This window comes from Erythranthe guttata, chromosome 6 (assembly GCF_056151865.1).
Source record: "Erythranthe guttata isolate IM_541 chromosome 6, IM_541, whole genome shotgun sequence".
Lineage (NCBI taxonomy): Eukaryota > Viridiplantae > Streptophyta > Magnoliopsida > Lamiales > Phrymaceae > Erythranthe > Erythranthe guttata.
The window spans coordinates 15,156,763-15,298,285 of record NC_142538.1 but is presented as its reverse complement, the minus strand read 5'-3'; the positions used below and the strand labels follow the sequence as shown (position 1 = coordinate 15,298,285).

The 141,523-nt window shown below is 35.5% G+C and overlaps 18 protein-coding genes, 3 long non-coding RNA genes and 1 pseudogene across 28 annotated transcripts; 12 read left to right on the top strand and 10 right to left on the bottom strand.

Moving 5' to 3' along the window:
- Positions 1-2,509: 2,509 nt before the first annotated feature.
- LOC105958267 (uncharacterized) lies at positions 2,510-5,987 on the bottom strand. The gene has a single exon (XM_088819922.1). The coding sequence runs from the start codon at positions 5,947-5,949 to the stop codon at positions 2,593-2,595; it is 3,357 nt and encodes a 1,118-aa protein (XP_088676048.1). The 5' UTR covers positions 5,950-5,987; the 3' UTR covers positions 2,510-2,592.
- On the bottom strand, positions 5,963-15,322 carry LOC105958298 (uncharacterized). Of its 2 annotated transcripts, none has more exons than XM_088819923.1 (5): positions 14,939-15,322; positions 8,083-8,134; positions 7,665-7,949; positions 6,676-7,554; positions 5,963-6,090 (listed from the first exon to the last, which is right to left on the bottom strand). In XM_088819923.1, exons 2-5 carry the CDS (start codon positions 8,123-8,125, stop codon positions 5,993-5,995), a joined length of 1,305 nt encoding a protein of 434 aa, XP_088676049.1. In that variant the 5' UTR covers positions 8,126-8,134; positions 14,939-15,322; the 3' UTR covers positions 5,963-5,992. The 2 variants fall into 2 exon arrangements, with proteins under 2 accessions (XP_088676049.1, XP_012837761.2); XM_012982307.2 differs by having other exon boundaries at positions 8,083-8,137; positions 14,939-15,316.
- A 1,876-nt stretch (positions 15,323-17,198) lies between these two features.
- On the top strand, positions 17,199-27,733 carry LOC105958279 (RNA polymerase II C-terminal domain phosphatase-like 4). The gene is made up of 6 exons (XM_012982285.2): positions 17,199-18,184; positions 26,191-26,276; positions 26,362-26,425; positions 26,526-26,706; positions 26,795-27,084; positions 27,503-27,733. Exons 1-6 carry the CDS (start codon positions 18,002-18,004, stop codon positions 27,704-27,706), a joined length of 1,008 nt encoding a protein of 335 aa, XP_012837739.2. The 5' UTR covers positions 17,199-18,001; the 3' UTR covers positions 27,707-27,733.
- An 8,880-nt stretch (positions 27,734-36,613) lies between these two features.
- On the top strand, positions 36,614-38,856 carry LOC105958268 (RNA polymerase II C-terminal domain phosphatase-like 4). Its single transcript, XM_012982273.2, has 8 exons — positions 36,614-36,688; positions 36,999-37,081; positions 37,194-37,266; positions 37,367-37,547; positions 37,647-37,936; positions 38,366-38,557; positions 38,655-38,693; positions 38,785-38,856. Exons 1-8 carry the CDS (start codon positions 36,614-36,616, stop codon positions 38,854-38,856), a joined length of 1,005 nt encoding a protein of 334 aa, XP_012837727.1.
- Positions 38,857-39,809: 953 nt separating this feature from the next.
- Positions 39,810-41,586, bottom strand: LOC105958300 (uncharacterized). Its single transcript, XR_001172829.2, has 2 exons — positions 40,992-41,586; positions 39,810-40,036 (listed from the first exon to the last, which is right to left on the bottom strand). It is a non-coding gene; the product is annotated as an uncharacterized LOC105958300 (long non-coding RNA).
- A 1,655-nt stretch (positions 41,587-43,241) lies between these two features.
- Positions 43,242-45,794, top strand: LOC105958269 (RNA polymerase II C-terminal domain phosphatase-like 4). The gene is made up of 8 exons (XM_088819076.1): positions 43,242-43,372; positions 43,474-43,514; positions 43,609-43,700; positions 43,801-43,981; positions 44,080-44,369; positions 44,815-45,006; positions 45,157-45,195; positions 45,294-45,794. The coding sequence occupies exons 1-8, from the start codon at positions 43,242-43,244 to the stop codon at positions 45,588-45,590; spliced, it is 1,263 nt and encodes a 420-aa protein (XP_088675202.1). The 3' UTR covers positions 45,591-45,794.
- A 3,252-nt stretch (positions 45,795-49,046) lies between these two features.
- LOC148770253 (RNA polymerase II C-terminal domain phosphatase-like 4 pseudogene) lies at positions 49,047-49,878 on the top strand (annotated as a pseudogene).
- A 419-nt stretch (positions 49,879-50,297) lies between these two features.
- LOC105958299 (mitochondrial ribosomal protein L51/S25/CI-B8 family protein) lies at positions 50,298-52,723 on the bottom strand. The gene is made up of 3 exons (XM_012982308.2): positions 52,475-52,723; positions 51,301-51,407; positions 50,298-50,748 (listed from the first exon to the last, which is right to left on the bottom strand). Exons 1-3 carry the CDS (start codon positions 52,702-52,704, stop codon positions 50,576-50,578), a joined length of 510 nt encoding a protein of 169 aa, XP_012837762.2. The 5' UTR covers positions 52,705-52,723; the 3' UTR covers positions 50,298-50,575.
- A 2,314-nt stretch (positions 52,724-55,037) lies between these two features.
- LOC105958280 (transcription repressor OFP13) lies at positions 55,038-55,880 on the bottom strand. The gene is given in 2 exon segments (XM_012982286.2): positions 55,038-55,064; positions 55,194-55,880. Coding segments are annotated over 2 exon segments (672 nt in total). The 5' UTR covers positions 55,839-55,880.
- A 10,042-nt stretch (positions 55,881-65,922) lies between these two features.
- LOC105958301 (photosystem I reaction center subunit N) lies at positions 65,923-67,191 on the top strand. The gene is made up of 3 exons (XM_012982309.2): positions 65,923-66,214; positions 66,385-66,431; positions 66,896-67,191. Exons 1-3 carry the CDS (start codon positions 66,025-66,027, stop codon positions 67,022-67,024), a joined length of 366 nt encoding a protein of 121 aa, XP_012837763.2. The 5' UTR covers positions 65,923-66,024; the 3' UTR covers positions 67,025-67,191.
- A 4,284-nt stretch (positions 67,192-71,475) lies between these two features.
- On the top strand, positions 71,476-73,028 carry LOC148770252 (uncharacterized). The gene is made up of 2 exons (XM_088819075.1): positions 71,476-72,019; positions 72,106-73,028. The coding sequence occupies exons 1-2, from the start codon at positions 71,476-71,478 to the stop codon at positions 73,026-73,028; spliced, it is 1,467 nt and encodes a 488-aa protein (XP_088675201.1).
- Positions 73,029-73,126: 98 nt separating this feature from the next.
- On the top strand, positions 73,127-74,652 carry LOC148770251 (uncharacterized). The gene is made up of 3 exons (XR_016031873.1): positions 73,127-73,276; positions 73,359-73,537; positions 74,145-74,652. It is a non-coding gene; the product is annotated as an uncharacterized LOC148770251 (long non-coding RNA).
- A 2,324-nt stretch (positions 74,653-76,976) lies between these two features.
- On the top strand, positions 76,977-81,422 carry GSH2 (glutathione synthetase 2). The gene is made up of 12 exons (XM_012982310.2): positions 76,977-77,450; positions 77,961-78,130; positions 78,704-78,779; positions 78,864-78,994; positions 79,070-79,192; positions 79,275-79,355; positions 79,465-79,545; positions 79,641-79,710; positions 79,837-79,958; positions 80,560-80,699; positions 80,799-80,991; positions 81,079-81,422. The coding sequence occupies exons 1-12, from the start codon at positions 77,130-77,132 to the stop codon at positions 81,200-81,202; spliced, it is 1,632 nt and encodes a 543-aa protein (XP_012837764.2). The 5' UTR covers positions 76,977-77,129; the 3' UTR covers positions 81,203-81,422.
- A 749-nt stretch (positions 81,423-82,171) lies between these two features.
- Positions 82,172-85,406, bottom strand: LOC105958303 (uncharacterized). The gene is made up of 3 exons (XM_012982311.2): positions 84,734-85,406; positions 83,213-83,236; positions 82,172-82,757 (listed from the first exon to the last, which is right to left on the bottom strand). The coding sequence occupies exons 1-3, from the start codon at positions 84,927-84,929 to the stop codon at positions 82,441-82,443; spliced, it is 537 nt and encodes a 178-aa protein (XP_012837765.2). The 5' UTR covers positions 84,930-85,406; the 3' UTR covers positions 82,172-82,440.
- Positions 85,407-86,363: 957 nt separating this feature from the next.
- LOC148770250 (uncharacterized) lies at positions 86,364-88,418 on the top strand. Its single transcript, XM_088819074.1, has one exon. The coding sequence runs from the start codon at positions 86,364-86,366 to the stop codon at positions 88,416-88,418; it is 2,055 nt and encodes a 684-aa protein (XP_088675200.1).
- Positions 88,419-89,639: 1,221 nt separating this feature from the next.
- LOC148770249 (uncharacterized) lies at positions 89,640-90,458 on the top strand. The gene has a single exon (XM_088819073.1). It carries the CDS (start codon positions 89,640-89,642, stop codon positions 90,456-90,458), a length of 819 nt encoding a protein of 272 aa, XP_088675199.1.
- Positions 90,459-101,886: 11,428 nt separating this feature from the next.
- Positions 101,887-104,367, top strand: LOC105958304 (vacuolar protein sorting-associated protein 60.1). Of its 2 annotated transcripts, none has more exons than XM_012982316.2 (5): positions 101,887-102,100; positions 102,316-102,467; positions 103,063-103,156; positions 103,974-104,056; positions 104,222-104,367. In XM_012982316.2, the coding sequence occupies exons 1-4, from the start codon at positions 102,032-102,034 to the stop codon at positions 104,052-104,054; spliced, it is 396 nt and encodes a 131-aa protein (XP_012837770.2). In that variant the 5' UTR covers positions 101,887-102,031; the 3' UTR covers positions 104,055-104,056; positions 104,222-104,367. The 2 variants fall into 2 exon arrangements, with proteins under 2 accessions (XP_012837770.2, XP_012837768.2); XM_012982314.2 differs by having other exon boundaries at positions 101,889-102,100; positions 104,167-104,367.
- Positions 104,368-104,380: 13 nt separating this feature from the next.
- LOC148770248 (uncharacterized) lies at positions 104,381-107,391 on the top strand. 4 transcript variants are annotated; one of them, XR_016031872.1, is made up of 7 exons: positions 104,381-104,898; positions 105,076-105,130; positions 105,223-105,302; positions 106,041-106,485; positions 106,776-106,874; positions 107,164-107,250; positions 107,326-107,391. It is a non-coding gene; the product is annotated as an uncharacterized LOC148770248 (long non-coding RNA). The 4 variants fall into 4 exon arrangements; XR_016031871.1 differs by lacking the exon at positions 107,326-107,391 and having other exon boundaries at positions 104,382-104,898; positions 107,164-107,324; XR_016031870.1 differs by lacking the exon at positions 106,776-106,874 and having other exon boundaries at positions 104,383-104,898.
- On the bottom strand, positions 105,927-114,604 carry LOC105958270 (fimbrin-5). Its single transcript, XM_088819919.1, is given in 11 exon segments — positions 105,927-106,121; positions 106,124-106,172; positions 106,174-106,201; positions 106,295-106,506; positions 106,620-106,736; positions 106,824-106,892; positions 106,961-106,999; positions 107,102-107,273; positions 107,370-107,590; positions 107,678-107,848; positions 114,434-114,604. Coding segments are annotated over 11 exon segments (1,266 nt in total). The 5' UTR covers positions 114,521-114,604; the 3' UTR covers positions 105,927-106,020.
- Positions 114,605-122,113: 7,509 nt separating this feature from the next.
- LOC105958305 (glycosyltransferase BC10) lies at positions 122,114-124,791 on the bottom strand. Its single transcript, XM_012982317.2, has 2 exons — positions 123,500-124,791; positions 122,114-122,628 (listed from the first exon to the last, which is right to left on the bottom strand). The coding sequence occupies exon 1, from the start codon at positions 124,560-124,562 to the stop codon at positions 123,516-123,518; it is 1,047 nt and encodes a 348-aa protein (XP_012837771.2). The 5' UTR covers positions 124,563-124,791; the 3' UTR covers positions 122,114-122,628; positions 123,500-123,515.
- Positions 124,792-128,432: 3,641 nt separating this feature from the next.
- Positions 128,433-131,065, bottom strand: LOC148770247 (uncharacterized). The gene is made up of 2 exons (XM_088819072.1): positions 128,984-131,065; positions 128,433-128,939 (listed from the first exon to the last, which is right to left on the bottom strand). The coding sequence occupies exons 1-2, from the start codon at positions 131,063-131,065 to the stop codon at positions 128,433-128,435; spliced, it is 2,589 nt and encodes an 862-aa protein (XP_088675198.1).
- A 3,314-nt stretch (positions 131,066-134,379) lies between these two features.
- Positions 134,380-139,302, bottom strand: LOC105958306 (phosphoribosylaminoimidazole carboxylase, chloroplastic). Of its 3 annotated transcripts, none has more exons than XM_088819916.1 (17): positions 138,988-139,302; positions 138,626-138,886; positions 138,250-138,468; positions 138,056-138,167; positions 137,483-137,545; positions 137,252-137,390; positions 137,009-137,064; positions 136,780-136,853; positions 136,528-136,675; positions 136,243-136,416; positions 136,058-136,145; positions 135,794-135,910; positions 135,578-135,675; positions 135,371-135,488; positions 135,200-135,294; positions 134,945-135,051; positions 134,380-134,838 (listed from the first exon to the last, which is right to left on the bottom strand). In XM_088819916.1, exons 2-17 carry the CDS (start codon positions 138,844-138,846, stop codon positions 134,745-134,747), a joined length of 1,923 nt encoding a protein of 640 aa, XP_088676042.1. In that variant the 5' UTR covers positions 138,847-138,886; positions 138,988-139,302; the 3' UTR covers positions 134,380-134,744. The 3 variants fall into 3 exon arrangements, with proteins under 3 accessions (XP_088676042.1, XP_088676044.1, XP_088676043.1); XM_088819918.1 differs by having other exon boundaries at positions 138,626-138,880; positions 138,988-139,181; XM_088819917.1 differs by having other exon boundaries at positions 138,626-139,268.
- Between the last annotated feature and the right edge of the window lie 2,221 nt (positions 139,303-141,523).

The following is a 141,523-nucleotide window of genomic DNA, read 5'->3' as shown; positions in this document are numbered from 1 at the left end:
CAGTCTTTCAAATAAATACCCTCCATAATATAATTCTTATCAATTACATCCATTATGCTCTAACTTCCTTAATTTATACATTGTCCTCGGATTTAAACAAATATATCACATTAACCCCCAAAATAATAATTTTTTGAAAAAAATATTTTTTTTTCAGAAAATAATTTTTTTCTGAATTTTTTTTTTCCGACCAGATTACGTCGTTGATTTTTTTTTAATTGTTTTTAATTAATATTACTGTCTTGGCTAATGTATATTATTTTCCCGAACAGTAATATTATTAATATAACTGTCTGAGACAGTTAAATTACTGTTGGAGACCGTAATTTAGCAGCCAAGACAGTAATATTAATTAAATAATGTTTTTTAAGGAAAAAAAAAATTCACAAAAAAAAAAATCAATTAACAGTTAAATTCCTGTCTCCGACAGTTAAATAACTGCTGGAGACAACGATAGTTAAACAACTGTTGGTGACAGTAATTTAGCAACCAAGACATTAATATTAATTAAAATATTTTGAAGAAAAAAAAATGTCATTTAACAGTTAAATTATTGTCTCCGACAGTTAAATAACTGTTGGAGACAGTAATTTAGTAGTGAAGACATTAATATTAATTAAAAAAAAAATTGAGAAAAAACAAAATTATTAAAAAAAAAAGTCAACGCCGGAGACCCAGCGAGCAACGGCGGTTGTGCTACCGGAAATAAATTTCAAAAAAAAAAAATTCAAAAAAGAAAAAAAAAAAAAGAGGGAAAAAAAGTCAACGCCGGAGATTGGTGGCCAACAGCGGCTGACAGGCGGACTCCGGTGGTGACGGATATAAATTGGGGTCAAAATTGAAATTAAATTTAAATTTGGTTAATTGATGAAATTGGGCTAAATTGTGGTGTAAATCATAAAATTGGAGTCGAATTGGGTTTGAATGAATTGTGGGTAATTTTGGTATATATTATAGGATTTTCCTTTTTTTGCAAATAAGTTTGAATGATGTGGATTTATTTGAGAGACAAAAAAGTTGGATGTCCCTCTTTTAATTAAGTGCTCTTGTCATGGGCCTATTTGCCATTTACCCTTAAAAAAATAATCATAAGTAGTCTAATGAAAACTAATATTAAGTATAATTCACAATAATTTATTTAGTTCATTTAATTTTTATTATTAAAAAAATAATTATAAGTAGTATAATTATAATAATATTAAGTATAAATCTAAATGATTTGTTTAGCTAATTTATTTTTTATTATTAACTTTTTTATTATAAGTAGTATAATTAAAAATAATATAGAGTATAATTAAACATAAATTGTTTAGTTAATTTATTTTTTTGTTATTAATTTTTTATCATAAGCAGTATAATTAAAAATAATATTAAGTATGATTAAATAACTGTAATTGTTGTTTTGACCCCAGGTGGGTGTCAAAAATATTAAGTATTGTAATTGTTGTTTTGACCCCAGGTGGGTGTCCAAAATATTAAGTATGATTAAATAACGGTAATTGTTGTTTTGACCCCAGGTGGGGGTCAAACTACAAATAATGAATCTTGGTGTTGTCCTCCAACATAAATTATTGTTTTGACCCCAGGTGGGGTGAAACTGCAAATAATCAATCTTGGTGTTGTCCTCCAAAGTAAAGTTCGTCAAACAATAAAAAATTGCGGCAGGGCCCCCAGGTGGGGGACAAGCTGTTATATTAAGTATATTAAAAATTAATTTGTTTCGTTAATTTCTTTTTTTATTATTAAAAATTATAAGTAGTCTATTTTAAATTAATAATTATTTTCAGCCCCAAAAGTTTTTAAAATTTCAAATTTCACCCCTAAATAGTGTTTTCCGTTAATTGCTAACGGACATATAACTTGGAGGTGAACCTTGTTCTCTTTGAAACAAGGCGGAACAAAAGTGAAATCAGGCCAAACATGAGGGACCAAAAGTATAATTCTCCCGAATACATAATCTTAGTAATATTTTTTTTTTTCTGTCCCAAGGTACATAAACAAATGTTAACAGAGTATTACAAATAATGCAGTTCTATATTTTCGTTCCCTGGAATAAGGACATGTATAGCAAGTTTTTGAATTAGTAAATTATGTTGCTTCATAAAATATCAAAAGCTCTGATATTGAGAGAAAAGCGAAAATGGCAAACAAAGCATAATGAGCAGCCTTTGTTGTGTAACTTACAATAACAGGTTCATAGAATAGTGAAGAAAGTAAAATTTATGTTTTTATATTCATGAAATCAACCAAAACGAACTAAATCGGATAGAATTCATTATTTAATGCTATATTCGCTAGTCAAGCCAAAACAAATCTTCTGTGAAGCTCTTCGCACAAGACTGAAGATATTCGTCTTACTGTAGTTCTTATATCATCATGCCTGTTCCAATGAGATAAATTGATACATAAGAATAGAAAATGTTCAATAAGACCATGATTGCTTAAATTGAAAAAAATTAAAATAAAATTAATTTTCACATTATGACTATTCTTCATCATCATATTACCCATTTGTGATACAACCTGCTACATGCAGATACAACATTAGTTATTTTCAATAACAAATGATATATTGCAAATATTAGAAGTAAATTAAAATTTACCAGCAGCCAACACTTGCTTGTACACCACATTCTTTGTCGTCGTTTTTCCTCTAATGCCTGGAGTGTCTGGTTTGATTAACACTTTCGTAGTGGACATTGAAATTCCTCTTGATAAGGCAACATATAATTGGCCATGTGAGAAAACGGACTGAGGCAAATATACACCTACATTTGAAATTGTTTGTCCCTGCGCTTTATTAATTGTCATGGCAAAGCAAAGTCTTACCGGAAACTGTTTCCGCTTAAACTTAAATGGATAACCTTCATTCTCAGCTGGGGAAAGTGGTATTCTAGGTATAAATACATGTTTTCCACTATGTTGCCCAAAGACTATCTCTGCATCAATTACGTTATCCTTGAAATTTCTGCAGACCATTCTTGTACCATTGCATAATCCGTTTGATGGGTCTAGGTTCCTTAGAAGAATGATTGGACAATTTATTTTGAGTAACAACTTATGAGGAGGGAGACCATTCGGGGATAAAGAATTAAGAAATTCCTCTTCGTAATAGTTGTTTACATCATCAATCGCTTCATCATAACTATGAAATGATCTTCCTTCCCCAGGAAACAAAGATATCAATTTCTCATTCAATTTGTCCACATTCTCATTTCTTGTTGTGAGTATAGCCCGGCTTGTCATGTAAGCAGCAGAATGAGAATTATTACTTAGAGATGGAAAGATAGCCATAATAAGTCGTTGTATCGAGTCTTCATCATTATCATAATGAATAATCATCTGTTGTGGAATTTTGATATTCCCTTCGGCATCAGCTGGTTCTTCACCATTTCCAACTCTAAGCAAGAACTCACAGAACTTTGGATCAGTTTTGGCCCTCATATTTGTGGACAAAGTAAACTTTTTCATTTTTCCCCATAGAGATGATTTGACCAAACTCGCATAAATTGTTTGGTTAATCGTTCCTCTAGGAACAACGGGTAATACTTGTCGGAAATCTCCACCAAACACGATAACTTTTCCACCAAAGTGTTGATCATTTCCCATTATATCTTGAAGGCATTTATCGACATTCTCAATAGCCCACCGTTTAGCCATTGGTGCTTCATCCCATATCAGTAATTTTGCTCTACGCAATAGCTCTGCAGCTCCACTTTGTTTCGATAAAGAACACTCTGTTGAGTCACTTGCATCTATTGGTATTTTAAATCGGGAATGCGCTGTTCGTCCACCAGGCATTATTGAAGCAGCAACTCCTGATGTTGCTGTTGCAATTGCTATCTGTTTGTTCGATCTAACACGAGCTAACAAGGCACGATAGAGAAATGTTTTCCCTGTTCCACCTGGCCCATCAATAAAGAAAATACCACTTTTTCCTTTTTGTATACAATCTAAGATTGTCAAAAAGGCTTTGTGTTGCTCAGAATTCAGCTTAAGTTCTGCTTCCAAATCTTCTTCAGGTATTACAATTGACATTTCATCTTCTATCTCTCTCGGTAAATCATCCAGGACATCATTCAACTCTGTTGGAATTAGAGGAAGATCATAGGAATTGATTTTTTTTCCCATACTCTCCAAGAAAAACTTTAAGCTTTTTAAAGTTTTCATGACTTGTAGTTTATATGTGGTTCCTGGTTCTCTTTTGAAGTCCTCGGACATTGGATCGAAGTAAGTATCCCATAGATCCTTCACATTTGTCGGTGCACAATAAACCAATATGATAGCAAATAATCTTCTTAGCTCATGCGGCATTTGAAAAGATATTGCTTCATTTAAACATTCAACTATACTTTGATCGGACTCCATTAATCCTCTTCTTTGGGCAGCCTCTTTGAAGTTTGAGCATCTCATATGATTAACAGTTAGCAGATCCTGAAAAGATGTTGGCCCTCTAACATGATTCAAGAGTAACCGAAGATAAAATCGTTCTCCTTCTATAGGATTTGCCCCATTTATCCGTCCTATAACATCTCTTTTCTTTCTCTCGTTCCAACATTTGTATTTCTTATCCCATACATAATGTTCTGGAAATTCTCTATACAGGTACTTTTTTGCATCTGCACTTTTTGCACACATGGAAAAATACTCTGTCAACATTGTCTTTGAGGTTTGATCCCATCCCAAAATATTCTCTAAATTTTGATTTGTCCAATAAGTTACAGACTGCTGATTTGGCAAATGAAGAGGCAGATTAATAACTGCAGGGTATATTTCATTTAAATTGAACTCAAAAATTCTCCACATTGCTTCTTGAGCAGAAACCCACCGAGCATCTTGGAATTGTTTAATTTCATCAATGACCATTTCTTCATCGTTGTGGCTTATATGAACTGCCACTCTATCGTGTCCTTTATAGATGTACTTGTAAAGATATTTCACCGCTGTCACTCCTGAACAAATCTCAACATTGATATGGCAATTATATCTCGATAACAAATATGGATTGTAAGGTACCACCCATTGGTTATCTAGCTTTGCCTTACGTACTTCAAATGCCGGACCATTTTTTGTTCTTTTATAAATAGGATAACCATCTTTACCTTGTATTGTACTTTCACAGTACGGTCGTGGATAGTGGTATTTACATTTTCCATCAACCATACAAGAGTTCTTTAAGTTCAAATCTCCACATGGTCCATGCATCATGTGCTTTAGCACTAATTCATTGAGTTCAGGGTGTTTTTCTTCATCTTGAAGCTCAGCACAAACAAATCGGTCGAATTGTTCTGGAGTTGTAATTTTGTATTCTGACTTTAAAATTATCAACATATGAGCATGTGGCAGTCCCCTTTTCTGAAACTCAATTACATGAACATGTGCTGCCACTTTTCCAAAAATTTCCTTTTTGAATAGTTGATCCTTTAAATCTTGCAACTTTGCTCGAAATACTCTGGCTGTCAAATCTGGACGGTCTTGAGCCCGTTGACCAACGTACAATTTTTCTTTAATCTCACTCCAATCTGGATTACAGGTCATTGTAATGAAAAGATCAGGTTTTCCGAATTTTTGAACTAATGCCAACGCGTCTAGATATCTGCGGCGCATATCTCTTGGACCCCCAATAAAAGATGGAGGAAGAACGATTCTTTTTCCAACTTCGCTTCCCCTACTTTCTCCTTTCGATACACTATCCACAATCCCTTGGTAAAGCTCGGCCCTCAAATTTGCTTGGTTTCGTTGACAATAATCTAGCCGTGTTGTCTCTAGTTTTATATACATGTCAACGGCATATTGTTGCAACAATCTTCCAGCAAAAAGTAGGGTAGATTGTCTTGAACTTCTGATCTGAAGTCGGTAGCAACTATATTCTCGACATGAGACTTTTTCATTGTCTTCACCGGATATTACTGCAAATACCAATAAAATAACAAGAGGAAATTTATCCATTCTATTATTTCCTCTATGAGAATGACCAACGGTAATTTAATGTTTAATGTATAAAGTAAAGATTACCTTGTTCATGTTCTTGGGAAAGAACTTCCTCCACAGAAGTGAAGATTTGTTGAGTAGTCGTAGAAGGACCATCCCCTAAGGTATTGTTATTGAATGTTATACGGTGATCAATAGATTAAAGTGAAACAAATTAAATAAATCGACACATTATACATCGAATATTAGATAATTTAGTTGGCAATAATTATGATTATAATTATATTAAAAAAAATTGTAGAAATTTCACGGGTGAAAGGAAACCTAGAAATCTTAGAAACATTCATTTCAGTTAAAATATTTTCATCATACTAAATGCCACATGTTACATTCTCTACCCTGACTTTATGCTTGAGGATTGAGGATTTATTTTTTATTTTTTTATCTGTCTCCCTACTATATAAATGAGCGTCCATAAATCTAAACGTATATAAAAATTATCTGAACATGGTCCAAACTACAAACATGTATGAATAAACTGAATTACTATTGTAAATGTACTAACAATTCTCAGTAAAAGCAATACATAATATTCGTAGTATTAGTACATCAATGAACATAGTCTATTCATTGAACTAATTTCAAATACAAAAACTGACATTTTACTTCAGCATATATCAATTGGTAGTAATTAATATTATAATAAATAATGAAAAGGTCCTAAATAATTGATTTGAATTTTACCTTGTTGTTTTCGTGTGCAGGCCTCATCATTTGTAAGCATCAACTGCCCAGAGCCACTTTGTCTTGAATGTTTTGATTTTTTTGTACCAATTTTGAAAATATTCTGGTGCCAGCCAGTGTCACCCTTCGGGAAAAGAAGTGGATACTGCAATGGGTCATAACATCCATAATAGTGTCTTATTCTATGTTTATGACCTGAATGTGCATGAACTATGATGTTATGTTCAAAGGGTATATTTTCATTATTTCCTTCAACCCATATAGCTGCAACTTGATCCGCTCCTGGAGCATTATATACTCTTTGATCTAATCTCACATCTTTAGATATATGGAGTTGAACGTCATCCATGGCAGGATAGTCCTTTAATCTTCTGAAGATTTTTGCATATGGATTTACCTCCAAGATTTGGATAAGTCGCTCCACAGTATCTCCTGATAAAGATGGATTTTGTAGTACCTTCAACCGGTTATCAACCTCATTGTCAGTATCAACAAAATACAACTGAAAGTTGCTTGGACCTTCTTCAGTTGGATATAGTCCTGGAAGGTCATGATAAACCATTCCTTGTGCTCGGAAAGTATAAACTCCACGTCGTGCAGATGCAAGCTCCTTATCTAACTTGACACCAAATGAGGTGAACGAAAAAATGCAATTGAAGACGCGGATGTTGTTTCGAAATTCAACTGCATCTTCTATTTGAGAGGTAAATAACTCGTACAAATCATCTGGAACTTCAATAGGTGCAAGTTTGATTTTTCCATTTCCACAACAAAACGTTGGAGGCTCGTATTCAAATCTGACAGCACCACAATGGATACATTCGGGCATTGATTTTAACTCATGCAATTCAGAGTATACTGGATCATACGAAACAGAACCTGCGGGAAATATACATAAATAAATTTTATATTTATTAATATGCTTCTATGACAGTAAAATATTTTATTATATAATTGTTTTATACAATGGAAGATTTAAGAACAATAACCTTCTGATTCATACGGGATCATTTGAGCGCTGAGAAGGCTTGAAACTGACGCATAATTTCTTGCTTGTCGTTGCTTTCTTGATTCGGTAACATGTTGAATGTAATTTCTTTTTTCTTCCGGAGATAGATTCTTGTACTTATTGTTCTTCAACTTGGATGTTGGTTTAGGTACAGTATTTGATTGTCTCCGTTGCTTCACTTTATTAATATATTCTTGTTTCTCCGTGGCGCTTAAACTGGCATACTTTCTCTTCATTATATCTCGTCTTCGTTGACGTAATACATCTATCACGAAAAAAAAAATTAAGAAAAGAAAAAAGATATCAATGACTTCATAATATCACTTAATTGTATGAAGCAAAAAAATGAAAATATATTAACTTGTCTGAAGCAATAATTTAAAATATATCAACTGTACCTGAGCTTGAGTTCGAGAGAACATCTTGCTGATGCATCACCATTTTGGAAAACTCCTTACAAAAAAACATGCAAATTAAGGGGGGGGGGAAATCATTACAATCACTTTAATTGTATCATGTTTATCTAAAATCAACACTAAGAAGAAAATGTATTCTACCTTGCATTCGTAACATAATCTATACGTCCATTTCCATTTAGGATGAAATTTTTTAATAGCTCATCTTAATCTGTCTGTGTTAAGTAAATACATATGTAAAGCATTCATTTGTAGTTATGTAACTATTTCTAATTACTCTATCTTAATTAACTCAATATATATGTAAATAATTTCATATTTTTATTTCATGTGTTCGAGTATGGTTTTAAAAAAATCGTAATAATAATCTATATATAATATAAAAAGAGGATCTATGCCCTCAATGATTGACATGTGGCAAATGATGATGTCATTTATCAAAATTGCTTAGTTGGAGTTCAATTGATGAGGTGGATTCTTCAATTGATGTGTTGTCAATTTTATTTTGGTATGTATTTAAGTTATTTCCTATTTAACATATATACACTCATTTTAACAATTACCACGTGTATATATATTATTTCCGAAATTAATATTTTATAAATTCGAAATAAAAAATCTTATTTGCATTTCCAGTATTTCAAAATATATTTATTGGTAGTCTTTTTAAAAAAAAAATCAGAATATTCAAATAATTTTCAGAAAAAAAAAACATTTTTTTTAATATTCAAATATTAAAATAAAGAAATACAATTTTTTTTCAATATTCTGGAATATTCGAATATCCATTCAATAAAAGAAATTAAAATAATATATTAATATTGTTTAATAATGCATTAAAATTCGATTTCAAATTAACATATTAATAATATATTATGAAATTTATAATTTTATTATTAAAATAGAAAAAAAAGGACAAAAAAAAAACGAGTATATTTTATTTATTTTAAAATTTCTAAAGTAAGAATATACATTTTATGATATGAAATTTGATTTCTTACCTATTTAAGATGATTATATTTAATGATATTGTTAGTTTAATGAAAATATTCAATAACCATAAATATTGTTTAATATTTTAAAATTAATTCCTAATCAATAGTAATTAAATCATCCGAATTGAATTGATTTGATTTCTTACCTTTTTTTTCCCAACTATAATTATGTTTGAAATTTGAATTAAAAAAATTTCCTAATTACTATATACTTATCAAAACTATATAAACCCCCATCTATTTATTTCACCATACGCTATTCTTCTTCATCCATTCCATTCGAGTTGCTTTTGTTTTTCGTTTTTCGTTTTCTCTTTTTGGTTTTTTTTTTTTTGTAATTTTTTTTCAATTGATTTTATGCATTTATCGTATTATAATTTAATTTAGATGGTTTAAATCCGTTTAATATTTTTATTTAACAGCAGAACTATGCTAATACTTTTTCTTTATGTATTTCTTGCAGGTGTTGTTTACGAATCCAACTTATGTCATATGTGCTACATTGTTACGGTTTGCATATAATTTTTGTAATTTCATTTATTTATTTTTTCTATGTAAAAGTTTGTATTTTGTTTTTTTACTTTAATTGACTTATATATTTATCTTTATCCAAAAATCGATTATTGTTTTGTCAAACAGAAATGAAAGAAATCGACATTGAATCATGTATTACATGTGGAAACGTGGAAATCAAAGAGTTTTTTTTATTTTTCTTTGATTTTCAATTTGAAAAGAGGATTGGACAATATTGTTGCATGTACAAGTTTCACCACAATTGACATGTATCATCTTTTGAATGTTTTTTTTAATAATAAAGACAAACAATTTATGTACATTTGCTTAATTAGTGCTATTTTGGAGTTTTATTTTATTTTCTTATAGTTAACATATTTTACATTCATTATACTTTTCTATTTTATGTTTCAATCTTATTTTTTTTTTGGATAAATTACTACATTAACATTAAGAATATTCAAATATATTCGTTTGAACGTCTATTTTTTATGAATATACATATAAATTTTAGGAATTTTTTTCATTGTAATAATCGACTAATTTTAATAATTAAATATATACATATTTTTTTAATTTTCGTAATCATAGAATATCGGAATATGCATTCAATAAATTATATTTTTTTTAAACTACAACATATAAATATTTTTATTATTTCACTATTTCATTTCATAAAATATAATCATATATTAATAAAATTCAATAATGTACAATAAAAAAAATTCTTTCCTTTTTTCTGAAAAATATATAATATTTTTTTTTGCAATAGATAAAATTTCCATATGAGTATTACTTTCTCTTTCAAAAAACAAAACAAATATATATATATATATATATATATATATATATATATATATATATATATATATATATATATATATATATATATATATATATATATATATATATATATATATATATTCAATTAGCTCTATTTTAAGATATGATTCATTCAAATCAACTGTATTTTTTATTTTTCGTTCCAGATTATCTGTATATATCAAATCATGACAATTTTTACATATTTTTTCATAATTATATTTTTTTTCCATATTATATGGATCATAAAATAGGATAAATTATGTATTTTATTGTGGCTTCACTTTTCTCGGATTAGGTGGCTCAATTAGTTGTCAATTAGTAGCAGTAGAATTAGAATCATAATTAGCATTAGTATATTAAGATTAGAATTAGTATCTTTGGATTAACATTAGCATTAGTATATTAGGATTAGCATTAGTATTGGCATTAGAATTCGCATATTAGTATTAGTTTAGTATTATTATTAATACTAATATTTGTATTAGCATTAGGATTAAGATTATGATTAGCATTAGCATTACCGTTAGCATATTACAATTAATATTAATATGAATATCAGTATGCATATTAGTATGAATATTAACATTATAATTATGGTCCATATTAGTATTAGCATTATGATTAGAATTATTATTGAAAATTAGCATTAGCATTGTCCTTAGCATTAGCATATTAGTGTTAGCATTAGCATATTTGCATTTCTATAATGATTAGAATTATGATTCGTATTATTATTAGAATTAGGATTATAATTAGAATTAATATTAGAATTAAGATTTGCATTACTATTATGATTAGGATTGGGATTATGATTAGGATTAAAATTATAATTGAAATTAGTATTAGGATTACAATTAGGGTTAGTATTAGTATTTTTGTTAGGATTATGATTAATGTTAGTACTATGATTAGGATTGTCATTAGAATTACTAATAGTTATAGTATTATTATCATATTAGTCTTAATATTAGTATATTACTATTAGTATTAGTAATGGTAATGGTAATTGTAAAGGTAAAGGTAATGGTAATGATTGATATTGGTATCAATATTGATATTGGTCCTATAATATTGATATTGATCCTGGTATTGATGTTAGTATTGGTAATGGTAATGGTAATGATAATGGTAATGGTAATGCTAATGATATTAGTATTGGTGATGGTAATGGCAATGGTAACAGTAATGATAACGATAATTGTAATGGTAATGGTAATGGTAATGGTAATGGTAATGGTAATGGTAATGATAATGGTATTGATAATGGTATTGATATTGATATTAATATTAGTATTTTTATTGATATTGGTATTAGTATCGGTAATGTTATTGAAATTGAATTTGTATTGATATTGATATTGGTATTGGTATTGGTATTGGTATATATTGGTATTGATAATTGTATTAGTATTGGTATTGGTATTGGTATTGGTATTGGTATTGGTATTGGTATGTGTATTGGTATGGGTATATATTGGTATTGGTATTGATATTGGTATTGGTATTGGTATTGATATTGGTATTGGTATATTAGTATTGGTATTAGTATATTAGTATTAATATTAGTATTAGTATTAGTATTAGTATATTAGTATCACTATTAGTATTTTCGTATTAGTATATTAGTATATTAGTATTAGTATTATTATCTTAGTATTAGTATTAGTATTACCATTTGTATATTAATAACACTAGCGAATTAATATTAGTAATAATATTAGTATATTAGGATTAGTATTAGCATTAGCATATAAGTATTAGTATTAGTGTTACTTAGTATTATGATTAAGATTAGAATTAGTATTAACATATTAGAATTGATATTAGTATGAATATTAGTATTCAGATTAGCATTATAATTAGGATTAGTATTAATATCGGCATTATGATTAGAATTATAATTAGAATTAGGATTTGCATTACCATTAGCATTAGCATATAAAGATTGGTATTAAAATTACCGTTAGTATTAGCATATTGCATTTCTATAGGGATTGGAATTATGATTCGTATTATTATTAGGATTAAGATTATAATTAAAATTAGTGTTAAAATTAAGATTGTCATTACCATTAGGATTACAATTTGGATTAGAACAATGAATGAGATTAGTATTAGAATTAAGATTAGTGTTAACACCAGGATTAGGATTAGCAATAACATTAGAATTACTAACGCTAATAGTAATAGTATTATTATCATATTAGTATTAGTTTTAGCATTAGTAATGAAAATGGTAATGGTATTGGTATTGGTGACGGTAACTTCAATGGTAATGGTCATGGTAATGGTATTGATATTCGTGATGGTAATGATAACGGTAATAGTATTGGTATTTGTATTCATATTGGTATTGATACTGGTATTCATTAGTTACACAATATAGAATATATTTTTTTTATTTTCTTTTACTTTCTACTAATTTGTATTGCATATCATTGATCTTACTATTTCGAGGACTCTTTTTTAAATAAAATATTATTTTTTACGACGAATACCCCGTGCAACGCACGGGTGAAGTACTAGAACAATGTATTAGTATTATTATTAATATTTATCGTTGTATTAGTATTAGTATTATTATTAGTATTAATATAAGTATTAGTAATAGTATCAGTATCAATATTAGTATAAATAGTAGTATTAATATTTGTATCAATATTAATATTAGTATTAGTATTAGTATTAGTATAAGTATTAGTATTAGTATTAGTATGATATTAGTATTAGTATCAGTATCAGTATTACTATCAATATCATTATTGTATCAGTATCACTATCAGTATTAATATCATTATCAATAACAACATGAGTCTCAGTATGAGTATGAGTATCAGTATCAATATATGTATCAATATATGTATGATTATTGGTATGACTATTGGTATGAATATTAATATTGGTATTAGTATTGGTATTAGTATATTAGTATCAGTATCAGTATGGGTATCGGTACCGGTATCAATATCAATATCAGTATCAATATGTGTATGTGTATCAATATGTATATTAGTATTAGTATCAGTATTAATATCAGTAATAGTATCATTATCAGTATCGATATCAATATCAGTATTATTATCATAGTTATTATCATTATTATTATTATTATTATCATTATTAAATTATTATTAGGATTCAAATTCATATTAGTATTGGCGTATTAACATTAACATTAGCATTAGCATTAGTCTTAATATTAATATTAATATTAATATTAATATTAATATTTATATTAGTATTAGTATTAGTATTAGTATTAGTATTAATATTAGTATTAGCATTAGTATTAGTATTATTATTATTGTTCGTATAAATATTGGCGTATTAGTTTTAACATTAAATATTCGTATTCGAATAGGCGTATTATTATTAATATTAGTGTTGATATTAATAGTAGTATTAATCATCGTATTAATATTAGGATTGGTATTAATATTAGTATTATACTATTATTAATGTTGGTTTTAGTATTAATATTAGTATTGTATTAGCATTATCCTGAGGTGGTAAGTTGGTGCAATGTCCTAGGATCGAATCCTGGCAGCCGCAGTGTGGGAATTTCAACTCCAAATGAGGGTTGGTTCCTTATGGGCACCAGGTCCGGATCCGCTACCTTAACGGGCCGTTGAGTTACCATGATTTACATCCTCCATCAATCCTTGTCGGGTCAAGGGATGGGGGCCCTGGGGGCGAGGGATTCGCCTTTTGGTGCATTATCAATGTTGGTTTTAATATTAGTAGCAGTAGTGGTTGTTGTTAGTAATATTAGTGTTAATATTAGGGTGGCATAGATAATTGTACGCCACAATGTCTAGAGTTAAAAGTAGATTTGAGATAAATATATCTATCAATTCAGAATCGGGCGATATGACTAAATTACGAGCAATGTTGTGTGCACAAAATATTTTCAGCGAATATGAAGGTAAATCACAAATAAATGTATATCTTGATTCAATAAAACATTTTCATTTGTAATATTTACATGTATATCAACTGTTCAAATTTTTCGTTCTTTTTATTTTATCCAAATTTTTTTCTAAAAAAAGTTGATCCCGTGCATCGCACGGGTGAATTACTAGTAATAATTAAAAACCAAATACACACACAAAGAGGAATACTCTGTTAGATATCTGCTTCCTTTTAAAAATAATTTCAGCATTCATAAATGAAATAATGCAATGTATCTTTATGTAACGAAAGGAATATAAACTAATTCTTTCATAAATTCGTTCATGGTGGGATAAATGGCTACAAAAAATAAATATGGAGACATCAAAGCGAAGACAATCCATCAATTAAAAAGTCGAACATAACAGAAAAAGTATATATATTTTACCTTTAATTGGCCGCACGAATTTGTCAACGTCTGACGGTATATCAATTAAAAAGTCGAACATAACATAAAAAGTATATTTTACCTTTAATTGGCCGCACGAATTTGTCAACGTCTGTGACGGTATATCAATTAAAAAGTCGAACATAACAGAAAAAGTATATTTTACCTTTAATTAGCCGCACGAATTTGACAACGTCTGTGACGGTATATTGTGTAATAGGAATCGTTTTGTGATGGTATACTGGCTGTTGGGAATTTGCAGCGAATTGAGAAGGTGTTATAACTGCAACACCAAAAAAAAAATTTAAATGAGGAAATATTTGAACATAAAGTTAAGAAAGAATTAAGAGAAACACTTACAAAAAAAAACACTAACTCCGAAATCTACCTTTGAATTATTTCACAACACAAAAAATAAAATGAAATTTAGCTTTCAATATGGAAGGCCTCGCTGGAAAAAAAATTGGGAGTTTCAAGTTTAACAAGACAAAGGGTTTATCAAATGGACGTTGATATATGTTACAAGTTCACTCATCATATACACTGTATTAAAAGCCTTGAATTGAATATGAATTTATGAGGCACCATGTAACCACCAGGAGATATAATAACTCATGGAATTAAGAAAATATGTAACTGTCTATGGATAGCAGATTTTGATTGATTTTATTCGGAGGGGTATAATAGGAACGACATAAAAGTTAAGAAACAAAAAAACTTTCGTGCTTTTAAAGGAAAAGGAAAAAGGAAAAAGGAAGGGAATATTCACATAAAATGGTACCGAGAACTAGAAGGAAGTAGTTATTTGTACAGAATTACTAATTAGTTTAAAAATTGATTATTAATTAAATTTCTTCAAATTTATATCATATTTGATGATCGTGCATGTGAATTATTCAACAGTTGAAACAAATATATATCGCGAAAAAATAATATTTATTACTGATAGAAAAAAGAAAAGTGATGATCGATCGATCCATCCAACAATTAATTATATATAATAAATGGGCATATATATATATATATATATATATATATATATATATATATATATATATATGATATATATATTCTACTGGCAAGCGCACACCCACACGTACACACCAGGTTCGACTTCCTTGAGAGCCCTACCGCATGTCGGGCAGCCACCGCATTTTCCGGCGCAATTCGGCGGCGCCGACCCTTGCAACACCCTCCTCGCCGCTGTGGCGGTGGTTTCTGATTCCTTCAAGCCGTTGTCTGAAGCAGATGATGCATCGATACTCGTGGTCACAATAAGAAACATGCAAAATAAAGCCGGGATCATGAAGCAAATTAGGTTATTTGACTTCATACTGTCAGTGTATCTATATGTGTATGTATATGTATATATGCTCTTCTCTTTGTTGAAATGTACGACTTGTTTGAATGACACTGCAGGTTTATATACAGATAATTAATTAATTAATTAATTAATGTGTCCCGTGATTGTGTTTCCGAAATTATATTATTATTCCCGCTGTGAATCAAGGAAATAATATCTTTGTCAAGATTGGATGATAAAAGGAAATGAGATAATAGTTATTTTAATGGTATTTTATGAAATTGGAGTTCATATTAATGTTTCAATGAGTTGGGATAATTTTGATATATATAAAAATGTTTTTCTTTATTTGCAAATAGGGTCGAATGCGGTGGATTTATTTACAAGACAAAAATGTTGGATGTCTCATTTCTAATTAGACTCTTATCATGGGCCTGTATGCCATTTACTATTAATAAAATTTTGATAGTACAAGTACATTAGTTATAGATTTTTTTTTATTTTCTACCTATACTCAACAATGTACACTGATTAATCTTTAAGTTCATATCACCTTGAGTTGGGAGGATCTGACCATGTTCCGATCTTACTCACGCACCAAAACCCAGAGCTTTCTCGATTGGAGAGAAAAGGTCGACCGTTTCGATTTGAAGCTATATGGATCAGACGGAATGAATGTGAGAATATTATCAAAAACCGTACCAATGGTCCGAGCAGCTGAATAACGACTCAATAGAAGATCTTCTCTCTAAGACGGATAATTGTCATGCGGCGCTCATGCATTGGAGCACGTCTAGCCAAGATACTCCTAGGAAACGTATCATAGAAATCCAAAAACGGCTACACTGTTTGAATATGGGAGGACTTAGGCTGAGGGTTTAATGGAGATCAGAGGAATGACCTACAGTAAGAATTGAAACAATTATACCAGGACCAAGACATTTATTGGAAACAATGGAGTCGGGTACAGACTACAGTGAATAAGAGACGGCGATCGTAATACCGGCTTTTTCCATGCGAATGCTACTATTAGGAAACAAACAAATTGGGTTGACAAGATCAAAGATGACTCGAGAGAGTGGAAGGAAAATAAAGAGGATATTGAACAGGTGATTACAAATTATTTCTTCACGATTTTTCAGTCCGACCATCCAGGAGAAATTGGGTGGGAGGCTAGAATATTTTTTGCAACATATCAAGCCAAGGGTATCAAACAAGGATAGTTAGATCCTTTCACTTTCTCGGCGGATGAGGTAGCCCAAGCCATTACAAATTTTTGGTCCGATTAGTTTATGCAATGTTATTTACAATTTTTGGTCAAAAACCATTACAAATCGTATTAAACCCTTTCTTCAAAACATCATTTCTCCTACGCAGTCGGTCTTTGTTCCCAAACGCCTCATTACTGATATATCATTGTCGCTTATGAGATTAACTATTTTATAAAGTCAAATTCTAAAAAGCATACAAACTACATGGCTGCCAAATTGGATATTAGTAAAGTGTGCGATTGAATCAAATAGTCTTTGTTACGGAAAATCTTATATCACTTTGGTTTCCCACTCTATTTGATTAAATTGATTATGCTATGTGTAACTACGGTGACTTATTTTTTTTCTTTTTAATGGGTGTCAATTCGGCTCGGTTAAACCATCTCGGGGACTCCGCCAAGGGGATCCTCTCTCACCCTATCTTTTCATCATATGCACGGAAGAACTCCTAGCGATGATCCGACAGGCTGAAATCGACAATTCCCTCCAAGGAATTAAAATTGGCCCCTCCGCGCAAACTGTCTCATTGTTTTCTGCAAGGCAACCCCGTCAAATGCTCAAGCCCTTATGAGGATTCTCCACAACTACGCACTAGCATCAGGCCAAAATGTAAATCTGGATCGGATATGATAAATCAACCGTGAGTTTCTGCCGTATGACACAGCCAAAAACCAAGACCATTCAATCCATCTTGGGCTTCCAAACTGTAGAGAGATATGAGAAGTATCTTGGCATGTCACTGGCTATGGGGAGGTCCAAGAAGGCTATTTTTGCGTTTTTACGGAGAGAATGCGAGCTCGTATTAGCGGATGAGGAGAAAGACAACTCTCGAAATCAGGTAAGGATGTTCTTATTAAAGCGATCCTACAATCTATTCATTGTTATCTCATGAGTTGCTTTAGCCTCCCTCTTGGGCTTATTTATGATATCGATTCGGCTATCCAACGGTTTTGGTGGAGTAATTGGTGTTAGAATTTATTTCGTGCAGATATAAATTATTTGTGTCAGATTCAGTTTTTCGTTACTGTTGCGTGAAGAGTTGCAACAGTTCGTGAAACAGTTTGTAAAAACAGAAATAAACGAGACACAAATTTAATGTGGTTCGGATACAACTGTACCCTACATCCACGGGGACCTGCAAATAAAATTTACTAATTTTTAGTTTTACGAATACAATAATAGGACTTAATCAAAATACAAAGACTCCCTCTTTGTTGACGCCGTTCTTGTATACTACGCTGAATTATAAATCTTCAATTTGCAGCACGTCCTTTGCTCCGCACGGTTGAACTCCCTTCAACGCTGAATCCCTCAGTCGGCGGATCGATCTCCTCCCGAGATCTGTTTAAGCCCCTCTCCCGAAGAACCGATCTTCTTTTTGTATAGAAGAAGCAAACTTGTGATACTCCTTGAATCTGTGTCTTCACCACAAGCCTTGAAGCCGGTATATTTTCTATGAAAATCACGTATCACGATGGAGCAATAAAAACGAGAGAGAAAAAAATATTTCTCTGAAATCTTCTCTCGATTAACAAGACGCTCCGTGAGCAGAAAAATAAGAGCGGAAAAATATAATTTTTCTTCTCCAACAAAAGGCGTGCTACAGCAACCAAGAAAAGAGAGATCGGCTTCTCTCCAAAACGACGCCAATAAAAACGAGAGTAAAGAAAATATTCTGCGTAAATTTTTCTCTCTAGGAAGACGTAAGATCTGAGGCGCCGTATTGCTGTATTTATACTTCTACATGTTATAAGAATCCTACAAGGAAAAAAGAGTCCATTAGGGTTAGGAAACTCTTAATTACGTAGGAAATAATATTTTCAAAACAAGGAAACTCTTTAGAAGAATAATTCCTATTATAAATCAATTAATGACAAATTAAAAGAATTAAAAGCTACAAGGACTCTTCCCTTCTTTAGCTCAGGGTATATGAAAACTTGTGGCACAAGTTTTATTAATTCTCGTACAATTAGAATCCATAGGATTCTAACAATCTCCCCCTTTGTCGTTTATTGATTATAATTATTTTGTCCCGCTGAGTAAAAAACCTGAAAATAAAACAATCAGATGATTAGACCGAAGCAAATAAAACGAAAGATCATCATCAACTCTTTTCAACAACAAGAGTGGCATCAACTGCTGCAACAGTAAGTGCCACAGTTTCAGCAACTGTTCCCACAGTAGTGGCTTTGGCAGGTGGTTCACAACGGAGTCAGCTCCCCCTGCATGTGTATCTCCCTCTGTGAATGATCCTTAGGCAGCTCCTCTTGTAAATGCATTCATTCTTCCCCTTTGCTTACTCGGCTTGATAGACATGGAAGGCGGTGGATGACAACGTGGTAAATTATCCACGTGATAAGAGACTCAGCAAATAACGTCGGCATTAGCTCCTCCTTTTATATTCTTGTGAAGCTCTGAAAATAAAACAAGGAAACCAATTAATGACAATTACCACAATAATAATAAAAAGATGGAATTCCTTCTATTTTGGATAGACACGTTCAGGTGATTAATATGGAGAGATAATTTATTTCTTCTCAAATTATCTAATGAGATAACTAAGGAAAATATGTTCCTCATATTAATACACATCTCCATAGAATTCCACTTGGTGTTGTGGACTTAGAATCCCACCGAGATTCTAACATTCTCCCCCTTTGGCATTGATTGGTCAGAACATTTACTCCCCCTAACTATATGATACATGCATGAACAAGGGTTAGCAAATTCAAAATAACATCTGCACATATAAACTGTTGCAACAGTTTATCAAACAGTTCACCAGATAGTGTAAACTGTAAATAAACCATAGTTCCAAAATAAAAGCAGATAATTCGTTCAGATAAGCACGAGATAAAAAGGATATGCAGTAGCAGAAACAACTTCTCTTCACAATGCTTATTATTTGTCCTATATTTCTGCCCAGCAACTGTCTCATGCACTGTTTCAACAGTTGTCTGAACCCCCATGCATTCCTGCACTGTTCCAGCAACTGTCGCAACAGTTGTCGGAACTCCCCCTGTGTTCATGCCATCGTTACTGTTCTTTTCTCCTGTTCTTTTCTCCCCCTTTCTGGGCAATCACCATGCAGAGATAACTCAACATGGACTAATGATCTTGATGATTCAAGCAAGCTGTTCAAACACTTAACAAAAAGATCAAAACGAAGAGAGAATCTTGGAAGTAAGTGAGAAAAATCACTATACATAACGTGCACACAAAATCACAAAATCACAAACTCAAAACCACACGATAATTGCAATGCAAAAATTAAAGAATAGTGATATCAAATCCAACATTAAATAGCAAAGACTACAGACTTTGCCAAACTTCATAAGAAACGTGGAAATGTGAGGAGTAAGCCCAATCGATCCGGTTGCAACAAAAAAAATCAAATTTAACCGGCACATAAACAAAAATCCCGTCTTTTTTTTTTTTTTTTTTTTTTTTTTTTTTTTTTTTTTTTTAATAATGCCTAATGCAAGACAAGAAGTAAACATGAGAAATAGACATGAGTGAAGAGACATATGTGAATAGGATACTGCATGGACAAACAAAACATATGGGATTTATCTTCACATTCACGATAAGCACAATCCCCAAAAATCCGACTGCCAATGCAACCAACAAACTTAATAATCCCAAGTCAAACACAAAGATGCTCTTATTAGGTAGCGTACACACACGTCTAATGGTAGCTTTTTCTCATGAAAAACAGAGCAATTAAAAGGAACGAGATTATGCTGGTCGTGCAATGTGTAGTCCCCTGGGCTTTCTAATTGAGCTTTTGTAGTAAGTGTTCGGTCAAGTGGTTTACTGGCTCGACTCAACTAGGCTTCGAACTATTCACTGACCATATATATTATAATTTATATTGGCCGTGCAATGTGTAGTCCCCTAGGCTTTCTAATTGAGCCTTGTAGCGAGTTTTCGGCCACGTGATTTACTGGCTCGACTCAAAAAGGCTTCGAACTATTCACTGACCAAATGGTTGTAGATATATATATTAGTAATAGTAGTTCAAGAGTAGCTTTCACTCATTAAAAGAGGCAGCTTTTCCCTATAAAAACATCCAACCATGACAAGACTATTCAGAGAAATAAATAAGTTGGAGCCTTTTAAGTAATCATTTTGGGAATTGGTGAAGTTCTACCCCACAAAATTTAGAAATACACGAAGTATCAAATTCACATTTGTCTCAATCATATGCAGTATGCTTAATGCAGGTCCTATATGAGATGCAAAAACATATGAAGTGTCCTACCTCTAAAAGTTGCAAGTCTGGACACACAGACTGTTGCAACAGTTCATGCAACTGCATCAGATTAAACAACATAAATTCCCAGCGATTTTCGCAAGGAATCAAATTTCTGTGCATCAAGGGTTTTTGCAAAAGCATCAGTTAATTCATTCTCCGTTGCAGCATAATCAATTGAGACAACCCCCTTTTCGACCAAGCCCCTTATGAAAAGATGACAAATATCAGTAAGCTTAGTTCTCGAATGCTGAATTGGATTCATAAACTTATTTTTCACATACAAATTATCACAATTCAGATTACCAAGTTTTTTATTCCCCAAACTAGCTTTGTCACCAGAACTGTTGGAACAGTTAGTACTATCATCACATGAGTTTAAAGAAGTAATGGCAGATAAACAATTAAGATCAGACTTCTTTACCCAGATTTTTTGTTGAGTTTTATTCACTAAATCAACCTTTATCTTGGGTTTTTGAGACGACACAAAAATGTGATCAATTTTAGCGGAAAGTGGTGAGCGGGCCATTATTCTTTTAACCATTTTCAAGTACTTAAAACACCTGGGTCGTATATGACCAGGAACATGACAAAAATGACAGGTAGGAACAAAAACTTTTCTTTGAAATGGCTGTGTCGGTGCAACTGTCGCAACAGTTTGTGAAACAGTGGATTGTTTAACAAAATTGATTTTTCTTTTTGGATCTTCTTTCTGTTTCAATGCATCATTAGATAGCTGATTACGTCCTATACCTGTACGACCGCAATTCGGCTGATTTTGGTTCAAAATTTCATTCAAAGTTACCCTACCAGTATTAAACTTAGAAATAGCATCTTGGGTTTGAGCAAATTTAGCCTTCAAGCTATCTGTTTCTCTACTAGCAGAAATAACATTTTGTTCAAGAGTAGAAATTCGTACCTTCAATACTTTGTTTTCCTCAATTAGGACAAGCTTCTCTTTTTCTAAGAATTTATTTGACTCACACACCTGAAGAAATTTTTCGTACATCTTTTCATAGCATTGCTTTATTTCTTCCAAGGATGACACGTCATCATCGCTGTTGTTTTCTGAATCCCAATCATCACCTGCAAGATTTAACGGAGTTAATCCTTTATCAGATATTGAATGCAACTTATCATACCTAGGTTCTGTCTGAACAGTCTGTCCAACTGTTGCAACAGTTTCAGCGACAGTCTGTTTGCACTTGTTTATCTGAGTAGTTCCTTCGTAGGCCTCTTGTAGAACATCCCATGCCTCCTTTGCTGATTTGCACATTGATATCAATTTGAATTGATCTTCATCGATACAACTCAAGATAGCATTGGTTGCCTTGGAATTATAATCTGCTATTCGTACTTCTTCATCAGTCCACTTCTCTTTTGGGGTTTGAATGATCTCGTGTGACTCATTCATTGAGGTAGGATGTGTCCAACCAATTAGAATCGCGCGCCAGGCCCATTCATCAATAGATTTAATGAACATCTTCATCCTTATTTTCCAATCAGAGTAGTTCAATTCACCCAAGACAGGTGGTAGGAATGCGCCTTCACGATGATTATTCATGTCTGCACAAAAAAAATAAAAAAGAATTAAATCCCAAAATCTCACTAAGTGTATCTAGTGACAGGCTCTTGATGCCAATTGTTAGAATTTATTTCGTGCAGATATAAATTATTTGTGTCAGATTCAGTTTTTCGTTACTGTTGCGTGAAGAGTTGCAACAGTTCGTGAAACAGTTTGTAAAAACAGAAATAAACGAGACACAAATTTAATGTGGTTCGGATACAACTGTACCCTACATCCACGGGGACCTGCAAATAAAATTTACTAATTTTTAGTTTTACGAATACAATAATAGGACTTAATCAAAATACAAAGACTCCCTCTTTGTTGACGCCGTTCTTGTATACTACGCTGAATTATAAATCTTCAATTTGCAGCACGTCCTTTGCTCCGCACGGTTGAACTCCCTTCAACGCTGAATCCCTCAGTCGGCGGATCGATCTCCTCCCGAGATCTGTTTAAGCCCCTCTCCCGAAGAACCGATCTTCTTTTTGTATAGAAGAAGCAAACTTGTGATACTCCTTGAATCTGTGTCTTCACCACAAGCCTTGAAGCCGGTATATTTTCTATGAAAATCACGTATCACGATGGAGCAATAAAAACGAGAGAGAAAAAAATATTTCTCTGAAATCTTCTCTCGATTAACAAGACGCTCCGTGAGCAGAAAAATAAGAGCGGAAAAATATAATTTTTCTTCTCCAACAAAAGGCGTGCTACAGCAACCAAGAAAAGAGAGATCGGCTTCTCTCCAAAACGACGCCAATAAAAACGAGAGTAAAGAAAATATTCTGCGTAAATTTTTCTCTCTAGGAAGACGTAAGATCTGAGGCGCCGTATTGCTGTATTTATACTTCTACATGTTATAAGAATCCTACAAGGAAAAAAGAGTCCATTAGGGTTAGGAAACTCTTAATTACGTAGGAAATAATATTTTCAAAACAAGGAAACTCTTTAGAAGAATAATTCCTATTATAAATCAATTAATGACAAATTAAAAGAATTAAAAGCTACAAGGACTCTTCCCTTCTTTAGCTCAGGGTATATGAAAACTTGTGGCACAAGTTTTATTAATTCTCGTACAATTAGAATCCATAGGATTCTAACAATTGGAAACCAGGTCCGATGGTTTGGAGTTCATGGATCAAGTTGTACTTTCCAAAGGAAAAATGAGGTATGGGTTCACGCATCTTCGTTCGTGCAATTTGGCTATGCTCGCAAAACAAGTTTGGAGGATGATCACGAACCCGACACGCGTATGTTGAATTTGGATCTTCTCAATTCTACATTATGTCCAGTCTGCCGGAATAGAATCCTCACGACTCCCATAGGCAGTAGGCACGCCAAGGAACGCCTGGTATGGCACTATTCACGTTCATGTCTTTTTACGGTCAAGTCGTCTTGCTATCGTAACACTCTGCAGCGTCATGTCACTAACTGGGGAAATCAAGCTTTCCTCCGGCAGCGAAGACAAATCTTTTTGAAAATTTCTTTGGAGTTTGAGTATTGCTCCGAAAATTAAGATCTTTATTTGGCGGGCAGCGGGGGTATTACAATACCGACCAATGTTGCCCTCTTCCGTCCCCACATCACCTCTAATCCATTTTGTGTAAGTGTGGATCTCAACCCGAGACGACTACACATGCCTTGAGTTATTGCAGGGGTCTGCCAGCGGTGTGGCAAGGTCATCCTTTTGATCTGTGGGCGGAAAATGAGACAACCATATTACGACAGTGATTGGACTGATTACGGAAGAAAATCTCTAAGGAACTTTTCTGCCTGGCACTGGTTATTTACTGGAAATCTTGGGACTCAAGGAACCGAGAAGCGCATGAAATGCCGGGTATAGAAAGCTGCGAATTATGGAGCTGGAGCGAAAATTACCTTAGTATCTACGGGGCTGCATGCTTCGACCCTCCTATGCTAAAGAATCTCGTCCCTCGACTGCAGTGGAGCCCCCCACCTTAAGGTTAATTTTGATGTTGCCCTACCTACATAGAGTCCACATTATAGTGTCTCCATGGTTGCTCGCGACTTTGAAGGAAACACTATTTGGTAGAGTGTTGAATTATTTTCAGGGACTTCATGTAGTTGAAGGAGAAGCTCCTGCCGCCCTCAAAGCAATTCAAAAAGCTTATGATCACGTTTAATTCGTGTAATTTTGCTTTTGTTCCCCGTATTTGTAATAAGCCAGCTCATGCTCTCGTGAACTCTTTGGAGCTTGCTAACTTGGAGTGTTCGATCCTCCCTTCAATTTGGCATCTTTAGCCTAATATAAGCTCGTTGGCTTTTAAAACAAAGGATTAATCTTTATAATTTATATAATTACTTTTAAAGAATTAAGATATTTGAAATTGTTTGTTACATAAAATTACGTTAAAATCAAATAGTTTTTTCTCATTGCTTCGGCCCGTAAATGGGCTTGTAGGCCCGATACAAATTATATTCATAGTCAAACTCTACCACCACCTTCGATAGTTTGAAACTTTTTATCTATATATATATCCCTACGTTAATTTGAAACTTTTTATCTCTCTCTCTCTCTCTCTCTCTCTATATATATATATATATATATATATATATATATATATATTACATCTATATATTTTCGCTGTTGTTCTGCCCTTTTAAATCTGAAAATATGAGTCATCTCCTCCCATCAAAACTTGTGTTCAATCGAAAGTTGTATAAAAAAGAAATAATAAAAAACAAGAAGGTATAATTCGTCTTATTTTTTTAGTATCTTTTTTAAGTTAAATTAGGGCTTTTGGATACACCATATTAAAAAAAAAAAAAAAAAAAAAAAAAAAAAAAATCAGGCGTTAATTCTCTGAACATTCCATTCCGTACAAGTTGCTGGAGAATTTGTGTTGCAATATATTCAACCAATTGTGAAAATAAAATAATGGGATAATGTAGTTAAGACTTAATTTTATATCTCTTGTCTACATTGCTTACAAGTCAAGTTGTTTTCGAGTTTTTCGTTTTTTTTTTCTATGTTAAAGTTTCTAGTAATTTTGTTTTCTAGGAATTAATCGTATCGTTTGTCGATGCTGAGTTGGCACCGGCTGATTTTGAACAAGTAGAGGAAGATCAAGATACTGATCTTAAGATGTATACTTCTTGAGCTGATCAAGTCAATTAATTTTTAGTTTTTTTTAGTTTTTTAAATTTTTTTTTTCTGATTAATAATTTGTAGAAATAATGGGCGCAGAATGGAGGTATCTAAAAGTTCATCTCTCAAATTGAGGTACATTCATAAGGTAATTTTCTTTAAATACATTTTATTAAATATGTTATTTATTATTTTATTAACTCTTCAATTTTAATTAAATTAAAAGTTATCTGCATGCATGCATGCAGAACCTATCGCTTGCTAAGAACGAGATGGACCGATTACGCGACGAAAACTCGAAAAGATTGCTACGCGATAGAAAGCTTAGTTTGGTTCTTGATTTAGATCATACGCTCCTCAATTCAGCTGGCTTTTCCCGGATTACGGGTGAAGAAGAATATCTAAATTGCGAAAGAGACGTTTTGCCAGGTTTTTTTTTTTTTTAGCAATTTTTACGGTCCTTTGTTCGAGAATTTTTTCGTATATGAATTATTTTTACCATTTTTTTAATGATCAGAATATTTAAAGAGCAGCCTGTTCAGAGTGCATGGGTCGAAGAGGTTGGTTAAGTTGAGGCCATACGTGAACACGTTCTTGAAAGAAGCTAGTAAATTATACGAGATGCACATATACACTATGGGCGGTTTTTCGTATGCATTAGAAATGGCGAAATTGCTCGACCCCAAAAATATCTACTTCAATTCAAGAATCGTTTCACGAGATGATTCCACACGGAGGTATGAAAAGAGTCTCGACGTTGTTTTGGGGAAAGAAAACGCAATTGTGATCCTTGATGATAAAGAATCGGTATTTCTTTTACTAACTTTTTTTTTAATTCTTAAATCGTACTTGTGATCGATTAATTTGTTCACTGGGAATAGTTTTACCTCGAAGCATGCGATTGATTATTTTTTTCCTCTTAATTTTGATTAATTTATTACTCCATCCTTATTAGGGGAAAAAAGGGTTTATTGCAATTTGTAGCCGTGTGTTATATCGAATTGTTAAAAAATTAACCCATGTTATTTTAGTGGCAAAAAACCCCTGATTCAATTTTTTTAGCACACAACCCCTAAACAGGGCTACTAATTTCTAATAAAATAACATGGGATAGTTTGTTAGCAATTCAACATAACATAGGGGTACTAATTGCAATAAACTCGGGATTTGTTTTTTTAAATGTAATATGATCGTGTTAACGAATATTCGTTTTTTTCAATTTCAGGTGTGGTGCAAGGAGCACAAGGAGAATCTAATAAAAATAGAAAGATATCACTTTTTTGCTCATAGTTGCAAGCGATTTGGAGTCGACCATAAATCGCATTCTCAATTAAAAAGTGACGAAAACGAGTCCGAAGGCGCATTGGCTACTAGTCTTAAAATTCTTCAACAGATCCATACTTTGTTCTTTGACATGGTATGTATTTAAGTAATTTATTACATTTAAATCAGCTTATTTAAGAGAAATTTTAACCGATGAAGTTTCTATTTAATTGGATTATTTTTCTTAAAATTAATTTTCTTCGTTCAGGGGCAGAAAGATAGTCTAGAGGACCGGGATCTGAGAAAGGTATATTAATTTGCGTCCGATGCCTTAGTGTGTATATATATATATATATATATATATATATATATATATATATATATATATATATATATCGATAAATTTGATTTTGTTGCAGGTGCTGAAAAGTGTACGAAAAGAAGTCGTAAAAGGGTGTAAAGTAGTGTTTAGTGATGAAATCAGCGATTAATCACATGTGCCGATAGCAGCGAGAAGAAAATTTCCCCGCTCGTCCACCGACATAGAATTTTTTGTTTTACGAACAAAGTGCATTAACTTATGAAATTATAGTAGCAAATGCTTACATAGCTCGTTACGCTGAATATGTTTTTCGTGTTTGGCCCAAAAAGGGCTTGTCGGGTCTATGTGAATTCTTGCAACTATACTATATTTTAAGTTTAACGAACTACTAATTTATCAAGTTTTCCGCAAGTTCGGCCGATTAAAAATATAATTTAAATAAAATATTAAAAATTACAAGCACTTTGAGAAAACTCCCTCAGTACTTATTTTAATGGAGAGAGGTCCAAATATTTTTCTCCATTTGAGAAAAGCCCAAACCCATTTTTAGCTATTATATTTTTCAGTTTTGCCCCTGCCAGCCATATCATCACTGCGTCACGCGCTGTTTTTTTTCTCCCTCTTTTATGTATAATTTTTATTAATCGACTATAAAGCATAGTGGATTAAGGAAATTCTTTAAAAAAAAAATGGTTTTTTTTTTCTATATCAGGTATATTAATCACTATGATGAAGCATAGCCGATTAAGAATCTACTACTAAGAATAACAAATCAGAACTGCAAAAAAACAAATGCAATATCAACTATATTTTACAAAAATACAAACATTATAATTGATTTATACAATTGGAATCAATAAACAAAAAATCCAAAAAATAAAAAAATTGGAGTCAATCAACCTTAATCGACTACCAGGGCATAGTCGATTAGCTTAATCGACTATTGAACATGTACATAGTCGACTAAGATTCTAGTTTGCTCGAAGTTCTCTACACGCGCCGTCCTCCGCCCCCATCCACCAAAAAATTCTAAATATGCCTCCCCATCGTCACCACACCGTCGCACCACACTATTCAACCAATCTATAACAAGAATAAAATAAATAAATAAATAATTCATAAAAAAAACACAAATTAGCATTTCAATATCCATAAAAAAAAAAAAAACAAAAAACAAAAATGAACGGTTCAAAGGTATTTGTCAACCATTGTTGGTCACTCCATAAACAATTTATGAGCACATGACAAACCAACACTAAATGAGTAAAAAAAACAAAAAAATAAAAAAATAAATACCTTCATCAACAATTTCCGTTGATTCTCCTCCGACGAGTGCTTCCTCTTCTTTCTCAACAGCATGTTCCTCTTCTTCCTCCACACGCCGACGGGGTGGAACATGCTGTTGAGAAAGAAGAATGCTTCTCCTCCACACGCCGACGACGAGTGCTTCCACTTCTTTCTTTATCCATCTTTCGGCGGCGGCGGTGACGGCGGGGAGAAGATTTATCAGAGAAAACAGAGAGAAAAAAAAAAAAAAAAAAACAGAGAAGGGAGAAAGACGAGAAAGCGGAATGGATAATAAAAAATAAGATTAGGGTTTTGAAAGAGTATAATAGATAATTAAAGATAGTTTTGAAATTATGAAAATATCACTTGGGTGGAATATTAGCTAAGGGGATTTTCTCTAATTATTTTTAGGAGGGGGTGTTTCCTTAACTATATTTCCTAGATGGAGGGTTTTCTCTAATTTTCCCTAAAAATTAACAACACAAAATCAACCAAAAGGGTTCAAGCAACTAATGCAACATCTATTGATAACCGCAATATTTACGAGATGCAATTCCACATCCTTTATTCTGCAGTATGTTTTTTCTGCAGGAAAGATTGATTACCTTAATAGAAGCTATAATATGATAACTTAGTAACAAGAATCTCCCAAAAACAAATGGTACTACAATATATAGCTCTAGTTCAAGTAATTAAATTATGAGAAAAAAGACAAGTAAAGAAGAAAACAAGTGACTTAACATCTCGGGGACTCCGCCAAGGGGATCCTCTCTCACCATATCTTTTCATCATATGCACGGAAGCGCTCCTGGCGATGATCCGACAGGCTGAAATCGACAATTCCCTCCAAGTAATTAAAATTGCCCCCTCCGCGCAAAGTGTCTCATGTCTTTGCTTTGCCGACGATACCATTATTTTCTGTAAGGCCGCCACCCCGTCAAATGCTCAAGCCCTTCTCCACAACTACGCACTAGCATCGGGCCAAGATGTAAATCTGGATATGATAAATCAACCGTGAGCTTCTGCCCTATGACACAGCCAGAAACCAAGACCACCATTCAATCCATCCTGGGCTTCCAAACTGTAGAGAGGCATGAGAAGTATCTTGGCATGCCACTGGCTATGGGGAGGTCCAAGAAGGCTATTTTTGCGTTCTTACAGGACCGAATGCGAGCTCGTATTGACGAATGGGGAGAAAGACAACTCTCGAAACCAGGTAAGGAAGTTCTTATTAAAGCGATCCTATAATCTATTCATTGTTATCTCATGAGTTGCTTTAGCCTCCCTCTTGTGCTTATTTATATATGATATTGAGTCGGCAATCCAACAGTTTTGGTGGAGTAATGGGAAACCACGTCCGATGGTCTGGAGTTCATGGATCAAGTTGTACTTTCTAAAGGAAAAATGAGGTATGGGGTCCAGGCATCTTCGTTCGTTCAATTTGGATTTGGATTTGGATCTTCTCATTTCTACGTTCTGTTCAGTCAGTCGAAATAGAATCCTCACGACTCCCATAGGCAGCACGTGCACGCCAAGGATCGCCTGGTGTGGCACTATTCACGTTCCGGTCTTTTTACGGTCAAGTCTTGCTATCATAGCACCCTGCAGCGTCATGTCACTAACTGTAGAAATCAAGCTTTCCTCCGGCAGAGAAGACAAATATTTTTGGAAATTTCTTTGGAGTTTGAGTACTATTGCTCCGAAAATTAAGATCGTCTTTATTTGGCGGGCTGCGGGGGATATTAAACCGACCAATGTTGCCCACTTTCGTTGCATGCCACATCACCTCTAGTCCATTTTGTGGTAAGTGTGGCTCTCAACAAAACAACTACCCATGCCTTGATTTATTGCAGGGGTCTGCCAGTGGTGTGGCAAGGTCATCCTTTTGATCTTGGAGACAACCACATTTCGACAGTGGCTGGACCGACTACGGAATGTTAAATCGACCAATGTTTCCCTCTTCCGTCGCCATATCTCTAAGGAGCTTTTCTGCCTAGCACTGGTTATTTGCTGGAAATCTTGGGACTCAAGGAACCGAGAAGCGCATGGAGAGCCGGGTATAGAAAGCTGCGAATTATGGAGCTGGAGCCAAAATTACCTTAGTATCTACCGGGCTGCATGCTTCGACCCTCCTATGCCAAAGAATCTCGTCCCTCGACTGCACTGGAGCCCCCCACCTACCGGAACTATTAAGGTTTTAGTTTTGATGCTGCCCTACCTACACCACGTCCACATTATATAGTAGCGTTACAAAACAATGAATTATTCGTGACAATAATTATAATTCGTTACCATAGACTACTTATTGTGACAAATTTTACAATTGTTACCATTGTTTCGTTATTTAAAAGCTCTTTTTTTGTAGTGATAGAGTCTCCATGGTATTTGTAATAAGCCAGCTCATGCTCTCGCGAACTCTTTGTAGCTTGCTAACTTGGAGGGTCCGATCTACCCCTCAATTTGGCATCTTTTATAAGATTTACATAGTACAATGAAACCAGACACACTTTTCATTCACATACTATGTGTGTATAAATAGTTACAGAAGACTTGATCTAGAGATGAGCTGTACATACAATTATGGTGCTGAATTTCAGCAAATAATTAGAGGCTGGAATCTTGTGATTCATCCGTTACAAATCAGCTGGTCAAAGGGCTAAACGCAAGCCTTGATTCTTTTCCTTTACACGACCCCTCAAGATGGAGGTGCCATCAGTAACTCCAATCTTGGAAAGTAGCCATTGATGTCGTAACCGGCTCATTGGCTTTGTGAGAAGGTCCGCTAGCTGATCAGTGGTGTGAACGTGAGATACACTGAGTAAGCCTTTGGTAACATAGTCACGGACAAAGTGCAGGTCAATTGCTATATGTTTCATCCGAGAGTGATGTACGGGGTTCAAGCTTAACTGAGTAGCACCAATATTGTCACATAACAGAGAAGGAGGGGCACGAAGGTTAACCCTCAGTTCACGAAAGAGGGACTGCAGCCATGCAATTTCTGAGGTAGCCGTGGCCAAGGCTCGATATTCAGCCTCTGTGGATGATCGAGCAATAGCACGTTGTTTTCGGGTACTCCATGAGATTGGGCTAGTACCAAGAAAGATCACATAAGCCGAAGTGGAAGACCGATCATCCCTATTTCCGGCCCAATCAGCATCGGAGTAGGCACGAAGGTCCATCGAGACTGACTTATTGATTAAGATACCATAATTGACGGTTCCTTTAAGATAGCGAAGTAGACGTTTTGCGGCTGTCCAATGCGGTTTATGCATGAACTGTGCAAGTTTGTTGACGGCGAAGGCAATGTCTGGCCGCGTTAGTGACAAATATTGAAGAGCACCAATTACCCGTCGATATTCAGTTGAGTCCACAGAGGGTGTGCCGTCATTAAGATGAAGAGGAGTGGAGGTGCACATAGGTGTGCAAACATCCTTAGCTCCCTCCATCTTGGTTTTGTTCAGCAAATCTCTAATGTACTTGTGTTGAGTTAAAAAGATACCAGACGAGGTGGGAAGGACTTCAACACCAAGAAAATAGTGAAGATTGCCAAGATCCTTGAGCGAAAATTTTGTCCCTAGTTGATGAATGACGTGCTGAATAAAAGCGGGTTTGTTGCCGGTAATGATTAAATCATCCACATAAACCAAGAAGTAAGCCAGTACGTCATCTGAACTATAGATGAATAGGGAAGAATCAGCCCGAGAGTTGCTAAAACCTATAAATAGCAGAAAATCCTTGAGAGCGTGGTACCAGGCACGTGGCGCTTGCTTAAGTCCGTATAGCGATTTTCGTAACCGGCAAACAAATGAAGGATGGGCAGCATCAACAAATCCAGGTGGTTGGGTCATATAAACATCCTCTTCGAGTGAGCCATGTAGGAATGCATTATTGACATCAAGTTGACGAATAGACCATCGTTTTGTTACCGCTAAAGCAAGAACACTGCGAATAGTTGCGGGTTTTACAACTGGACTAAAAGTCTCCTTGAAATCTATTCCTGGACGTTGGTGAAATCCCTTAGCCACAAGGCGAGCTTTGAATCTATCAATTGCGCCATCAGCATTGTACTTCACTCTGTAAACCCACTTGCACCCGATGAGATTGTAACGAGAATTGTGTGGAACAAGATCCCAAGTTCCGTGTCGAACTAAAGCTGTAAACTCATCAGCCATGGCCTGACGCCAACGAGGATCCTTTAAGGCTTGGGACAAGCAAGTCGGCTCAATAGACGGCGGTAACGGGTGTTTGCTCACAAGAAATAATTGTTTAGGTCTGAAAACATTATTCATTGACCGTGTGGTAATGGTGCGAACCCGAGGCAAATCTGAATGAGTAGTATTGGTGCTTCTATCTGAACCATCAACATTGTTTTGAGGCACAACATCACGATTGTCAAGAGTCGGCAATTGTTGTGGTAAAGGAACAGACATAGTGGAACCATCTGTAGTGGGGCTAGAAGTATCAGATGTAGAGGAAGACAAAACTCGAGGCGATGGAGGAGTGCCTCCCTGAACGCTGATGAACGTTGGCCCTGCTGGTCCCGTAGTATGCTCAGTCAGTGCTCGTGTGGATGACTCTTGGTTAGAACAATTTTCAAAGTGAAACAAGTTGTTTTTAGCAAAAGGAAAAATAGTTTCATCGAACAAAACATGACGGGATGTATATAATTTTTTAGATACGGGATCATAACACAGATAAGCACTTTGACTAGTAGAATAGCCAACAAACACACAAGGAAGAGACTTCGACTGTAATTTGTTTGTACTATATGGACGAAGCCATGGATAACATAGACACCCAAAAATGCGAAGTTTTGTGTAATTTGGTGAGCAATGAAAGATGGCTTGAAAAGGGGACTTATTGTTTAATATGGGGGTAGGCAACCTGTTTATTAGGTAGACTGCCGTTAGCATGGCATGTGACCAATAGGTGTCAGGAAGATTAGCTTGATGGAGGAGAGTTTTACCGGTTTCTACAATGTGTCTATGTCGTCGTTCCGAAGTACCGTTTTGCTCTAGAGTATGTGGGGCAGAAGTGAGATGACTAATGCCATGATTTGACAAATATGGACGAAGAGCGACAAATTCTCCACCAGTGTCTGTGTAAAGATGTTGAATCTTGGTCGTAAAACGATTTTCTACAATTTTGTGAAATTTGGAGAATATCGTTAAAACATCAGATTTGAGACGCAACAAATATAACCAGACATATTTAGTATGATGATCAATAAAAATGACATAATAACGATGACCATCAATTGAAGGGGAGGGAGTTGGTCCCCATACATCAGAGTAAACATACTCAAGAGGCTTAGTGCTAATAAGGCTTGAACCGGCAAAAGGTAACTTATGTAATTTATTGCATGAGCAAGAGGTACACAAGGAAGATGACGACGGCATAGAAATGACAGGTAAGGTAAATGTTTTAACTAACTGGTTAACAATTTTGGGAGAAGGATGACCGAATCTATTATGCCAACCATTAAGAGATGTACGAACACTGACATGAGCTTGAATAGAGGATCCAGAGAGCTGTAGATCAACAGGAAAGGGGTATACACCACTCTCACATCGGCCTTGAAGAAGAGTCATCCCCGTGGTCCGATCCTTCACAAGAAAAAAAAAAGGGTGAAATTCGAGATACACATTATTAACTTTAGTAAAGTGATGAACGGAAATAAGATTTTTGCTAATTTGTGGAACACAAAGTGTATCGGTTAGGACAAATTTTTTGTTAGAGGATTTTAAATTCATCGACCCAACATGCGTGACTTTCAAACCTGACCCATCACCAATTTGAACTTCGTCTGTACCGTCATATTCAGGATTGATGGTCAGTTTGGTCATGTCAGAAGTAATGTTGTGAGATGCTGCGGAGTCGACGAGCCAAGGTTTCTCTTTTCCTCTTGCTGCGGATGTGTAGTTGGCAGTGGCATGTGATGAGCGAAATAAGGAGCATTGTTTCGCAATGTGACCAGAGTTGTCACATATCTGGCAGAAAATAACTTTTTGTCCAACGTTGTGATTTCGGCGATAACCTCTTTGAGAATATTGTCGATTGTTGGAAGAGTTGTTCCTTGGATAATCCTTCTTTTGTTTGGATTTGTTGTTATTCCATCGTTGGGTTGAATGTGCTGTAACAACTTGAGAGGTGTTGTTTGATTCCAATCTCTTCAAATAAGATTCATGACCAACAAGAAGATCATGTAGTTCTTCAAAAGACAAGGCAGTTTCTCGAGCACGAATTGGGGCAGCGATGTCGCGAAAATCAGGACCAAGACCATGAAGAACATAGAGGGTGATATCATCGGCTGACAGAGGACGATCAATTGCAGCAAGCTCATCAGAAAGTGACTTGATGGCATGAAGAAATTCGGACACCGTCCGACTTCCACGCTGCATGAGAGTGAGCTCTTCCTTGAGTTGCATCACACGAGTTCGGGATTTACTCGCGTAGAGGCGAACAAGTCGAGACCAAGCTTCAGTCGAAGTTTGAGATGTCGCAATCATTGGCATGATGGACTCTGAAACCGAGGCAAAAATTGCATTGAGAAGAAGCTTGTCTTGACGAACCCAAATTAAATGGGTGGTAATGTCTTCAGTGGAAGAGGCACTGGATATAGGTGGGCAAGAATGAGTCCCATCAATGTATCCAATGAGATCGTAGCCGATTAAAAGAGACTCGAATTGAGCCTTCCAAGAAGGGTAATTGGAGGGTGTGAGTTTCCATGGTAACTGTGAGGCGGCGTTAATTGCAATTAACTGAGACATGGTGGGTGAAGAAACGGGGTTGGTGGGTGAAGACATTTTGCGGAAGTAAGGTTTGGATCAATTCTCGTGGGAGAGAAAAACTCGTGATACCATATAAGATTTACACAGTACAATGAAACCAGACACACTTTTCATTCACATACTATGTGTGTATAAATAGTTACAGAAGACTTGATCTAGAGATGAGCAGAAGACTTGATCTAGAGATGAGCTGTACATACAATTATGGTGCTGAATTTCAGCAAATAATTAGAGGCTGGAATCTTGTGATTCATCCGTTACAAATCAGCTGGTCAAAGGGCTAAACGCAAGCCTTGATTCTTTTCCTTTACATCTTTACCCTAATATAAGCTCGTTGGTTTTAAAAAGAAAAGATTAATCTTTATATAATTACTTTTTAAGAATTAAGATACTTGAAATTGTTTGTTACGTAAAATTACGTTTAATCAAATAGTTTTTCCTCATTGCTTAGGCCCGAAAATGGGCTTGTAGGCCCAATACAAATTATATTCATTGTCAAACTCTACCACCGCCTTCGTTAATTGGAAACTCTTTCTCTCTCTCTCTCTCTCTCTCTCTCTATATATATATATATATATATATATATGTTACATCTATATATATGGGGTAGACCGCTGAATCTCTCTCCCACTTTTATTTTCGCTTTTGTTCTGCCCTTTTAAATTCTGAAAATATGAATCTCTTCCGATCAAAACTTGTGTTCTATCGAAAGTCGTATAAAAAAGAAATAACAAAAAAGAAGAAGAAGGTATAACGTTAAAAATCTTAATTTCAAGATTAGGGTTTTTTTTTATTATTATCTTTTTTAGGATACTTATAATCAGGGGTTAATTCTCTGAATATTCCCTACAAGTTGCTGGAGAATTTGTGTTGCAATATATTCAACCAATTCTGAAAATAAAATAAAATAATGGACTAATGTAGTTAAAGACTTAATTTTATATCTCTTGTCTACATTGCTTACAAGTCAAGTTAGTTTTCGAGTTTTTCGTTTTTTTTTTATTCTATGTTAAAGTTTATACTTTATAGTAATTTTGTTTTCTGAATGGCGTTGACAGATGAGTACTATAGCAGATGAATTATTCGCATCGTTTGTCGATTTTGAACAAGTAGAGGAAGATCAATATATTGATCTGAAGAGGTATATATATATATTTATATATATATACTTCTTGAGCTGATGAAGGATCAATTAATTTTATGTTTTTTTAATTTTTTTTCTTTTTTTAAATTTTTTTTTTCTTCTGATTAAGAATTTGTAGAAATAAAAGGCGCAAACTGGAGGTATCTAAAAGTTCATCTCTCAAATTGAGGTACATTCATAAGGTAATTTTCTTTAAATACATTTTATTGAATATGTTATATATTATTTTATGAACTCTTCAATTTTATTAAATTAAAAAGTTATCTGCATGCATGCATGCAGAACCTATCGCTTGCTAAGAACGAGATGGACCGATTACGCGACGAAAACTCGAAAAGATTGCTACGTGATAGAAAGCTTAGTTTGGTTCTTGATTTAGATCATACGCTCCTCAATTCAGCTGGCTTTTCCGTGATTACGGATGAAGAAGAATATTTAAATTGCGAAAGAGACGTTTTGCCAGGTCTTTTTTTTTCTTTTTTTTTTTTTGTTTTAGCAATTTTTACGGTCGTGTGTTTGAATTCGTATACGAATTATTTATACCAGTATTTTAAATGATCAGAATATTTGAAGAGCAGCCTGTTCAGAGTGGACTTGACGAAGACGTTGACTAAGTTGAGGCCGTATGTGAACACATTCTTGAAAGAAGCTAGTAAATTATACGAGTTGCACATATATACTATGGGCGGTTTTTTGTATGCTCTAGAAATGGCGAAATTGCTCGACCCCGAAAATATCTACTTCAATTCAAGAATCATTTCACGAGATGATTCCACACGGATGTTTGAGAAGAGTCTCGACGTTGTTTTGGGGAAAGAAAACGCAACTGTCATCCTTGATGATAGTGAATCGGTATTTCTTTTACTAACTTTTTTTTTAATTCTTAAATCGTACTTGTGATCGATTAATTTGTTCACTAGGAATAGTTTTGCCTCGAAGCATGCGATTGATTCTTTTTTCCTCTGATTTTTGATAATTTTTTGCTCGATAGTTATTAGGGGAAAAAAAAAGGGTTTATCGCAATTAAATAGTACCCGTGTGTTATATGGAATTGCTAAAAAATTAACCCATGTTATTTTAGTCGCAAAAAAAAAACCCTATGATTCATTTTTTTTAGCACACAACCCCTAAACAGGGCTACTAATTGCTAATAAAATAACATGGGATAGTTTTTTAGCAATTCAACGTAACACAGGGGGTACTTATTGCAATAAACTCGGGATTTGTTTTTTAAATGTGATACGATCGTGTTAACTAACATTCGTTTGTTTTCAATTTCAGGTGTGGTGCAAGGAGCACAAGGAGAATTTAATAGTAATAGAAAGATATCACTTTTTTGCTAATAGTTGCAAGCAATTTGGAGTCGACCATAAATCGCATTCTCAATTAAAAAGCGACGAAAACGAGTCCGAAGGCGCATTGGCTAATAGTCTTAAAATTCTTCAACAGATCCATACTTTGTTCTTTGACATGGTATGTATTTAAGTGATTTACATTTAAATCAACATATTTAAGAGAAATTTTAACTGTATTTAATTGGCTTACTTTTCTAAAATTTAATTTGCTTCAGGGGCAGAAAGATAGTCTAGAGGACCGGGACCTGAGAAAGGTATATTAATTTGCGTCCAATGCCTTACTATATATATTTGTTTCGTTTGTGATTGTTAGTAAATATATCGATAAATTTGATTTTGTTACAGGTGCTGAAAAGTGTACGAAAAGAAGTCGTAAAAGGGTGTAAAGTGGTGTTTAGTGATGAAATCAGCAATTAATTACATGTGCCGAAAGCAGCCCGAAGAAAAATTTCCCGTTCGTCCACCGACAAAGAATTTTTTGTTTTACGAAGAAAGTGCATCAACTTATGAAATTATTGTAGCAAATGGTTACATATGCTGAATAGGTTTTTTCATGTTTGGCCCGAAAAGGGCTTGTCGGGTCTACGTGAATTCTTGCAACTATACTATATTTTAAGTTTAACGAAATTACTAATTTATCAAGTTGTCTCTGAGTCAGCCGATTAAAAATACAATATTAGTAGTACTAATATTAGTATTATTATTAATACTAATACTAATACTAATGCTAATATTAATACTAGTACTAATACTAATACTAAATTTAATGGTAAAACAAACAAGTCGGTTTACCCATTTCATCTAAGGTTATTATTTAGGGTCCATTTGATATACACCCCTCATATGGAAAATATATAGGCATAGGTCCACCCCTAAAAATCTTTCTTTGAGATACACCCCTGGAGAGGCAAAAGTACTATTGTGCCCTTATTTGCAATTTTCGCCCAACTGCATTCAGCATTTTCACCAACTGTATTTATCATTTTGAACCTGCATTTAATATTTTTGTACTGCATATATCTTAATTTTTAATTTAATATTTTTTTATTCCTGTACATATATTGTACCTTTTTTTTATTAGTAGTATATTTTTTTATAAAATATATTTTTTTTAATATTTCGATTTTTTTAATATTTCGATTTTTTTAATATTTCAATTTTTTCAATATTTCAATTTTTTAAATTTTTAAATTTTTTTTTAATTTTTTTAATTTTTTTTTTATTAATTCAAATTTTAGTAAAATTCCTGAACTGAAAGTATAGTTATATATAGTCATGTATTCTCTTTTTACCCCAAAATTCATCTACACTAATAAATAAAATTCACAATTTAGATCTTGATATTATAAATCAACTAACAAACAAAAAATAAAAAAAATACAATCACATGCATATATTCTTCAAACATGAACACATTAAAAAACCTATAACATACATATAACTATATGTTACTACAGGTGACTATAGTTATCTACAATTATCTATATTAATATATAGTGACATAAAGTCTAGACTACTGTAGCATGAATCCAACTTCATTAGGCACTTCATCGCATCTTATTCCCTGAATGTCATAAAAGCATAATAAAAGCAAAACCTGCGACAAAAAAATACAAGTTAAAGAGCAAAATGGAACATGCGAGTTAGATTACATGAAAAATACAAAAAAAACATAATTTTTTTTTGTTGATAAATTTACTTAACTGAATATATATGACTATATATGACTGTAATATATGACTATATATGACTACATATGACTGTAATATATGACTATATATGACTGTAATATATGACTATATATGACTACATATGACTGTAATATATGACTGTAATATATGACTATATATGACTACATATGACTGTAATATATGACTATATATGACTGTAATATATGACTATATATGACTACATATGACTGTAATATATGACTATATATGACAGTATTATATGACTGTATTATATGACAGTATTATATGACAATATATGACTACATATGACTGTATATGACTACATATAATTGTATATTCACCTGACTCAAATCACCCATTTAAACATTTACATTATAAATCAACTCATAACCAACAAAACACACAAGCATATGCATATGTTACTACATATTACTATATATTGTTATAAATTTGAAATTTGTTGTCATAAAATGGAACATGATTTGTGAGCCAGCAGAACACCAAAGACTAAAGCTGCATAGTCAACAATACCGTATTTGTGACTACTTCGGCAACAATAACGGCCAAGTCCTACTTCTACCTCAATTTCAATCATTGAAGAAATCTGAAAATTTTGTACATCATAGTTATGCATTATTCATGACCTATAGTCCAAAAAGAAATTCATGTTATTTAGAAGCAAATTAACGACAGCATACTCTAGCATAGTTTTCAATCAGTTCAATGCATTCGTGAGGAAATTCTTCAAATCATTTGTGGACCAATTTGACTCTATTTTTTCTAGAACTAAATCAAAGTAAAAGTCATTTATATTCATAAAAAGGGGAGGGGATATGACATAGGAGAGAAAATAGCTAAAACCTGCAACTGGATGGCTTCAGATCTTGGCGGCGGCGACGGACTCGACAATGGCTCCGAATCCGTGTACACCCTTAATCGTCTCCTAGCCACGGAGATGGAAGATAGATCGGACAGATCTGGCGAGAGAGTTAGAGAGAGGGAGAGAGGGGCGGGAGAGATGTACAGGTTGTGGATCGAGCACCGCCGTGTACGCCGGGAAAGAGGCCGAAGAGCGATTGTGCTGCTAGAAGGTTACGCCCCATTTGGCCGGTCGAGATGGTAGGCCTGGAGGGTGAGGTTTTTGATCTCCTCGATGAATTCGTTCACGTCGTTACAGAAGAGAGATGGGAGAAAATAGCAGATGAAAGGGAGACGGCGTGAGCCGCGCTTTGAGGGGGATGGGTTGTGGATTGAGAGAAGTTAGGGTTTGGGTGGAGAGAAGTTAGGGTCTGTGGCCTTATTTCATAACAACGGCCCATTGGGGGTACAATAGTCACATCACTATGTCCAGGGGGTCTACCTAATTAAGATCAAAATTTGGGTTTTTGGCTAGAGCTGAAAAAAACATTGGACCTCCTCATATATATTTTCAAAAGTAGGGGGTTATCACTCATTTACCCTATTATTTATGTGTTTGAGTAAAAAAAAATATCAAGAAAAGAGGGGAAAAAACAAAAAATAGCAATAAAAAATTCACATTTTGACACAATTTAACAAAATTAGCTACAAATTCAAAGATCCTTCCTGTAGTTGGAGTAAAATCAATATCGGAGTCACTCCGTGCGCGGCACCTTCGAGCGAACAACTCTGGAATGTGCGGCTTCATATTTTTTTACGATTGGGAGTGGGTTTACGCGATTGAATGATAATTTGGGATTGGATGGCTAGGGTTTACAGAATGAGGAGTGAAATGAAAATTGAGAATTGGGGGAGCGAGTTAGATATTTAGGAATTGAGTTTAGATCTTCTGATTTGTGTGCCAGATTAACGTTCGACTGCCATATATCACTTCACATCATGTTTTTCGGTCAGATCTAGTCAAAAATCCTTCTTACTGTCCTCATCCCCAGAGTTCCCTATCTTAAGAGGGGAAAAGGATTCAAATCTTCCTCCTTTTCAACTTCCAATCAAAATCCAAATATACTTGACTAGCGCTAGCGCAAGGATAAACGATTTATCAGTCGGACACGATGCCTATGACGCATGGGTCTTTGACGAGCAGAATGAAGACAGCTGCCTTACAGGAGCTAGAGAGGAAGGGCTCATTTTCCCCCAGAATCACCGAGATAGAAGAGGAAAGGCTCGTTGCTACTCTCTGGGGATGTGTACATAGGAGAGCTATTCAGGCTTACGCATAATTTTTCGACTTAGGGTGTAAGCCATGTCGACTTTTTACGGCAGATCGACATTGCATGCACCACACGTGATATTCCTGTCTAAGTTGACTGACGAATTTGATGACCGAACATAAATCCTTAAAAGTGACATATTCGAGGACATATTTTGTGGATAATATGGAATATATGGAGTCTAAGTTAATTTTATTGTAAAAAAAAAAAAAAAAAGAGAGAGAGACAATCAAATATTTTTTTCTCATAGGTCGGGCCCGTGAATGGGCTTGTGGGCCCAATAAAAAAATAATTTAAATCGTTAAACTGTACCGCGTTGTTTGGAAACTTTGTATGTATATATATAAATCCCTTCCGATCGAAACATGTACCTATATGCTCGTATATTCACTCCCCCCCCCCCCTACATCGAATATTCTATCAAATATAATTAAAAAACAAAGGTAACTACGTTTTTAGGAATTTTGTGGAAAATCATAATTTCAAGATTTGGGTTTTCGCCAATCCTTTTTTTAAGTACTTCTTTAAAACATAAATTAGGGCTTTTGGATACAGCATATGCATTGCAATTGGGATTTTACTTGGTCAACGAATTTTGAAAATTTTGATTAAAAACAAATAATTAGGGTTACTGCTTTCAGGTTCGAAGAACTAGAAATAAGTTTTTTTTTTTTTTTTTTTTTTTAAATGCAAGAACTAGAAATAAGTTAATTCTCGGAATATTCTAGAGAAAGAATTTGAGTATTGTTGGAGAACTTTGGTTTATTATAGTAAAAATTGTGCATAAGGAAAAACAAAAATTAATGTTATTAAGACGAATGTTGTCTACATTGCTTACAAGTCAAATTATTTCGAGTTTTTTTCCGTTTTTTCTATGTTAATGTTTTCTATTAATTTGTTTTCTGAATGGATTGACAGAGAGATGAGTACTATAGCAGAGGAATCACTCGTACACTTGTCAAGTATCGAAGATTCCGTATCGCTTCTCAATGCTGAGTTGGCATCGGCTAATTTTGAAGATGTCGAGGAAGATCAAGATACTAATCTCCAGAGGTATACTTTGGCTAATGAAGTTAATTGCTTTTACACGTCACGTTACGGATCACCATACTTCGATTTTTATTTTTTAATTTTTTTATTTTAATAATTTGTAGAATTAAAAGTTCGTGTCTCGGGGAACCGACACCAATTTCAGGTAATGCGTTCGTGGTTAGTTGGAATTTTAATTTATCTTAGTAAAAGGTAATTACAATTGAAAAACGAGTTCGTGCCTTTAATATCGAATGCAGAGTGTAAAGATCATGTTCCTTTCGGACGATTGTGCCTAAAGTGTCATGTGCTAATAAATGATGACGGTGTTGCATTGAGGTACATTCATAAGGTAATTTTCTTTAAATACATTTTATTAAATCTGTTCTATATTATTTTATTAACTCTTCAATTTTAATTAAATTAAAATTTATCTGCATGCATGCACGCAGAATCTGCCGCTTGCTAGTAACGAGATGGACCGATTACGCGACGAAAACTCGAAAAGATTGCTACGCAATAGAAATCTTAGTTTGGTTCTTGATTTAGATCATACACTCCTCAATTCAGCTGACCTTTCCGATATTACGAGTGAAGAAACATATTTAAATTGCGAAAGAGACGTTTTGCCAGGTTTTTTTTTTCTCTTTAACAATTTATAATACGGTCCTTGGCTTGAGAAATTTTTCGTATATGATTTTTTTTTACGACTATTTTTTTTAAATTATCAGAATATTTAAAGAGCAGCCTATTCAGAGTGGATACGATGAAGATGTTGACTAAGTTGAGGCCGTACGTGAACACGTTCTTGAAAGAAGCTAGTAAATTATTCGAGTTGCACATATACACTATGGGCGATCGTTCGTATGCATTAGAAATGGCGAAATTGCTCGACCCCGAAAATATTTACTTCAATTCAAGAATCATTTCACGAGATGACTCCACACGGATGTTTGAGAAGAGTCTCGACGTTGTTTTGGGGAAAGAAAATGCAACTGTCATCCTTGATGATAGTGAATCGGTATTTTTTTTTACTAACTTATTTAATTCTTAAATCGTACTTGTGATCGATTAATTTGTTCACTAGGAATAGTTTTGCCTCGAAGCATGCGATTGATTATTTTTTCCTCTTAATTTTGATTAATTTATTACTCGATCGTTATTAGGGGAAAAAAGGGGTTTATTGCAATTAGTAACCGTTTGTTATATCGAATTGCTAAAAAATTAACCCATGTTATTTTAGTGACAAAAAAACCCATATAATTCATTTTTTTAGCACACAACCCCTAAACAGGGGTAATTGCTAAAAAAATAGATCATATGGGATTTTTGCTAATAAAATAACATGGGATAGTTTTTTTAGCAATTCAACATGACACGGGGGTACTAATTGCAATAAACTCGGGATTTGTTTTTTAAATGTGATACGATCGTGTTAACTAACATTCGTTTGTTTTCAATTTCAGGTGTGGTGCAAGGAGCACAAGGAGAATTTAATAGTAATAGAAAGATATCACTTTTTTGCTTATAGTTGCAAGCAATTTGGAGACGACCATAAATCGCATTCTCAATTAAAAAGTGACGAAAACGAGTCCGAAGGCGCATTGGCTAATAGCCTTAAAATTCTTCAACAGATCCATACTATGTTCTTTGACATGGTATTAATTTACATTTAAATTAGCTAATTTACGAGTTATTTAACAGATGAATTGTCTATTTAATTGTCTTATATAAGTAATTTACATTTAAATTAGCTTATTTAAAAGTGTCTATTTAATTGGCTTATTTTTTAAATTAATTTGCTTCAGGGGCACAAAGATAGTCTAGAGGATCGGGACCTGAGAAAGGTATATTAATTTGCGCCCGATGCCTTAGTATATATATATTGATTTGTTTCGTTTGTAATTGTTAGTAACTATGTCGATAAGTTTGATTTTTGTTACAGGTGCTGAAAAGTGTACGAAAAGAAGTATTAAAGGGGTGTAAAGTGGTGTTTTGCGATGAAATCAGCTCGTATTCGTTAGAGTTCAGGAAAACGGCGGAGGAATTGGGTGCCGAATTGTGCGATGAAACAGAGGCATGTGTTACACATGTGGTTTCTATTGATTTACGAGATGATAAATCGATTTGGGCTATGAAAGAGAAGAAGTTCTTGGTAACTCCGAACTGGATACGAGTGTCCAATCATATGTGTCGAAAGCAGCTTGAAGAAAATTTCTCCGTTCCTCCGCCGGACAAATAATTTTTTGGTTCTGAATAAGGAGGCTAGTTTTATGAATAGATTGCATCAATTTATGTAATTAGTATTTTCTTTACAATTATAGTAGCAATTTTTTCTCACTCAATTTTTTTAGTGTTTAGAGATACATTTACTAGATGAAATGGGAATTTCTTACTTTTGAATGATTGTTAAACAATGATAAGTGTTCATTTTGCACAACTTTTACTTATCGAATCTTCGAGTTTTGGTCTTCGTTCGTTCGAGTTTTCGGCTTTATTTGTATATATTATGTTATTTTTGTTTTATTTATATTTTAGGTAAAGAGAAGCTATTTTTGCCGATTCGAAACGATTTTGGAAGCGAAGCCGAAAATCAAACCAAACACGTGCAAAAGTGCATTATCGCGGGTGTGGCACTGTTTCGTATTTCAAGCATAACGTTTTCATACCACCTCCGATTTAGCTGATTCAAGTGGCCTTAGAAAGCTAACTTCAATATCTACAACTTTTGTGAAATGCAAAATTGTCAAATTCGGGCTAAAAAAGGGTCAAAACAGTGTTTGAAGATGGCGCAGAAGCCCAGATCGCGATCCAGCCTTTTCGGATCGCGATCTGGGGGGTCTTACAGAGAGCAAATTGGGGTCAAATCCAGATCGCGATCCGGGAAGTTGGATCGCGATCTGGGGGGTCTGACAGAGCTGAAATGGATCAAGACCCAGATCGCGATCCAGCATTCCGGATCGTGATCTGGGGGTCTTACAGAGCTGAAATGATTAAAGATTCAGATCGCGATCCAGGAAGTCGCATCGCGATCTGGGCACGCCTTTTGAGGAAGATATTTTGTTTTGCAAAGCTTCTTGAGGAAGCTTTGCATTTCACTATAAATAGAAAGTCCCTTTCATTCTTCATCTTCTTCCTTCGACTTCTTCTTCGACTTTTTATGGTTTTCGACAGTTCTTCGCGGGAAGCTTCGACGAGGGTTTCGACTCGGGTTTTTCATAAGCTTTTCTTTACGTTTAGTTTATAATTTCTCGTGTTCTTCATTTTGATGCTATGTTTGTAATGAACTAAGCATTTTCTTCTAGGGAAATGAAACCTTGTATATATTGATTTTGATTTCCAGATCTGTGATCTATTTGTCGTTCTTTGATTATGTTTATGTTTTCCTGTATTAAATGCTTTCGATTGTTTGGTCAACAGTTGAATTGATTCTAAATGGGAATGAACTCGAGAGAGGATTTCTTGTTTGATTTTAGGAAAATATAGCTCGGGTTGTGGAAACGGAGACGTGATGCACCTCGGGTAGCCCTTAAGGACTTGACCAAAATGCTCTCTTAATATCAGGTTCTGAACGGAGACGTCGGAGCTGTGGGTAGACTCTAACTACACTGGAGATGGGGGTTAGGGTATTTTAGTGTCTGGGTTAGCGAACATAGAATTGACATTAGATTCAAATCTGTAGATCTTTATCGATAGTACACTGGTGGATTTTACCCTAGAAGCCATCACACGTCGAAATTCCTCGCTTTTACTGGCGGACCGTTGTTTTTTATTTATTGTTTATTTTTTAGTTTTATTTCTCCCATCCATTCTCGTTCGTCTAGATAAAGTTTAGGATAGTATAATTACGGTACTTGGTAAATTTAGGAACTTAATTCCCTGTGGATCGATATCTGGAATTCACTATTCTACAAAACGCGATACTGTACACTTGCGGTTTTTCATACGTAGTTTTTACGCGTATCAAACAACTATGTAGCACGGATACGAAAACGGTGATACAGCAAAACGGACACGGGGAAACGACATATCCTAAAAATGGGGATACGGGAAATTCGAAAAAATATGTAAATATTAAAGTTATAGGGGTATATTTATAAATATGCTTATAAACATATATATAAGTTTTTATTTCTATATAATTTCTTTTGTATATATTTTCATGCAAACATATTCAAGATAAATTTTACTATCAACTATCAATTTTCAATTGATCAATAAATAGTTAGGAATGTAACAAAAATATTTGAAACTTTGATATTCAAACATGTTTTCATACTGTAAGTTAAATTCGGCTTTCTAATCTATACGTTGCTCCCATATATATTATGGATTCTAATGTTGTTGGGGACGGGGATCTTAAATTCCGTAGTCTATTTAAAAATAGAAAAACTTGGATGATTATAAATTTCATACTGCAAGTTGAATTTGACTTTTAATTTCTATGTTGCTATCATCTATAGTAATGGTTTTTTTGTTGCTGGGGATGATGATCTTAAATTCTTTAGTTTATCTAAAAAAAGAGTTATTGCATTCAAAACTACTTTATTTTTATTTTTATTTTTATTGTTAAAAAATTCTTTAGTTTATTTTATTATATCCCTATAGTTTGTTTTTTTTTTTTTTTATCTATAAAACTATAAAAGTGAGAATGTGAAGAGGGTTTCTTCTATTTTTTTATGGACAAATTAGCCTTGGGAAATTAAGTTTGTAAAATAATTCAGTGAATAGAAATTAATTAGCTAGCATGAACATGAAGAAAGTAAGCAGCGTGGTGGTATTTTGTTGAATTCAAGGGTACAGAAAGAACGCCTCTCTTTAAAAAAATTAAAAAAAAAAAAAAAAAAAAAGAAAAAGAAAAAGAAAGAACACCTCTCACTTAATGAGAATTCAATAAACTATCATTTAAGTGGCTACTTAGAGTGTATATAGGGGAAGAAAGTCTTATAGGATTGAGTAAAATTTCATGTAAATAGGGACATAACAAGAAAAAGAAAAATACTATTAAAACTACAATTCTTAAAGCAACTCCAATGGAGTTATTAAATGAGTTATCAAATCTCTTAACTACCATTTGACTACTAAAATTTAAAAATTTGTTCTCCAAAGGGGTTATTAAAATGGGTTTGTATTTTGATATTTCACATCTTTGAATCTAAAAATACTTCCTGCAGATTGAGTTACCAAAAAAATAACTACCTAACCAACCAATCACAAATTGACATGTGGCAATTACATATAAAATTATCAAAAAACTTCCAATTGATAATGAAATTTGATTACCGTGGTTGGAGTATATGAATTTTAAATGTATTTTAAAATATTATCTTAAATATCAAATGAGCATTTGATAATCCAATTTTGATATTTAGCATTGGAGTTGCTCTTAGAGCGTATTATTCGATTTCAAAGCAACTCCACGTGGCTACAATTCAAGATCTTATAGGATTGAGTGAAATTTCTTACATTGAGTTGATAATTAAAGGCTCGATTTAGATCAATTGTACTACTTGCATTTAATCATATTTCATATGTTGAAGTAGATTCATCTAATTATTTAATCATAAAATTATTTTTCTATTATTTAAAGAAAGCCTTAAAAAAATATTTACAATCCATGTGAATATTCTTGAAAGAAGCTAGTACATTATTCGAGTTGCATATATACACTATGGGCGAGCGCATGTATGCATTAGAAATGGCGAAATTGCTCGACCCCGAAAATATCTACTTCAATTCAAGAATCGTTTCACGAGATGATTCCAAACGGATGTTTGAGAAGAGTCTCGACGTTGTTTTGGCCGGGGAAAGAAAACGCAATCGTCATCCTTGATGATAAAGAATCGGTATTTTTTTTTTTACCAACTCTCTTTAATTCTTTTTAAATTATTATTTGGGTTAACGAATATTCGTTTTAATTTATTTATTTTAGGTGTGGAGCAAAAAGCACCAAGAGAATTTAATAGTTGTAGAACGATATCATTTTGTTCCTACTAGTACGAAGCAATTTAGCGTCGGCCGTAAATCACATTCTCAATTGAGAAATGACGAAAGCGAGTCCGAAGGAGCATTAGTCACTAGTCTTGAAATTCTTCGACAGATCCATAGTTTGTTCTTTCACCTGGTATTTAAGTAATTTACATTTAAATTAGCTTATTTAAGAGTTTCTTTAACTGATAAAGTGTCTATTTAATCGGCTTATTTTCGTAAACCTAATTTGCGTCAGGGCCATATATATATATATATATATATATATATATTTGTTTCGTTTGTAATTGTTAGTAAATATATCGGTAAATTTGATTTGGTTACAGGTGCTGAAAAGTGTACGAAAAGAAGTATTAAAAGGGTGTAGAGTGGTGTTTATTAGTGGTAAAATCAGCACTTATTCGTTACGGTTAAGGAAAATGGCGGAGGAATTGGGTGCTGAATGGTGCGATGAGACAGAGGCATGTGTTACACATGTGGTTTCTATCGATTTACGAAATGATAAATCGATTGGGCCGCGAACGAGAAGAAGTTCTTGGTGAATCCGAACTGGATATCAGCGCCCAATCATATGTGCCGAAAGCAGCCCGAAGAAAATTTCCCCGTTCGTCCACCAACAAAGAATTTTTTTTCACTCATTTTTTTAGTGTTTAGAGATCCCTAATCAGACATTTACTAGATGAAAATAATTTCAGTTTTTTCGTATTTCGTTTGTCACGAAGAAGGAAGAAATGAATAAACAAAAATGGCAAATTCGTATATCGTTGTTTCTATTGTTACTAAAACTTTTGCAGCTTCAGATTTCTAGAGTCTATTTGAGTTCTTGTAAATATATTAATTTATCGAGCTGTACATGAGTCGAGACCGATTAAAAATATTATATAAATAAAGTCATTAATAAATAAATAAAAATATTAAAATTAAACCGAAAAGGGTTCAAGCAACTATGCAACACACAATATTTCAAGGAATAAAGCAGCATAAGGAGATGCAATTCATATCCATTAAAACCACGAAAAAACAATTATCGTACCGGAAGGAAAAGCTTGATAACCTGAATAGAAGCTACAATATGAAGATCCCTTAGAAATAAATAGTCACAACAATTAAGGGTACTATTTATAAATATTCCGAGAAAAAAAAAAGAGAACAATTTATAGCCAGTTCTCACTAAGCAAGTCTTCATGTAGTGAAAGCAAAACAAAGAAGTAATAAAACCTCGTTTGGTTCGTTTTTCTCTCAAATCTTCAAAGCGGTAGTCCATGTACCTTGAACACTAGGATGCTTAGCCACATGCCTTGTCTTCAACTTCAACACTTTCCTCCCCTGTGAGTTTCTTAGCCTTGTTGCACATTGGAGTACTTCCTCGGGAGTCGTGTTCTTCACACAGACAACTCGCTCGTTTTTGTTTTCTGCATAATAAATAAATAAATATATCAATACATGAATTCGCGGGTCATCTTTATAAACAAGAAATGTTTGCTTGGAAGTTGAACGCTTATGCTCCTCGTTTGGCATCAAAAAGTGACAAAAATAAATAAAAGTGTATCAATCTGAAAGTAACGAGCATCCTGGTTTGTTTATAAAGCATCGTGTAATTGATAATCTCCATTCACCAAACTCGAGTAAACTATTATTTCATTACAGTTACCTCAGAAATGTATCCATTGCAAGCTTTACATTATGACCAAGAAAACGGATTAAATTCAGGTTTCTTATATTATAAGCCATGACAAAGATCAACGAAACGACATACCATCGTACTTCCTATATTTCTCGACCTCTTCGAAAATCGAAACAATATCAGCTCGCAGCATGTTTTATAGACTCTTACCGCCGGACAAACAGGTGTACAAGTTCCATTTTCATTATAAATTAAAACATCTATGACAAAGAGGTCAACAAATTCGTATGATAAATTATCCAAATAGTAGCAGAAAATTATCGAGAGAGAGAAATCTTACTGTAAAATCCCTTTAGAAAGGGATGATAACCACGGTTGAGTTCAGTGACCACCTCAAGCTGTGGATTCTTCTCCACAAAAGCTGGGAGATGCGACTCCATAAATGCCCTAAACCAAAGCCAAATACACAAAAATAGTTAGCCTTCTTTGTAAAAACAATTGCTACTGAATCACTCAAGACAATTAACATGAAGAAGAAGAAGAAAAAGAAACTTAATCGTTTTATCAAAACTCTTTCACAGTATTATGTAAATACAGCCGCCACATAATATGACGAGAGAAAAGGGCTTTCGTAAGATAGATCCATGTGCCTATAACTAAACTACGTGCTTCATATTACCTATTAAACTCTCGTAACCTTCGGCCATAATTGTAATTCTATGGCTTCATATTAACTATAACTTTCCAATATTTCCATAGGACTCAATAGTATAACAAACAAAATAAACAATGAGATTCTTTAACAAAATGAAAAATCACAAGTGTGCTTATGTCGCGTTTTCAGCATAATTGTTCCGAGAGAGAGGTGGAGCATGCAAGAACACGGTCATAGCATCAGAATAGTACACTAAACAGTTGAAACATGTTATATGAGATAGCTTACGTAAATCCCTGGTAAACTTCATATATCACTTGCATAGTCTATTCATTGAGAAATCGAGAACCTCTATGTATCAAGTATGGAGCTACGATTAGAAATCCCCTCCTATATAAATATTAAAGCAAAATGCAGCGGATACTTCGAGCAACAAACTGTTAAAAAGCGCCTCAACGATACACACATCTCCATCAGCACTCACAACTTTAAAACAAGCAATCTGTTTGGAATCGTGCCGCATTTGTATGAATGTGAAACAATTAAAAACCCTAATCAGTTATCAGCTAATATTCTTCCAACACTAAAAAATAATAATTGGAGATAATTCGTAAGAGAACTTATTTACTCCAAAAATCGCGAACATATTCTGCTGATTCCCACTCGATTCCACATATCAAAATTCACAAGGAATTAAAAAAAAACAAAAAAAAAAAAAATCGTTCATATTTCTTTGAAAAAATTAGGTCATTCAGAAATCAGAAGTAAAGAATAACCGTATTCCCAAATTAAAATCAACACATCAAATGAAACTTTGCAATTCGAAGAAATTAGATTAAAAGGGAGCAAAATGGTAAACCTGATTCCTCTGCTACTGCCGCCCCAATTACAGTAACTGACAACAAGCTTTTGTAGTTGCCAAACACCTCTTATTGACATTTTTTTATCTTCTTTTTCTTCGAAAGATTGTATCTTTTCTTCGGAATAGCTGTGACGGCGGTGTGTGTGTGTGTGTGTTTCGGCAGTGGCAATGGCGTTAATATGTTCGACTGAGTTTTCCTCTCTCGAAATTCCTCTTTTCTCCCTCATTTCTTCATTTTCTTTTTTAAATTAGTATATGATAGAATTCTTAATTTACATTTTATTAATATTTAGTTCATATATATTGCATAACATATTATTAAATATGTGAAGTTCTAGTAGTAAGTTTTTAATCATTATTATTAGAGTAAATTACAACCACCCCCGAGGTATGGTCAAATTACGAAAATCCCCCTCTTGTTTGGATAATTACAACCACCCCCTAAACTCCTCAAATTTAGTGGAATATTCGAGATTATATGGAATATTATCACTTTTGTACCCGTTTTATCCCATCCGAACTCTACATTTTGAAGCAAGATGATCATAATATGTATTTTTTGGCTTGTATATATCTGATTGTGGAGTGTCAGAAACTGTATTTTCACACAAAACGTAGAGCACATTCCACGAAATTTAGATGATTATGTTGAATTTGACAGCATAAGGGTGGAGGTGTAAGAAAAATCATAGTTGAGAGAGTAGATATAATTATCCAAACAAAAGGGATTTTTTTGTAAATTGGCCATACCTCAGGGGGTGTTTGTAATTTACCCTTAATATTAAAAAGTCAAGGATATAAGGGCATCTTCCACCCTACACCATTTCCTATTTTTCACACCTAATTTAGGTGTTTTTAACCTTCCAAATTAAATAACTAAATCAGCATTACACCTAAAATTATGATGATTTGATTTTAGTCTCCCATTGTGGTCAAAACCTATATCACCATATTACCAAATCCTATATTTTCACCAATTTTTTTGGTGAAGAAATTTGCATCTCCCACCCTTCCACCATTATACCATTTTTTTCCATCAAATCCTATTTTTCCTATCAAATATAGAAATTAAAATAGGATTTGGTGTAATTAACACCATTTTATAATTAGCATATAAAATTATTATATTAGCTAATTTCATGTGATTACCAATTTATAATATAAAATATATTTGTGTTAATTAATGAATATGATAATATATAAATATATTAGTATATAAATATATTTATAGAAAATATAATAATAATAATAATAATAATAATAATAATAATAATAATAATAATAATAATAATAATAATAATATTATTATTATTATTATTATTATTATTATTATTATTATTATTATTATTATTATTATTATTATTAAATAAATAAATAAAAATATGTTTGGCTCTAATAAATATGTTTAAACAATAAATATATTTATTATCAGAAAACAATAAAAACATAACATTATAACGTCACAAAATAAATTACAAGACAAATTGTATAAATGAAATACACATAAACTACTTAGTTAGCATTAAGTTATGAAATTATTTTTATTAATTTTGTTGTAATATTTTTATGCATTAAGTTATGAAAGTATGTTTATGTGTGGTTTTATTATATGTATAATAATTTACGTTGATTTTCATTCATGTTTCAATAGTTTTTTTGAATTTATCACAATTTTAAGATTATATAATTAATAAAATTATTACTTATAATCGGATCTATAATCAATATTTTTTAAATTAAAATAGACTAAAATTAAATTAACATTAAATTTATAATTGTGTGATATATTTGATGAAATGCCATGGGAGACCAAACCAAATGCTATTCTCTATAAATAGGAAAATGGTGAAATATTATTATTTTATTATTTAGTGTAAAATTGGATGGAATTGATGGGAGACTAAATACACTATTTTTTCACCAAAAATAGTGAGATCGTAGAATGGTGTGCTAAGGGTGAGAGATAAACTCATTTTTTAACCATCAAAAATAGGATTTGGTGAAAAAATAGTGATGACGGTGGAAGATGCTCTAACAAATGGTGTAATCTCTTTAGTATTTGAGAATAATTTTTACCTTAAAGTAAAATAAAAGGGAAATTCATGTCTGCAGGGTATAATTGTCATTTTTTGGAGAATATTCTATGGACTAAAAAGTATTCAGCGAAAAAATCACATTGTAGGGAGGTTGGTGTAAGAAGGAAATAAATGTTGTGGTGATTTTAGTAATTATGGATAGATGGGGTGTATTCATAATTTGACCTAAATTTAGGGGGCTTTGTAATTTATCCAAAATTTAGTAATTGGTGGGTGTGTATGTTTAGCAGTATACTTACCACAAAGTTTATGGTATGCATTTAATTCATGAAATTTATCATCCAATTATGGCCCAAACCAAAAATCAATTGTTTGTTGGTGCATTGAGATAAATACACTTTTTAACTACAAACTATACATCTTTCTCTTCAACGATTAAGGTGATGCTTGCAAAAAAAATTTAAAGTGATTATGAGTTTGTTTTGGTTCAAAATCAGTTTTTTTAAACATTAAAAAGTTCATAATTACTTTGGAAAAGCGTATAACACCACCTAAATTTAATTAAAAATACTAAAGACATAAAAATAAATCAATAAATACATACATACATGATACATCTAAAGGCGAAAGCTAGTTATATATATGATAACATAAAATTTCCATACAAAAAAAAAAAATACTATATATATATTCGTCGGGGAATCAGGAGATGATCAGAAAGAAGAGGAAGCAGACGAATACGAAGTCGATTCCGAACAACACATAGTATTACCTTTATCACGAGCAAGTCCATTAAGCAAATCAACAAATGCCCCGACAATAAAACGGTGATTCATCTTCACATTCAACCTTAAATACCACCCTAACAACTCTTCCAAGTAATCCCAACTATCCTTCACCAACAAATTATTATTATTAGCTTGATCCCTCTCCACCATTTCTTGCATGGATTTCTTGAAATCCAAATAAGGATCATCCGATTCCATTTCTAGAGCCACGCTATCCTTGAATACAAACATCCCACGATCAATATATTGATCACTACAATTTTTAACTATCGAACTCGTCTCGTCTGGCTCAAAAAACAACCTCTCCGAAGAATGCAATCTTACGCCATTGACCACCACTTCCAACGATTCATTCTCCTCGAGAACAAGACTACATTCTAAGGAGTTAGTAGTATCGAAGCTGAGAAAAGTAGTCGTCGTGAAAATAGCTTCGTTGCTTGCTCGAAATGAAAGGGTTTTCGGATGGGTGCATAAGGGCCAATATGATTGCCATGGTTGTGTTGCTTCTTTGTTCTTGAATATTGAGGGGATTTTCATTTTCTTGGGCCTTTTTCTTGATGAGAAATTGTTCTTATTTTTAATGTGTGAAGAGCTTTTGAGCTTTTATTTTGTAGTGGGTTGGGGTATTAATAGTTAGGAGGGTAGGGTATTGTGGGTGGTGTTAGGGTTGACGGTTGATATTATAATGTGGGTGATATGTGGTATGAAGGTTGGAATAATAAAATTATTATTGTATCATTGACATATATATATATATATATATATATATATATATATATATATATATATATATATATATATATATATATATATATATATATATATTCAACATTTTTTTCTACGGTTCTTGTTTTCTTGCTACAGTACAAATTGTCTCCTTTTAAAATACAAACAAACTTTATTTTATTTTCAAATTTTTCTCCCAAAACATCTTTCTCGAGAATCAAATGAAAACCAAAGCCCAAAAGCTTATGATTCGGAATTGAATGCATATCTGTTATGCCTAATGTAATTAAGAAGAGACAACCAAGAATATGACAGTGACCTTAACTAACTTACATTTACTACTATACTGCTCTTACCTTCCTTCAATTTCTCTGTCCACACAACATATATAAATGTAATTCAAGGGTTCTTTTGTACATTCATCAATTCATAAATATTACTATCACTTTTTTCTTTTCTACTTTTTTTTTTGTGAGTTTGATATGTTGTAAGGATTGTTGATCCTGCAACGATATAACTTATTAGTTATACTAGGTGTGGAAATCGGACGGTTCAAATTGTAATTAATACTTATGAAATTTTTTATTTCTTTATTTCTTTTTTTTTTTGAAGCGAAAAACTACAGCCAACTATGTTCCAAACAAATTGCAAAATGGAAAATAGGAATCTCGGTAATTGAAAGGAAAAAACTTGTTCCAAAATTTGAAATCATCAGATCGGAATCGGCGGGATTCGAATTAACATTATAAGTGTAACTTTTCAAAAATTCGGATTTTTAAGAATTATTTCCGGAAAATAAAATTGGACCGAGGATCGGATTATCATATATATTCCAATTCCAATCCAAAAAAATATCAAGAAAAAAATCCTAACCAGAAATCTCTCATAATCGAACAGATCGAAATCTGCAAAAAGTGCAATTCTTTTTCTGATTTAATTTCCACCCCTAGTTGGATTATAGCCTAAGACCTTGTTTGATTGAGAAGATTAGTCATCATCGATAATTAAATAATTGAACTTTATTTGATGTTTGAGAAACCTAATATTTTTCGGGTTGATCAGAAATATTATTTCATCATAGTCTAATTATTAGAGTCAAACATTATTAATCAACTATCAACAATAAGCCACACGACTTTATTTATTATTTGACATTTGTACATTAAAGTTTAAACCCTCCCAAAAGAAAAAAGAACTTTGTACATTAAACAAAAGGCGCCTATTTGTCAACTCTTCGATTCGGTGCTAAGCGTGCGGTTGTATCAAACGAGCTGAGTGAGACAAAATGTATGTTTGTTCAAACTCGCGTGAATTTATGTTGTGTTTGAGTTTGATTTGATAATTAAACAATTGAATTGAACTCATACGAGTTTTTTAATCTAGTCGAACACGGTACTCTATTGCCATGCCGAAGAGTTGTAACTAGTTTGTAGGAACAATTGTCAATAAATAGATTCCTGTTCAATGTCATATTTTGTTATAAAAATAACAATTAATACAAAAATAACAAAGTTTAACCTCTTTAAATTAATACATTCGAAACTAATAAAATTCTATTAATTGAGCAAAATACTAAATTATCAAACTAATACATTTTTATTTAAATTAATATAGTTCGACTAACAAAATTATATTAAGTTATCAAAATATTAAAATATTAAACTAACAATCTAGTATATTTTTACAAAATAGGGGCCAAAAAAGTTATTATTTTTAACAAGAATTATTAATTTATCAAGGTGTATTTGTATTGCGCCAAATCAACTGACCAATTCCATCAAAACCGTGAGAAATGGACATTTTATACCATGTAACGCTCAATAGTCAATGCACACGTGGTTTGCTAAGCTTCAAAATTATTAATTGAAATAATTACTTTTGTCTGCGAATATTTCCTAAAATTGCTTCAACATTGTCAACCTCGACTTTCGTGCTGCCCAAAATTTGGCTTAATACCACTTTGCACCCTTGAAATATACCACTTTGATACTTTGCACCCTCAAAATAAATTAATAGCACTTTACACTCTAGAAACACAATATATCATGCATAATGCACCTAGATGAATATTTAAAGCTAATTGGCAATTTAATATTTTTAGTGCCATTTTTTAGGATTCCAAATGTGAAATCAATTTTTTTTTATCAATCATTTTGAAATTATAAAGTGCAACAACTAAAAATACATTTCATCAATATATTTAAAAAAAAAAATTATCACAAAATAATAATTTACCATAAAAAAAAAAATTCATCTATTTTTGTTATCAAGTTACATGAAAATCATATTTTCTTCCATATATTTCTACATAATTTTTCCACCAATTATAATAAAGATCTATCAATCGAATAATTTAATGATAATAATTTATTTTATTTTATTTTGTAACAAAATATGATTTTTTTTCAACAATCCGGTGTAATTGTTATTTTTTCGCATTTTGTGTGCACGAAATTAGCTTGGAGGTTGAAAAAAATTGTTATTTTGAAGCCCCAGAAATAAAAAAACTAATAAAAAATAAAATTCTTTTTATTATTCAATTCAAAGTGCATTGTGAATAATTTATTGTATTTCGAGAATGCAAAGTGTTATTATTATGGGGTCATTAGCAATACACCCCTCACTTAGATAAAAACTAGTGATATGTCCATACCATAATTCTTTCTTTGTGAAAACCCCCTAAAATATTTATTTCCAATCTTACCCCTCTAGTGTGTATCACGTTTTTTTTTGTAATTATCCAGTAATTTCGAAATCCCTATTAATGAGGCACCTAATCCCGCTAATTAGGCTTAATTATATATTTTTCCTAATTTATCTCAATTATTCATTTTTTCTCTCTTTCCATAACAATTTAATTCCTAAAAATCTGCTTCCAAATTCCTAAAAAATTGCTACGAAATCAAAAAAATAAAATAAAAAAATAATCGGAGTTTATTATTTTTATTTTTTATTTTTATATTATTTTTGGACTTTATTTAGTCATTTTTAATTTATTTTTAATTTGAATATTTTTTAATAAAAATATTATTTTAATTTTTTTTAAACAAAAAATTGTAATTTTTCTCTCAACTGGTTTGCAACGCCGAATATGACTATGGTTGAATATGACTATATGTGACTATAAACTGTAGTCATATTCTTTCTTTATATTGTTGGTTTTTTACATTTTGAACTTAAAAGTTCCGATTATATGGCATAGTCATGCTAACCAAATCATATAAATAACCAAATCATATAAAACAACGAAGATTCCCCATTATTTACGAAAACAATTCAATCAACATCCACACAAAAATCACAATTTGAATCTTGTGATTATAAGTAAACTTGAAAACGAGAAGATAGAACATATTCAACAATAGTCGTATTCGAATATGACTACACTCATATTCGAAAAAAACATAAATATGACTATAGTCATATTCGAATGTCAATATAGTCATGTTACTACTGCTGTTCAGATTTGAAAAAAAAAATCGAAAAACATAAATAAAGATAGAAAAATAACGAGAGAGAGGGACAGGAGTCGACGAGGTCTTCATACACAAAATCACCCTGGCGTATCTTCACCCCAAACGACCCTCCATACTTCAACACAATCATCAAGGTTGACGACATGATGTGCAGCACTACAAAAAAACATGAGAATGTGACTATTGTGTGAATAATTCTGCTGAATGAATCTTCACTATTCTGTAAATGCAATTCACATAATATTACGTGAATTCAATTCAGCCACAACAAACACATTGAAACTTACACTAACATATCAAGTAACGCAAAAAAAAAAAATAAAAAAAATTCGAATAACTGAATACATAAATACGAGTATAGTCATATTCGAATATGACTATAGTCATGTTGCTGCAACTGCATTCTCATGCTCAAACTGCATCTTTTCAAAAAACAATTGACTGATTAACAACAATTGGAATATCAAAATCAAACACAAATGACCCCAACAAATTTTAAATGGAAAATCTCTAAAAGTGAAGACTAAAAAATGAAAAAAAATCTCACCAAATTGTGATACTTTCACAATTTATATCTGGAGCTAGGGAGCACCAAATTCAATCTCCTCCATACAATATATAAAAATATATACTCCGAATACTCTATCCAAATTTCGGCCACATCCAACGGTTCAATTGCACGAAAAACGCGTCCAATCTAGATGCCCTGAATTATTAAGTAACAAAAACCAGCAACGAGTTTTAAGATTCGATCTATATTTAGAGAAGTCTGATTCCAATCTCCACCGGTCATAAGTTCTATTGATGTGTTAAGAGTCCTGTATAAAAATATCAAACCGATCCAACGGTTAGATCTTCCGATCTGGCCTCTGCACGAAAACTGCTGCATCTCAAAAACTTGATTTTTCTCCTCTTTTTTCACCCGGTCTTCGGAAGGAGAATCGGAACCCGGCGTCGGCGCCGAGTGCGGCTGAGTGGTCTCCAATCTCCATTGACGAGTGGTGGAGGATTATGGGTCTGAAGAAAAAAAAAAAGAAAGAGAGAGAAGTTGCGTGAGAAAGAGAGAGAATGAAAGAGAGATATATGCAGAGAATTAATGTAATCCTACAATCACGTGAGACGGTTATGGAAAATAAATATTGCAATTATTTTAAAAACTACTGATAAGGGTAGTTTTGTCTTATCACAATTGTTGAGGGGGGTTTCACTAATTAAGATTGAACTTTGGGTGTGGGCAAAAGTTTTAAAAGTCAAATGAGTTTAACTCATAATATTTATGGTTTGAGGGGGGTTTTGCATATTTCCCCTATTATTATTCTTTTCCAAGGATGCAAAGTGAAAACTCTCTATTTAAAGGGTGCAAAGTCGGAATAAGCACGAAATTTAGTAGAAGTCAATTAATTTGTTAGTTCAAGTCAATACACTTTGTTCAAGAATGAATGAAATTTCTTGATTTGTTTGTTCAAGTCAATCAATTATTTCTAAATATACATCTATAAGTGGGTAGACATGGCCACGGGCCGGTTTTGGGCCCGGAACCGGCCCGAACCGGCCCGTTGACCGAGTGAACCGGCCCGGACCCGTGAACCGGTCCGTCCTATACGGGACGGGCCCGGTTCTCAGAAATGGTGAACCGTGAACCGCCGGGCCGGCCCGACGGTTCACCCGGATTTAAAAAAAAAAAAAAAAAATTCAAAAAAAAAGCAAAAACGGCTAGTGAACCGGCCCGGGTGAACCGGCCGTTTTTGCTTTTTTTTGAATTCCCCCCCCCCCAATTTTTCCTATAAATACCCTCACACCCCAAATTTGTTTTTTTTTTTGAATTTTTTTTGCCCCCCAATTTTTCCTATAAATACCCTCACACCCCAATTTCTCCTATAATTTACTTATTCATCAAATATTTCAAACTTGTGCTTCTAAATTGACTTTTCATTTATTTCCTTTTCCCTTTTCTATTTAAAACTACTTCTTTTAATTTACTTATTCATCAAATATTTCAAAAAAAATAAAAAAAAAAAATTCAAAATTTTCGGGCCGACCCGGAACCGGCCCAGATAGGCCCGGAACCGGCCCGAACCGACGGGCCGACCCGGCCCGCTGAACCGCCCATTCCACGGGCCGGTTCCGGATCCGGAAATTGTGAACCGTGAACCGGTTCGAACCGGCCCGAACCGGCCCGTGGCCGTGTCTATAAGTGGGTGTAACTTTAGTGGTTGTAATATTAATACATTAAAGATTATAATAATATACAAATCATCATACGTATTTCGGTGTGGTAAGGGTGTGCCTCGGTTATAAACATGCGGGATTTAGCAAAACCCGTCATCGTTCCGTCAAACGACGGTTCTTGTGAACTAAGCTTGTAATTTTCTACTGGTTTATGATAAACGGGTTGGGTTTGTAGTAGGAACCTAACATTTACGGGTTAAAATTTGTTATCGTTTAAATATTTTTTTTGTGGTGCTATATTTACCTTCAAATTATCTCAAATCACCATCAAATTTATATAAAATATCATAAATGCCCTTCAAATTTGTAATCCACCACCTTCCCTTATATTTGCTTAATCCTCATGTATTCTAAGTCTTTTTTTTCTTTTGCAATGAAACCCAAGGGTAAAACAAGATTGTGTTGAATAAAATGTAACCAATTTTTTAAATTTTATTTCACTAAGAACAACAAAATCAAAAATCTCTGATTATTTATTATTTTTCTTTTGATATTCAAGTGTTTTTCTCGACGAATGTTTCGTTCAATTAAGGTAGAGAGGGTGATATTTTGTGGTAAAAATTCTAGTGGAAAATGGTGAATTTTTTTTTTTAATATTCTAATTAGTTTGGTGGTGGACAATTTATGAATTTGTACAAAATACAAATGAAAGAGGAAACACGTGTAAAATGAAAATATATGTAATTTGGTGGTGAAACAAAATATTTTGAGCGTGAAATAACACGTTTTTTGTTTTTTTTTTCTGATAATTTAAAAGTTTTACGCAAAATTATTTAAATTGCACAATAATTCATTCATCTAATTAAATTTTAAACTGAAACCAGCATGAATAATGGTAAATATCAAGAGTAAATCAAATTAATATAAGTCTTATTAACCATAAAATCTATTATGAAGAGTAACTAATCAAAGCTTATAAAATAAAATTTAAAATAAAATAAATAACTATAGCACTCAGTGTCAGCAGCAAGCAAAACAAATGCCATATGTATGTATTTGATATACAAGAAATACTTTACTTATTTATTATATATTATTAATTTATTATACTCCGTAATATAAACAGAACTACATCGTTTTGTACAGGGACGGACCCAACATCGTTCAATGAGAGGTGAGATTCGGGGAAAGATGAACTATGAATTTACGCGAGTTCGGAGCAGCGCCCCCAAATTTTCTTTTTTGGAATATTTTGTAAATATCAACAATAAAAATTAAGTATTTCAGATTATTTTATCTAAAATAAGTGTAATCTAAAATATATTATCATTATGGAATTTAAGCTTAAAAAATATTTACAATAAGTTTTTTTAGGGGGGCGAAACACTATGATTTATAAATAAATATAAAAAAACATTAAAAAGATGTAAAAGAAAAAAAAAATCTTGCAGGGGCGGGCAGCAGTGCGCAAAAAATAAAACCTTTTTTTTTTATTATTAATTTATTTCTTTGCACAATTGTACCAATATATATTTTGAAACTGAAATGCTAAATCCTGCGCAAAACTAAAATAATTTTTTTTTCTCAAAATTCAAAAAGTCGAAAAAACTTTTCTTTTTTCGATCTTCTTTTCCCCGAGTTTTCGCTCAAAATCATATTCGAGATTCGAATTTAAGGAAAATCTTGACAAACAAACTCTACACAATTATTTTTTATTTTTAATTTAATTAGTATTTACTAATTGTTTAATTGTGTTTATTAAATATTAATGAATGTAAATAATCACTTAATAGATCTAAATAAATATTGAAGAAAAAGTTTTAATAAGTGCTAGTTATTGTTTAAATAATATTTTAATAATTAATAATATTGAAAAAAATGTTAATTACAAATAATAATAAAAATAATTAATATTTAATAAATATTCAGCACTCAATTGATAATTGATATTGAACTCACTATTTTTATGATGGGGTAATATTCGAGACACCCTTAAACCAAACTTAATTAGACGTGAGGCACAACATTAAATTGAACACTTTAATTAAATCCTTAGATGAAAATAAAGTTTGAGCTACATCCTTTTATTTTTATTTAACTCAAAAATATCTTTACTATACCTAATAAAAAGTAACCCCTTATTCTCTTCTCTCATTTTTCTATTTTTCTCTCTCTAATCCGCCGCCCACCATGGCCTTTATCTCGCATTTTTCCAATTTTTCTGCCACCCCACCATGACTTCTTTCTCTATTTTTTTCCATTAGGCGTCTCTCTCTCTCTCTCTCTCTCTCTCTCTCTCTCTCTCTCTCTCTCTCTCTCTCTCTCTCTCTCTCTCTCTATTTTCGGTATTGGTCCTGATTTGCAGGTACCCATTGTAGGAGGAGTTTTTTCAGATCGGATCTTAATGTGGGGGCGGCGGTGGCTTTTGGTCGCTGGTAGCAGCAGTGATTTTGTCGCTAAGGGCGGCGGCGATTTTGGTCGCTTGCGTCGATGGTGATTTTCTTCGACGGCGACGGTAGTTCTTTTCGTAATTTGATGTTAGGTTTGGAGAAGAGGAAGGCTAATTAAGATGGAAAGTGGATGAGAGGTTCGATGATTATGGGCAAATTTCGGAGATCCATTTTCATAAGTGGAGGTGGTGGGAGATCTAGGGTTTCATATTGGATGAGTGCGAATGACTACGTGTGTCTATGGATTACTATGAGTGTCTATGAATCGGTAGCGGCTAGGGTTCAAAATGAGAGCTAGGTTTTAAGAGTACGTGACTGCGGATTACTATGGTTACTACAGGTGTCTATAGACGACTACGACCGCTTTCTTAAAAAAACATTCATATTTTTCAATATTAGTATACTATAGTACACCACAGTACACAATATTACATCACAGTATTTTTAAAATATGTTGTACTATTTAACAAAAACGAAAAATATTTTTTTTTTTCGTAATTTTTAATAAAATGTTACAACTATGGGAAAAAAAAAAAAGTTGTTTCTAATAATGTAAAAAATGCTACAATGAAAAACGAAAAAAATATGTTAGATGGAAAAATGAAGATATTGAATGCATAATAAAAAATGATAAATGCAGTTCGAATTTTACTTAATTCAATTTTGAATTTGTGGGTGGAGGGGCATTTTTGGAATGAATCTAATAAAGGATTAGGGGTGTGCACGGCTCAGCTCGGCTCGAATCGGTTCGGTTCGGTTTTTGGCTAAAACCGAACATGAACCGAATATATCGGTTTTTGTAAAATTAAAAACCGTGTATGTCGGTTCTTTACCGGTTCGGTTTTTTTCGGTTTCGGTTCGATTTAGGTTTTTTTCGGTTCGGTTTCGGTTCAAGAGTAACTATATATTCAAGTTGTACAAACAAAAGAATACAATTGCAATTACTTTCACAACTTACTAATGCAATGAAAATATAAAACCTTTAATTCCGTAGGACTTAACGTAATTTAGATGATGTGTTATGCTTTATTATTTTTCCAACTTTCATCTACCACACTATTAAAACCATGAACTCAAGTAAATTTTTAATTACTAAATAAATAAAATACAATGTCTCAATTAATGAACAAATGCTTAGAATTTCTAAACAAGTAATTGAAAGATAGAAAATAAAAATTAGGGTAAAATAATACATATATTACATAAAATGAAATCATTTTATAGTTTCGGTTAGGTTTGGTTTTTCAGTTCGGTTATTTACCTTTCCATCATACCGAACCGAATAATTCGGTATTTCAAAAATAAAAAACCGTACATGCGGTTTGCTATTCGGGACGGTTTGAAACGGCTCGTTTTTTCGGTTTTTTGGTTTAGTTTTTTGGTTTTTTTGCTCACCCCTATAAAGGATGTGAAGCAAAAGTTTAGTTTAACTTGTCATTTAGTTTTAATTAGTTTTGTCAACAGGAACCTATATCTTAAAACCCCTGTTATGATTATTACGTCAAAAAAAATATATTTGGGTGATTTTGGTAAACTTAGAGAGTAGTTAGAGAGAATATAGAATAAAGAGAGATTTTTAAAAAATATTTGTTTGATTTTGATAAACCTAGAGAGAAATTGGAGAGAATATGAAATAAAGAGAGATTTTTTTTTTTTAAATTTTTATTTATGTGTGAGATTTAGCCGTACTCCCCATCTTGAAAAGGGATAGACTCACCCCACAAAGAAACAAGAAAATTGTACTGGACGAGAAAGGATCCCCTTCTTTTACCATCATCCACAAAAATCACAAACTAGTGGCTATCAAAATATACATAATTATATTTCATTTAATTTAATTTCCAGCAAACAAATTAAATCATCATTCCATAATCAACCAAAAAAGAAAAAAATTAAAAATCTATGGCAATAATTGCCAGAATATTGATCAACAATGTACAAGCAGCAGCAACTAATAATATCAACAGAAAGGAAACCAAAAACACAGCAATTAGAAATAATAATAAGGGAGGTGGAAGAAGAGAGCTTCTTCTAAGTTCAACATTTACAACAACTGCCATTGTTATTGACTCTCAAACTCAACTTCTCAATAGTACGCATTTTCAATAATATATCATTTATTTATTTTTTCCATTCTAATTAGTTTCATTTTGCAGCTCGGACGGGATCGCATTATTATTATTATTATTATTATTATTATTTTTTTCCGAGACGAAATAATGGAAAATGAAATGTTTTTTTTTTCTTTTAATTTGTTCATAGAATATCTGAAGAAATCGGAAGAAAACAAAGCCAAAAATGACAAGGAGGTAAGCACAAAAAAATTCTCTTAGGCTTCGTTTGAGAATGTTGATATCGTGTGACCGATAAGATCGATTGAATTAGTTATGATTACATTGTTCATACTAATTCAATATGTGTGTGGTTATCTTATGTCTGAGATTTGTGATTACGGTAATGCAATAATATATATAGGGTTGAGTTAGAACTAAATATCCTTCATATTTTGATTAAGTTCCGGGCTCGTTTTTTTAATAACAAGCTTAAAACCTTATTAAACGCCGAATAGTTGATAAAGCTTGATTATATAGTGTATCACAATCTCCAAAGATGGGATTAGTTTAGGATAAAAGTATTTTGATGTTAAGGGTTCAAAATAACTAGTAATTCAACTTATAAATTAATTGAGTATTTCATGTATAATTTTAAGTTATTATTCCCAAATTTTAATTAAAAATGTTTTAGTATTTTTGGGTGTTTAATTTGCTAACAGAGAATGGACAGTTATTACAAGAGGAACTACAAGGATTACTTTCAGTTGTTAGAAGGTGATCTGAGGCAGAAGACAGACCTCACTGAAACAGAAAAGGGCATTCTTGAATGGCTTGACAAAAACAAATAAATAATTAATTAATTAATTAAACAATTATTATTTCACTATGTAATTTTTGCTTATTCAGCTTTATGTTACGGTTCATATTCTTTTTGTAGAGCTACATATTACATTAGAAGGTTGTTTTGTTGCATTTCATCTGCAATTTATGTAACACGGAAACTTCAACTTTTTAATGTCTCCGTATTTTCGAATAGGTTTCGTATCCGACACTTGAGTGCACCGGATACTTATATGCCATTTTGCAATTTCTAAAAAGTTAAATGTATATTTGAATGGCAAATTTTCAAATATTTTTTTTGTTTTCTGCCTAATTACTTACATGATTTAATGATCATATTCATATTGATAGTCGATAGTGAAACTTATTTTGAATATGTTTGTAAGAAAATATATAACAAAAAAAATTATATATAAATTAAAACTTATATATGTTTGTTTACATAGCATATTTATAAATATACCGCAATATTTATACGTTTTCCCCCAAGTTCATGTATTCTCATTTTTTTGACAAGTTGTTTCCCCGTGCGTATCGTCGTTTCCGTGTGCGTGCTGCATAGTCTGCAACACATTTATAACCTTACGGCACCAACAAATTGTCATTTATTGTTGCAACTACACATTCTTTAATTTATTCAAAAAGGAAAAAAAAAACATAAAAAAATTGACATCCCTAATCAAATAATGAATCAGATCAAATATGGACCCATGGATCAAGATCCATATTATTGTCACCCCTAGTCTCATTATTATAAGTTTTCCTCTCTTTTTTTTTTTTTTTTTTTTTTTTCTTTTTTCTAATTGATCTCATTAATATAAGTTGAAAGACTAATTTCACTTGCGGTTGTCTCTATTATTGCATATTATAATTCACTTGCCTCTTTTAACCAAATTGGTTTAAATGTCTACTGATCATTAGGGGTGAGTAAAACACCGATCAATCGAACAAAAAAACCCGGCAAACTGAACCATTACGAACCGAACCGCGCTAGGAAAATTACAAAGAAAACATTGGCAAGTTCTCTTATTTATCGAATAGTTTGGTTCACGTATTTTTTTCAAGCATAAAACCGAACCGGAAACTTTAAATGATGTCGTTTTACATCGTAATATACATACATATACACTAATAAAAAAAATGGGTTAGTCATCAACCCAACTTAAAATACAAAATGATAGCACAAATATAGTTGCATTGTTCACATTATGTGTTTGTAATTGTATGCATAACATGTAAAAATGGTTTGTAGCCATAACTATTTTGGAATTGGGATTTCTATTTGAGAACTTTTATATTTTTCTTTCACTAAAATCTATAGTTTTGTATTTTTTTTTCTTTCTTTATTAAAATATATTCGTACAAATATATATATATTTGCTTAAGATAAATTAAATATTAAAATACAACAAGAAAAAAAAAATGAAAATAGAACAAATATTCTTAATCATAAATTCTCAAATGTAAAACAATCTTAAAAAATGTCATATGATCCATTTCAAGTACATAGACTTTTATCTTTTGTAACATCACTTGTTATTTATTTAATTTTTATATAGGACAATTTGCTATACACTCCTCAACTCTAATTTCTTTTCATATCAAGACACTCATATTTTTTTTCATTTTGCTTAAAGTCCTCTACTCTATTATTGACAAATGTACTTCCAATTATTTTCTCTATTCTATCTCTCTTTTCCCTTCTCTCTTCGGTATTATTTTATATGAGATTTTGATTTTCGATCCGATCTTAATTTTCAAAAATAATTTCAAAAATTCAACAATTATGATGTATTTTATATTATAGGTAAATGAAAATGGATTTCTGATCACTTTCTACTCCTATCTGAAAATTTCCGATTGTTGAGCAAGTTTTTAAGTTCCATTTTCAAATTTTTTATTTCTGAAATTTATGAATAAAAATGTAATTCTTATATAATTTCTAAATAAAAAAAACTAATTTTGATCGGGTCCTTCCATCTCCATCATACAAATACATAAAATGGATTAAAAAAAAATGTCATTTTTTTTTAGGAAAAAGGACATATTATTAGGTGATATTCGTCAAATTCGTAGGAAGGTTGAAGCCCTTCAAATAGTCGATAAAAGGAATTTTAGCAATAAAATGAGCTAAAGAGTTGTTTGCACGCTTGATGAATATAAAATTACACGAGTTATAAAGGAACCGCAACAAAACAACATTCCTCAACTAGTGATCCAAACGACGAAAACTCAGTTTCTCCATTACGAAGGGCGTTGATTACTTGAATACAGTCTCCTTCCAGAATGACGTCCTCCCATCCCCTTTTCTTTGCCCAAATAATAGCCCTTAATGCAGCGAGAGCTTCACCTTCCACTGGGCGGAGGTTTCCTTCTAGCCTTGTCACTTTCCATCCCATGCATGTACCCTCACTGTTTCTTGCCACAACAGCTATAATGAGGAATTTTTTACCTATTGGAAATGCTGCATCGAAGTTTAATTTGATCACGTCTAGTGAAGGGGGATCCACTCGCTTGGGTGCAGCTGTGTAAGGTTGGCATTGGGTCCAATTTGGGCTACCTTAAACGTAACCAAATAATTGCAACTCCAATTCACCAACTTGCACGATAGCAAGTACTTCTCGCCTTTTATATCTAGGTTCCTATTATTCCTAGCTTTCCATGCCACCACCAATGCTAGGATAAAAGTTTCCTTGTCAAGGAGGTGCTGCAAACTTTCCACCCAATGCCCACACTAGGCCAAATTTCATTTCAGGCGACGTTTTATTTGCGACGATTACGGAAACGTCGCACATATTGCGACGTTTTCTTAACATATCGTCGCAATAATGCATAATTTAAATTCAAATTTTAAAAAATGAGTAAATATTGTGACGATTCTTAATTATGTCGCGGAAATCATCGCAAACTTTAAAACGAAAAGTTCCCTGAAGAAAAGGCGACGAATCTGATATATATGTCGCAAAATTGCGACGTTTATGGACAGTTTCGTAGCAAGAGAAAAAAATAATTTTTTTTTTAATTAATAATAGTTGCGACGATAATTAGGAAACGACGCAAGGTGATTGAAAAATTGGCAACTTTTAAATATTATTGCGTCGCAATGGTTTTCCAATTAAAAATTTCTAAATTTGTTTTGCGACGTAAATAGTGCGATGGATGGAAACGTTGCAATATAATTGCCTTTTTTTTCACAATTTTTTTTTGCGACGTTTAATAATGTAAAGTCGCAATGTTATTTCCATAAGTTTGTTGTTGCGACTAAAATATAGGTAAACGTCGCAAGGATATTTTCGATCCTGCGACTAATAAATAAAAACGTCGCGAAACCAAATTAAAACCCCTTTTCCACACCCTAATTTCAGAACACTTTCATCCACACACCTCTCCTCCGCTGAAAAACGCAGCTGCTCCCACACCCCTTCTCCGCCGAAGCAAATCATTCCGCCGTCGCCGTCGCCGTCGCTGGTGACGGCATAAGGCCTTGTGCAGCCGAAGTCAACGAGATAGCCACCGCCGCTTCCTCCGCTCCTCCTCCGTCTTCCACATCGCCGCTGCCGCCGCTTCAATATTCTCCACCGTGCCGACGACATCACCGATTACTAAGGCCGAGCCACCACCGAAGTCCTTTTTCTCCCGCTCCTCCTCCCTGTTTCACACCGCCGCTGCCGCTCCCGCTCCCGCCGTTGCCGCTGCCCCTGCGACCACTGCACTCCGCCGTCCTTCGATTCACTCCGCCGTCTAATTTGTAGAGGGTAAGTTAAATTATTTTATGTATATAAAATCTTTGTTAAATTGTTTTATATATATGTGCCTTGAATATTTGAGAATCATTTTTTTTTTATCAATTATGCTTTCAAGTATTTGAAAATTTATAAGATAACTGAGTTAATTAGGCCATTCTTAGGGCCAGGTTAGCCGGAAATGGGCTAATTCTGAGTTAGTTTACAATTTTGTTTATTAATTATTGATGATGATGATACTAAGTAGTGATCACAGTTTTAATGGGAATGGTTAATATAATGGTAAATCCATAACAGTGATCACAGTTTTCAATCTCTCTCTAAACCCATAACAGTTTCAAATACTCTTTATATGCTAACAATATTTTATTAACTTCATCAGGCTATGTATAAGTAAGATGTGGGCATTTAACACACATAATTTCGAATATTCAGATTAATTATTTTCCTACATTTTTAATTGTGTAAAATATATTAAAATTTAAATTAATTTCAGTAATTAATAGTTAATACGGTGTCAATTAAATAGTTTAAAAAATGGGTCCCATAAGATACCAAACATACACTTGAAAGAGATCACAATATTATTTTCAAAATATTTTTTCCCTACTATATATATACTCCGAAATTAAATTATTCCGAGAGAGACGAATATATAAATTTAACTCTCTCGTTACCTTCTATGTTCCTCAGTTGCGAATATTTTCTAAATAAAAATGCCGAAGGATAGGAGTTGGGTTTTGCTAGATGATCATCGATTAGACGCATTTCAAAATGGTTGTTTAGAATTTCTCAACTTTGCTTTCGATAAGGCGGCCATTGATGACAAAATAAGGTGTCCATGTAGAGACTGCAAATGTCGAAAAGTCGGGGATCGTGAATTCGTTCATGGGCATTTACTTTGGAGGGGCTGGGATAAATCCTATGGCGAAGGACAATGGGTAATCCATTTGGAGTCTGATGAAGAGTACCGTTGGGATCTTTGCGAAGTAAACGAAGAAGAAGCTAGTGAAGTAGGGGGGTTTGGTGTTGTACATTTGAATGAAAACGATGACATGAGTGCTAATATTAATCCCACAATGGATGAATTATTGCAAGCATGTCTCAATCCTGCTCAACATGCCCTAGGTGAAGAGTCCAGCTCAGAAAGTGATGATTTCCGCAAACTCATTGAAGAGTGGTGTATCCCCTTATATGAAGGTTGCACAGATAATTCTAAACTTTCCTTCATGATGGACTTTTACAAAATCAAATCTCGGGGTAAAATGAGCGATAAGACATTTTCAGAAACCCTCCAACTTATGAAAACATTCATTCCCTAAATATTCCCGATTCTTTTTATGAAGTTCAGAAGCTTATCGGGAAGTTGGGATGCGGTTATGTCAAAATTGATGCATGTGAGAATGATTGTATGTTGTTCTGGAAGAATGACAAAGACTTGGACAAATGCAAAGTGTGTAATGTTTCAAGATGGAAGAGTCCCACAGAAAATGAACCAAGTTGTTCAACCTCTCATCGCAAAAGAGTACCTAAGAAAGTCCTCAGACACTTCCCGTTAATTCCTAGACTCAGACGTTTGTTCATATGCGAGAAAACATCAATTCATATGAGATGGCATGCTGAGTCTCGGTGTAACGATGGTTGTTTAAGGCACCCTGCCGATTCTGATAGGTGGAAAGAATTTGATAAGAAGCATGATTCATTTGCTTCAGACCCCCGAAATGTAAGGCTCGGCTTGGCTACAGATGGATTCAATCCATTTGGATCATTGAGTAGTAAGTACAGCACGTGGCCGGTTATTCTAATGACTTACAACTTACCACCAAATATGTGCATGCAACGTTCTTTTATGATGATGTCTTTGCTTATTTCTGGTCCTAAAGGACCGAAAAATGGCATCGATGTTTATTTGCAGCCACTGATAGAGGAGCTGAAAGAGTTGTGGGTTACTGGAATTAGAACCTTTGATGCATCCACCAAACAGTACTTCAATATGCGAGCGGCCATTTTGTGGACTATCAATGATTTTCCAACATTTGGTAACTTATCAGGGTGGGGCACAAGTGGCTATCTTGCTTGCCCGAGTTGTGGTGAAAATACAGTATCTGAGCGGCTGTACAAATCGAACAAACAGTGTTTTATGGGCCACAGTCGTTTTCCCGAGGAAGGGGCACCACCTCCACCTTCGGGCGACGAGGTTTTATCACAGATAGATGGAATCAATGTTATATTTGGGGCAGGTCAAGCCGTTCATAAAGATTCTCAATAGCGGAAGAGAAGTATTTTCTTTGAATTGCGTTATTGGAAGGATAATTTGATACGTCACAATATGGGAAGGTAAATTTGTAATTCTTATTAATTAATATCATTATATGATTTGTGCATTGCATCAAAATATAGTAACTTATGTGTTATTATTATTAGTCCAAATCTCAAAAATGTCGCGAAGCACGAAAGTCAATTGCAACCAAACACCATTGGGGTCGAACTAGTATCATCGGTTGGTCTCACAAACATGTAAGTGATCTTGTATATGTGTGATTGTATATACTTTAAGATTTATTATAAGGGTGTAATTACTTTTATATTATTTATACAGGTTCAGAAATTTGGCAAGGTTCCTACCGTGGCGGCTAAATTCAGAAAAGGCTACATGAGCATCGATGCATTAAAGGAATCGGAGCCTTTACCTGTTGATGGTAGTGATAGTGAGATTGGTGGGGTGATGGTGAGCGACAAGTAGATCAGAGAGGAAAGCCCGAACTACGTGCCATTGCGGTAAGTTAATATTTTAGTTGTATCGATGTTTTATTTGCTATTTTGAACATGTTTGGGTTGTATTGTAGTTGATGGATTATGGATTTATTTCGTACTTAGGTATCGATGAATTGTGTAATGTAGTTGGTGGATCTTTACGTGAATTGAGCAATTGTGTCTATTGGGTTCTCTAATGAAGTTGATGCTTATTTTTGTTGAATTGTTATTTTATTTCCTAGTTGAGCATATGTTGGTTGTTTAATGTAGTTGGTCGATCTTTATATATGAAATCTTGTGTTTTTGTTTACTTGAACATCTTTGGGTTGAGCAATGTAGTTGGTATATTTATATATGTTGGTTGTTTAATGTAGTTGGTCGATCTTTATGTATGAATTATTGTGTTTTTGTTTACTTGAACATCTTTGGGTTGACCAATGTAGTTGGTGTATTTATATATATTAGTTGTTTAATGTAGTTGGTCGATCTTTATATATGAATTATTGTGTTTTTGTTTACATGAAAATGTTTGGGTTGATCAAATTAGTTGGTATATTTTTATTTGAATTATTATTTATTTTATACTTCGTATCAAGTAATTAGTGTTAATACACTTTTTTATATTACTCAGGCGGATTTGGACAGAGTCTATCAAGAATGTATGAATGATGGGAGTGATGAAAGCACCGCTAACACGATTGCTTGCGAACGAGTACTAGGAAAAACTAAAAGACTAGGACTTGGTTGCTCAAGTTCAAAGAAAGGGGCGAGGTCCAACTTATCTTCTGTTGCTAGAGATGAAGAAATAGCGGCTTTGAAAGAAGAACATCAGACTTTAAAGGACGAGATGAATCAAATGCAGAGTACTATGAAAGCCATGGTCGAATATATTAGGGCTCAAGGTGTCGAGTTCCATCCCCAGAATCCACCCGGCGACGACAACTAGTTTCCTCTACAACATTGGTTTTGGGTACTTTTATTTCATGTTTGGATGATTTAAGTTGTTATTTGGATTATCTTGTGTTTTGATAGAATTTTTGGATGATTTTGTGTTTGATGATTTTGTGTTTTGGAATGTTTCGACGATTTTATGTTTTGGAAGAATGTTTTGGATTATTTAATTTAAGCGAGTTGTTTAATGTTTTTGTGTATTTAATTATATTGGAATTGTTTATTATTACAGGTCAAATAAAAATTAAAATAAAAATCAGAAAAATATTAAATAAAAATATTTATATATTTGCGACGTTTTTTGGATATTAGTCGCAATAGCAGAAAAAAATTTTGCGACTAACTATATATTCGTCGCAATGTCATAACAAAACTGTGCGACTTTATAAAAAAAGGACGCAAAGCTAAAACCAATTGCGACGAAATAATTTCGGAAAATATAGTCGTAAAAACTTTGCGACGATATATATGTGTCGCGGTTGGTGGACGAAATGCGCGACGTATTGACAAAATCGTCGCAATAAATCAGCAGACGAAAAAATTACAACATTGCGACGGTTATACTAAATCGTCGCAAATGGTTGCGACTTTATAGAAAAAACGTCGCACATATTTGCGACGGGCACTTTTTTGACTTTTTTCGCGACAAATTTCGTCGCAAAATAAACATCGCAAAATTACAAATTCCGTTGCAAATGGGGTTTTTACGTCGCAAAAAAAAAATCGCCTGAAATGTGTTTTGGCATAGTGCCAGTCGAAGTGAAAGTGAGGTCATGGGCTATGTCGAACGCGTGACTTCTCCAAACTTCTGCCATTCCTCTGCAGTGAAGAAGCACATGTAATATCGTCTCGTCGGCGCCATTACAAACTGTACAGAAAGGAGAGAGGCAAATCTTCCTTCGAAATAATTCGGCGTTGGTCGGGAGAAAATTTCTTATAAACCGCCATAAGAAAACACAGATTTTCGGGGAATGGGAATCTTCCAGATTTCTTTCCAGTTCGGATTGCACACTCCACTCCTTGAACCATTTTCAATTACACGATGACGACCCAGAGGTGAAGGCCATGAAATGATATGATGGTAACACGATATGACCGTAAAGTTCCCGTGGCTAGAAAAGTGTCAAATCCATCTATCTCTCACAGAGCTTCCTCCCACTGGGATAGCCACAATACGAAAAATGCAAACACCCGCAGAATTAGCTTAATTATCAAAACGACGACGATCGGAAATCTCGTTTGAGATGAAAAGTAATTAATACAGGATTGCAAAATTAAGCAGTCCACAGTCATGGATAACGAAAACAAAAAGGGGCAGATTTACATGAGTACCTGACTGGAGCGGCCGAGAGTGATGGTTACTTGAGGCTTCGCCATTTATAAATTTCTCAATCAATTGCTTCTACGGCTGAGTTGACTCATTAATACAGAGGTTTCTGTACTCGCAACCGTTGACGAGCATGCGAATCAACCTAAGGTTGCAAAAATTAGTTAACTGGAATTTTTCGATTGTAGTTTGAATGATTTGTTTTTTGTATTTTATGAATTTAGGAAGATATTGGGTATACGGGGCTTACACTTATACATAAATCAAAAGCTAAACTATAGCAATTCAAGCAGTTTAGCATAATTGAGAAACGGGATGCGAAATCTTGAGACCTGAAAAGCCATATGAAATCTTTTTCCGGCAACAAGAACGGACTGGAATCGTTGTCGTCGCTTATATGTCGCAGGACATCAACCGGCCAAAAGTATGTCATTTTGAAGTTTGTGAATAAAAATGGATTTTATATTATAGGTGAATAAAACATAGATTTCTAATTACTACCGATTCCTATCCGAAAATTTCTCATTGTTGAACTAGTTGTTAATTCCATTTTTTTTAAATTTTGAGTAAAAATGTACCTCTGATGGATTTTCTGGTTCTTTAGATGCTACACCTGATTATTTACATTGCGTGGATTTGAACCTTAGACATAATCACACTCACGTACCTATGTCTGCTTAGTGTAGGTAGTTATTTAATCAGATCTACAGTTCGCATCCACACGGTGTAACTAACCAGGTGTAGCATCTAAATTTTGCCGTTATTCACAAACTCGGGTTATAAAATGGTGCTTTAAAAATAATACACCATGAAACTCGGGTTATAAAACAAAAAAGGGTAAATACCACTCAAGTCCCCTATGGTTACAAACTTTTGCAGATGACCCCCTTGTGCTCGTAATATCAGCACATAACCCCATTTTCCTTATGGTTTATGTAATAGTTTCCATTAGTTTTTCCGCAAACTTAACCGCGCGTGTCAAACTTCAAGGGGGTCATCTGCAAAAATGAAAGCACAAGGGGGTCGGTCATCTACAAAAAAAATATTTTGCTGTTTAACACATACGATTAAATTTGACGGAAAAACTAACTGAAGCTACCCATCAACCACAAGGGGGTTATGTGTTGATATTACAAGCACAAGGGTCAATTGCAAAAACTTGCAAGGGTTAAAGTGCCATTTACCAAAAAAAAAAAAACATTGGTCTGTGGCTGTCGTCAGCACTGATGCACCAGCTTCACACCAATTGGCGCCCCCACCCCCACCCCCACCACCATTACCACTTTACCAGTAGCAAACACAAACTTTACTAATTCTTCTTAAAACCCCAATTCAGATATGCTTGTCAATTTCCAGATTTCAGGAGCCAACCAGAAGATTTACATTTTCAGCGCCACCCAAGAAAACCCAACAATCATTCCGAAATCCCAAACCCACAACAATCCAAAACCCTCCAAAAATATTTCCATGGCCCACACTACACCGCCACCACTTCCGCCATTGAAATGCAGCTCCATCGCCCAAGATGATAAAACACACGCCCACAAACCCACCTTCGATCCCCACAGTATAGACCCTAATTTGGTCCAGAAAATGGAGTACGATGCTCTGGTTTGGAGCTCTCTTCACGGCCTTCTTGTCGGAGACAGGTCTTCACAGGTTCGTATTGATTACCCAACCGCATAAAAAAAAAAAAAAAAATTGAATCTTTTTTTTTTTTTTTTTTTTAACGTTAATCTTGCTTATTTGTTTTGTTGATTGAAAACGCTGAAATATGATGCAGTAGAATTCTATTGTGTATTTTTGTATCAATTGTCTGATTTCGATTTTGTTGATCAGTAACATATGAGGTAGAGAACAATATTCGATAGTGTATATTTTATTAATTGCATCCATTTTAGCATTGTCGGAGCCATAATTTCGTTTTCGCCACTTGAAAAACAGAGTAGATGTTAAAGAAATAGTAGGGGGTCATGGCCCCCATAGCCCCATTGCATTTTTGGTGAATGTCGTAAGTAACGCATCCCTTGATTAAATACGCTAATAAAGTTTAATATAAGTGAAACGAGTTACTTGATATGTGATTGAATTTGATAGAAACGTAAGTGGAAAATATCGTATTGTATAGCTACGGTGTATGAGCCGATGAGATTTTCTTGAATTGTGCAGAAATCAGGTAGAGTACCTGGGGTGGGACTGGTTCATGCGCCTATCTCGTTATTGCCGATGCCGTTTGCTGAGAGTTATTGGAAACAAGCTTGTGAAGTTGCTCCCATTTTCAATGAACTCGTCGATCGTGTCAGCTTGGATTCGGAATTCCTTCAAGAATCTCTCTCCAGGTTTAAGGGCTTGAAATTCGACTTATGAAAACATTAATTTTTTGTTTATCCAACGATGTAATCTACCACCAATCTCGAATGATATATATGTTAATACTGTGGTTCACCATCATGTGTTGAAAGCAAAATAGAAACGGTACGTAGTCGACATAATTCATTGAATTGTTCTAATGAGAAATTGTACGTAGTTGACAGATATATATATATATATATATATATATATATATATATATATATATATATATATATATATATATATCTGTGTATATATATCTGCGTACATGTTATCCTTGAGCATTTGGTTTTATGCTTTAATCGACACTAACTCGTGATGAGTTGAAAAGGTTAAAATTTTGTCTATCTTCGTATTATTGCTTTCAAAGTACTTCCTGAGGTTACTGGTGTCATGTAATTACTTTAGTTAAGAGGACATTGTCGTTAAAAAAAATATATTTTCGTTAATGGATTTGTATTTTTGGACGACAAGAAAAGAAAACGAGAGTCATGAATTTTGGTCGAAGTATAAATTTCTGTAGTGCACTAATTCCTTTCAACACTTGTTTTTTTTGGCAGAACTAAAAAGGTCGATGCTTTTACGTCTAGACTCCTAGATATTCATGCCAAGATGTTAGCTATGAACAAGAAAGAGGTACTTCTGTTACATGCAGTTTTTTTCGTTTCGAGATTAAAGACCTTGTTATGTGAGATTAATGCTTATATATGTCTATTATAGGATATACGATTAGGACTACATCGCTCGGATTATATGTTGGATGAGCAAACTAATTTACTTCTCCAGATAGAGCTCAACACAATTTCTTCTTCGTTTCCTGGCCTTAGCTGCCTCGTAACCGACCTTCACAGGTTATTCTTTTCTCCTTTCGCCACGTCATTGGTATACCATATAAAAAAAATAACGGGGGATAGTTAATTTTTCAGGAATTTACTTCATCAATTCAAGCAACACCTTGCTCTCGATCCAGAAAGGGTTCCGAAGAACAACGCCGTTACTCAGTTTGCCGAAGGACTTTATAAAGCCTGGACCGAATATAACGACTCAAGGTTAGTTAGTTAATCCGAGTCGTCTTTTTTCAAGATTTGCAATTTTTTTTTGTAGGTCACTAATTCGAACATGTTGTTGCAGTGCTGTAGTTATGGTCGTGGTTCAAACCGAAGAACGGAACATGTACGATCAACATTGGCTTTTTACAGTACTGAACGAAAGATATCCCTTTTAAAAAAAATTCACGCACTATTTACTTCAATATTACGTATCTTTATCGAACATTTTGTCGAGCTTTCTGTTGAAGATATTTTCCTTAGCTGAAATATACGTATCAAGTTAGAAGTATCAGGAAAACATTGGCAGAGATCGATTCACAGGGGAAGCTTATGCCAGATGGAACACTTGTTGTGTAAGTATATGTATGTATATATATTGGACTCGAAAAACGAGCTCCGATTTTTGTAGCCTTTGTTTCTTGATTTTCGGGAAGTTATATAATTGCAGGGATGGTGAAGCAGTTTCTGTGGTTTACTTTAGAGCTGGCTATGCACCGACTGATTATCCCTCCGAATCGGTAACTAATTCGTACTTGATCAATAAATTAATTGTCTAAACAACTAATTTTTTATATTTAAATGATTTAAAATATGTTTATTACCTTAATAGTAAATTTAAATTTGTATTGAACTATTCGATGTAGGAATGGAGTGCTAGGCTACTGATCGAGCAGTCGCGTGCGGTCAAATGCCCTTCGATTGCATATCATTTAGCTGGCACTAAGAAAATCCAACAAGAGCTGGCGAAACCCAATCAACTTGAAAGGTCAGTTTTTGTTGCATTTAATTAAAGGGTAAATTACGGCCACCCCTTGAGGTAAGGTCAAATTACGAAAAAAAAAACCTCATGTTTGAGTAATTACAACCACCCCCTCAACTTTAATTTTTCTTACACGTCCACCCTTGCGGTGTCAAATTTAGTGGAATCTTCTAGATTACGTGGAATATTCTCTAGTTTGTACCCGTATTACCTCATTCGAGCTCCACACTTTGAAACACGATTATCATAAGATGTGTCTCTTGGCTTGTAATTATTACATTGTGATGCATTAGAAACTGCATTTTTGAACAAACCGAGTATAAACTAAAGAACATTCCACGGAATCTAAAAAATTATGTTGAATTCGACACCATAAGGGTTGATGTGTAAGAAGACTCGTAGGTTAGGGGTGTGGTTGTAATTACCCAAACAGAAGCGGTTTTTTTCGTAATTTGACCTTACTTCAGGGGGTGGCCGTAATTTACCTTTGGTTATATTAAAGATAAAAGGCAAATATCGAAATTGTAGAATCTCAAAATTTAAACTTTTTGTTCGTTTCTAGTAGAAAGTGTATCACTACTTTGCTTATTGCATTTCGATTAAACAGGTTTCTTGAAAATAAAGACGATATAGCTAAAGTACGGAAATGCTTTGCCGGGCTATGGAGTTTGGACGACTTAAACATTGTCAAAGATGCAATCGAACGGCCTGGTTTGTATGTCATGAAGCCCCAAAGAGAAGGCGGAGGTAATTATCTGAATTATTAATTATTATTATTACGAATGCTTTTAATACTTTAAATACTATCCTATGTTTCGTTGACCGTGTGTAAAACTCAACTCTTAGGAAACAATATATACGGTGACGATGTGAGCATTGCCTTGCAAAAAATGCAAAAGGAAGGCACGGAAGAAGACGCAGCGTATATTCTCATGCAGAGAATCTTTCCAACCGTTTCGCCTGCAATTTTAATGCGGGAAGGCGTATCGCATAAAGATCGTGTTATATCGGAACTCGGGATATATGCCACATATCTAAGGTAAACCATTATTTCTATGATTTTTTTCATGTCATGTTTTTATATTAGAAAGTCCCGTAATATTAATATTTTATTTAAAATCGACAGGAACAAGACAGAGGTGATAATGAATGGGCAGTCTGGTTACTTGATGCGGACAAAGGTCTCTTCCTCGAACGAGGGCGGAGTTGCAGCTGGCTTCGCTGTTTTAGACAGCATTTATTTAGTTTGACTCTACAATTTTATTTCGATTGAATTTCGACCGGTTTTTGCGTTAATTTAATCAGAAAGAAATAAGAGAAAAATGGTGATCCTGGTGGAGAAAGGGAGAAAGGGAGACTATATATATTTGTATATCATTGTTTATGTAAATTGTTGCCAACAATTTCGACTGTGTTTCGAAGTCGAATTCAATATATTCTCTATTTAAATGTTTTGGTTTTGCATTAAAAGTTGCATCATATGGTTCATGTCCTACGAATTCTTATATAAACCTACCTCCGCTCTCGAGCAGTAACTTGCAAACCAACGAGAAATGTAAACCAGACTAGTATAATTTTGTTTGATTATTATATCCTATAAGAGCGATATGTAACTAATGGCAGTTCGATAAGGATGATGAAAACGATGGTGATAATACTGATAATAATAATTTGTTTACACGAAACTATATACAACTAACACGAATCTATGTATATTATTATGTGCAAATATGAATGATCTATGTACCAGGGACAAGGAAATTGTGATACGTGGAAACGGGGAAACCGACACGGGAAAACGGCATATCCCAGATATGGTGATACAAGAGCTTGGGGAAAACGTGTAAATATTAAAATTTTAGGGGTATATTTATAAATATGCTATATGAGTTTTTATTTATATATAAATTATTTTTATATATCTCAGACAAACATATTTCAAAATAAATTTTACTATCAACTATCAGTTTTTAATTGATCATTAAATTGTGTAAATAATTAGGGAAGCAACAAAAATATTTGAAAATTTGTTATTCAAACATGATTCTAACTTTTTAGAAATTGCGAAATAGCCCATAAGGTGTTCGGCTGTCCACGAGTGTCAAACACAATGTGTCTAGAAAATGCGAAAAAGTTAAGAAGTTGAAGTTTTCGTGCTACATAGCTTATGATAGATGCACGCCCAAAAAATATTTCAAGTACAATTAATTCATAAACACTTGAAAAAGGTTTAATTTCATAAATTAAAAAGGCATCATCTAAATACTCTCTAACTCCAATCTTTAAACTGTCAAAACAGAGTTCTGCTTCCAATTAATCCAAAAAAACCTCTAAAAACCGAACGTAACCGAGCATAAATCGCAAAAGAATGGAAGCCATATATCAACAAGAACTATACACAAGCTTATGAATATTTTTTTTTAAAAGAAAGAAGAAAAGAATAGGTATATTACTATACTAAGAAATGGCAGAAATTCATGATTTAATTTCATAAAAAGTCGTTTGTTTCGTCTTTCCATCCAAATTGATGAGCTCGATTCATCCAAAGGGCAGTAAGCTTTCGTTCTTGTCTGAGTTTAACTTCAGCCCTTTCTCTTGCTTCTTCGCAAGTTTCTACACCCGTGTTGCATTTCTCTGCTTCTTTCTGATAGTGAGACGATGTTCTCTTTGCAGACATAATTAGTGCCTTTGTCCTTTGCAAGCTATCGTTTGTCACATTTTCGTGTAAGCTAAGTTCTTCGGTTAATAGAGCTACAATGTCCTTCTTCATTTCCTTGTTTATTTCCGGGTCGTCTTTCCCACAATCTGCATGCACAACAATCACCAAATTTAATATGATACTGTAGTTCGAATATCTACTCAAGAATTATACTTTACGAATCGCCAAGTTTTTGTTACTGAGAAAGATTATGAAAAACAAATTCGCAGACATTTTTGAAAGAGTTTTTCCACTGTTTGAAAAGCGATTAGGAGAAACTTGGTGAAGAACTGCATTAATATGAATATCGTGAAGCAGTCGTAGATTTGCAATAAACAAAACTGGCAGAAGAGAAAGAACCAAAAAGAAAAGGAAAATACTGCTACATTATGCAAGATCATAAAATGCCATTACTTTAGAAAATAATAAAGTTATGTTGTAGAATGGATAAATATGCCAATATTATCCAATGGGATCCTGCCAAAGCATATGTATAATTTTGAGAAACGAAACTAGAAATTAAAAAAAAAAATAATAATAATAATAATAATATATAACTAACCTGCAAAGGAGCTATTGATGAAGTCTGCAAAATGAAAGAAAAGAAAATGAGAAGTTACGATAAGCAAATAATAATATGGTCACAAAAAATATTTGATTCTGTAGGGTTATCAGCAGTACCATCAGCAGTATGGTACCATCAATTTTCTACAATACACGGCATACTAACATAAGTATGACACCATACATAACGAAAATATATCTCGTACATTTCCTGTTTCAGAACTAAAAATATCCGTGTTTTATTTAGAAAAAAGCAGTACTAAACATTTCCAACGAACGTATGCACAGAAGGGCAGTCTTCAATCGAAAATATCACCATATAACTGCTAAACCTAAAATCCATAAGTTTGTTAAAAAGGAGAATATTATGTTGAATATACCGTAACATCTTACGATGATGAAGATCACATACTAATCTGAGACTATTAACTATGCTTTATCCTATTCCTAAATAAAAAAAAACTTTTAATTACATTATAAAGTCCATCTTATATAAACACATGCATCCATCACGATCAAGGTTACCTAATACGTAAATTTATATCATAGCCTTGCTCCGGCTGAAACGAGAGCATGGTCCAGAGGACAAGTGTGGTACAAATAATAGTATTTGACTGAAAAACCAAACAATTTCTCCGTAAAAAAAATATTTATACTACAGAAAAAGCTTCATTAGTTAAAAAAGAAAAAAAAAGAAAAAAGAAAAAACACAATAGTTCAACAAACTCCAATCAGAAATGATCTTATATGTTTGTGTATTTTAATTCTGAATAGCCATTTTGATATAGCCCTGTATTAGAGACCTTTAAATGAATTATAAACGAAACAGCTTTAGTGATGATGGCCCCTTCAACACAGCATCAATTACATTGTTACGAAAACGAAAAAACTAAATGTACCTATGTCGTTGACAACCAAGTAAAGAACAAAACAGCGAAATAAATGAAAAACAAAACATTAAATGAATATGCAAAACGAAACAAAAAAATCAAGAATAAACAACAACACTGATAAAAATGTGCTCAGAACCAGGCAATAACTTGGGGGGCTGCCGCCCCTGCAGAAAAAAAAAAAAAACATTTACCCGATTTTTTTATTAATTTTCATTTATGTATTATTATATTGTAGTATATTCGCCCCCCTAAAAACTAAAATACTCACTTATAATACATGATTTCAAAGTTTATGAAGTTTAAATAATGATATAAATTATAATGATCATATTATTTAAAAAATTTACTTAATTATTGTTGTTATTTCAAAATGCCCGAGGGCGCTGCCCCGCGAACCCCGTATATCCATAGTTTATTACTTTACCAAACTCTCGCCTCCCCGAACAAATGACCATTCGGCCCCTACTCGGAACAACACAACAGTAACTACCACAAGCAATAATTTCACTACAAAAAACATTATTTTGGCTACTTAAACACCATTTATGTGCATCATCAATTAAAAAAAAAACTAAATTAAAACTGTAAATGAATTCAATTTTGAAAAAATGGAAAATAAAACTGACCTAAAGGCAAAGAAAGAGAAGGCTCTGAACTGCAATCACAAGAGCAAGGAGGGCACATAACAGCCAATGCGGTTGAGTATTTTCTGGAATGCCTCTCTACATAACAAATCAAAATCAAGCAAACCAATACCAACACCACCCTCATCAATTTCACGCGGTTCACCCTGAAATCCGACGGCGGATGTGAATTCGCCATTTTTTTAAAAATTAAAAAAAAAATCTCTTCTTTTTTTTTTCGCCCGGGAAAATCGAAATCTTCAACAGCAAGAAACAAAATCCATCGCAGAATCGATCCAATTAAATCGCGAGAGAAATGTACGACGAACGCCGTACAGCGGAGTGATGAAAATCGAAGTGTGCAATTTGGTTTGAACAATCGGAACGGCGTCGGATTAAATTGAATTAATACCTACTTTTTTTTATCTGTACGTAATAAAAGTGGGATGCGATATCTAGAAATTCGTGAGCATCGATCCCTATGACGTGAAAAGGAAAACCCAGATTTGAGAGAGAGGCTAGAGAGAGAAAGAGAGGAGAGAGAAGTGAGGCTAGAGAGAGAAAGAGGAGAGAGAAGTGGGGGGTGATGAAATCTAGTTCTAGTTTGGGTATAACTCTTCCATTACTTGTTGGAGATCCACTTTGAACGTTAAAGTTAGCTACCCAGGCTTTTGCTAATTATATATATATATATATTCATCATTTTTTTATTGAGTAAATTACAAACCTCTCCTGTGATTAAATTACGAAAAAACCCTCATATTTGGATAATTACAATTAACTTAATTATGAATTTTCTTAAACGTCCATTTTTAAGGTGTCAAATTCAACATAGTATTTTAGATTTCGTGGCATGTTTTCTAACTTGTACTCATTTTGTGCAAAAATGTAGTTTATGACTGATATACCTAAATGGGTCGGCCCAATGGGCCCTCAAATATATCTACTAATTAGGCTCACTACAAGAAAGCTCAAATACCTTCAAAGTAAGGCTTGGGCCCAACAAAGTAAGCCCAACCCAATCACCGATATATAAATAGATGTTTTATTCATTTGGAAAGGTACGTTCTCATTATTGGCAATCCATCTCGAGATTTATTCTCTCTATTCTCTCTACGATCCGTACATCTGACTTGAGCGTCGGAGGGGTTTCTGCCGGATCAACCCCCGGCTTAGTTCACGTGTGCTCTTTTCGAGGGACCTCAGGATCATCAAGTTATCAAGCTACTGATCCGCTTTGCTCTCCCAGCTCGTTTTCTACACCACCCTAGGTGAGCTATATTTTAGCTTCATCATTTTGGCGCCGTCTGTGGGAACGATGCAAACCAGATCACGTAGCCAACAAGATCCTCCTGAGGCATCAGCTCGGAGAGAAAATGACACAGCTAATAATCTCCCAGTCCGTGGAGGATCTGGCATGCCACCTCCTCCACGTGCTGCGGAGCCAGCTCCCCCACGTGCTGCTGATCCACCTCGCGAGGTTCAGGTGATCCCTCCTCGGGATCCACCACTCGCCGATCCACCACTCCCTGCTCCTCGAACGGTTCAAATGACCGAGGACGCGCTCCAACGCATGATAGCGGAAGCCTCAACTCGCGCCGCCACGGAGGCCGTAACTCAATATATCGCCACGATGGGAGCAAACGCTCCCAATGCGATACCGGCACCAGCTCCACCTGTAGCGCCACCTGTGGCCCCACCGCCAATTCAAAATCAAATAAGTGTCTCCTCCTCTACCTCGGACCCACGGTCCCGAGTGCAACTATCTACTAACCACAGAGAGGCACAACCTAGACAGCAGCGTCGGCGCTCACCCCCACGGGGGAATGCGTCACCACAGAGAGTCCCTCTCTTTAATGAGGGAGAAGGCGAGGTAAACAGCAGAATGTCTCGCCAGAATCTTTTCCCCCAACCAAATAATCTAATGGGTGAAAGAATGCATATACCGACAAGACGCAGTCCTTTCACCACAGACATTCTCAACGAGGTATTGCCTCACGGAGTAAAGATCTCGGGGTTACCTCAATTTGAAGGGACCACCGACCCACAGGAGCATATAGAGAAATTCAGTGCCATGGCGGATTTATATGGCCCAACAGATGCTGCGATGTGCAAGATGTTCCGCACCACTCTCTCCAAGAGGGCAATGAATTGGTTCAACTCCCTACCCATAGGGTCCATTGACACCTTCGCTCGGTTGTCGACCCGATTCACCAACCAATTCGCCATCAACAAACAATATGCCAAGACCCCAGCTCATCTTTTCTCTGTAGTGCAGAGAGATAACGAAACACTCCGCAACTACATTAAGCATTTCGTAGAAGCCGTTCATGAAGTCCCCGGTTTCATGCAGCAGAATTTGAAACCGGGTAGATTCAAGGAATCTATCGCCGGAAGACCCCCAGGCAACCTAGAGGAGTTGCTAAATCGAGCCGAAAAGTACGTCCGGATAGAGGAAGCCTCTACCCATGCTCCTCCTAAAAGGAAAAGGGAAGATGACCGTCAGGACAATAGGAGACGTGATGACCGACGTCCACCACTTCCACCTCAAAGCCAACCCTCCTCCTCCTACAATAGGTTCACTCCGTTAAACGCTCGCCTCACTGAAATCCTTCACGTGATAGAACAGAGAGGTTTAGCGGAGCCTCCACGTCCTATGCAGCCGAATGCAAAGCGAGAAAGGTCGGATCGTTACTGTCGATTCCATAAGGACAAAGGGCATACTACGGAGGAATGTGCACAACTCAAAGCGGCAATTGAGAGGCTGATCAAACAGGGCCATTTAGGCGAATACATCGATAAGCCGCGAAATAAACGCCGTGATGATCCTCCACGCCGAGATAACAATCGAGATCAACAACAAAGACGAGAAGACGGGGGTCATCGACATGACCCAGATAACAACGATAACCAACCTACCCGGGGAATCATCTTCTTTATCTCCGGAGGACCAGCGGGTGGCGACTCACAAAATGCCAGACGCACCCTCGCTCGATCAGCACGCATGAATCAAGAACATGCTTCTCCATCCGCACGCATTTATCAAATACGAAGACCTGACCATAGCATAATCTTCAACTCCTCCGACCTTGAAGGTCCAGATGAAGATCATGTCGACGCGCTGGTAGTAACAACAACGGTGGCCAACTTCTTGGTCAAGGAGATATTAGTGGACGGTGGAAGCTCAGCTGACATAATGTACCTCCATGCGTTTAAGCAGCTGGGCATAGATAATGCCCGGTTTAATCCCATCTCCACACCCCTGAAAGGATTCACGGGAGAAGGCATTTTGTCCCTGGGAGAAGTAGAGCTGCCCGTCTCTTTAGGGGAACACCCTTGTCGAATCACCAAGCTAATCAAATTCCTCATCGTCGACAAGCCATCCCCCTACAACATCATCCTAGGGAGGCCAGCAATCCATACCTTCAAATCAGTACCTTCCTCCTACCATCAGAAGTGGAAATTCCCCACTCCCTACGGAATGGGGGAAGTACTTGGAGATAGACGTCTCACCCGAGAATGCTATGCAAGGGCCCTACGAGAACCTTCCAAGAAGCTTAAACCACCCGGAAGGGGAGACGACACCCAAAAATCCGACAAACGGAAGTGGGTCAACGCGATCATTGAGGAGAATAAAGAAATCCTCATCAGTGTGTCAGATGACAGCATCAAGCTAGCAGCTGTCTAAGAACTTAAGCTCATAGAGCTCACTCCCGGAGATACCTCCAAACTCATACGAATAGGATCTGATTTAGATCCAACAACGGAGCAGCAGCTAATCAACTTCCTACGACACAATGGAGATGTGTTCGCATGGAAAGCCCAAGATTTATCGGGCATCCCTCCTCAGGTAGCTCTGCACCGGCTCAACGTCGACAAACGATTGAAACCAGTCAAACAAAGAAAACGGACATTCGGTCCCGAACGCAACAAGCATATCAAGGCGGAAGTGGCAAAACTCCTTGAAGTAGGCCACATACGACCAGTTCAGTATCCTGAATGGTTGTCAAACGTGGTACTCGTTCCCAAGCCAGGTGGCAAGTGGAGACTATGCGTAGACTTCACCGACCTCAACAAAACTTGTCCTAAGGACCCTTTTTCCTCTACCTAGAATCGATCAACTCATCGATTCGACCTCGGGATGCGAGCTCCTCAGCTTCGTCGACGCATACCTAGGGTACAACCAGATCTTACTTGCGCCAGAAGATCAAGAGAGGGCTAGTTTCATCACTGATCAAGGCATCTATTGCTATCATGTCATGCCCTTCGGGTTAAAAAACGCAGGAGCCACCTACCAGCGTCTAGTGAACAAAATGTTCGCAGATCAGATTGGTAAAAATATGGAGGTGTACATCGACGACATGCTCGTCAAAAGCGTCAAGGTCTCGGACCACCTAACTGATCTGGATCAGTGTTTCGCCACCTTGCGAAAATATAAGATGAAGCTCAACCCCCTCAAATGTTCATTCGGAGTTCGGGGAGGCAAATTTTTGGGTTATATGATTTCGCAACAGGGAACCGAAGCTAATCCCGCAAAAATCGAAGCAATCACCTCCATGGCTCCACCAATCTCGATCAAGAAAGTTCAACAGCTCAACGGCTGTTTGGCATCCCTGAACAGATTCATTTCAAGATCCGCGGACAAGGCTCTCCCATTTTTCAAGATTTTAAGGGGAGGAAAAAAGTTCGAATGGGATGAGGCATGTCAAAAGGCCTTCAAGGAGTTAAAGTCATATCTCGCATCACCATCCCTGCTTACAAAACCTCAACCGGGAGACATCCTCATGCTTAACTAGCTACCTCGGCTGATGCCATCAGCGCAGTCCTCATCCGAGATGGAGGAAAAGGCCACCAACCCATATACTACATAAGTCGCGCCCTCCAAGGAGCCGAACAACGCTACACCAACATGGAGAAACTCGCTCTCGCCCTCATCAACGCAGCTCGGAAGCTTCGACCTTACTTCCAGTCACATCAAGTGGTGGTTCTCACCAATTATCCTCTGAAGCAAATACTAAGGAGTCCTGAGACATCCGGGCGATTAGCAAAATGGGCGATAGAGCTAAGCGAATATGGGGTCGAATTCAAACCCCGCCCTGCTATCAAAGCGCAAGTATTGGCAGATTTTCTAGTCGAAATGACTTCAGTAGAAGAGAGCACCTCTCTACCTACTTGGTTTGTCAACGTCGATGGATCTTCCACCGCCACAGGAGGGGGAGCGGGTAACATCCTAACGAACCCTGATGGAGATGAGTTCGAATATGCTCAACGATTCGAATTCACAGCCTCAAACAACGTCGCTGAGTACGAAGCCCTGATAGCGGGAATCCGCCTCGCCCTAGCAGCTGGAGCGCGCAAGCTCCTAATCCAAAGCGACTCTCAGCTCGTCGTTAACCAAGTACTCGGAGTTTACGAGGCCAAAGAAGACACCATGGCGAAATATTTAGCTCTCGCGCACACTCTCCTATCTAAATTCGAGAGTTACGAGATAATACAAGTACCCCGCTCCAATAACGTCCACGCTGACAAATTAGCTCGGCTTGGAAGCTCCATGGCTAGCATCGGAAGTCGGAAGGTGACGCTCCTCACCTCACCTCAGCCAGAGATAACTTCACCCACCGAAGTACAGTACACCGAGGAGGATGAACCATGCTGGTTCACTCCAATCCTGAAGTATCTCAAGAAGGGGGGGAACTTCCAACGGATCCCACTGAAGCCCGGAAGTTAAAAACAAGAGCCGCCCGCTTCACTATAGTGGGAGAAGAACTGTATAAACGAGGTTTCTCATTTCCCTATCTCAAGTACATCGACCCAACCTCGGCGGATTATGTACTTAGAGAAGTACACGAAGGCATCTGCGGCAATCACTTGAGCGGGAGAACCTTAGCTCTAAAACTACTGAGGCAGGGCTACTATTGGCCAACGATGCATGAAGATGCGAAAAGATTAGTCCGGAGGTGTAAGCCCTGCCAAGAGCATGCCAATATCACTCACATGCCAGCGGCTTTAATGCAACCAATTGACAGCCCCATCCCTTTCGCCCAATGGGGGATAGATTTAGTTGGACCGTTCCCGCCCGCCACAGGAGGACGTAAATACCTCATTGTAGCAGTGGACTACTTCACCAAATGGGTAGAGGCGGAACCCTTAGCACGTATCCGAGAAGAAGAAGTCATCCAATTCCTATGGAAGAACATCGTCTGTCGCTTTGGAATCCCACGTTCCATTATCTCAGATAATGGAACCCAATTTTGCGGTGACAAAGTGAAGAATTAGTGCCTCGGCTTGGACATCAAACAATTCTTCACATCCGTAGCAAATCCACAGGCTAACGGCCAAACAGAGGTCACGAATCGCACCATACTCCAGCACCTTAAGATAAGGCTTGGAAGTGCCAAAGGGAAGTGGGTGGACGAGTTGCCTAACGCACTATGGGCTTATCGCACAACCCCACGAGCAGCAACCGGAGAATCGCCCTTCAATCTAGCTTTCGGAACAGAGGCTATTGCACCTGTCGAAATAGGAGAACCATCTTGGCGAATCACCAACTATGACCCAACAGCTAATGAAGAGGCTATGCGGGGAAGTCTAGACCTCGTAGAGGAGTTACGAGAGATTGCATACATCCGACAACAGATGTATAAATCACGCATCGCCAAGGCATATAACTCAAAGGTCCGCCCTCGCTCCTTTCAAGTCGGAGATTTAGTCCTCCGAAAAGCTGAAGCCTCTCACCCCATCGGTAAGCTCGACCCAAAGTGGGAAGGACCGTATAAAATCACAAAGGTGGTCAACACTGGAGCATATCGCCTCGAGAACATTGATGGACACCCTATACCCAGAACATGGAATATAGGGAACCTCAAACGATTCTACGCTTAAGGTATACATCTACCTTACTTCAGATCAGTTAAGGTCACCATCCATACCCCTTCTATATGAAAGTTACTTACAAATTATCACATCTACAGGCTCCACGACCTTCCACGTTACTCGTCTTGTAAGCCGTTCCTAGATGGTTAGAAATTTTCTGCTACGTAACTAGGTGCGTTAACATCCTACCTAAACTGGGGGGCTAGTAAGTTTATTTTCACCAGCAACTCATCATCACATCTCACCATCTTATTACAGATTGGGACCCATTACGAGGGGATGCATATTACTCAATCAACGGCCCGATGAGCGAGAACACCCCATACCACATCGCCAAGGGTAACTATACTTCTACTAGAATTCAACACACAGATAATCTTATTTACGATTACTAACGTGACAAAATAATCCCACTAGCAGGCGCGATCGCATACCAACTCGCGGCAACTCACGAGTTTATTTCATATCTTGGAGTGCGAGAACGAAAAATCAACCCCCGTAGTAGGGCACATGAACGCCAAAAGAAGTCAATCTACCATCAGCACAGTCAAACGAACGAATACAAGAAAGACGTGGAAGAAGAAGAACAAGTGTAACACAATCACTTACAAAAATTTTATCGACAATTTATTTGTTTAGCGGTAGTTATTTACCTTCGCCTCGCGCGAACCTATCATATCATCTATTTATTTACATTCGCCTCACATAGGCTTGTAACAATGCAAATTTGCTATCATTGAATAAATCAACTCTTTTTTGCTTTACTCTTTGTGCTATCACATCTACACGAGTTACCTCTTACCATGAATCCAATTCAAAACAACCTTAAAAACACTTAGAGAGACTTAGATAATCCATATAGCCTGGCCAGCTGGATTGTCTAAGCCCCTTTATTTTGTTTCACGAGGTGTTAAATTTAAAACGTGGCCACGGACAAATATATTTAAGCCCCAAGCGGTCCGAACAAAGGGCACGACCCTTAACAAAAACCTTGGGAGATTGATCCCCTCCTCAAGTAAGTCGCGTATATGCTAATGTAAATACATATAAGCAACGCATTAATTCGTGACAATGTCAAAATAAACAAATCGAAATATCCAGCTTCAAAGTCAAACAAGGAAGAAACTCAAACGAAATAGTAGTGGACATACCCATCTACATCACCGATAAAAATAAACTACGAAATCCATAAAAAAAAATATAATAGTAATAAAAAAAAAAAAAAAAAAAAGTGGGGGAAGGATAACTATCCTAGCAAATAAGACTAAGCTCCTCTACCGCGAGCGGAAGACGTACCCATAGTGGAGTCATCCGCAACCATATCATTCACGAGCTCTGTGCCCGTCCCATTAACATCTACCTCATCCTCCTCTTCATCGGATATGCCAGCTTCCATCCCACGAATCACTTCCTCGCTGATCCCACCCGCATCGCGCAGATATTTGCGACAAGCACGCACTAAGGGCTTATAAACCACAGCCAATGCATGCTCCTCAATCATAGCAGCACACTCATCACTACCTCGGAAACTAGCCTTAGTCTCCTCCACAATAGACTCCCTATAGGCCGCACCACCTGATGTCGTGAGGAACCTCTTCCCCGTCGCCTTCTCAGCTTCATATTTCTCTTTCAGCTGGTCGTAGCATTCGTTCAACTTATGAACATCATCCTTATATGCATGCGCATCACCTCGGATAACCTCGAGCTCCTCTGTCCTCTCAGCAAGCTCCTCTGTCCTCCGAGCAAGCTCTTCCGAGCGTTGAGCAAGATTGAACCGCACTACCTCCAATTGGCTTAGAAGCTCATCCTCACGCGCTTGACTTCGAGCCTGCTCCTCTTCCTTCATAGCTTCCGCATTCCTACCATGCTCCATTAGATATCTCCAAGTCGCTACCAACTATATATAAATTTTTTTTTTTTTTTCACAAGTCAAAAAAAAAAAAAAAAAAAAATTGTTTTAAGTAGACAAGTACTCACCCGACATATGTCTCCACCAGCTAACTCTAGCATGTGAGAAGGACCCTTACCAGACATCCGAGCACGATCATACTCCCGAACGAAACCCTCGGTACTCAACATCGGCAAATCATAGTCCGACACATCCCAGTACGACTCCTTACCATCGCGGTTTACGCCATAAGTAAACAGCTGTTTCCCTCCTCCACCATGGAAAGCATAAGTCTCCTCTGGGTCTACCCGTGGACGCTTAGGCACAGCCACATACTCGGTATCCACCCTCTTTCCCTTGCCACGATCCCTCGTCGGTGGACGCCCCTCCACTTCACCAGCACTGCTACGATCATCTGCGACTACTCGAGGAATTTCTACATGGACCTCCTCACGAGGCAAACCACTTAAAGAACCTCCCAATGTAGAGGGTACCTTCTTCGATGCCTTCTCCGATGCCTTCTTCGACGTCCTATTCGCCTTAGCTTGAAGTGCCGCAAAGATGATACCCCCATCTACAAAAGATAACAAACACATAAGAGACATGAGGTATACACTACCAAAGAACTACAAAAAAAAAAAAAACAAAAAAGACACACAAGTCAAGGCAACAAAAAGTTATACGGTGCTGACCCTTCGCCTTTGGTATCAAAACCCTCGGGTCAAATTCCACATTACACAATCCCGACTCTTCAATCCTTTTCGCCATATTCGCAGTTATCGTGAAACTCTCACACGTAGGATTCCAAACTACGGGAACGTCAAAAGTGGGAGCCCTCACATAAAAAAAATGGGTCTTCCATTTCCCCAAAGATAATTTCACACTTTTCACAAATTGGTAAGGAACGCTAGGATGAAAACAAAAGACAGGCGTCATATTGGGCCGATGTAACGTAAATAACGCCTTGAACAAACTCACGGTCATAGGCAAACCCACTAGAGACACCCTATGGTGAAACGCCTCGAACATAAGAACTGCAGTCGGAGTTAACTGACTGTACCCTATCTTGAATTCCTCACAAACCTTCAACAAGGTCGGATGCGGTGTAATCTGAGATGTACACTTCAAGTAACCCAAAAACACCGTATGAAATCCATAGGGTGGCGAATACAAACGGTCGCCCTTCTGAGGCAACAACAACTCAACATTACTTGGCGCTCCAGATAAACGACGTATAGAGTGCAGATGCTCTTCCGTCAACACACTATCAAAATCAACTAAGTCCAAATTAATTGGCTTCTTTTTCTTTTGCCTCCTCTTATCAATCTCAATATCACCTGGCGGAATATCATCTTCCTCCTCCTCTTCATCCGTCAGCTCAACTTCACTACCGGGCACCGCATGATCACTCGCCAAAGGGGCGTGGTTATAATCGTCACTATCGCTCCCAAAATCCATGATTTGACGTCGAGAATAACGCCTACTAGCCACAACTCCATCCACTTGCTCACTAACGTGAATACTCGTTTCTACATCGTCACTCCACGATTCAATAATTTCTCGCCGACCAAAACTTCCCCCGTTTAAAACAACACGCGAATCAGCACCCTCGGAAATTTGCCCGTCAATTTCGCCCGAACTGGGCTCAAAACCGGCCTCTAACGCGCCCTCACGCGCGCGCGTGGCCCCAAAAGGGGCGGATCCACGCGCGCGCGCGTCATCTGCCTGCCTAGAGCCACGTGCCCCCTCCCCACTGGCCCCCGCGCGCGCGTCCGGTTCACTCGACCCACCACAAGCGCGCGCGCGTCTCTGCACCGCCCGCCCACCATCGCGTCCGCTATCGCCACTTGGACCAATGGCGCGCGCGCGTCCCCCTAACCCGCCAACCGACGGGCGCGTGCCTCTTTCTCTCTCCTCCACCGACGCGCGCGTGCGTCTATCGGACGGCGTGCCCCACGCGCGCCCCACCTCAGCAACATCTCTCTCTCTCCTCTCCTTGGAAACAGTGCCATCCTCCACATCAACGGCTAGGCTTGGCTCCACACTCTCCTTGAAGCGCGCTCCCTCACACAAATTGAGAGGCTTGGCTCCGCGGCTCGAGCCGGCAGCCATATCAACCCTACCAACCACCATCTTTTTCGCCTCGCTCCGTGCACTAGCCGACTCGGATCCGGCTTCTACACCCGGTACGACTACCTTCGCGCTCCCGATACCCACAGTACCAAAAGTTTTCTCGCTCCCTTCAACTGGATCTCGAAGTTTAATTCGTAAAGATTTCGAATTACCCGGATTCGACATGACTAAATTTTCTCCGCACGAATTTCAAAAAAAAAAAAAAAAAAAAACAAAAAATTTTCTACTCTACCACAAAAAAGAAATTTCAAGAGAAGAATAGCACAGAAGAAGACCTAGAGTTCAAAGAACATACCCATATTTATTGCACGAGTTGAAGTTTAATTCTTTCCACCGCAAAAGGAGTTTATTTATCTGGCCCTGGTATAATATTTAAAACCCTTAAATATATACCTCGCTGCCAAATAAATACAATTATCCCTTAATTAAATTAAGGAATTATTTCACCGCCAACGGAAACTATTCAATCCACGACGCAATTAACTCTCGACACGATCCGGACCCCTCTACACAAATCTCCGTCTCGAATCGAGAGTTGGGGGGCTTAATGATATACCTAAATGGGTCGGCCCAATGGGCCCTCAAATATATCTACTAATTAGGCCCACTACAAGAAAGCTCAAATACCTTCAAAGTAAGGCTTGGGCCCAACAAAGTAAGCCCAACCCAATCACCGATATATAAATAGATGTTTTATTCATTTGGAAAGGTACGTTCTCATTATTGGCAATCCATCTCGAGATTTATTCTCTCTATTCTCTCTACGATCCGTACATCCGACTTGAGCGTCGGAGGGGTTTCTGCCGGATCAACCCCCGGCTTAGTTCACGTGTGCTCTTTTCGCAGGGACCTCAGGATCATCAAGTTATCAAGCTACTGATCCGCTTTGCTCTCCCAGCTCGTTTTCTACACCACCCTAGGTGAGCTATATTTTAGCTTCATCAATGACGCACCACAGTCTGATATTTACAAGCAATAAAACACATTTTATGATCATCTTGCTTCAAAATGTGGAGCTCAAATGAGAGTAAAACGGTAATTCCACTAAAGTTGACACCGCAAGGGTGGACGTATGAGAAGATCTATAGTTAAGAGGTGGTTGTAATTACCCAAATAGAAGATGTTTTTTTTCGTAATTTGACCATATCTTAGGGATAGTTGTATTTTACAAATATTTGAGTTTGTTATTTGGAATAACAAAAACTTGTGAAAAAGTGCCATTTTTTTTAATTTCTCTTTTGCAAATTTCACATTATTGAAGGGGTATTTAGAAATAAATTATAGTTTAAGAGATATATGTGACATGAAGATACCATTTTTTTTTAATATATCAAATCTTGAGGTGAGTATTAGAGCAACTCCAATGGGAATATCAAATGGATTATATAATTCATAAATCACCTTTTTGATATTCTAAAGTTAAAAATTTCTACTTCAATGGGAGTATCAAAATGGGTAAGTATTTTAATATTTTACTTCTTTGAATGTAAAAATACATTCTGGAAAATTGAATTATCAAAAAAATAACTACTTAAACATTCAATCACAAAATGATACGTGGCAATTGCAAATAAAATCACTACAAAATTTGTAATTGAACATTAATTTTAATAACCATGGTTGGAGTAGATAAATTGTAAATGAATATTAAAATATCATCTTAATTATCAAATGAGTATTTAATAATCCAATTTCGATGTTTAGCATTGGAGTTGCTCTTATAATGCACATTGTAACGTCGCTACCAAACTTATTTTACTTGAACAAAGTCTTTCTAATTAGAGTTTTGGTCATAAATTAGAGAAAATTTGAGAAAACACCCTCATACACAAGGGTCATTACATTAGGCTCAATTTTATTTTTCATTTTTAAGATAAATTCAATACAACTTTTATTAATTAAAAACGCTTAATTATCACTATTATGCCCATAACTAATTAATACACATGTTTTAATATATGTTATTAGAAGATACATAATATCTTCTACATAAATATTTAAAATATCACTTTCCCAACTAATTCCACCATTAACGCTTATTGATTGCACATTTTCGTTTATGTAGAATTGGAATTGTAACTCACAGAAATAATAATATGTCTGTGTCATTGGATAAGCGGCGGCGGTGCAGATTCACATGGTGGTTTTCGGCTCATATGAGAATTTATATGTGAGGTTTTGTATTGATTTACATTGGACAGTAATTTGTATGTGTATGTACACATTTTGTTGATGTATATAAGATTTGTATGTGTCTGGTGCATTGTACACGTTTTGTTGATGCTTAAACAAATGTAAGAGTGGTTTTTGCACGCATAGTGGTTTTTGCACGCAAAGTGATTTCCGCGCACAGAGTGGTTTTCGCGTGCATAGTGGTTTTCGCGCGCAGAGTGGTTTCTGACCTTCCTTTATTAAATCCATTATTGTGCAAAGTGATTTTTGCCATTTCTACTGTAATACGCGTCAATTTTTATCGAAAAAGCATTTGCGATGCTGAACCAATATATGTATGTTGTTTGCCCTAAAGAGAAGAAGTTTTTGTCTGAAAATAATAGTACCTTTTCTTACAGTAAACGTGAAACCATTATTGCAGTTTTTTGAGATCAAGAGAAAAAAGATGAAATGGATTTTTGAGTTATTGGGGAAGTTGGGGGCGAGATTGATGGAGAGATGGAGAAAGATTAGATGTGATAAACAAATTTACGGAAAAATATTGGGAGGATTTTTAGGTAATGCGATTTTGGGAGGGATTCTACATTTAATTCACTGTATTTTTAATTTAAAATAATTATACTAATTAGTTGGGGCGTATAAGATTTTTTAGGCCCCAATGAATTTATATTAAATATCAATTACAAATTAATGATTTATCAATAAGTCAAATCTCAATGGGGGTGTTTAACAAATAATCCCCATAAAACATAGGGTAATATACACTTAATTCCCGCAACTACCCCGAATCAAAGACACTTTCGAACTAATTAAGATATTAAATATCCGGAATTTTCCATGTTGATTAATTTAGATTCGGGCCTCGACCATTTGTTTTCTTTCGCAAATATATCCGCTCCTTCAATATTTCACATATAAAAATATCTCTTTAATATGTATTATTAACAAGGGGCAATTTGCTAAATACCACTTAGTCCTAATTATCTTCAGATTCCCTACACTCTGTCAAATCTCATTCAACTCCATTGCGTACCGTTACATCTACCCAGGGGCGGAGCCAGGATTAGAAAGTAGGGGGGCTAAGGGGCATGGGGGGCCGTTGACCTCCCAAGAATTTTTTTTTTTTAGATATTTGGTACTAATTTTTTTGAATATTACTTTTAATCCCCCTAAAGTTTTTGTAAATATTTATCTTGACCCATTTTTTTTTTTTGTTTTTTCTCCAAAATCTTATATAAATTATAGATAAATAATCATATTTAATATAAAATACAAAATAAGATGGTTAAAACTTGTATTATTTTAAATAAAATTTATGAATATTACTTATTTTTGAATTTTTTTTATCTAACCCCTTAAAAATAAAAGATGAGATCGTGCCATGAATCTCCGAAATATTACGTGCAGCTATTATTAGAATAATTTGAATTAATTTAGAATTTTTTGTGATAATTAAAATATGATATATATATATATATATATATATATATATATATATATATATATATATATATATATATATATATATATATATATATGATATTTTAATTAAAAATTAGTTATATAAACTTATTTTTTGCAATGTATTGTGCACCTAAAATTTTTTTCGGGCCGCTGCCCCGAACCCCAAATTTTAGTTAGCCCCCCCTACATTTTAGTCCTGGTTCCGCCCTTGTATATGTATAATTTTATCATATTTCAAGTATGACAAAAAAATCTAAATTATTCTAATAATATATTGCACTTAATGGGATTCATGGCACGTCTCGTATTATTTTTTAGAGACATAGATATAAAAAATCAAAGATCAATAAGTAAATATTCATAAATTTTATTTAAAATAGTACAAGTTTTTACCATTTTATATTATTTTTTTTATATTAAATATAATATATATCTATAATTTATATAAAATTGTGGAGAATAAACAAAAAAATTAAGGGTTAAGATACATATTTACAAAACCTTTGGGGGGCTAAAAGTAATATTCAAAAAATATTATGCCAATACAGCAAAATTTTTTTTTTTCTTGGGGGTCAACTGCCCCCCCCCCCCCCCCCCCCCCCCCCCCCCTGTGTAGTACCGCCATTGAATCTACCCTACTCCCCGCAGCTGTCATCGTCGAAAAGCTCTGTCACACAGCCACATACAAGACTGCACACACAATCACGCACCGACATATGCACATACGCAACCACTCACACATAAGATTTTGATTACACTCATTCATCTCCGATGTAACCAATAATCACAGAAATCAAACCAAAGAAATATCAAGACTTGTTTGGTGATGGTGATGGTGATGATGATGGTGATGGTAATGTTGGTGGTGATGGTACGGGTTACAAGAGGTTTTGGTGGTATTGAAGGGGTTGGGAGGAGGAAAGGCAGAACCCTAGGCGACTGTTGTGGTCAGTGGTTTGGGTGATCGGATTACGAAGATGGTGTGAAAAAATGGAAGAATGAGGGGCACAACGGTGGTGTAAATATGGAGGAAGGAGCGCGGCGGTGGCGACGGTTTATAGATCTGATGAAAAAAGAATTGTGAGAGAAAGAGAGAGAACGAAAGAGATATACAGAGAGAAAAGAGAGAATCAAGAATTGTGAGAGAACGAAAGAGATATACAGAGAGAAAAGAGAGAATCAACGTAATGCTACAATCACGTGAAACGGTTATGAAAAATAAATATTGCAATTATTTTAAAAATCTACTGATAGGGGTAGTTTCGTCTTATCACGTTTGTTGAGGGGGTTTCACTAATTAAGATTGGATTTTGGGTGTGTGCAACAATCTTGAAAGTCAAATGGGTTTAACTCATAATATTTTTCATTTGAGGGGGATTGCATATTTCCCCGTATAAAATATTTTAAAAGTTTATATGAATGTGTTTGGTAATTTTTTTTCAAAAAGATCTTAAAAATCATAAAATAAGTGGTTGGAGAGTTTGCAATATCTTTTTTCAAAAATTACTTCTACCCCACATTTTTATTTAAAATCTCAACAACAGTAAAAATAGCTTATAAGCTTATCATCCAAAACTTCAAAATTTAATTTAAAAAATAAGACATTTAAAACAACTTGTCATATGTAAAAGCTTATCATTTGTTTAAAATAAGTTTAGCCGAAAATATTATTGTAAAAGTCGCCATAGATTATGATTATGAAACAGTAATTAGGTGTTGTTTACAAAAACATAATTAAAAGTAGAAGTTACTGATTGTGAGTTAAGTTGGTTTTAAATATTTATTTATGAAAATTGGATGTGTTTGCAAATATTGTAAAAAATAAACTTAAAAAAAAAAAGAAAAAACAGGTCTAGAAATGCGTTTGAAAAAATAGTTTAAATCATTTTAAGACAATAACTTAATATTACAACTTGCAAACACCTAAAAACAGATTATGAGCAAAATATAAAACTCGTAATTACTTTCAAAATGATTCTACAAATACCACCTTAATATGGTTGCGTACAAATATCCCAAATTATAATGAGCAACTTCTCTTATAAATGTGTTTTTTTAATAGAAAACTAGCAATTCTTATAAAAGAATTAGTTGCGAAATTTAAATTATAAAAGTGGCATAAAAATGAGTTAAGTTAGGCAGGCATTTCAATTAAAATAAAAAGTCCACATTTGTGGTTGTGTGAGCCAAAGAGATTTTGTTTTATTCTTCAAATAAATAAAATAAAATAAATTCCCCATCACTATGTTTAAAAGATGTGGGATTTATAAAGAATTTGCAAAACTTAAAAAAAAATTATCTGAGTGAATTAAGATTTTGCCAACCGATTTGTAATTTTTATTTCCTGTTGAAGTCGGAAAAAGTTAGAACGTAAGAGGTGAAATGAAGAAAAAAATAATTAATTTAAAAATACATTTTCTTATATTGCAGAATTATTTCTTACTTTTATACATAAATATTTCCTAATAGCGTATCTAAAAATCTCTCATTAATCCCATCAAAAGGAAAATTTCTTATTAATCCTCCAAGCACACTTCAAAAAAATTGCAAAAGAATAAATAACAGCTATTCCTTAAGTAAGGCACGTGCACTGAGTCTGAATCACTATTCACTATAGCAGCCTTGCACGTGTTCGATTTAGCAAAATTTTAAATCCCCAATCCCTCTTCAATTTCGCTCCGTACGCATAATTTGAAACCCTAGGTTGCATACCGAGCCAAAATTCAGCCGAGAATTAAAAGACAAAAGGATTCATCGGAGCCAAAACAAAGATGATGAAGGTGTTCGGACTGAAGAAAGATAAGGAATCCCCTCCGTCGATTCAAGATGCCTCCGATCGGGTTTGTTAATTTTGATCGCTTCGATTTATTTTTATGTTATTTTTCAGTTCAAATACACATATTCAGTCTAATTGATGATATAGTAGCAAATCCATTCTACAGAGTTACGTTTTGATTAATTTCTCATGCGTAATTGTAATTGGAGCTGGGTAAATTTTAATTTGGATTGCTTCATGAACTGATTTTTCAAATGATTTTTATTCGTTTATTTTCAGAGTAATAAAAGAGGAGGCAATGTCGACGAAAAGATAAAGAAACTTGATGCTGAACTGATGAGATACAAAGAGCAGATCAAGAAGTCCGGGCCGGGCCCAGGTCAAGAAGCTATCAAAGCCAGAGCCGCGAGGCTTCTTAAGCAAAAAAGAACGTACGGTGACTCCCCCTATCCTTTTTGTTACAGTAGCCAATAGATACATATTATCAGTAACTAACATGAATTTGGATTTTTGGGTTTCTTAAATTTTTTAAAGATTTTGTTTGCGAGATATTGAAGAAGGGTGCTATTATTTCGTTTGTACGTTTCTTTCGATTTTTTTCTTTTATTGTTACTATTTTTTAAAATCATAGAACACTCAGCACTTTTATTAGAAGTTGTAGCCATCGCCCTTAACACTTGTATCTTTGAAATTTTCAATTAATAAATCTTTTAATTTACGGAATTAGATTAACGTGGTTCATTATATGAAGTTTGAATTGTTCAATTTGGTGAACCAAGTGGATTATTTTTTCCGCATCTCTTATCCCACACTTCTCTCCCTTTTATTGATTTGAGATTTTTTAAAATATTGATGTCTTAGTATCGATAGGTTTTCAGCTAGACCCATCCCTGGCATGCACATTTGAATGTGCATGTGAATGGATATTATCGTCGATTAGAATTAACCTTATATTGCACATCGTCAACATTTCACTCACTTGCCTGTATGGATAATACGCACATAATTTTGAAATTATATGAACAGGTATGAAGGTCAACGAGATATGCTGTACAGTCAGACATTTAAACTAGATAAAGTCGCATTTGCTGTCGAGGAAGTAAAAGATGCTGAACAAAAAGTACGTTTTGCAGAGTTTCCATGTTTTTTTTTACTGCAATGAATTGACGTTGACTATGTTTCGTATTGGGTGTTTTTTTTTCTTTGTCGAGAGAGTGTGTTCTGGAAAATGTATGTATTTAGAGAAAAGGAAGTATTGGAAACATGATGTATATTTGGTTTTATCGTAGGAGGATAAATGGAGATTGAAAAGGGGGAAGAAAACCAAATGAATGAGGTTTCATATTTGATTTTGACTGTCAAGAGAATTTTAAAATAATCCTGATTCTTGTTTTCTAATGCCTCGTTTGTTTGGGGAGATTAGCCATTATTAACTAAATAACAGGAGTTTGTTTGATATTTAGTATTCTCAATAACTTGCAAATATTATGGTATTATGACTTATCTTGTCTTATCTTGCCGTTTGTGAGTTTTTTTGTTGGACGTGGTGGGGTCCGATAAAATAACTGGTTTCATTAGATTATTTAACACTATCTTGCTAATCCTATCTTGGCGACCAAACAAGGCCTAAATGGATTATAAAGAACTTCTTAACACGTCATAATGAATTGTAGTGGTGTTGATATGTCCGTAATATTTCGTAAGAAAATGACCCGAGTCATCTGATCTGCCAAAAAAGGTGGGGCAATGGCTTATAAGTTATAACATGTTTGATACTGTATTCTGAAATATATTGTTTTTCTCTGTAGATGTTAGTCGGAGTTTATTTTTGGTCTTTCCGAATATAATTGATTTGTAAAGTTCAAATTTATAATGTCTTCATTAATCACTATTATGGAACCACCGAATTCACCTTAAAATGTGTTTTCCCTTTGTAGCGCCGCATAGAAGAAAGTTCAAGACTTGCTAGGCCGGGCTTATTCTGTAACGTACTTGGAACCTGCTGCCTACCTCCTTAGAGGTAGCCCTTATCACCTATTTTTGTCACAAAGAAACGAAAATGTTTTCCGATTTCGTAAAGCTGTTCCAATATCCTAATATACGTTTTTTTTTTTTTTTTGCATTAATTAGATCCATTGATATAAGGCTGACATCATTATAAAACAATTTTGCTTCACTTTTCAAGATGTCGGCCTTAAAGTCGGCAAACGAAGAACTTCAAAGGAATGGCGAAAACTAGGGGTGGTAAACGAGCCGAGCCGACTCGTGAGCTCGACGAGCCGGCTCGTAAAAAGCTCGAACTCGGACTCGAGGTTTTTGAGCTCGAGCTCGCGAGCGGGCTCGCGAGCCTTATTTATTATTATTTTTTATATGTTATTTTTATTTAAATAATGTATAATAATATAAAATATTATAGAAATAAATACAAATATAAAAAATAAATATAATTACAATTTAGTTTTTATTTTGTATTTTTTTAAATAATTTTTAATAATAAAATAATAATTAAAAAAATATTTAAAAAAAAAAAAAAGAGCTTGGGCTCGAGCTCGAGCTCGACAAAATTGACACGAGCTCGAGCTCGAGCCAAAAAAAGAGGAACTCAATGAGCTCGAGCCAGCCAAAAGAGGCGAGCTCGGCTCGTTCACACCCTTAAGTATTAACTATACCGGCCGTGTGCATCTATCTATCCATGTCTTTTAAGTTGATTTACAAGGTCATTCCGAAAGAGAGAAGAAGAAAAACGAAAGTGAGTCGGCACCCATGGTTTTTGGCATTTAGAAGTTAGAACAGAATCAAGTACTTCGAAACCATCTTTTCTTCTTCATTTATCTCTGCTTTGCTTCCTGCTTATTACCCTAGGTAATTTTACCTGTTTTTAAGATTCCATTCTCGATTTATTTATTTATTATTTTTTGTTCATGTTCTCGGTCTTTTTCCGTATTTATTCTTCTGTTTTTTTGTTCGTTTCAACATAATTTTCGGGTCGAATTGTTTGTTGTGCACATGTATTAATGAATTGATATTGTGATGCTGCAGATCGGGCCCTGCCGTCTAAAATTACCTAGGGATTGCACTTGCACTGGCTCAGGAGGTAGGAGTCTCATGATTATTCATTCCCCTTTTTTAAATATGTGCTGTTACTGTTATTGGGCATGCCACATTATAGGTGCTATAATGTTGCAGAATATTGACAAGATTAAGAAAGTTGTAGATGAAGGAAACTGCTATGGTGCTCAGCAGATGTATATATCTTTTGGTGCAAGGTATGTTTGTTTACGTACTATTTATTTTCTTTGTCTGTCTGATGTATGTTGATATTGTTTCTTTTAATTGGTTGCACAGGGGACAGGTATGTATGTGTGTGTATATCTGAAAAGTCCATTTCAGATCGTATCAGGAGATTTTCTAGGAAGTTTCCTCGGATATCTGTGCCACAGCACTTGGACCTAGCTGAGTATGACGATATGCAGGGACTTTCTGAAGGTCTTGGAGCTGCAAAAACACGTGCAGAGGCCTGCTCGTCCTTTTTGAAGGCTGCTATAAAGTGAGATACACTGCTTCATTTTCTATGCTCTATAAGATACTCCCACTTTATCTTTTGGAGCAATAGAGGATAATTCTGAAAAATAATTGCCTCTAGGATCTAACTGATGCAAGCTGTTATATTTCGGCGGCATAGATTAACTAATAAAATGGAGACCTCAGAAATTGATGCCATATGTGGACGGTAACAATTAACAACTCTTGCCTTTGTTCGATTATTGAGTGTCTAGCTGCGACCTTTTTTGGAAGGGTGCAATAAGTTAGTTTGCTTGGGGTTTTATATCTAGAGCATTTTATTGGATTATGTATGAAATTGAAAATGTGTTGCTGGATAGCAAATTTGTGGAAATAAGTCGAAGCGCGCGTGTCAATGTGTGAAATGAGAATGAGAATAAAAAATTGCCAACCCAACCCAGACGTAAAATATCCTAAAATACTTCAACCACCATTGTTTTCAGACCCTGTCCTGATATCCTCAAAGACATTATTGTTGATGTAAGAGTCGATTCCTAAGCTGTTAATCCAGAGGCGGAGCATCTCTCTTCACGTGAAGTTTCAGCATCATCTGTCATTAACTCTGCGAACGATATCCTTTTCGTTGTCCACAGATAGTCCATTTCTGTACGTTGATACAAATATTTATTTAATCATTTGTTTGTTTAAACTTTCTGTACGAGAGAGATTGATCTAGAGAGAGAAGAAAGGAAGGCACCTCTTCTGAAAGATTTGAGCAACAAAAGCAAGATTCAAGTTAGTGGAGCCTTCAACAATATCAATGGGAGTAACATATCTCTTGCAATCAAGCTTCTCAGCTTGCTCGATAACCAACTTTGCTCTTTCAGTTGGATCTTTTGCATCAAGTGTCGATCTTGTGCTGAATTCCGGGGCTAGTGCATTCAGCAGGTGTGCATATGCTTATCCGTCCTGCATGCACACGTATGTACGTACGTACGTCGGACATATTAATAGTAAGCCCAAACCAAAACCATGCACCGACATCATATGCAGTTAACAACTTATTGCTGTATGTATGTTACCTTTAAATCTGATGAAAAATTGGTGACCACCCTCTTACATCCGGCTTTCTTCAGATGAAAATTCATCCATTTCAGTACAACTTTCTCTGGTGCTAACCCAATAAGCTCTTCCACATCCTGCATTTTAATTTTAATTTTATTTTTATTTTATTTTAGAAAATTAAAATGAAGTATGTAATAATCATATTGCAAAGAATAAATTACCTTGCTATCCTCCACCAATTCAACAAGTTGTGGAGTATTCTTCAGATTAAGGTCAGCCAACATTTGTATCTGAGGATTTATTTTCCATTTCAACATATATAATATAATCATAACATAAATGGAATGGAATATAATACCTTGATTATTTGAGAAATCAATCCAAGAACTAGATGTGGCTGTGGTGGAAAACATAACAAGATTAATTACTATGTAATTACATTTATTCGAAATAACTGGAAATTAAAAACAGCATGCATGCATACTCAATAATTACTCACTCTTGCTTCAATGAGATCCTGTGTCCCAATATTAACCACAGTACATCCAATTGCCTTTGCAGAATTGAGGCACAGAATATGGTTTTCGTTCCTCTCCCATGGATTTAGCACCGGTTTTGTAATTATAGCACCCTCGTCTATAGTACCAGGTACAGCTACATTTATCAGTTTACTGCACAAACAAATTATATAATTCTTAATAGATACATTTTGTCTTCTATTAGTATGTATATGTTTTCATATAAAACAGATTACGATTATTGGATACCACAAAAGAACTCCGTCTCTGGCCAAGTCAAACAGAGAATTTGACGATGGATCAATAGGGAGATACTCATTCAAGAAGGAATCTTCTCCGAGAAAGCTGTTGATATGGGCAACGTAAGATGACTTCTCTGATTCACTGATTGTGTGGCCAAGTGTTGTTGCAGATGCCCTTTTCGAACCCCCTACTTTTGCTTTCGCTCGAGCTTGTAGGTTCAAATATGCCTCCACATCAATCATTACAAAATATATTATATTATTGATCGAACGAAACGAAAAGAAAGATGATGAAAAAAGAACAAGGTCGTGTACCCGAAGGAAGGATTCAAAATCAATTTCTTGGTCAAAGTCGGTAGAGGATTCACTCAAGATGTCCTTGACCTCGTCCTGTTTTAAAACATCGATGATGGATTTCAACTGCACCATAATTGGTGGCAAAGCACCCAGTATAACCTTCCCAGATTGATTTCTTACTGACACAAACTAAATAATTAAGACAATATATACGAAATTAATTACCATCTATCTATCTATATATATATATATATATATATTTATTTAAGTGTTGTAAATCGCCCTAATGGTATTGCTTTTCGGTTTGATGATTGTGGAAAATAAAGTATAGCAACAATAATAAAGGATAGAGAGAGAATGCAAAGACAAAAATCCGTAGAGAGAAATTAATCAGGGTGTAAATATGGGGGAGGGAGAATTCCATTATATAGGTGAAAAACCACCGGGAGTTACAAGAGAAGTTACACAAGAGGTTATTCTACCACTAACACATAATGGGAAGACATGGGGTAGGTTAGTGATTTAGTGGGAAGTTGGGTGGTTGTGTTAGGAAACCCCACACACATATTATTTACAACACTCCCCCTTGGGGATTCCTATCAAAACCACTATTGTGCATTTCATGTTGCCTCATTAAAACCTTCCGAGTAATAAAACCCAGTGGGACAAAACAACCTCGGTTAGGAAAAAGAGTACAACGCACAATCTTTCCAATCAGCTATATTGCCTCGTTAAAACCTTTAGCGGGTAACCAAAAACCCTGTGGGAAAATAAATCCCGCAAAAAAGGAAAAAGAGTACAATAGGGCATCTAGGTATCTTCTGGATACTGAGTACCTACAGGGTACTCCCCCTCAAGTTAACTCCCCCTGATGTCTATAAGGGAGCGAGCTCAGATAATCTACGCAGGCCAATAGCCTTAACATGCTTTTCAAAAGTGACTTTAGGTAATGACTTAGTAAATAAATCAGCGCAATTATCTTGACTTCTGATCTGCTGGATCATTATTTGTTTGAGCTCTTGTTGTTGCTGATTGAAGAAAAACTTTGGAGCTATATGCTTGGTGTTGTCACCTTTAATGAAGCCCGTCTTCATTTGCTCAATGCACGCTGCATTATCCTCGAATATGATCGTAGGATCTTCTGTGGTAGCCAATCCACAGGAATCTCGAATATGCCCATTCATGGCTCTAAGCCATGTACATTCACGCACTGCCTCGTGAAGTGCTAAAATCTCTGCATGATTCGATGAGGTGGCAACTAAGGTCTGTTTTGTAGACCTCCAAGACACAGCTGTGTTCCCAATGGTAAACACATATCCAGTTTGGGAACGAGCTTTGTGTGGGTCTGACAGATACCCAGCGTCAGCATAACCCACAAGTTTTGCATCCTTTAATGATGCATAGGGATAGAACAAACCCATGTCTATTGAACCCTTAAGGTAACGAAATACGTCCTTTACACCATTCCAATGGCGGCGTGTTGGTGCTGAGCTAAACCTTGCTAGCAAATTTATCGCAAATGCGATATCAGGTCGAGTACATTGAGCTAAGTACAATAATGCGCCTATTGCACTTAGGTACGGCACTTCAGGTGCTAACACTTCTTCGTCCTCCTCCACAGGACGGAACGGATCCTTCGACCTATCCAATGATCGGACTACCATAGGCGTGCTCGATGGTTTCGCTTTATCCATATTAAAGCGTCTTAACATCTTCTGGATGTAGTTCGATTGATGGACCAAAATTCCATCAGCACGGTGTACTATCTCAAGTCCGAGACAGAAATTAGTCCTACCGAGATCTTTCATTTCAAACTCATGTTTTAGGAGTTGGGCTGTTTCACGGACTTCTTCAGGAGTCCCAATCAAATTCATATCATCAACATAAACTGCTACAACAGCAAACCCAGAACATGTTTTCTTAATAAACACGCAAGGACAAATATCATTGTTCACATATCCCCTTCCGAGCAAGTATTCACTTAGGCGATTATACCACATTCTTCCAGATTGTTTCAAGCCATAAAGTGATCGTCTCAACCTAACTGAGATCGTGTTCCGTGGTCTGGAACTAATTGCTTCGGGTAATCGAAGTCCTTCAGGAACTTTCATATATATACTTGTATCTAGATCCCCATATAGATAAGTTGTGACCACATCCATGAGCTGCATAGTCAGTTCCTCGGATACAACCAAACTGACTAGATATCTGAATGTAATAACATCCATAACAGGAGAATATGTCTCCTCAAAGTCAATCCCAGGTCGCTGAGAAAATCCTTGTGCTACGAGACGAGCCTTATATCTCATAATCTCGTTTTTCTCATTTCTTTTCCTTATGAATACCCATTTATATCCCACGGGTATAACTCCAGGAGGTGTAGGAGCTATCGGCCCAAACACTCCTCTTTTTACCAATGAGTCGAACTCAGCCTGGATTGCTTTTTCCCAATTCGGCCAATCATCCCTCTGTTTACATTCATCAATTGATCGAGGCTCAATATCATCACTCGATACAATTTCAGTAGCTACTGTGTAAGCAAACACATCATTGATGATTATTTCATCCCGATGCCACACCTCATTCATGCATGAATAACTAACCGAGATTTCTCTATTCTCGGGAATGGATACTAATATCGAGGCGTCCCCCAATTTCGTCTCCAGGACGGATCCATAGTCCGGAACTATTTCATGAGATGGATCGGGTGGGATCCCATTATTACTATTGCTAACCTCATTCAACTGTTGGGCATTCATCCGCTTCCGGGGATGAGAATCCTTTGATCCAATTGGTCTCTCCCTCTTCTGGGCAGGAATATATGATTGGTTAGCAGGGACTGATGGCCTTCCCACGTTTTGTCCTTCTCGGACATCTATCCTTGCAGGCACGTTTGCAGCTGGTATATGAGATCTCGTCACTTTTTCTAAGTCAGAGAATGAGTCTGGCATATTATTGGCTACTTTCTGTAGATCTATGAGTCTACGTACTTCAAACTCTCTGACTGAAGTGGGGGGATCATGATGAGACACAGTGGGGTCATTCCATACAACTTCACGCCGTTCTTCAGGAACGTTAGTGTGAACGTTCTTTCCTCCCCCTAACGGCGGGAAGACGGTCTCATCAAAGTGACAGTCCGCGAATCGAGCGGTAAAGAGATCGCCTGTCAAGGGTTCTAAATATCGTATTATAGATGGTGATATGTAACCAACATAAATGCCCAATCTACGTTGAGGTCCCATCTTGGTCCGTTGTGGCGGAGCAATCGGCACATAAACTGCACACCCAAATGTGCGTAAATGAGAAACGTTTGGTGTACTTCCGGACACCAACTGTAACGCAGAATATGGTTGGGTTGCAGTGGGCCTCAATCGTAATAACATAGCTGCGTGCAATATTGCATAGCCTTAAGCAGAGATTGGAAGTTTGGTGCGCATTACCAAAGTTCGTGCAATCCTCTGCAAATTCTTAATAAATGCCTCTGCAAGGCCATTTTGGGTATGAACATGCGCTACAGGATGTTCTATGTCAATACCTAAAGACATGCAATATTCGTCGAAAGACCGCGACGTAAACTCTGCAGCATTATCCAGTCGAATAGACTTAATGGGATAATCTGGATAGTGTGCTCTCAATCTTATTATTTGAGAGAGGAGTTTAGCATAAGCAGCATTCCTCGTAGACAACAAATCGACCTGTGACCACTTAGTCGAAGCATCAACCATCACCAAAAAATATTTAAAAGGTCCACATGGTGGTGAGATGGGGCCACATATATCTCCTTGGATTCGTTCCAAGAAACCAAGAGAATCTTTACTAGTTTGTGCATAAGTTGGCATAGGATCAAGTTTTCCAATAGAACAGGGTACACATATCTTATCATTGTGTACAAGATCCTTATTTGTTAGTGGATGCCCAATAGATGTGTTAATAATTCGGCGCATCACACTTTGACCCGGATGTCCCAGTCGGTCATGCCATAGAAAATATTTGCTCAGATCACTAGACTTCGAGCAATCGACAAGGTGTGCTTCTGGCACTCGAATTCTGGTTCTATATAACCCTATCGAAAGTCCCTCTAATTTTTCCAAGGTACGCTTCTGGCCGTACACGTTAGAGGTGATGCACATATATTCGATCCCCTTTTCATCAGTTGTTTCAACATGATAACCATTGGCTCGAATATCTTTAAAACTCAGCAGCGTTCTACTGGAACGTGGAGAATAAAGAGCTTCTCTAATGGTCAGAATTGTGCCATGAGGTAACATAATATGGGCATTACCATAACCATCTATTATACTAGATGTGCCTGATATAGTAGTCAAAGAAGTCTTACTAGACATGAAACTAACAAAATATGACTTATCCCTAAGGATAGTGTGCGTTGTCGCACTATCTGCCAGACATTCATCCCCACATGCCATGTCTAGAAAGATAAATAAATCTAATCATATATTCCGCAATTGAAAATACTTTAATAAAATCCAAACAAGATAACTCTATCGAGTACCATAAAAACTGAATTAAAACATAACCACATAAAATATAGTCCAGAAAATAAAGCACAAACATAATCCAAATACGAAACTGGTTCATAAGCATGACCAAATAAACTACATAACTTAAAATTGATAAACTAGAAACATAGAAGAACATAATGTCTAAACTCATAAAATAACACTCCAATCATATTCCAAACTGGGTCATTGGGTCAGATGTGCCCAGATTTGGGAGTCGAGCAATGGGCTCCTCATTGAGAACGTCTATCTCAACCAGGTTGGTCTCCGGTGGTGCATTGTTATTTACACCACCAACCATAACGTTCCTCGCACGACAGGTGCGTGACCAATGCCCAGTTCCACCACACCTATGACATGTATCTCTATTCTGATTTTGATTCTGATTCGGGGCTCTATTCTGCTGCGCACCTCTAGGTCGAGCATTGTTACCTCCTCTTGGCATATTCCCCCTTTGCCCATACTGTGGGGGACCATTAGGTGGCCTATTATAAGGAACATGTCCGCCCCTATTACCCCGTCCTCTCACTCGACGATTGAACCCCCGGCCTCTGCCTCCTCCACGGTTGTTTCTGTTGACCAAATTTGCTTCTGGCAAAGGTTGAGGATTTCTATTGACCAAATTTGCTTCTGGCAAAGGTCGAGTACCAACTGGTCGAGCCTGGTTGTTCTTCAAAAGAAGATCAAGGTTCTTCTCGGCAAGGAGCAGAACTGTGACCAACTCTGAAAACTGAGTAGAGTTCTTGGCTCTGTACTGTTGAGACAGTATCATATGTGAGGCAGGGAATGTAGAGTACGTCTTCTCCAGAATCTCAGCATCAGTTAGTTTCTCTCCACAAAACTCCAGGGTGGATTTGATGCGACATACTTCAGAGTTATACTCGTTAACGGTTTTGAAGTCCATAAACCGTAAGTGAATCCATTTGTTTCTTGCTTCAGGCAAGAGGATTGTCTTTTGGTGATCAAATCGACTAGTAGGGCATCCCATAGTATTTGGGGATCCTCAATCGATGAGTAGTCCAAACGGAGGACCTCATCTAGGTGCCTCCTAATCAGAATCATGGCTTCAGCCTTCTGGGCTTCGTTAAGCAGATTTTCTTTAACAATAGCCATCCTCAGTTTCTTTCTAGTGAGATGGATCTTAACATCCATTGTCCAACTCACGTAGTTCTCACCAGATACATTCAAAGGGGTGAAATCAAGTTTGCTCAAATGTTCCATCCTATCGTACATAGACAAAGAATACATGCGAATCAAATTATTGTGTATTACTTTTATGTCATGAAATTTGCATATGACGTGATACAACCACATATAGCATATATGATTCGCATAGAATTCACATATGTTCGCATAGAATTTGCATATGACGTTATATATTTCACATATATAGGGATGATTTTATTCACTGGTCATATAACATTAAATATCCAAACATGTACGCAGAATATTCATAGTGAAATCATTCTACAAGAATATTACATATTACTCATCTTGACAAACAGATTAATTCATAAACTTCTTATCTTCATTCACCAACAAAGTACAACTCATATAACAATCTATTCATGAATCATACAGTACTCGAAACATCAACCGAGATTTTCAAACAAATATCAAATGACATCAAATAAATATGCTACACAACTTTTCATGCTAATTCGAATTTATCTAGCATGCATTCATATAACAAAGAATTTCAAGGGGTTAAGGCTTACTTGGAAATTGATAAAATTCAGATACTATAGAGAAGATTATACGTTCTACGAAAGTAGATCACCGTCTCACAAACGAACCACGCTCACAATTTCTCCAAGTATTCTAGCCCCACGAACAATTGTTCTTCCACGATCACCGCGAGCAATTCGTGCTGATAACGTGTTGTAAATCGCCCTAATGGTATTGCTTTTCGGTTTGATGATTGTGGAAAATAAAGTATAGCAACAATAATAAAGGATAGAGAGAGAATGCAAAGACAAAAATCCGTAGAGAGAAATTAATCAGGGTGTAAATATGGGGGAGGGAGAATTCCATTATATAGGTGAAAAACCACCGGGAGTTACAAGAGAAGTTACACAAGAGGTTATTCTACCACTAACACATAATGGGAAGACATGGGGTAGGTTAGTGATTTAGTGGGAAGTTGGGTGGTTGTGTTAGGAAACCCCACACACATATTATTTACAACATTAAGAATAATTTTCAATGAAAAGAAAAATAGAAGATAAGACAATAAAAATAATAATAATGTAAATACTTTGGATTGAAGAATTCGAAGCTCGACTTGAGTGAATTGGCTCTGAAGCCAAGGATCGGAGACGAAAACGCCCACAAAAACCGACATTTTATTATTTTCTACTTGTCAATCAATGGAAGCAAAGCTCACTCCACCACCACCACCACCACCACCGCAGAACAGACCACAAACTCGTAGTACAAAACTGAGGAATGGATCCACAAACAAATTAAACATTTTTGTAACAATCAACAAATTGAACAAAAATAATAATAATAATCTCCCAAGATCTCATATATGTATATGTATATATATATATATATTCATGTGATGATCGATCGATTTATTACAAGATGCATCATGCATGCATGCATTATTTTCTCCACACAAAACATAACAGTACCTTTGGGGAGATGATAACTGATCACCAGATCAATAACGTTGACAGAAAGGAAGGAGAGAGAGAGAGAGAGAGAGAGAGAGAGAGAGAGAGAGAGAGAGAGAGAGAGAGAGAGAGAGAGAGAGAGAGAGAGAGAGAGAGAGAGAGAGAACCGTTTAATTAATATAATTTGATGGTCGTTGGAATCAAATATCAGTTGTAGTAGAGTAGATGAAGACAATCAAGAATCCCATAATTTTGTTTCACTTCCTGCAATTGTGTGTGTGATTGTCGCTTAATGACTTCTGAATGGCAACAATTGCTTATTCGGTCAGCACACTCTTATTAAGTTTGTTTGATGTAAGCATCGGAATTATTAGCGTATATTATTATTATTATTATTATTTATTATAGTTACCTTATACATTAGGTTACCTTGTATATTAGATTACCTTGTGTAGTAGGTTAGGGTTTCCTACATGTAACTATATATATTCTCAATATACGTAAGAGATATCATTCTCTCCTCTCTCCAATTATTCTCCTTCTATCATGGTATCAGAGCCAAAAACCCTAAGGCCGCCGTTTCTCCCCTTCTTCAATTTTTTTTTTTCTCGTTCTTCTTCAATTTTTTTCCTTCTTCTCGTTCTCTCATCTGTTCTATATCCACCATGGCCGACGAAACACCAACACCGACCATGATTTCCAACCCTTTTCATCTTGCTCTCTCGCGATCATGGCCTATCCACCAACTTGACGTGAAAAATGCCTTCTTACATGGCAATCTCTCTGAAACTGTCTACTGCGAGCAACCTCCCGGATTCGTCGATCCATCTCGCCCCACTCACGTGTGCCGTCTCAACAAAGCACTCTACGGCCTCAAGCAGGCACCACGTGCTTGGTACAAGCGTTTTGCATCTCACATTACTAGCATGGGGTTCAGAGAATGCAAGTCCGACACTTCACTCTTTGTGTACTGCCGCAACAGTTCCCGCGACTGTCGCAACAGTTCACGCGACTGTCGCACCAGTTCATGCGCCTACCTTCTGCTGTATGTCGATGACATTGTACTCACGGCCTCCACACCTGAATTGCTACGCTCTATCACCGCTGCCCTTACTCAAGAGTTCGCAATGAAGGATCTTGGCGATCTTCACTACTTTCTCGGCATCTCAGTCACTCGCTCGTCGAATGGGTTGTTTCTCTCTCAACGCAAGTACGCTGACGAGATACTAGAGCGTGCACACATGGCCTCCTGCAACCCTTGTCTTACGCCAGCTGACACAAAGAGCAAGTTGTCCTCAACCACTGGACCCCCCGTTGCTGACCCCACTCTTTATCGCAGCCTTGCCGGTGCACTGCAATACCTCACGTTTACTCGCCCTGACATCTGCTATGCTGTGCAACAAATATGCCTATTCATGCATGATCCGAGGGAACCTCATATGGCTGCTCTCAAGCGTATCCTTCGCTACATCCGTGGGACTCTCGATCACGGCCTTCAGCTCTCCCCCAATCCGGACCTCTCACTTATCGCCTACTCCGACGCCGATTGGGGTGGCTGCCCTGACACTCGTCGTTCGACATCGGGCTATTGTGTTTTCCTCGGCAACAACCTCATCTCTTGGTCCTCCAAACGACAGGTCACTACTTCTCGATCGAGTGCGGAGGCCGAATACCGAGCTGTCGCAAATGCCGTTGCCGAAACGACTTGGTTACGCAACCTACTTTCCGAGTTGCTCTGCCCACTTCCGAAAGCCACCATTGTCTACTGTGACAACGTTAGTGCCGTCTACCTATCCAGCAATCCCATTCAACACTCTCGTACGAAACATGTGGAGATCGATATACACTTTGTCCGAGACAAAGTTGCTTTGGGACACGTTCGAGTTCTTCACGTCCCATCCGCCTACCAATTTGCTGATATCTTCACGAAAGGTCTCCCCACTCAACTGTTCCAACAGTTTGTTTCCAGTCTCCACGTTCTCTCCTTTCCCGTTTCGACTGCGGGGGTGTATTAGCGTATATTATTATTATTATTATTATTTATTATAGTTACCTTATACATTAGGTTACCTTGTATATTAGATTACCTTGTGTAGTAGGTTAGGGTTTCCTACATGTAACTATATATATTCTCAATATACGTAAGAGATATCATTCTCTCCTCTCTCCAATTATTCTCCTTCTATCAGGAATGACGCCATTCAATGCTGACCGACTCAATCCAAAAAACCGAACTTGTTCATTCAGCACTACGCTGAAAATATTGTGGACAATTTTATCCCTATAAATTGAGATTTGAATTTTGCAATCACCTTTTCTCCTACTCCTCAATTATTACTAGAGCAGTAGAGTTCAACTCTTTTTTAATGTAATTTTATAATATTTATTAAGTTTAAAAAATACTCAATTTTGTGCAGGAGTGATGTTTAGATAAAATGGATGAGTACGAAGATGTCATATTATTTATCTAAGTTTCCTAATGAAATAAAATATTATCTAATTATTTAAAGTAAATTTTACTTTTTTTTATTCACTTATTTTAGTGGAATCTCAGGTTCAATTAAAAAATTGTAATGTTATACATGTATGTCATAAAAAAACTATGATATAATAATTATAAAAGCACAAAAAAAATTAGTTGGAAATTATTCATAATTCAGCTGGTAAAATTTGATTCAACAATTTTGAAGGATGATGTAGTAATATCACATCATTCAGATATAAACATTTTTTAATTATCAAACATACTTAATTGTTCAGTATTCAAATACATCCTTAATAATTCAGATGTTTATTCAGCATTCAATGTTCAACGCTTAATTTTATCAAACAAAACCTGAGTGAGTACCCGAAATGGCAAATGAAAATGTAAATAAAAATAAAGTCATGATGCACATGATCGATCATACACTACCTTTTCTTGTCTCTATTATTTATCTATATACTTTTTTCTATTCATTACTTAAAATAGACTAGGCCATCTCAACATGGAATTTAATTCAAAAAAATTATTATAGTCTTATTCTTATATTTTAATAAATATATTAAACAAGATCAAGTAATATTAAAAAAAATATGTGCTAATTATAAATTATGAATGATCAAATCAAATATTCCAACGAATAAACTAAACAAAATTTCGAAATTGAAACAAGATGACCAAATCATTTATATATATTTTTATATTTACATAAACCAATGTTCTCTTTTGATCATGATTGGTTGGAATATATAAAGGGTGCTTGGCTTCAACAACTTATAACAACTTACATGATATTTATGAGTTTATAAGTTCTTTCAAAGTGTTTTTGTCGAAGTTTCTAAAAAAATGTTAAAAGTTAAAAAATAAGTTTGATTTGTTCTCGATCCTTTGATATAAGAGTTTGTTTGAGCCATTTTCACTATATGTTTTTAACATTTTCAATTAATTTTACTTGGGATTTTTTGGTATTTTTATTTTTTCTCCAAAACATCTAATTGCTTAGATTTTTTTTAATTTTCTGGAAAAAAAAAACTTTTATTTTTGTCATTTTGAATTTCTTTATTTTTCTTCTTAAATATCTTCAGGTAGTTCAAATTCTCAACAATCATAGAATTGTAAAGATGTTTGTAATCTTAGGATGTTTGAACTAACCGGAAGACATTTAAGAATAAAAATGAAGAAATTGAAAATGACAAAAATAATAGGTTTTATTCAGAAAATTAAAAAAATCTAAGCAATTAGATGTTTTGGAGAAAAAAATATAAATACCAAAATTTCCAAAGTAAAATTAACTGAAAATGTTAAAAAATATAGTGGAAAATGGCTCAAACAATCCCTTATATATATAGGCTTTAACAAGGGTATTTTCGTCATATTTTGGAGAAAATATAACAGTAAGTAGTTTTTGTATTTATGTATAGTACATAGGGTATATGATACAAATTCCATAGTACATGGGTGTTTTTGTATTTAACCATTTATTATATCGAATCTTACCATGTGTTTCAAAATGATCCTCCCTTTATGTTATAGAGATATCTTACCTTGGAGTCGTTTTACTTTTTAGGGATTTCACCTTAACTCTTTCTTGATCTGGACTTGCCGTTATCAACGGGGTTTTAGGTTTACTGGAACCTTACCTCGCTTAAGATGTCAAAGTGTGGAAGCTCCCTTACTTCACTCCCCGAGTAAGACATAAACGAGATCATTTTATTTTCATATGGGCTTAGCCCATATAGCCGAAGTGAGACCCTATCAACTACCCCTGTCAACAATAATTCGTCCATATTCATCGAGCGTGCTCAATATAATTGATAGTTATAATTAATTTTTAGGATATTGTTAACATCTCAAATTTTAGAATGAATAATTTTCGCTAACATGTATATAAATCGACATGGTGACATTTTTCATTTTTAAATAAAGATCCATATCATGAATCATAGGATTATTTGATGCTATATATATAGTCTATACTAGTAAGTAGGGGTGGTAAACGAGCCGAGTCGACTCGAGAGCTCGACGAGTCGGTTCGTAAAAAGTTCAAACTCGGACTCAAGGTTTTCGAGCTCCAGCCGGTTTTTTGTTCATGAGCTTGCGAGCGGGCTCGCAAGCCTTATTTATTATTATTATTATTTTTTATTTTTTATATGTTATTTTTATTTAAATAAAGTATAATAATATAAAATATTATAGAAATAAATACATATATTAAAAATATATATAATTACAATCTAGTTTTTATTTTGTATTTTTTTAAATAATTTTTAATAATAAAATAATAATTAAAAAAATATTAAAAAAAAAAAAAAAAAAGAGCTTGGGCTCGAGCTCGAGCCAAAAAAGAGGAACTCGACGAGCTTGAGCTCGACAAAATAGACTCGAGCTCGAGCTCGAGCTCAAGCTCGAGCCAGCCAAAAGAGGCGAGCTCGGCTCGTTCACACCCCTAGCGAAAACTGTGAAAGTTAAAGCTATATATATATGTTCGTATCTCAGTCTTGATTTTTTCTTTTTGACTTCTGCATAGAGGGTTTGTTTGGATACGTTGCTTATACTTATTCGTCGATCTAATGTTTGTAGAACTTGTAAGATGAGACGAGCAACAGTTGATGAGGATGAACTCCATAGTGGTATATATGATCCCAGGTATGTTTTGCAATTTACCGGAATTTCTGATAGAAGTTTAGAACGTTGTGGTTTTCCGTAAAAACCTTTTATCTTTAATCAATTCAATCGACTAGTTAATAGAATATAATTTTCTAGTTACGTAAAATTGCTTTCGAAATGAAGAGATTTATAACCACGTTTCCGATTGTCGTTATATGTTGAATGTTTCATTAGTCGTTTGAGGTCTTCTTGTACTGCTCTAATGTACTAACGTTATTTTTCCTGTACTTTCGATTATGCTACAAAATGGTTGATGCAGTTCCCGTTTATCTTTGACCCGCGATAAAGAACTTTATGTCGACGCATAACTCAACATGCCGTTAGCGACAACTGGGCATGCTCCGATACCGCAGCTGGCAGAGCAAATTGTACAGGTAACTTCATGACTCGGTAAAAAAAAAAAAGGGCTAAAGTAAATTCCTTCTCCTATAACATTTCAATTAGTCCATGCCATATAGTTATTGATCAACGATTCATGCAAACTCGTCTATTATAGTCTCGATTACAAGAAAAACACGTTTATTACTCTATTATTCTCTTAATCATTAATGAAATTATAATGGATATGTACTTAGGTCAAAATTTTTAGTTTATTCACTTCTCGATTATTATAATTATGCAGCTTTCGCGGCCATGGACTTCACAAGGTCTTCGTGTATTTGTGGATGATTGAGGCGCGCGCACAATACACTACGGTACAAATTGGCCTTGTAATATGGCCTTACAACGCGCGCGGACACACAACACACTATGCTACATCGCACTTTTGTATTATGCTTTTGTTTGTCGTTTAAAGAATTTGACCTGTAAAGTTAGCTTCGCAATATAGTCTGTACATTTGACGAAGATGCATTTCATACACCATTGTGTAATCGGTCTATCGGTTTATTAGATGCTACACTCGGTGAAATACAGCGGGTGATTTTGAACCATAGATCTATATAAATAATCATCCACTAAGAACACATACACATGGGATGGGTGTGTTATTATGTGTAGATCTATTGTTTAAAATCACTCGATGTATTTCACCGGGTATAGTATCTACAAAAATGTGTTAATCATGTACAATTGAATTTTGAAGTTACTGATGCTAAGAAATTAGGAACGTGTCCAAAAAATTGTCAATTTATCTATGATGTTAATTAAGCCTTGTTAAGAGCTCATTTACACCCTCTACCAATTTGGGTTTAATGTGTTCATGGCATATAGTTTTCCTCCACATATTATATCGTATTTTTTATCATATCGTGTCGTAAAATATTTGACTAACCAATAAAAATAGTACAAAATAAATCACATAATAATAATATGATAAACATGTAAAAATTAATATTTCAAAGTCAAGCTGTTCATTCAAAATAGATCTAAATTTAGGTTTCAACATTAAATTATTAACTATGCTAAAAGTTACAGTTTTTAGAAATGCTAGTGTCAGTTTTATTACATTTAGTTTATTACATTTGCTAATATAAATTGTTTTTATCTGAAGCATCTTTTTTGTGGTTTTGGCCTTAATTAAAAAAAAAACATGGTTATTATAAGAAGAAAATGTACCAAAAATCATACAAATCACCCCTTAATTTACTGAAAATTGCACAAAGCACCCCCGAAATATGGTTAAAATCGCACAAATCACCCTCAAAACAAATATCGTAATTATCGTGACGCGACATTGAGCGGTATTTGATTACAAATATGATACATATGCCGAGTTGTATTGCTTCCATAGAAATCATATCGTATCACTATTACATATAGCAGTATACCGCGATATTGACTACACCGAATGATCTACCCTTCTTAAATTTAGTTTAATTTTTATTAATGTTGCTTCAAAAAATGACATATATTCTCACTACCACAAATAGTGATTATAAATAATAATCAACTACCCCACTAGTAACACAAATAATACTAATCATATGTGATATGACAATTTTCTAATACATGCTAGAAACAAATAGGCCATGTATGAATGTGACCTCTAAGGAATCTTTCAATGAGTCAAAGAAGCGTGCTTCATTTCATCATGCCTTTATTAAAAGCAATCAATTCAAACACATCACCTAAATCTAATAATCAAACTAATATATTATTATTACTATATTATTAATACTATTATTATAATATAATATTTATCATAAAGTAACACACACGCGCAACAAAAGGACCACAGAAATCATAATTCTTTTACAGTGACAACATTTTTATACATGTATAGCAGAGCATGTCAATCTTGAAATGGCGCCAATATTTTCTTCAAAATAACAAAAATAACAAAAAAACACCCGAAAAACGAAAAAAAAAAAAAAAAAAAAAGACGAACAATACATACATCACAAATCACATTTAAAAAAAATTACAAAAAAACCCCGGAAGTAGGATGGCGGATTAGAGGGGGGCAAATGGGAGACTCCATTTTAATTTTCTTCGACCAAAAAAACGAAACCAAGGAAAAAAAAAGTGCAACGAGCCTTTGCGCGTTTCCTCTCGACTCCACTCTAAGCCCACTTACTTCACCGCCCGTGTTAAAATAGCGTCCATTCCCCATTTCTTCTATGTACACAACCAACACATAGTTAGGCCTTCGGCCTAGCTTTGAAACTTTGCCATACACATATTAATAATAATAATTCAAGTTCCGCATAAAGAGATATAGATTCCTCCCGACACTTCAACCTGAAATCAATTAATTGTAAACAAAAGTTCACGTGAGAACGAGTTTAGATCCGATCTTAAGACAATTATGCATACTTTAATTATCAAGACTTGTGTGTTTGTATAAAATATACTCAAGACAAACACCAACTCCTATAATCTATTTTATTATATATATGTAAAGATCGAGAGACAGTACGGCATTACTGGTTATTAAATAAAGAAAGCACCATTAAAGTAATTCGCTACGTCCAAAACTCGTGAAATTTCAGTCTCCGTATACGTTATTTTTTTATTTTTAATTTTTTTTTGGCAGCAACAAGATTAGCTAGAACTCGATTTCTTTATACGAATATCATAATCAAGAACGCAAAAAGTGTATAGGAATATTATAGGCATCTACAATTAACTACGTGTCGCCGAAATCCTACGCATTAATCTAGCAAAAAGGTAAGGCATCTAATGAATGAAATTCACCGAGACGGTGAATATTACAAAAAAAGGGATTTATCCATTCTACGAAAACAAAAACGAATCTTTTCTCATGAACCTGCAAGACGTAAACTTAATAGGAAACGGTACCACTCGTTTTCAGGCAACACTTGATCGATGTGACTTTCCAACGGTTTCAAATTATTCAAAATGACACCATAATTAGCAATTATTCAACGAGCCAACGCCCCTTCACTGAATCGACTCAATCGAATCAAACTCGAATACAAGAATCAAAGCTAAGCATGTAAAAAAAGTGGGCCAACACCAATTTTATTTGTTTCAAGATTCTTCAAGTTGTCAATTCTTGTGTAATCAATATTCGGTAAATCTACTACTAACGTAAAATCGATTCTCCGATATACAGTGAGTAAAAAAAGGTGGAGTTAAGAATTATTACCCGGACACGAAAAATGTCAGTCCCTGAAAATAACTTTCTCCGCCATATCGAGCAACGGCTGCAAGCAATCGGGCGAAAACTTCCTCGCGAACATAAACGGGTAGCTAGAATTCGACTGACGAAGCTGGTGAATAAGGCGGGGCGAAACCTCGGGCGGGCGGTACGTATGCGGGTGCCCGCCCACGCTCCCGGTCCAATTAACCCGGGTCAGGGTATAATGCGTGCAGCCATCGGGATCCTCCATGGACAAAAGGGTCGGGAAATAATGCTCCTCCGGGTAGCACGAGTCGAGATTCAGGCACGGCAGTTTAAACTTCCTCCACAGCCTCCGATCCCTGATCACGACGAGCGCGTGCTGCCGGGTCAATACGAAGAACTGCGACCCGACCCGGAACCGTGTGAAGGGGACCTCGGGCAGCATTACCTGTTTGCCCCTGGCGATGTATCGGTCCCATAGCTGCGGCTCGTCGTCTAGTATCTCGATGAAGCTCCGGTACAGGGAGGCGGAGGAGGAGGGTGATGACGTGGCGGCGGCGGGTTTGAAGATGAGGGAGTTGTAGACGTATTGGAAGGAATGGAGGGGGATGCAGTGCTGGGAGATGACGGCGAAGTAGGCGTTTAAGGGGTCGTCGAGGAGGGCGTTGGCGAGGAGGCGGCGGGCGGCGGAGATGAGGGTTGGGTTGGCGCGCTGGGTTTTTTTGGCGGCGACGAAGCGGCCGGAGAAGACGCCGCCGGGAGGGGAGACTTTGGAGAAGGGATCGGCGTGGATGTAGATGTTGTAGAGGGGGTCGTTGCCCCTGAAGAAGAGTTGCCAGAGGGGGGCGAAATGGAGATCGGTGTTGGTGAGGAAGAGGAAGGCGATTTTGGGTTTGGTGGCGGAGGAGGAGGCGGCGGAGTCGGAGAGGGAGGCGAGGGTGGCGCGGCGGAAGAGGGCGAGGTCGTCGAGCTCGTCGGGGAGGGAGATTTCGACGTGGCGCGGCGGGAGGAATCGGGGGACGAAGAGGAAGAGCAGTGGGAATGAGAGGAGGAGAGATAAGGAGAGGAGGAAATGTGCGTTAAACATAGCCAAATTCAAATTCAAATTCAAATTCAAATTCAGAAATGGAGGATTTTGAAGGAAGGAAGAAGTTATGGCGGAGGAGAGGTGGTGTTCTTATCCTGCACAACAAATGGTTGATTGTGATTGTGATTGGATGAACAGCTTTCTTGTTTTTTATTTATTTTATTTTTATTTTGGTTTATTTAATTGGGAATTGGATAGAAGGGAAAAGGACAGGATGGTTGGGGAAAGTGAGGTCGTGAAAGTGAAATTTTGGAAGTTATTATAATTTAATTCTAGGGTAAATTACAACCAAACCCCTGAGGTATGCTCAAATTATAAAAATTTCCATCTTGTTTGGGTAATTATAATCATCCCTCAACTATAAATATTCTTACACGTCCGTCCTTGCGGTTTTAAATTTAATGGAATCTTCTAGATTACTATGGAATATTCTCAATTTTGGACCTGTTTTATCCTATTCGAGCTCCATATTTTGAAGTTGGATGATCGTATGATGTGTTTTTTGGCTTGTATATATCAGATTGTGGTGCACTAGAAATTGTATTTTAGCACAAAACGAGAACAAACTAGAGAACATTCCACGTAATCTAGATGATTGTGTTGAATTTGACACCATAAGGATGGAGATGTAAGAAAATTCATAGTTGAAGAGGGTAGATGTAATTATCCAAACATGAGGGTTTTTTTCGTAATTTAACTATATTCAGGAGTGATTGTAATTTACCCTTAATTATATAATTCAATGTATATATACTTGCAAAAAAATATTAAAATGTGACTATCACGCGACGTCAATATATTTATTAAAAAAGAATACATTGTCGACAACCGACATTCATTTATTTCTTTAATTGCTGGTTGAAAAATAATATACATGAATGAGATATGTTCAAAAATATTTAATTATCAATGTTTGTTTTAAATTGAGAATATAAATCGTCTTTAATCACATCACGCCTACGCACCTGATTACAAACACATATATTATTATGGATAAATTACGACAATCCCCTTGAATTTAGGTTAAATTACGAAAAATATTTATGTAATTACAAAATCTTCCAACGTTAGTTTCCATCTTACATCGACCGACCCCATTACAACATGATTTTTCATGAAATTTTTTTTTATTCAAAGCAATATTTCCCAAAAAATGTCAATTATGTCTCTACAGACGTGACATTTTTGTATGCTGTTTTTTTAAAGAAAAAAATTACCCTTAGGAAACATTTACACGGAATCTTTATAACTTGTTCTTAAGTAACACATGGTGAACTTTTTTACTATTACCCATAAGAGGGTAATTTTTGTCTTTAAAAAGTAAAATAAACAAATGTCACGTCTGTAGAGGTAGAATCAACATTTTTCAGGAAATTTTACTTTGAATAAAAAAGATTTCTAAATCACATTGTAAGTGTGCCGGTCGGTGTAAGACAGAGACAAGCGTCAATAGGATTTTTCGTAATTTAGCCCAAGTTCAAGACGGTTTTCGTAATTTACCCTATTATTTGTTACAACAAAAATAGACTAGTACTAATCCAATTCTACATTTTTCTCTTACCAAAAATAAAAAATAAAAATAACGATTAATCCAATTCTACTTTTTTTTTAATTCAATAAGTCACATTTGGACCATGGCAACATTCTTGAAAACCTTTGGTGCTCGTTATTATAATTGAACCCACTCGAAATCTTGTATGATAATATTTGACTACCATTTAGTATTTACTATTAATTGTTAATTTGCGTATAAACTCCAAAACATAAGCATATTTTTTCTAAAAAAAATCATCCCCACATCCAAAGTTTAGAAATAACTAAAAATATAAACTTTTAAGTTGTAGAACATCAAAATTCCCCTTTTGAACTGGATCTGGTTGACTAGTTAAATAATCGAACATCTCGCATCTAAGAATTATCTGCACTCAACACGTAAATCTTACGCCTGTTTGGCTAAACTTATTTTAAATAACTCACAAGTTATTACCTCTGATCAACAGTTTTAGAAGTTGATAAACTGTTACGTCTTATTCTAATTTTTTTTTTAATATATTTGGATAATGAACTTATACGCTCTTTTTACTCATTATAAAATCTTAAATTTAAAAAGTGTGGTGGAGGTACTTTTAATTAAAAAAAATCTTAATTACTCTCAGCAGCTTATTTTCTAATTTTTGAAGATTTTTTTAAATATCAATACACATTGGAAGACTTTATAAGCTCTTAAACATCTTATAAATTCTTTTTAATGACTTATAAGCTTAGTCTGACACCTTCGTAGCACATCAATATTAATAGCGCAAACAATATATAATAATTTGGTCCAAGTTTTATGTAGGTAAATCTAATTTATTTATGCCAAACTCAAATAAAGATTTAAAATCAATCTCTCTTTTTTTTTTCCGAGCAAAAAATCAATCTCACATGCACAATATTCTTATATATTGTTGCTTTCAAAATAAAATGGAAGTTCAATCCTCATAATTTTATTTTTGTTGTTGTCTTATATCAAGTTTTAGGCACTTGGTAGTAACAAGTCCACCTAACATAGTTAGTGAAACACGTAACAAATATAAAGCAGTCCACATCAAGAAATCATACAGCAAATCTGATTAAATTGTTAATTATTTCATCAAAGTACTTAAATAAGTTTGATTGTATTTTATAATAAGATCAATCTTGATGATTCACCGGTTACCATATTTATTATTAACAAGTTTGTGGTCAAATTAATATTGTCTAAACAATTATTATATCCTATGATAACCAAACAAGGGACACGTGTAGAACGTATACAAGAGTGGAACCACGAAATTTGAGTAGGCTACAGATTTTTATGAAATAATATAATGAAGGGAGATAAATTATTTTGGAGGTTTGGGAGCATCGCCCCTGAATGTTTTTTAGAATATAATTCGTAAAATGAAGCAAAAAATGAAGTAATATTTTATGTAAAATGGTATGATTTAACAATAATATTTTATATTCTAATGATAAGTATGAAGAAAAAAATATATAGATTTACATTAAAGACTAGACAAAAATTAAAAAAAATGAAGGGTCAAAACTCATATTTATAAAAGATTGTGAGACAAAAACCTATATTTTAAAAATATTACTCAAAATTTTAAATTTTGGGGGGTCCACTGCACCCTTGCCCCTCTTATGTTCCGCCAGTGAACATATAAATCATTAATGCATAAATGCGTACTGTCACGGACTTGTTCCCTTAACAAAGAACCGTGCGGCCTTAGCTCCTTCTCGCCCCTCGCGATAGCTAAGTCAGCCTCTCCCGAATTGTGTTGCGAATACTTAAGTGATGGAAACGAAGAAAGTAAGAAGACAAGAGAGTTGGTAGGAAAAGTACTTTATTGCTAGAGTGTTTGTTGGATTATTGTTGGATGATTACAAATGAGGACCCTACCTCTATTTATACAAGACCACCTCCTCAATGGACGGTGGAGATCGATATGATCTATTGGTTGGGAGTGGAACACTCCAAAGAATCCCTTGAATGTCTCTACCTACCACCACCTACCTCTACATACCAAAGAATCCCTACCTACCACTATACAATTGGGCCAACTTGGGCCTATCCCTATTTGGGCTACATCTTGGACTCTTTCTAACCTCCCCAACCCAAGGGAAATCGGCAAGGGGTTGGGTCAAAACTAGCGGGTCGTGACATCCTCCCCCGCCTAATCCGGCGACGTCCTCGTTGCCTCGAACAAGTGGAGACGATCTTGAAATTGCCCTCCTTGACGAGTCGAATTAGCTCCTTGGCCATTGGATCATGCATGTTCGAGCCCTTCTCGGATCACGTCGGCCAAGTTCCTCCTTGTCGAGCTAATGGCTGCGAGTTCGGCCTTTCTACTCAAAGCATCGGCCACAACGTTTGCCTTCCTCGGTTTGTACTCCAAAACGTAGTCGAACTCCGCTAGAAAGTCTTGCCACCGTGCTTGCTTTGGCGAGAGTTTCTTCTGCGTTTGGAAGTAACTCGTGGCAATGTTGTCGGTCTTGACCACGAACGGTGCGCCTAATAGATAGTGTCGCCACACTCGAAGGCAATGGATGATGGCGGTCATCTCCTTCTCTTGGACCGTGTAGCGTTGTTCCGTCTCGTTGAGCTTTCGGCTCTCGAAGGCGATCGGATGCCCCTCTTGCATCAAGACCCCTCCAATTGCAAAGAAGGAAGCGTCCGTGTGCAACTCGAACGGCTTCCCAAAGTCCGGTAAGGCGAGGACCGGCTCTTGGCTCACCGCTGCCTTTAAGTCCTCGAACGCCCTTTGGCATGAGGCGGACCACTCTCACGTCTTGTTCTTCTTGAGTAAGTCGGTTAGTGGCGCCGCTCGTGCCGAGTACCCTTTTATGAACCGCCTATAGTAATTGATGAGACCAAGAAAAGATCGTAACTCGGTTACCTTAGTCGGCGGTTCCCACTCGGTGATAGCCTTGATCTTCGCTCCATCCATTTGGAGTCGCCCATGCCCAATGATATGCCCCAAGAATTGGACCTCCTCCTTGGCAAACTCGCACTTCTCCTTCTTCACGAACAACTCGTTTTCCCGAAGTACTTGGAAGACGGTGCGAAGGTGGTTGACATGCTCCTCCATGGTATCGCTATAAACGACGATGTCGTCCAAGTAGACCACCACGAACCGATCTAAGTATTGATGGAAAATCTTGTTCATGAGAGTGCAAAATGTTGCTGGGGCATTGGTTAACCCGAACGGCATGACAAGCCACTCGTAAGAACCGTATCGAGTGATGCACGTTGTCTTTGGCTCGTCCCCTTCGGCAATGAGAACTTGGTAGTAGCCCTTTTGCAAGTCCATCTTCGTATATATCTTGGCTTTACCAAGCCTATAGAACAGATCGGCTATCAAGGGAATAGGGTACTTATTCTTAATGGCTACCTTGTTAAGCGCCCGGTAGTCCACCCACATCCTCAAAGAACCATCGTGCTTCTTTTGGAATAAGACCGGTGCGCCGTAAGGTGCCTTCGATGGTCGGATCTTCCCCGTCTCGACCAACTCGTTAAGTTGCTTTCGGAGCTCCTCAAGCTCCGGCGGTGACAGGCGATAGGGAGCCATGGCGGGTGGCTTGGCTCCCGGTTCCAACTCGAAAGCGTGGTCCACCTTCCTCCTAGGTGGAAGCTTGTTGGGCAAATTCGGTGGCATCACGTCTTGGTTGGCCTCCAAGACGGTTTGGATGATCGGTGGCACGTCCTCCTCTTTGTTGACGGGTGGGTTGTCCTCCTTTAAAGCGGCTAAGAATGTCGGCTCGCCCCGTCGAACTCCCTTGGCAACTTGCATGGCTGACAGTTGTCTTGGTTGTGTGCTTCCTTCCTTAGTGGTGCCGTTGATGGCCGGCACCATGCAAGGTGTCCCCTTCTCTAAGATACATACGGAATTAAAACAAGGCATCGGGATAGCCATTACCTTACGGAAGAAATCCATGCCTAGCACCACCTTGAAGTCATCCATCGGTGCTACCGAAAAATCCACTTGGCCCTTCCAAGTGCCTAAGTGTAGCTCCGCGTCTCGTGCTATACCGTTGACCGGTTGTGCCTTAGCGTTAACGGCCTTGAGCCAACCGTCTCGTCTGGTCCACCGTAGGCCAACCCTCTTGGCCTCTTCCTCGGTGATAAAGTTGTGGGTCGCTCCCGTGTCCACCATCACCTTTGCTGGGGTACCGTTGATGCGGGCCTCCATATACATCATCCCCTTGCTTGATGTTGCCGGCATCGGATTAGCCTTCAAGGCGTTCAGAAGTTGGAGCGATCCCATGTTGCCTAGTCCCTCGTTTGTGCCTTGCTCGGCCTCTTGTTGTAAAAGTGCCGACAATGACCCCATCTTGGGACATTGACTCATCGCGTGCGGCCCCTTGCACACGAAGCATCCTCCCTTAGGCACAAACGACCTCTTCTTCTCTTCAAGTTGTTGGTGTGAGGATGGCTTGTCTCCTCCCCTCGAGGTTGACGCTCGCCTTGGGTCACGGTTGTCTCGGTAGTCCCGACCATGATTGTCCCGTCTCTCTCCCCCGCCACTAGTCGGGCTCCACTTCTCTTTTCGCAACGAATCTCTCGGTTGATACTCGGTTAAAGACTCGGCGGCGACAATAGCTTCATCGACGGATTTGATGTCTCGTCGGTGGAGTTCTTGCTTGGCCCAGACTTGTAACCCATCGGTGAAATGGAAAAGAAGGTCCTCCTCGGAGAGGTTGGAAATTTGAAGGGTGAGGGTGGTGAACTCCTTCACGTACTCGCGGATCGAACTTCGTTGCTTGAGTTCCCTCAACTTCCTTCGAGCCTCATAGACGACGTTGTCCGGGTAGAAGTGTCGCTTGAGTTCCCTCTTGAACTCTTCCCAAGTATCGATTCGGCAAATGCCTTTGTCGATATCGGCGTGCTTTCTACGCCACCATAACCTTAGTCGTCTCGTCTCAACTTCCTTGGCGTCCCTTACGCCGTTGAATCCCGTTGGCTTCGGGCAGTCCACCATTGGACTCGAAGTAGCACCAACGCCAACGTTAGGCGGCCTTTTTGCACAAGGCCAAGTCGTCGTGCATCCCCTCGATGCTCTCTTGGAGGGATTGGATGATGGCCTCCAATCGATCCAACCGTTCCTCCCGCAACGTCTCATTGTCCCTAAACAAATCGAGTTGCTCGGCGACGTGATTCTCCAACACATCCGTATCGTGCTCGAGCTTCTCGAATCGTTCGCTAAGCTCCGCTATGGCGATATTATTCTCGAGCCTCTCGAGTCTTTCGCCATGATCCGTTAGCACGGCCTCATTAACGGTACTCTCCCCACGAGCCTTGCTGTGGTCCCTCTTCTTCTTGTTGATTATTTGGGCCTCCCTGCCATGTCCCTCGGTTACGTACGAAATATCTTCAACGTTCGCCATCGTTGAGAATTCGATCAACACAAAGCCCTTAGCCGGGCTCTGATACCAATTGTCACGGACTTGTTCCCTTAACAAAGAACCGTGCGGCCTTAGCTCCTTCTCGCCCCTCGCGATAGCTAAGTCAGCCTCTCCCGAATTGTGTTGCGAATACTTAAGTGATGGAAACGAAGAAAGTAAGAAGACAAGAGAGTTGGTAGGAAAAGTACTTTATTGCTAGAGTGTTTGTTGGATTATTGTTGAATGATTACAAATGAGGACCCTACCTATATTTATACAAGACCACCTCCTCAATGGACGGTGGAGATCGATATGATCTAACGGTTGGGAGTGGAACACTCCAAAGAATCCCTTGAATATCTCTACCTACCACCACCTACCTCTACCTACCAAAGAATCCCTACCTACCACTATACAATTGGACCAACTTGGGCCTACCCCTATTTGGGCTACATCTAGGACTCTTTCTAACCTCCCCAACCCAAGGGAAATCGGCAAGGGGTTGGGTCAAAACTAGCGGGCCGTGACAGTACGCGCACTTATATGCGTATACAACGTACTTGTACGCGTTCGTGGCTTTTTTGATGGAATAGGACAATACTGTGTCCGTTATTTATTGTTTTGCAACTCTAATGGGAGATATCAAAATGGAGCATTAAACATGTATTTGACACTTTGCACCATTAAATTACATGTCATTGGCACTTTGCACCCTAAAATTAGAAAAATGGCACAATGCACCGTCCAATTACATTTTACTTGGCATTTACACCCTAATTCATTTTTTGACTAGAAAAATGACTTGCTACCTGTTATGTGATATTTGAATAGGGGCAGCATACTTTTTTTTTTCTTTTATTGCTCACAAACTTCCATTTCTTTTATAATTTCTTAGACAAGTAAGAGATTAGTGTAAATTACATCAATTCAACAACTAATTCAACCATATTTTTTGTGCCAAGGGGATAAATCAAACATTAGAATATTTATTTGTAAATTTTCTCTTATCTTTTAAGTTAAATATCTACTCCATTATATTAAATATAAAAATTGATATATTTAGGCATTTGATGTTTTAACCAATTGATGTAACGAAAACAATAAAATAAATCCCTTTTTTTTACACGAATAACCATAATATATACATAATTCTCCTTTTAAGTTTTATTATCTGTTTAAAACACTTTTAAGTGGTGAAAATTTATGGAATTGCATATTGCATGACCTTTATTTGCATATACCATATTAACAAACATTAATTTTGAATGCTTGCTTTTAATTGAATACGTATTTATTTTAAAATAAATAAAATATAAATTTATTCAAAATTGGAGTAAAGTATCATCAGACTCTTGATAGAGAACAATGAATATTATAGGTGTTCTTGGTCGGGTTTGGATATGTGAAATGGAGAAGATAAAATAAATTTAAGTTTGTGAGAAATAAAGAAAGACAAATCCACCCCTCTTCAACAGGTAGCAGGTTACCTTTCTAGCCAAAAAATGAATTGGGGTGCAAAGTGCCAAGCAAAATATAATTGAAGGGTGCATTCTGCCATTTTTTCAATTTAAGGGTGCAAAGTGTCAGTGACATGTAATTCAAGGGTGCAAAGTGCCAATTACTCATTAAACATTCATTTGATACTCATATAATACTTTGGTATTTGTAAAAAAAAAAAAATCACTCCAACCACAAATATCAAATAGATTATCAAATTTTAAATATATGAATAATTATATTTTTAATGCCACATGTCAAATAGTGATAGGTTAATGGAGTGGTTATAGTTTTTAGGGTAAATTTCACTTTCCCCCTTATACTTTGACTCGATATCACTTTACTTTTTTTAATTTGGTGTATCATAGTCAGTGCCGGCACTGAGCCCATTCTGCACAAGCAATGGCCTTGGGCCCCACTTCCTTAGGGATCCCCAAATGAAAAAAAAAACAGTATATATACATATATAAATAGTCTTGTGTTTTTAGTAATTTAAAATGAGCTTTTTATAAATTACAATATTTAATTGGATTTTAGGGTATATTTTCAATCCGGCTCAAATTAATTGCACATTTTCTGTTAAGCATTGGGAATGAAAAACAAAAAATCCTACTGCATCAAATTTAATATTTTACTATCCATCGTTATAAGAAAAAAAAGAAAGAGAAATAATTCATCTTTTTTGTCATAACTTATGGTGCAACTCAAAAAAGTTTATAAAAAATAATAATAATAATAATAATACTAAATAAATAAATAAATAAATATAAATAATTTCAATGAATATTTAGTGTAGGTTTATGCATTTTTAACCTCATTCACTAATGTCATAATATATTTATTTTTGTTTGTTTTATCAAGTTAAATAAGTATTAATCATAAAATAATTATTTTTAAAAAATACACTTAGGGCCCCGAAAATGTCAGGACCGACCCTAATCATAGTGGTAGTTTTTTAGTTTGATATTTTATTTAGTTCCTCCATTAGAGTTGCTCTAAAATTAATTGGCTAAAATTATTTATAACTTGTGTAAATGTTTAGATGGTTGGTGATTTCAATGTCAGTTGTTAGTGGAGTAAAGTTTGGCTCCTACTAATTATTTTTAATAACTACGCTAATTTTCTTACTTCAAGACTCGAAACCTGTTTCGGTTCGAATTTGCAAGAACTTGATTTGTACATCTAGAGTTCAGTGAACATAAATCACATTTGTATTTTTGTATCCCTGTAATATTGTTTATATTACTATTTCCGCCTTACATTACTCTATCTTTACATTTTCATCACCGATTCGGTGTCACTGATTTCTTTCGGTGTCAATACTCACTTTTTAGCCAAGAACTGAACAATGTTTTCCAAACAAGTTAAAGATCAACTGAACCGTGAATAAACGTCGTAAATTAGCGCGGTTCCGTATCTTAAACTAATAATCCTCACATTCATACCTCATATTGGTCACAACAAAATATTAAAAAAAAAAATCGGGGGTACTTACCCCCACTTTTTAACATTATATAACAAACAAAACATAAGAAATCCAGAAATAAATAAAAAAAAAAAACAGTGAAGAAAGACCACCACTTGTCTCAAACGAGGCTCGAAAAAAGAACGAAAAACCTAATAACTCTATTTGAGTAAACAAAGGCACCTACCATGGGAAGGAAGAGTCTGCTTTTGTCGGTCTTTTAATCGTTAAATTTGTTCACTTTGTGAACCAACTAACTAACTGCTTACTGCTTAGGTAACAAAACTGTCGAAAAAATTCGTGCATCAAAATCATCAAGAACCCAAATAGTCTTCCCATCCACCTTTCTCCAGTTTATCATCCTTTACCAAAACTTCGTCTCTTCTATCTTCTTGGTATTGCGCCATTCTACACGACAACAAACGAACGAGCCACTTAATTTTTTTTTTTTTGTGTGTGTGTGTGTGTGTGAGAGAGAGAGAGAGAGAGAGAGAGAGAGAGAGAGCTTCGCCACCTGGACTGCAAGTCGAGGTCGCTAATTCCTAACAACCTTACTGCCAAGAGGCCAGCGTTTGTTGCATTATTTATTGCCACTGTTGCAACCGGAACTCCCCTTGGCATCTAAAAACCACACATAAAAAATAAAAAATAATAATAATAATAATAATAATAAATAAATAATCGGGATAAAAAAAAAGAAAAAAGAAAAAAGAAAAGGTTAATTGTTCATAATCAGAAATGAAATCCCTTAACAATTAAACGCAAGTACCTGAACAATAGACAAGAGGGAGTCGAGTCCATCTAACGTAGATGCACGCACTGGAACCCCGATCACAGGCAAGGGAGTCAATGCAGCTACCATGCCTAATTATATATATGAAATCAGATTTCGAAAGATGAAAATATCATGTCTGTACTAATTAATGCAAGAGATGATGACCTGGCAAGTGAGCGGCACCGCCAGCACCAGCAATGATGACCTGGATGCCACGCTGGCGAGCGGACGAAGCGTAAGAAAACATCATTTCTGGTGTCCTGTGAGCCGATACTATTCTTACCTGTCAAACAAACATTATACAGGAAGATTTAATATTTCACCCTATTTATTATATGCGAACAATCGTTTCTTAAATTTACGTAAAATAACCTCTGAAGGGACATTGAACTCTCTTAATATCTTAGCCGCGTCCTTCATAACGGGTAGGTCCGAGTCGGATCCCATTATGATCCCGACACGTGGCGCAGCTGCAAAAGGAAGAAATGACCGTTATACCCCCAACCGATTCAATCAAAAAATAACAGATTACATAAAGAATTGGAACTTTGGAATTATAAAAAGTACACAGTCGAATAAAAAACAAACCTGCAGGCTGGTCATCCTCGATTTCTTCCCCTAACATAGATTTCAATCGAGCTTCAACTATGCCCATAGTAGGGCCGACAAGTGTGATGTGACCCATCTTTCTTTGCTTCCTCATCTCTACAAAATTTAAATACTAACTGTCACTAATATATATATATATATATATATATATATATATATATATATATATATATATATATATATATATATATTTAAATTTAAATAAAAAAAAAAGAAAAAAAATTGTTTTCAGCATTAACAGACCTGGTTTGTCGTACCAATGAACTGTTGCACCTGGAATATTCAACGCCCTTCCGATAAGTTTATTAGCAATAACGAAACCCTGTTCTCCCTGTATCCATAATTTGTGAAGCACATAGTAAATATGTAAAAGCCCACTTAAAAAAAAAAAACAAATAATTGATTTTAGTGCAATAACGTAAATTCACCTCGTCTTCACCGAGTATATTGTACATGATAGAAGCAGGGGTTTTCATCGACGGATCGCCTAGTGGAAGTCCAACGACAGCCCTTAAATGCTGCTCGTATTGCGAAGTAAAACAACACTCGATTGTTTGGTGCCCGCTATTATGAGGTCTAGGTGCCACTTCATTCAGTAATACCTTACGAGAATTAAATTAATATAATAATCACACATCAGTGGTTCCGAAAATACAACCCAAAATACCAAAAAAAAAAATTAAAAAAAATTAAAAAAAGAAAAAACAATTTACCTGACCATCAGATGTGAGAAACAACTCGACCGCAAAAACACCGGCGCCTTCTAATGAACTAACAGCTTTATATGCAACATCTGTGGCTAATTTCATCGTCTTCCAAGATACATTCGCAGGTGATTTAACAATGTGACAAATATTTTCCCTAGAAAAATATTTAAAAAAAAAAAATTAAAAAACGGTAATATGATAAAATTGATAATATGTTACAAATAATTAATAGAACATAAAGTTTCACAATCGGCTTGCCTGTGAATAGTTTCTACGACGGGATAGCATAGCACAGTATTATCTCTTCCTCTTGCCACAATGACAGAAAGCTCCTATATTTAATTCAAGAATAGACGATTTAAATCACTTGTGCATAAATAAAAATACCGAGATGAATGCATTTACATCGATAAATAGAGAAGTTAATCGTTATTGCTTGTGAGGGGAAAAAAGCATCATAAAATTAGGTTGCCGAAAAGAAGCTAACCTTCGAAAACGGTGCCCATTTTTCGACATATAAACCACGAGCATATCCTCCAAGGGCTGCATTTTTTTTAAACAATTGAGTTAAAATAAAAAAACTTCAAGAAAACAAAGACGGAAATTTTGTAATTAGATCAAACCTCTGGGAGGTCAACCGTAATTTTACTCAAGAAGTCACATTATAGACAATTAAATTGATTTAAAGATAAGTTTATGCAAATTAAAGTTGATTACACTAAAAAATTACCATTTACTGCCTGAGAAATTTCGTCTTCGGTTTTAGCAACTGCATTGCCTCGTCCATCGTAAGCCAGCCTTTTGCTCTTTATCATAAGTGGATAACCAAAAATTTCCCCTGCTTTTTTAGCACCTTCAAGATCTTCTATCTGCGAGTGCACACATTTTTCAACGGGACATTTTTGTTTTATTTAACACTCAAATATATATTTTTTTAATTCTTTGCCAGTAAATATAATACCTGTACGAATTTAGTCAGCGGAATTGCATGTCGAGAAAAATGGACCTTCTGGAGGTACTTATCCTGTTCACAAACATGTTACTCAAAGTCCATAATATACGTTTTGCGTGTAGTTTCCCTAAAATAAATTAAGACAATATTCGTTTTTTACAAGGGCAGTTCCAAATTACTAGGTTATATAATGTTACAGGGTGAAATTGCAAACGAGAAAAACGATTAAGAAACTATCTTTCACCTTCGGAACCTAAAAATATAACTTGGCCTCCCTAAGTAAGTATATACCATATATATACATATACAATGTAAAATAATTGGAAGCAACGACCGTGCCTAGTATGAATGCCAATTGTTTTTTTATAAAAAAATAAAAATAATAATAATAATAAGTCGTTCATTTGGAAACTCGATTCTTCTGCTTCATTTTTTTATTTATATTAATTTCTTTTTACTTTTCTTTGTTTTATAAAAGAAACAATAATAATAATAATACAAAAAAATTGCATATAGCGGCTAAGCTAAACAAGAATATTGTTCGATCAGAAAACATTAATGCCTCTGGAAAGAAACAAAAACCTGAATAATCCGGATAGTCGAAGCTTTAGGTTGGCAATCAACGCCTTGTTGTTCAAGTTTCTCGAGAGTTGCAGCATCGACATGCTCGATTTCAACGGTTAATACTCCACATCTATAATAACAAAATTAGCACATCAAAAAGTTCCGTCTTACTTCACAAAAAGCAAAAAAGCAATGTACAATCGAATCGAAACCTTTTGGCGAATTCTTCAACTGTGGCACTATCATCATAGCTTCCGACCATATGATAATGGCATAGGTTACTTGCGGGACAATTCTCCATTGGATCCAAAATTACAACCTTTATCGCCAGCTGTGAAGCTGCTTCGCACAACATACGCCCGAGTTGCCCTCCCCCAAGAACACCCACAACTGTTTCCGACACCCCATGGACCGCTATATCAGTAGTACCCCTGTAATGTAATTAAATATAGTTCAAAATTTAATAAAATCGAAGAACAAGTAGTCCGTCGAATTGTACTATTATTACATATCCATCTAATTTCGATCACGGATTCCAAGACCACAAGCAAATTGAACTCACCCTACTGAAATGTAATGTAATATTACCTGGGGGAAGAATGTTGAACTTCCAAAGAAGCTTTGCAAATAATTTGAGGAGCCCTTAGGGAAAAATTATTCGAGGGTTTTACATTTCGGTTCATTGGAATAGAAGCGCCGCCCCTGTAAAGTGTACTTCTTTCGAGATTGAAGAAACCCAATGAAGATGATGTGGCGGAGGTTATCGTCGTCGGCGGTGGGCTTTGACAAAAACCCTTCAGTATATGCATTCTCTCTCTCTCTCTCTCTCTCTCTGGAAAGCAGCTGCAGCTTTTTCACAGAGAAATGGCGGAGATAGTCAAGTTATATTTTTTAGGCCTTTATTGTTTACCCTCTATGGAGAATGGAATAACTATAGAGCAGAAACTTACTATGCCGGTATCCGCCGCCGCCGCCGCCTCCGCGTTCTGAAATCTGATGTCTGAAACCGTGTTGGAGAAACCCTGGAGTGTGTGTGTGAGACTGTTCTTACAAAACTTTTTTGTATTCAATTGTTACCAAAACCGAACGGGTTATTCAGTTGCACTTGCATCAGACTAATATGAATATTGGGGGTTTCTAATTTGCAGGGGCGGCCATGTTTATATCGTGAGGTATTAGCACAGACCCCCTCTCTCTAATGTCTAATTGCTAAAAAGTCCTCGTGTTAAACAAATTATCATTTACCCCCTTTTGTTGTATTTTATTTAGTTCAGTCCCCCATAGCCGAAATAAGAATGTTGACTCTAAAAAAATAACAATACTACCCTAATTAAAGGGTAAATTACAAACACCCTCCTGAGGTATGGTCAAATTACAAAAACACCCCTCTTGTTTGAATAATTACAACCACCCCTCAACTCATCAAATTTAGTGGAATCTTCGAGATTATGTGGAATATTATCACTTTTGTACCCGTTTTATCCCATTCAAACTCTACATTATGAAGCAAGATGATCATAATATGTGATTTTTAGCTTGTATATATCAGTTTGTGGTGCATCAGAAACTGTATTTTTTACACAAAAAGAGTACAAACTAGATCACATTTCACGGAATCTAGATGACTATGTTGAATTTGGCACCATAGATGTGGAGGTCTAAGAAAAAATCATAGTTGAGGGGGTAGATGTAATTATCCAAACAAGAGAGGGATTTTTGTAATTTGACCATACCTCAGGGGGTGTTTGTAATTTACCCCCTAATTAAAATACAACGTATAAAAAATAGGGTTATTCAAGGTGACCCCTCAAAACACATTTACTTCCGATCTTTTTTTGCCATTTAGCAACACTCCTCTTGTTTGACTTTTATAATTATCTGAAAGGGTAAATTCCACTTTACCCCCTTGTACTCTGCCCAAGAACCATTTTACCCCCTTGTACTCTTAATTTTGTCGATTTACCCCCTTGTACTTGACAATTTCCCAATACAATCCTCTTCGTCAACTTTTTTCGATTTTGACTCTGACGCCATTTGGTCAAGAGTCAAAATATTGACGTAAATATTGAATTTTTTCGATTTTGACTCTCGAGATTAGAAAAGAGAAAGTTTCACACATTCATATATTTTTTGGGTAAATTACACCCACACCCCTTAGGTATACTTAAATAACTTTAAGGTCCATGTGGTATCAATAATTACAATCACCCCCTTGAAACGTAGTTATAAACTGTAATGGTATAATGCATTGGATACGTTATTACGATAGAGTTCTAACGGACTATTGGTTTCGGGAAGTGGTGAAGACAACAAAGAGTTATGAGTGATTTAAAAAATATTGGGGAAGCCATGTCACCCCATAACTCCCCATAACTCTATGTTATCTCCACAACTATGTAAAAGTAATAGTCCATTAGAACCCTATCGGAATAATGTATCCAATGCACCCGTTAGAGTTTTTAACTACCTTTCAGGGGGTGAGTGTAATTATCGATACCACAGGGACCTTACAGTTATTTAAGCATACCTCAGGGTTGTGGGTGTAATTTACCCTTTTTTTTTCTTTGCACTGGGTGGAATCGATCAATTTTTGGGTCTTGATTTTTACTAAGTTAGGGTTCAATTTGGGGATATGTTGGAAGGGAAAGTGGTGGGAGAAGAAAAAATGACAATATTGACGGAGGAGAAACGACGCGTTATAGGCAGTGGCAATTTTGTAATTTACAGAGTTGACCAAATGGCGTTAGAGTCAAAATTGACAAAAAAATGAAGGAAATGGCTGTATTGGGAAATTGTACAAGTACAAGGGGATAACTCGATAAAATTGAGAGTACGAGGGGGTAAAGTGACTCTCAGGCAGAGTACGAGGGGTAAAGTGGAATTTACCCTATCTGAAATCATAATGCTATTGATATTCCTATTATACCCTTATAAGATATAAATTTCCACCAAAAACCCTACCTCAAGACATATCTCGTCATTTGCAGCATTCTCTCTATCTTCTATGTTCTTTCTCTCTTTTTCTCTCGTTCTTTCTATACTTCTCTCTTCTCCCATTTCTTCTACGGCGAGAGACACGACATCGGCGACGCGACGGTTGTTCCTGCTAGGGTAGACCAGGGTTGTTACTAAGGTTTGTCATCGGTCGCGCGCGGTGCAAGATGGCAACGGAGTGACCGACAATGATGATGCGACGACGGTTCGTTCTATGGTAGATGGTGGAATTTTGCTAGTGTTTGGCGGCGGCGGTTCGTTCTATGGTAGATGGTGGATTTTTGGTAGTATTTGATTGGGCCGGTTCGTTGTATGGAAGATGGTGGAATTTTGCTACGGTTTGGCAGTGGCTCTTACAAGAGTAATCAACGGAGATTCTTCTCCTAAGGTTTAGTCGCGCGCGATACAAGATGGCTAATTTGTAATTGGTTTTCGATAATTTGTAGTTGATTTCAGTGATTTTCGTAGTGGGTTTCGGTGATTTTTGTAGCT

What these genes read in the sequence shown, in the direction of transcription:
- LOC105958267 (XM_088819922.1), bottom strand. Translation starts at nt 5,949, where the DNA reads ATGGATAAATTTCCTCTTGTTATTTTATTGGTATTTGCAGTAATATCC.
- LOC105958298 (XM_088819923.1), bottom strand. Translation starts at nt 8,125, where the DNA reads ATGGTGATGCATCAGCAAGATGTTCTCTCGAACTCAAGCTCAG. An exon ending in TCTCTCGAACTCAAGCTCAG is followed by an intron (nt 7,950 to 8,082) that starts GTACAGTTGATA and finishes TTTTCGTGATAG; the next exon opens with ATGTATTACGTCAACGAAGA. An exon ending in GATCCCGTATGAATCAGAAG is followed by an intron (nt 7,555 to 7,664) that starts GTTATTGTTCTT and finishes TATTTCCCGCAG; the next exon opens with GTTCTGTTTCGTATGATCCA.
- LOC105958279 (XM_012982285.2), top strand. Translation starts at nt 18,002, where the DNA reads ATGACACAGCCAAAAACCAAGACCATTCAATCCATCTTGGGCTTCCAA. An exon ending in CAAGATACTGATCTTAAGAT is followed by an intron (nt 26,277 to 26,361) that starts GTATACTTCTTG and finishes AATAATTTGTAG; the next exon opens with AAATAATGGGCGCAGAATGG. An exon ending in CGAAAGAGACGTTTTGCCAG is followed by an intron (nt 26,707 to 26,794) that starts GTTTTTTTTTTT and finishes TTTAATGATCAG; the next exon opens with AATATTTAAAGAGCAGCCTG.
- LOC105958268 (XM_012982273.2), top strand. Translation starts at nt 36,614, where the DNA reads ATGAATCTCTTCCGATCAAAACTTGTGTTCTATCGAAAGTCGTATAAA. An exon ending in CAATATATTGATCTGAAGAG is followed by an intron (nt 37,082 to 37,193) that starts GTATATATATAT and finishes CTTCTGATTAAG; the next exon opens with AATTTGTAGAAATAAAAGGC. An exon ending in ATACTTTGTTCTTTGACATG is followed by an intron (nt 38,558 to 38,654) that starts GTATGTATTTAA and finishes AATTTGCTTCAG; the next exon opens with GGGCAGAAAGATAGTCTAGA.
- LOC105958269 (XM_088819076.1), top strand. Translation starts at nt 43,242, where the DNA reads ATGAGTACTATAGCAGAGGAATCACTCGTACACTTGTCAAGTATCGAA. An exon ending in CATTGAGGTACATTCATAAG is followed by an intron (nt 43,701 to 43,800) that starts GTAATTTTCTTT and finishes GCATGCACGCAG; the next exon opens with AATCTGCCGCTTGCTAGTAA. An exon ending in TCCTTGATGATAGTGAATCG is followed by an intron (nt 44,370 to 44,814) that starts GTATTTTTTTTT and finishes TTTCAATTTCAG; the next exon opens with GTGTGGTGCAAGGAGCACAA.
- LOC105958299 (XM_012982308.2), bottom strand. Translation starts at nt 52,704, where the DNA reads ATGAGGGAGAAAAGAGGAATTTCGAGAGAGGAAAACTCAGTCGAACAT. An exon ending in GGCAGTAGCAGAGGAATCAG is followed by an intron (nt 51,408 to 52,474) that starts GTTTACCATTTT and finishes GCTTTGGTTTAG; the next exon opens with GGCATTTATGGAGTCGCATC. An exon ending in CTTTCTAAAGGGATTTTACA is followed by an intron (nt 50,749 to 51,300) that starts GTAAGATTTCTC and finishes TTTATTATGCAG; the next exon opens with AAAACAAAAACGAGCGAGTT.
- LOC105958301 (XM_012982309.2), top strand. Translation starts at nt 66,025, where the DNA reads ATGGCAATAATTGCCAGAATATTGATCAACAATGTACAAGCAGCAGCA. An exon ending in TCAAACTCAACTTCTCAATA is followed by an intron (nt 66,215 to 66,384) that starts GTACGCATTTTC and finishes ATTTGTTCATAG; the next exon opens with AATATCTGAAGAAATCGGAA. An exon ending in AAGCCAAAAATGACAAGGAG is followed by an intron (nt 66,432 to 66,895) that starts GTAAGCACAAAA and finishes ATTTGCTAACAG; the next exon opens with AGAATGGACAGTTATTACAA.
- LOC148770252 (XM_088819075.1), top strand. Translation starts at nt 71,476, where the DNA reads ATGCCGAAGGATAGGAGTTGGGTTTTGCTAGATGATCATCGATTAGAC. An exon ending in TTACAAAATCAAATCTCGGG is followed by an intron (nt 72,020 to 72,105) that starts GTAAAATGAGCG and finishes CTTTTTATGAAG; the next exon opens with TTCAGAAGCTTATCGGGAAG.
- GSH2 (XM_012982310.2), top strand. Translation starts at nt 77,130, where the DNA reads ATGCTTGTCAATTTCCAGATTTCAGGAGCCAACCAGAAGATTTACATT. An exon ending in TAGCTATGAACAAGAAAGAG is followed by an intron (nt 78,780 to 78,863) that starts GTACTTCTGTTA and finishes TGTCTATTATAG; the next exon opens with GATATACGATTAGGACTACA. An exon ending in CTGATTATCCCTCCGAATCG is followed by an intron (nt 79,711 to 79,836) that starts GTAACTAATTCG and finishes TATTCGATGTAG; the next exon opens with GAATGGAGTGCTAGGCTACT.
- LOC105958303 (XM_012982311.2), bottom strand. Translation starts at nt 84,929, where the DNA reads ATGGCGAATTCACATCCGCCGTCGGATTTCAGGGTGAACCGCGTGAAA. An exon ending in TTCTCTTTCTTTGCCTTTAG is followed by an intron (nt 83,237 to 84,733) that starts GTCAGTTTTATT and finishes TTCATTTTGCAG; the next exon opens with ACTTCATCAATAGCTCCTTT. An exon ending in CATCAATAGCTCCTTTGCAG is followed by an intron (nt 82,758 to 83,212) that starts GTTAGTTATATA and finishes TTGTGCATGCAG; the next exon opens with ATTGTGGGAAAGACGACCCG.
- LOC148770250 (XM_088819074.1), top strand. Translation starts at nt 86,364, where the DNA reads ATGGGAGCAAACGCTCCCAATGCGATACCGGCACCAGCTCCACCTGTA.
- LOC148770249 (XM_088819073.1), top strand. Translation starts at nt 89,640, where the DNA reads ATGGAGAAACTCGCTCTCGCCCTCATCAACGCAGCTCGGAAGCTTCGA.
- LOC105958304 (XM_012982316.2), top strand. Translation starts at nt 102,032, where the DNA reads ATGATGAAGGTGTTCGGACTGAAGAAAGATAAGGAATCCCCTCCGTCG. An exon ending in TTCAAGATGCCTCCGATCGG is followed by an intron (nt 102,101 to 102,315) that starts GTTTGTTAATTT and finishes GTTTATTTTCAG; the next exon opens with AGTAATAAAAGAGGAGGCAA. An exon ending in TAAAAGATGCTGAACAAAAA is followed by an intron (nt 103,157 to 103,973) that starts GTACGTTTTGCA and finishes TTCCCTTTGTAG; the next exon opens with CGCCGCATAGAAGAAAGTTC.
- LOC105958305 (XM_012982317.2), bottom strand. Translation starts at nt 124,562, where the DNA reads ATGTTTAACGCACATTTCCTCCTCTCCTTATCTCTCCTCCTCTCATTC.
- LOC148770247 (XM_088819072.1), bottom strand. Translation starts at nt 131,065, where the DNA reads ATGGTGGACTGCCCGAAGCCAACGGGATTCAACGGCGTAAGGGACGCC. An exon ending in AGTGGGAACCGCCGACTAAG is followed by an intron (nt 128,940 to 128,983) that starts GTAACCGAGTTA and finishes CAATTACTATAG; the next exon opens with GCGGTTCATAAAAGGGTACT.
- LOC105958306 (XM_088819916.1), bottom strand. Translation starts at nt 138,846, where the DNA reads ATGCATATACTGAAGGGTTTTTGTCAAAGCCCACCGCCGACGACGATA. An exon ending in GTCGTAGAAACTATTCACAG is followed by an intron (nt 136,676 to 136,779) that starts GCAAGCCGATTG and finishes ATATTTTTCTAG; the next exon opens with GGAAAATATTTGTCACATTG. An exon ending in TCATTGGTACGACAAACCAG is followed by an intron (nt 135,911 to 136,057) that starts GTCTGTTAATGC and finishes TAAATTTTGTAG; the next exon opens with AGATGAGGAAGCAAAGAAAG.